Source organism: Colius striatus, chromosome Z, assembly GCF_028858725.1.
Source record: "Colius striatus isolate bColStr4 chromosome Z, bColStr4.1.hap1, whole genome shotgun sequence".
NCBI classification, from domain to species: domain Eukaryota; kingdom Metazoa; phylum Chordata; class Aves; order Coliiformes; family Coliidae; genus Colius; species Colius striatus.
Genome location: NC_084790.1, coordinates 17,479,545 through 17,623,723, shown reverse-complemented (window position 1 = coordinate 17,623,723; position 144,179 = coordinate 17,479,545). Strand labels below are relative to the sequence as shown.

General features: G+C 40.9%; 1 protein-coding gene across 2 annotated transcripts; it reads left to right on the top strand.

Moving 5' to 3' along the window:
• Window positions 1-68,595: 68,595 nt before the first annotated feature.
• On the top strand, window positions 68,596-143,919 carry LPAR1 (lysophosphatidic acid receptor 1). Of its 2 annotated transcripts, XM_062019280.1 has the most exons (5): window positions 68,607-68,681; window positions 69,212-69,272; window positions 92,159-92,327; window positions 105,561-106,308; window positions 142,840-143,919. In XM_062019280.1, the coding sequence occupies exons 3-5, from the start codon at window positions 92,268-92,270 to the stop codon at window positions 143,139-143,141; spliced, it is 1,110 nt and encodes a 369-aa protein (XP_061875264.1). In that variant the 5' UTR covers window positions 68,607-68,681; window positions 69,212-69,272; window positions 92,159-92,267; the 3' UTR covers window positions 143,142-143,919. The 2 variants fall into 2 exon arrangements, with proteins under 2 accessions (XP_061875265.1, XP_061875264.1); XM_062019281.1 differs by lacking the exon at window positions 69,212-69,272 and having other exon boundaries at window positions 68,596-68,681.
• The last annotated feature ends 260 nt before the right edge of the window (window positions 143,920-144,179 follow it).

The following is a 144,179-nucleotide window of genomic DNA, read 5'->3' as shown; positions in this document are numbered from 1 at the left end:
GGTGGGTATCAGGAGGTTGGGACATCCCTCTTTTCTATAGTAGATAGTAACAGGACAAGGGGTAATGGGATGAAGCTGGAACACAAAAAGTTCCGCTTAAATATAAGAAAAAGCTATTTCACTGTTCAGGTGAGGGAGCCCTGGCACAGGCTGCCCAGAGGGGTTGTGGAGTCTCCTTCCTTGGAGGTCTTCAAGACCCGCCTGGACATGTTCCTATGTGACCTGATCTAGGTGAACCTGCTTCTGCAAGGGGTTGGACTAGATGATCTCTAAAGGTCCCTTCCAACCCCTACCATTCTATGATTCCATTATTCTAACTGTAATTGGAAGTGAGCCCTCCCTGCCCTTGTCTCAATCCACAAGGTCCTTGGTTATCTTCTTTCCTCCCATCTCGCTGAGGCTTCTGACGTCCTAACAAGGATGGAGGTGCATAAGGGGCACCAAGCGAGGGACTATTGTGGTGCTTCGTTGCTGGCTAGGCAAAACCATGACACTAATGAAAAGCTACATTTAAAGGCAGAAGTTGTACAGTACTGATGCATAGGGTTTGTGTTTGATATTTAGGAAGAATTTTCTTCTCCCAAGGAAGGGAAAAAGCAGTTGTGAGAATGCGGCAAGATTTGTCAAGAAAGCCAGACTGATGAGAAATTGTTTTATGCTTAAAACAAGGCTTTTGAGAGCTTGAACAACTGGTGTTGGTGGTGTATTTGTGTGCCCTGAATAATAAACTGCAAAACTGACAAAAAAACAGGTTAAAGGTCACAAAAGCCAAAACACCAGTTTTGGGCATTTTCAGTCCCCCCTTTTTGTTATATTAGGACCTTGAGCCTGTGTTCAGGCAAATTAGTATTTGGTCCTCACGTTCCAAGACCAGGGTCCAGGAAACATCCCTCATGTAGTCCCACCTAGTGAGATGGGATTGCTTGGAGTAGCACATCTGCTTCCAGATGGATGGACATTTTTCCCGTGTTGAAAAGCACTTATTTGTATTGTAGCAGCACTTTAGTGTATTATAGAAACACTTGGAATCCCAGCCAACATAAGATCTTCACTGCATTGTTCTCATGGTTGGAAAGAGACTACCCTGTGGTATTTAAAGGCTGCATAAAACCAAGACAAAATGAATTGGTCAGAGATCAGTAAACTCTTCTCATAATGATATAATGATAGCAATGGTTTCACCTAATGTTTTGAGCAGAATTTTAAGGAATTATATCAACAAAGATTCCTAATGCACAGTATTCTCTGAATAGTATCATCCACCAACCCCACAAGCTGACTGAAAATATCTGACAGTTGTCCTTGAGAGAAAACAGCTTTGAGTAAAATGGAATGCTTGCTACAAGCAATGTGTATCCTAGGGGAGCTTATGGCCTGTTTGTCAGGAAGAGATGGTGAAAACAGGAGTGATATAGGAACGGCCATATCTTCCTCCAGTGCCTTTTCCCTCTGCTTGAGCCTGGCCATGAGCTGGAGTAGAGCTTCCAGACAGCCTCACAAAGGGCCAGCTGCAGCATGTCCCCATCTGCTGCTGATTACTGCACAAGATGTGCCAGCCTCATGTTGTCAGTGGCCAGCACCCTGGTGCTGCTTCTGCTCAACAATCATTTTGGCTGATCTCCAAAGCTGGCTGGCATCCAGCCTCCAAGAGGGCTGAGAGGAGTATTTCCTCTTTGAAGATACTGTAGGTCTGATGTTGAATCCTTGAGAATAGCACTGGAAAACTTGACGGGGAGTCACTACCCAGCAGAAGATCCCAGAGCTTTTGACATTGTCAGACTATGTCTCAAGATAAAAGATGATTTGGCCCTGGTATCTGAAGTCTACCTCTAGCTTGGCAATGTCTTTTAAAGGACCCACATACATCTAGTGGAAACCATTTAACATCAGATGGAGTTATTTGGCAGCAAGGAAGAGAAGGAAGAGGAAAAGGAATATTTTCAGCTTTGGAAAAATTATCTCTAATTACCTGTTTTAAGACAAGTGATCAAGGATAGGTAACGTTAATATGGAGGAAAAAAGTCTTAGGCAGTTGCTTAAGCAGTTGTGTTTACTTGATGGGGACTGACAGCCATTCAAACTTTGAGAAAATGTGTAGTGGTGGATGATTCTGTTATCAGTTGAGTGAGAACCTGGAGCATGACTGATAACAGACTCTAATTTAAAACACAGAGCATCTTGTCTGGGACATTGACCTGTCTGTGTTTCTCAGTCCCCTTTTCATAGTTGAGGAATTGCAAAAAATAACTGGCTTTGCATGAATTAACTGGAAGTTGCCAGGAGCCAGATACGAGCAGATTACATTGATATGCTCCTTGAATCCCTGGCTCCTCATAGTAACCACACTAGCACTTGTCAGCAGCACAGTTCTGAGGTTCTCCGTAGCTCCACAGAGCAGAGAGAAAATTAATACTGGATAGGTCAGGTTACAACAACAAATGAACATTCAAATTCTGTTAAATAGAAGAAGCCAAATCATTAAGAAAGGCAGGCTGCTGTGTTTAGTCTGAAGATGATACAGATCGTAAGTGCAGCATCTCCTCTGTTAAACACTGCCTTAATTTATATTTCAGCTAAAATTCCCTTTTTTTTCAATAGTATGTACTATAGTTTGGTGTGTTACTATTGGCAGACATCTGTCAAGTTTAAATAGAAAAGCCTCCTGTCATCATAATTACTAGAGTTGCCACAATTAACTGTTTATTGTTTATTGTAAAGCAAGATGGAGACGTCTGAAATGTAAATTTTCAGCAGCCATTGAGTCCCTGGAGCTTGGAAGAATTTTATACTTTCTCCTATGTCAGCACAGAACTTCCAAGTAAGAGCAATTTCAAAGCCTTAAGCACCATAAGAGAAAGCCTAGTTGGCAAAGTGGCATACTTTGTGTGGCATGATCTCCAGCAACTCATGTTGACTCCATTTTTAATATTTGTATTTCCAACCATCACTAACTTGTATCAAGTTTTAACCTTCCGTTAAAACACCATGAGGCGGTGTGAAGTAACTGACTCATAAGCACTGGAGTTAATCTCCAGTAGCGTCTCTTTCTGGTGATTTTTGTTTTGCACATTTTGACTCTGCGTAAATCCTATCAGAACTACTGTGCAGCTCAGGCTGTATGAAATACTAACACCTACATGGAAGACAATTATATTGCAGGGAAGCCTAAATCTAGGCATAAGCCTTGTTAGATACATGAGACTTCAGGTGCTAAAGAACCTTTGACAAGTACAACATGACCCCTACGTAGATTTTCTGGACATGTGAATGACCAGAACAACTGTTTGCTGATGACTGCACTCTGTTGGACAAGTGGAGTGAAGGTGGCAAACTGTGTTGCTCCTTTCCCTTTTAAAGTGGACATGAGTAGAGCCTTTTTGCTTCTACATGCTGCTGCTTCTCATCAAACCTGCAGGAATGAAGAGACGCCTTCTATTAATTCAGCTGAGAATGGCTGACAGGCTTCAAAGCTGCTGGAGGAAAGAAATGGTCATCTAACTCCTCCTATCATGCGCAGGAGAAGTGTATGATTGCATACACTCAAACAACAAACAAACAGGATACTGGTTGTTGACAATGTCTTTTTCTTGTGCCAGGGCTGAAATGCTGGAAGATGGAACTTGGGTTACCTCTGCCAGTGAGACCTGTACACTATTGTTGCTCCCTGCTTTTTAATACATATTAAGTGTATGAAGGGAAATATTTCTTACAATATTTAATAGCACAACACTTAGCTCTTGGCCTCCATTATTCACTCCTGACATTGTGTCTTTAGGCAGCAGAAAGAATTGAGGAGACAGTGTAACAAAGGTTCCTCGAGGTTTCAGATTTTGAAACAAATTCACTTTGACCGTCTCCAGCTCCCCACTGTATTAGTAAATATTTTAAGCCCAGACTTGTCAAAGGACTTAGGAACAAGAATAAAGCAAAGGATATGTTCACTTCCTAGTAGCCTCAGTGTTTTTTGAACCCAACATGTTTACCATTAACTATAGGCATGAACAAGGGGCTTTAGAACTTGTTCCAAAGCCTGGCAGAGTCAACAGAAAGACTTACGTTGACGTCCTTGGTTTCAAACCAGACCCTTAAAGAGCCAGGCTTGCTACTTCAGTGTGGAAATTTATCAGAAGGAGACTACAAACTGCATAATGAGGAAATTGCAAGTGTCAAACAAATATTTTAGCATGAGCAATTTGCTTGGGTCTAATCAGGGGTATGTGAAACAATGACCATGGTGGACCAGATCCTCATCTGTTTTTTATCAGACTCCATGAACTTGGGAGGACCTATTTGTAACCAGGATAGCCAAAGAACTACTCTATTATGTGTAATATTTCTGCTAGAATTATTTGTACTCCTGAGACTCCTTAACTGAGCAATCAGTGGAAAAGAATGTCCTTTTGTATGTCAATATAGACTACTATCCACAGCTAATCTGTCCCCAGTTCACAGCTCAGGACACTAGAACAATCAAACTCTCTGAGGTTCCCTGGAGAACCGGGGGTTTGCATGAGGGTAATAATTTATAAAGCACTTATCTATTTTTTGCTGTCCTCACAATCCTCGAGAGATGGAGCTAGACCAGAGCCTAGCAGTTCTGGATCTCCAGTCTTTATACTCTGCAAATCAATAAATAGATTATGCTTTCCTATAGAGACAATCCACTAGAGTGCAGCCTTTATCCACAACTAAAGAACGGAAACAATCAGGACCTATTCCTGCACCTCTGTTACATGTAGAGGAACCAATAACTAGAGGAGAGGAGAGGAGAGGAGAGGAGAGGAGAGGAGAGGAGAGGAGAGGAGAGGAGAGGAGAGGAGAGGAGAGGAGAGGAGAGGAGAGGAGAGGAGAGGAGAGGAGAGGAGAGGAGAGGAGAGAGGATGGAGGTGCAGCATACATCTAGCCAGTTGTGAGGCTGTGCACATGGCTGCATACCAGAGAAACAAATCCCGGATTCAACCCGTAGATCAACATCACTCTTCCACAGTGTCTCCTCTGACTCAGTCATCTTACTGTATTTTGTACAACTGGGAGTAGGTTTTGCAAAGGCTACATCTCCGAGTCTAGCTTGTTCATAATTCCCCTTCTCTCGTTCACCTTGCCACATCTCATGTGAGAAAGACTGTTAGCTATAGGTATTGAAAGTCTGGATTACTACAAAGCCTTTTGAATACCTTTTTTCCTGAAGCATCTTTGAGAAATGCAGTTTTGCCAAAACTCTTTGTTTCATGAAAACATTACAACATTCCTTTTTTTCCCAATTTAGAAAAAGGCAACATAACCTCTCATTTCTCTTTACAAAGAGAGGGAAAAAAAATCTGATTTTCATCTTCATGTTTTCCTTCCCTCTTTTTAATACATCCTTCTCAGAAACTGAGGAAAAAGCATTGAAAACCAGGAAGGAGAGGAATGGAGGTCAACAAAGAAAACCTCCTCCTTTCTTCTTTTGCTTTCCCATCTTGCCTATTTTCTTCTGACTTCCATCTTCTCGTGGGAAAAGTGGTACAGTCTCCTACATGGTTTTAATTTGAATTAGCTTCAAAGAAGTGAGAGCAGCTTCAAAGAAGTGAGAGCAGGGCTTTTCTCATCTCCCTGCCCAGATGTGCCAGACTGGGAAGTACAGCTGTACAGCCCCCTACCAACGCCCTTCACCCTAGCTGGTGCAGGGACCTGGGAATGCCAACACCTCCAGTGCTTCATGTACCCCCTAGGTACATCAGGATGTCACTTTCCTAAACTGGTCTTTGGGCCATGGTTTGTTTGCTGTGGCATTCCCACTCTTCCCCAACCAGGCAGAGGAAGGCTCCTGAACTAAGATCATCAGACTTTATGAAATCTCATCAGGCTTGCATACAGGGGTAGCCTGCTTCTGCTCCAGCTGTCTTTGAGAAAAGGATAAGCAGTTTTGGATTTTATGCCCATAAGACTGGACTTGCAGGTCTGCTAATCTCTTGCGTCTGCAAATTAATGACCCCAGAAATAATATGATGTTCTGTAGAGCAAAATATCATGTTTCACCTACAATAGTTTCCTGCCATGGTAAAGTTCAAAGTGACAAAGCAGTCTGATTTAAGTCCCCCAGCTCATGGCATTGAAGTCTCATTTTTCACATGATGATGAATCAAGTATAAACAACCTTGGACTAAGTACTTGAACGGGGCACAGTGACATAACAAAGCTACCTTTATGATTAAAGCAACGGATAAGAGATTATCATTATGAGCAGCTTATGAGCCTGCTTTATAATTACAAAGCAATTTTATTTGATAGCTATTTATGAGAGCATTAAAGACATTGGGAAAAAAAAAGGATCATCAGACATAATTTGGAAAGAAGTCAGTGACATCAAATTGTAGCCCCAAAAAGAGAGTTTGTGAGAAGCTTATATCTACCAGTTTGTGGATTTCTCTCCTTAATTTTTATCTTCAGAATGCACTCATGTATTGACCATCAGTCAACTTCTTGAATTTTCTGTATTTTCCTTTATTTCTTTACATCCCAAGTGCTTGCAGACCCTCCGGGATCTGCAAGTCTCCTACAAGCTCTGGATTCAAGAGGCCACGTAGGTTGGGAAGGTGTTACTTTTCAAGAGCAAGACATGTGCTTGTAGACAGGGGGGTTAATAAATTACTCTATCTTATTAGTATCATTAATTTCTCAACTGCTTTTGCCCTGCAACACTTCAGTGAATGCAGATGGTACTAATTACACATCAGCCCACTGACCTGTGTGATTTTGAAGCTCAGTGGATAGTGGCACTTAGACATATAGCAGGCCAATTTGTGAGTGTGGAGCTGGCAGCTACATGTGAAGTGTTACCATTTGGCAGTCTTCTCATGGAAACCTCATTATTAACGAGCATGAGTGCACATCTGTTGTGTTAGGAACCATTCTTGGAGCCCGCTGCTAATTTCACACCTTGAGTCTTTGAAAAGATCAAGGTGGCATTCACGTTCTGTAAAGTGTAGTCTCCATTTGGTGGTGCCACTGCTCATTTCAGTCCTGGTAGACAGATTTAAATCATTTATTTTAAAAGTGACATTACTTTCCTTTTTGACAAAATTCCTTCCTCCCACTAACATTCACTGACCACACCTGCCTGTTTTATCTCAATTTCCTCCTATATTTCTGTCATCTGATTTTCAAGATGGTAGCTTTCTTTATATTTGATTGCCAGTCATTCTTTCTCCATGTCCTTCCACACAGTTACCAGAATTACACAGCTCTTCTTTTCAACAGTGATCTAAAATGAAAACCACAGTACTTCCTTTTGGACTAAGGACAGTGCTCAGTAACATTTTTTCCAAGGTCGAGCTTGGGCTTGACTTCTCTGTTCAAATCTTGCTTTGCAACCCTTTGATACAAGGCAGGGGAAAAAGCTTCTTCCCATGACAGAGAAGAATGGCACAGGACTGGTCTTTGCCAAAACTCAGTGATTTTCTAGCTGTCCCTGATATTTAAACTCCTAAGTACAACATCTGACTTAAAGCTTAGAAAAAACGACAATAAGACCATTTTTGCCTGCTGTTTCTAGAGACGATGGTAACCCATTGTCTGCAGTGTGTATAAGGATATGTATTTTTTTGTCTTTATTCTACATTTGGTCATGAGAAAAATATTGTAAAAGAATGAACTATGAAGACTACATGTCACACTATTTTTTCCCCTCAACAGAAACTACATTTAACCATTTGAAACATATTTTTACTGTATCCTCTAATAAAATTCCATATCATGTTCAGTAGCTGCTTCTCAAATTTGGGCTTCTAATGCCATTTTCTCTGTGTTTTTCCTGTGCAACATTTTACTGGGGTTTCAGGAAGGCCAGCAGTTTCATGTTTGCTTTGAAGACATGGTGGATAGATGGCTCTCCAAACCACACTAGCTGAGTGAGGGTGATCGAGTAGAGAGAGCACCAATGCCGAAGGATACACCAAGACACTTGCACGGATATTTGGTTGCAATATGGTCTGGACAGGGGCAAAGCATGTCTCTCCCTATCCCTCCTCACTGTCTGTCCTGACACAAGTGCTGAGGGGTCTGGTGGTGCCAGCCAAGCAGATGGATGTCTTTTTATTTTACTTGTTCAAATGGAGGACTTTTGTTCTGTGCTCCCTCCTGCAACTTAAGAGGGGCTGCTGAAAGAGAAGAGGGAGGCATAAATAGAAAGGCAAAATGGGCATTTGAAAAAGAAAATGCACACCAAAGAGGGAAAACCTGGAACTGTTTCAAAGCAAACCTCCTCCTAACTATGAGGAGCAGGCCTGTGAGTCTAAACATGCTCTGTAATTTGCTGTAGCTCATATCCTCTAATTTAACCACTAGGTGTTTTTGTACAGAAATGCAGAACTAAAAGCAGTTTAGAGCATATCAGGAAGTTAAACCGAGTGTTTCTTGGGACTCTTTGTCCATTTGAACCACGCTTAGCTGCCTGTTTGGGAATAAGAGTTTGGCAAGCAGCATAGCCAGGAAAGGGAAAATAAAATATTATTTTTAATTCAGAGCTCCTCAGACATTAGTGAGCTGTGCTGCAAGTGTTAATGTATTGCTGTTTCAGAGGCTGCCACCATAATGCAACAATGGAAATCCTTGAAAAGCCAGAAAAAAAGCCACTTTTTAATTTAGGAAGAATCACAGGATGTACCTGTAGAGGCAAAATGTGTGTTTATTGTATGATTTTAATTCATTGGCCTGTCTTTTTTTTTTTGTCTTTTATTACTCTTAAATGATAATTCATAGATATACTCATTGATTCTAGTATTTATACTGGCAGCGGCATCAAGAAACCAGTGAGGCTAAAGGCCTGATTATCCTACATCTCCTTCTGCATGCAGAAAAGAAACCACTATAGAGGTTTGTGCTGGGATGAGAGCCAAGGAGTCCGTTGGCCTGACACTGTTTTTTCAGGGCTTAGCAGCATTTTCAGTCAAAAAGGATGTCAGTCTTTTGCTGCTGTCAGGGATTATTTGTATAAAGCCCATTCCCTGGAGTCTCTTTCGTGGGCTAGATCTATGCTGTGCAAAATTCTGGATGAAGCACAGAGTAAAAATCAAGGTCAAGAGATAAAAATGGAAGAGACAAAAAGGCACAAATGGGTACAGAGAAAGAATGCAGTGGTCAGGATGGAGGTGTTTTTGGCACTTCTGATTTAACTCCTCGGTCCCTCCTCTCAGTGCCATTTCCCCAAGAGGTCAAACTTCTTCATCTAAGAAATCTCTTTTTCACCCACAGGTGTTGCTCGTGTCTTCCATGTGGAAATGAAGATTCTGAGCCTTTAAAAAAAGGTCATCCACACTAGTCTTCAGAGGTGTGAACTATCAAGCACTGTCAGCCTGCTAAATGTGATTCATTAGAGACCACACCTGGTTTAAAGAGATTACACCTGAATAACATACAAGATTTGAGTTGGCTTATTATTTGAAGGGACAGTTTGTTCAGGCACACTATAGAGGCTTTTCATATATTTGCACACAGAGGCAAGGGATTTTTAATTTATAATAGATGTAGAGTTTTGTTTTCTTGTAGTTAGAGCTATTCTGTCACTGATTTTATAATTTTGCTAGTGGTTGCAAGGGGAAAATGGTAAATGCTGCAGCTGTGAGAAGTTTCAAAGAACTTAAATACAAAGCTCGCTGAGGGGTTATCTGTTCACTATATCAGATCAGACATGAATGGATATATACTATATACTATGTAATATGTAATATATATAATATATAATATATACTGTAATATATATAATATATAATATATAATGTATAATGTATAATATATTATATATTATATATTATATATTATATATTATATATTATATATTATATATTATATATTATATATTATGTATCATATATCATGTATCATATATCATATAGTTGCTATATTAAACTGAATAACCTATGGTTTATAGACTGTATACATAGCACAGTTGATGAATTAGTCTATAGTCGAAATAACTGCTATGGTTACAGCACCCGTTAATGCCACAAGTACATCTGCAAATAATAAAGCAATTTATATAATGCCTGTAAAACCTTTCATTTCCTTAATGTCTGGACTAAACATAGTCATGAGTCACCTCAGATATTCATTGCACACCCAAACATGCAAGCTTCTGAAGAGAACAGGTGAACAGAAAGCTGGTGTAGTTCCCCAAGGAACACATTTCTGGCTCTCATGTCTAATTGTCAAAACCTCCTAACATCCTGAAAGGCAATTACCTACCATTGGGTATGGCCTGAAAACCTATGGTGACCTCCTGGCCATAAAAGACACTAATTCATGTTTAAGTGTATGGAGTCACTGTGTGGTCACTTCACTGGGCTTTTGATCAGGCTTGTGGGTGAAGTGGGGATTGCTACAACATGATGGATGATCTTGAGCTGCCACAGTAGGGACAAACTGGTCAGATAACGTAGTCAGGGACTTGGGGTCTGAGCATGTTTGTTAAAATATAAAATTTTAAGTACTTTCATGCCAGCAGCAGAGACTACATGTGACACTGTTAGCTTTGTTTCTGCCTATGTGAATGTGGAGACAGAAAAGGGAGAAAAGGATTTATGCCATGTTGAAGGCATAATCAGTACTAGTGTACACCAACAAACAGACATGAACAGCAGAATTACTGCTTTGTTTTTCATCTCCACACTTGTGAACAAGCCATCAGAAGATCTGTTTGCTGAAAATCTAATGAAAAGATAATATTGTCACAGTAACAAGCACACATCCCAGTCTAAACCTACACACCTGATGGGAAATAGAGCATGACATCTGCCACATGATACGCAAAATATAGACTGGGAGCTGCATGTCAGATGATCTGGATAAGTATGGCATCCACACCAATGCTTTCTCATTGACATTGACATCCTGAGACAGGATTTTGTAGAGAGCTCCACATCCCACACTCTGTTCTGCTTTATTGAGATTAGGGGACTTTATGTTCTGCTACAAAATCAAGTGTCCTAAATGATCATAAGTTTTCTAAATTTAAGTATCATCCTCAGTAGAAGAAATGATCTGATTTCCCTCCATGCTGGCTGAATTTCCTCTCTGATCTGTAGGCTTATGAAACAGGATGAAATGAGTCTGAACACGTTTTTTTAAATTTATAATAATAATTAGGAAATAATTAGTCCTGTCTGTTGGAGATAAGCTCATCTCTCTGTGTCTTGACATTCACTTCCGCCTCCTCTGTATCTGATATTTGCAGACATGTGCGTACACACTTGCTTCCCCAAAAACCTCATGCAACTAGCCTCTTTTTCCTCTCACATTTCACATCCCATGGGAAGAGGGATTCTAGCCAGTTTGCAGTAAGTTAGCATGTCAAGTAGCTGCTTGTTGCAATTATTCAAAGCAGACATACTGCAGCTCTATGCACAGTTCTTCAGTGAAACACCTCCAGCCAAGGCAAGGACAACCTAATAGTCAGTTCAGCCATCACAGTACTCTGACATTTAAGGTTATTTAGAATAACTCTGGCTACAACTAAGGCTTGGACGAGCACAAATGTTTGGTCTGGCAGTGGATAGAAAGGAACTATCAACCTCAACACTGCTGTCCTCCCAGAGAAGACAACCTCACTAGGGGTTGGTGAGGGGATAATTTTTGTCAGGTGTTAACAAAGTTAATCTGGATATACTCATGAGAAGGTTACAAAGGGGCTGGATTTAGGATCTACCCTTCTTTTTTTTTTTTTTTTTTTTGAGAAAAGCACGGTCCAATTCACAACATCGGTCAGAGTATTATCAAAGAGATATTATCACTGTGATATCAAAGCCAAGTTTTGGAGTCTTAGCTTTCCTCTGAGTCTGCTGGTTCAAATACTGAAAGCTGGGTCACACTGAGACTGTGTTATCAGTGTCCCATCCACCCACCCAGAGCTGCAAAGTTTGGTTCTCTACACATTTCAGTCCAGTAGCCTCTCTTCCTGATGAGCCCACAAGAAACTTTCCACTATTGGCACTTTCCCCACGTTTCCTGGGGTTGAAAGGGGACTTAATTTACATGGAGTTTCAAACTAAGCATGTCGACATCAAAGCAATGGAAATCAGATCCCAGTAAGTGGTTTATAAATGCAGCCTAAGTGTTTTGAATCAAAATAGTTCTTTCAGTAAAGGGGGGGGGGGGGGGGGTACGTCTCTTGTCCTTATCATTGCTAGTTTCTATCTCAAAAACACTGAAAAGTCACTGACATTGAATCCACACTGGGGATCATTAGAAAAAAGTTTCCATTCCTGAATGAAACTCTTACCGGTAAGTTTTTCCCCCTTTTTGGGGTTAGGGTTGTTTTGGTTTTTTTTTTGTTATATTAGTCAGAGAGAGTAGTAATCTAAACAATAAAAGTATGTATGGATTATCTCAGGGAAACATCCTGTGGGTTGTTTTGTACAACATCAGGGAAGGGAACCTCGTCTCATGCTTGCTTTTCTCATCCCAGATGGAAAAGACAAGGCTTGCTCTGCACAGTCTTTACAAACAGCCTTGGGACCATTTCAGCTGACTGAACAAAGAGCTTATGCAGAGGCATCCAGTGAGGACCAGATGTCTGAATCATAAAGTACTTAACTGAAATGACAAAGATATATGAGTTTGGTAGATGTTTCTTTTAGCAAATGTGCTTATATCTCCAAGCTGGCAATGACTACATTTCCCTTCAAATCCGGAAAAGCAACTTCATTTTGTAGTACTGGCACATGTATTGGCTGTATTGGATAGCGTATGTCAAACACAATGTTACAAAGGAGGAAGGAAAATCTAATGGCTTTTGAAATAAATCTTTTGAGTTACTGGGCATCTGAAACTTCTTGGAGTACCTGTGTATAAACATAGCACAGAAAAAGAGAAAGAAGGCTTGAATAAATATTTTGTACTTCAAAGCATCCAAACAGCTGAATGATTTAAAAGTCTTTATCCACATCTGACTTTTACAAATGCATCTTGGATATCTGATCAGCTGAAATAAAACCAACACTGCAGTAACACTCTGAGGTGTATAATGGAAGCGCTGTGCCTCAAAGCAATCTGTCTCCACCTACCTGCAATGGCTGTGTAGGTGCAGTGACACCATCCTGTCAACATGACCAGGAACAGAAGTGAAACATTTCCCAGAGGAAAAACTTAGACTCATAAACCGAGGTAAAGAACAAAGCACAAAGTTGAAGTGTTTCTGCCTCTGCCTTCCTTCAAAACTGATGAGCTGGGCATCAAGGTTTACTTGACAGATACAAACCTAACTGCAGAAGGTTGTGCTTGCAGCAGACCCGCCTAGATCCAACCTAGATAGAAGATGTCTGCTGGACATATGCAACAGTGTACTTCCTCCAGGGCTGCACAGAAACCTGAACTTCCGTTCCATGGAAAGATGTGGGACAGAAATAATCTTTATTATACAGTCTTACCCAGAATGGAAGCAGATTTTCCCATATGCTATGCTAACAGGAAAAGACTCTGCCACTGGGGGATGTTATTTTCATCTCAAGTGGAAAGATGAGATCTACTCTTCTCCACATTAATGAATGAGCCAGGGAAAGTTTTGTCTCTCTCTATCAAACAAGTCTTGGTAGAGACTTACAACAGAAAAACCTTAGTTCTGATATTAAATTTTCTATGTGTCTGCTCTCAAAACACTATACATTTGGTAAATTCTTTTCAGCTTCAGTTTCTTTTCAGAATGTCCAACAGGCCTTTTTCCTTGAACTTGATTTGCAAGAGAACCTCCAAACACAGAAGGATGAAAAAAAAAAAGTCATTGTTGAAATTCTTCCTTTGAGCAGTGTTGTTATAAAAAAATCACGTTTTTTAAATTGCTACAGGCAGTATCACAACCTTTCTACTGTGGTTAAAAACAGTTAGTAAACTGTACCTCGCTGGTGAAGTAAGTGAAACTATAAATATTCTGTAAATTGCTCTTCACAATGGGACATCTGTCTAAGCAAAAGCTGATGTTATTGTCCAGATAGTATAGGGAACTTTCTGGCACTGACCTTGGAGAAGAAATATTGCACAGCCCAAATCCAAACATCAGCAGGGTAAATGTAGTAAACACAAGTAAACCAGGGGTACTTTGCTTTCATTAGACTTTCTCCCTGACCTCTGGATGACAAGGGCATAGGAAAAGGAAGTAATTTTTCTTCTGTCTTGAGGGAAGGAACATTTGAAAGAGATTTCCTGTGACTGGACTACATCATCTCTCTGATGCCCAATCTGAAAATTTGGGAGACCACCTCTTCTTAGCATCCATTGTAAGTGTTCATTTGCTTTTTCCTCATGAAGTAACTCGTGTCAGGTTCAAAGCAGCTTTAAGTGAGAATTGTGTGTAGTTGGATGAGAACAGTCAAAATATTTCAGTGTTTCAGATAAGTTAAATGGCTTACTGGGCCAATTGTTCCAAAGCCAATCCAATCTTTCTCTTACCAGAGGCTGTAAAGGCCTCTTCATACAGTCCAATACCATACCCTTCTTCTAGCATTTGGTTGAAAACTTAAGAGGATGCCTTTTCTATCCTAAGTTTAAAAATACTTAACACATCAGTTCGTGTCACTTTAATTCGTCGTGTGTATCAAGAAACAACACTTCCTGTGTACTTCCAATCCTTTTGAGTGGTGGCCTGTTAAATTATGTCAAGGCCACATGTCAAATCCTTTGGCCTCAGAGTCACGAGTTCCCAGTGAACCATTAGCCAAGGCCAGAAAGCCAGATATTAGTGCTGGACCTCTCTGGACCTCTCTCGGTGGTCCTAAGGGAAATTTATGTTTCTACATTTCTTACCAGAAGGCCCTCCTGATGTGCAACAGAGTTTTCTTTTTGTTCTAGATGGATGAGTAGGACTCCTGAGATTTCTTTCTTTGCCTTTTCACTTTGTGCAAGCTCCTGTACTGTAAGGAGGCCACCACCAACAGTATCACAGTTTGCATAAACAGTTTACCTGCTTAATATAGGCATTATTATATTTTATCGAACCCTAGTTGCATGAAAAACAGGTCATTGACAGTAAAAGTGTGGGAGAACTTCTACGCTAGACAGTTGACCAAAACTACATTTCTAAACTCTTTTAGACTTGGGACTCTCTAATGTTATGATATTTACTCCAAGAGTGTGTTGAGAACCTGGTTAGCCATCTTTCTCCAAGAAACAGAAATGTGTGTAAGACAGATATTTACAGATGACACCCAACTATGGCTAGTATCAGCGTTAGGATTTGGGATCAGTGTTAGGGTTGCAGGAAGGTAAATTGATGAAGAAATAAAAGGTAATGTTTTCAGAGGGGTCCTAATTTTTGTTTTCTTCGTGCAAATTGGGAATATTAAAATGAAATTTTCACAGGGTTCAGAGACCTAACATTAAGATGAAAACTAGGACAGAGGTTGTAGCTCTGGTGAAGGATCTGGGAAATATGGATGGCATTCCAGGAAAAGGAAGGACCTGAAAGCAATTTGAATTTGAGGCTGTCACTTCAACGTGTCCTGAACATGCCTGGACATTTTAATTTTCATGTTGTCACAAGTCTCTGGATCCACTTTTTGGAGTTAGAAAGCTGAGGAAAACATAGAGGTATGAAGAAATGGGATATTCAGGAATGATCAGCGGTGCTGTGCTGAGAGCTGGAATCAGCCTAGGTGAGAACATTCTTGTTTGGGAAACAACTGGTGCAGAAGAATGACCAAGCGTCTGAATGGGATTTAGGTAGCTAGAAGTGGTCACTTCTGATGAAGATGTTCAGGACAGGTTTCTAAATGGAACTGAGAGGAAACAGGCATCAGTTACAAGGATGCTTTTAGGGCTTCCATTTTTAGTTAAGCCTGAGGGTTATAATTAGGATTTAGACTTCAAGAAATTGAAGAACTGAGGTTTCATGTCTATACTAGGATTAGGTCGAGAGAAGGTCAGTAAAGAGTTAAAGCAAAAAAGAGATTTAAAATTGCCAGATCACCTTACTAGAACTGGCAGCAGTAACACTTGGGCTCCCAATTTCTTTGAATTCTGGGTTTCACGTGCGCTGCATGACTTAGCACTAGATGGTGATTCAGGTAAATTTGGATAAAGAAAGAAATTTAGACTAGATTACCAGATGTGTTGAAAGTTAGTATTACCATTATTCCCAAGCTATTTTGAAATTATGTTTGCAGGTATCAATAGCCTAGGGTTCAGATTTAGAGTATTGCTAGTGTCAGAATTAGCAGTATTGTGGTATTCGAAGAAAAAAACAGGAGAGGAAGTGTTACATTCTGCTTTAATGTCACTATGCTAGAGTTTCATTTTCTAAAAATCCTCAGCACAGGATGATATTGAGGTCTGGGTTTCACAGAGGTAGCCAGATCAGAACTAAAACTGTAGCTAAAATGTGGGCTGTGATTAAGGTTGAAGTTCAGACTGTGAGAAAGAAAATGGGAAAAGCCTGGTAGCCTAAGTTGGGAATTTGTGTGCCTTGCTACATTATTTTAGATATTGGGTTTGTGAGGTACGTGAGGCTGTGTACTAGATTAATGGTGATACTCTGTTAGGAAAAGGAAAGAGAGAAAGTGAAGGGAGGCAAAAGCCAAAATTTGAAAACACAAAGACACAAGGTCAAGCAGCTTAGGAACAGTACCTGAACCTGGCCTGGTGGAATTTATTGCTGCATTCTCTTACTCTGAAGTCTAACCTTGGGCACCCATCACGCTCTCAGTAGTCCCATGGCTCTTCTCAACTCCTTTCTGGTGCTAGTAGCCGAGTCACGGACAGGCCAATGCTCTGATAAGAAGTGGGGATAGGGGAGCTGGGGAAAGGGAATTATATGGGAGTCACATGCCCTCCCAAGAGCAGGGATGAGTCTGTGCCTCTACTGTCCACAAGTTGTTCTGGCAGCACTGGCTACTCCACTGGTTTCTCCAGAGTCTCAGCTTATCCCGGTCAAAATCTTAGCCATATTTCTATCTCTGGTTTCACTGACATCCAGTGATTCCAATGACTAAAAGCAAGCTGGTGATGAATGCTGGGACCAGCTGCACTTTCAGGCTAACTGACTGTCCTGAATATACCCATTCCTTGTACACTCCTCAAGTCTGGGCCTTGTTTAAAGTCCTATGTCTTAAACATAAACAAGTTATCCTACAAGCATCTGGCCTAAATCCAATAAGTATTCCTCCCATCAGAAGTTAACCACAAGGTAGGATGGCATCCATACTGAACTTGCTTATAAACATAACTTATAGGATCTCACTTGGCTCTGACTGCAAGCCCCTTCTAATTCTCAGTTTAGCTCTTTCCTGCTGTGCCTGGAGACCGTTGGGAAACCAGAGAGCTGGTCTTGCACCATGGTCTTTTGTAGGTATCAGCCTGAACTGCACGGACTTGATGATTTTCTCAATTTTTAACTGTAACCATTAGCCAGATTCTAAATTAATGTCTTGATTCCCAAATACTTGCGATGTGAAAGTAGTAAGGCGACCAGCTGTTACACTATTCATTGATTCAGCCTAATGATGTATTCTCTGCTTCTAATTCCAACTTTATATTTTACTTTTATTTCTGAATGTAGCTGAAGATTAGCTAGCCCAGCATTCATTTAAATTTATGTAAAAAGACCCAGAGACAAGTGTTGAAGGTTCTCTTAATTTAATTAGATGGCCTTTAGGTGTGATACTAATGACACTTAGGATATTTGTCTATCACACTCTTAAATCAACACATAACTCTCATACCACTTCTAGATACAGCTTTAGTCTCAAGACAGCTGGGAATCTCAAGCCTAAAAATAAAACAAAGAGCCATTTGGACATAGTCCTCAAATTCTTGTTGTAGACTCCTTACTAGCTTTCCGTCACCAGAGCCCTTTAATAAGCAAAACAATATTATGAACACCAGAGTTAATTTAACATAAACAGAGAATTCAATATTAAAAAGGGTTTAAAACACACACTGTGGAAAGCACTGTGCCTGATGGCCCATTTCTCCTTACCAGAAATATGCTTGAATCTGAATGCTGTTTGGGAATATGAGCATTGCCAAATGAATAAGAGATTTAAAAATAATACTGGGAGCCATGTTGTGATCAGTCACAAATTCTGCTATCCAACATCTTCCCTTTTTATGGAAACATTAATACTTATCTGGGTCTCATAGAATAAGAAAACAGAAAAGGTAATGAATTGCAAGCACTCTTGTTGAAAACACCCTCAGGCTATTACAAGTACTTCTTTGCAATATAATTTCTGAAAAACAGAGTCTTGATATTGTTATTTCTTACTTGTTATTTTGTTATTCCTTTAACATTCTAATGACACGTAAACCCTTTATATTTAAAAATTAATACATACATCTGTTTTACAAACACCCATTAACTTTTTTATATGGTGGATGTTGTACTGTAGAGGTAGAGTAATTTGGGGATTTCTAATAATGAGGACCTAACTTTGAGCCTACATTTAGACATGAAACCATATACAAAAGCCCATGCATGTGCAGGATCCCAAATTCATCTTTTTTATTCAATACTTACCAGAACTCCAGTTTCTCATAGACTGAACCTTAACTCTAATATTAAGGTTAGTTCCCATAACACAAAGCATCTATTTTTTTTTTTTTTTCTAAAAGATAGAAGAAAGAACGGGACTAGTACTGGATCTGACCCCCAGCCTACTGCACTGTAGTCTACCAGCCAACATGGTAGACTCCATAGTACAGTAGTAACATGACCACTTTACTAAAACTCATGGGCTTGATGTGCCTTGCTGTAGTCACACAGCTACTATTCCTACCAAGACAGCAGAGTATTAAATGTCACCCTCACTTTTGCCACAGCTGCTTGAGATATCCAACATGGGCAGAAACTGAAAGATGTGGAAAAGAGATACAGGATTCCTGTGGCCATGTTAAACTACATACCATTTCTGTGACAATAGTCACAAAGCTGTTGGGCAAATTATGAACAATAAGTCTGTATTAGAAAATAAAAGAGTAGAAAAATAGTTAACTTCCAAGATATATGGGATAATGCTTCAGGAAAGATTAGCCCTCATTCTTCTCTCTGGGACAATACTCATGAGAACACCAGGGAGCAGTGTTGGGTCCACAGACAAGTCTGGGTGACTGGGAAACAGTTCTTCCACATCCCAGAGAGCTCTGAGCATCTGCAGGAATCATGTAGGTGCTGCAGAAAACCTGGGTTACTGAGAGCAGCTCCCAGGCATGGTTGTGTTTGGCAGCAAAAGAGATGAGTGCACATGTCCCTCTCTGATGCTGCATCTTCACAGCTGAAAGCTAGTCAGTGTTTTTGGTGGCATAGACTAATAACGCTATCTAGTATTAACTTCTGTGTTGAAATATCTCTCTTTAGTCACATCCTTTGTGTGTCACTCAATCAAGATTGTACTAATGGAAGACTGCTGACAAGATGCTGCATTTTGGGGATATTCTTGATTATTTTCTTCCTGTAGCACTGCACTTCTGTGTTCATCACATCTCTTCTTTAGTTTGGGGTTTGTTTCTTAAAAGAATTTAGTTCAAGCTGTATTGTCATTGAAATGACAAGCTGGATCCCAGGATCAGTTCTATCTAGGAAAATATGCTTGAATGGTTGTAGAAAGCAGGAGAGGCAAGACTGAGACTCATAACATGAGGAGTCTTCCACAAGTGTAAAAAGGCTGTAAAGAGTGAGATTTATTTTTATAAAAAGTAGTACAAGGGGAAGATCAAGGCTGATTAGGAATATCTAAGAACGAAGACAGGTGAAGGAAGCTTCTATGTCCTTGAGGGGGTGAAAAACAGCTGAAAAAGTCCAACTTAGGCATCTCAAGCAGTGGGCAAAGAGAAGAGAGGAAGCAGCAGGAACTGGCAGCTGGGAGTTATTCAGCCGCTGTGCTCCTTTCTCACATTCCCATCCAAGGAAACCTGTGTATCCATCACTGGGCCCCATGTGACAACTGCCTTGCATCCCTCCTTGTCAGAGGAGTCCTATGCTGTTGGCTATCACCATGGGTGATGCATGCTGTGAGCAGGCAATCTCTGAATCCCTGTAACAAACTGCATTCTCAGCTGGATTACTTATACTCCACTGACTGCTGTTTTTCTTCATGTGCATTCATTTGCAAGCTGTTAAACAAGAGACACAAAGCTGTCTGTAAAACTAGGTCACGTGTGTTGCCCTGTCAAGATATTGGGTTTGCCAAAACCAGGATTTTCCTGCCATTAGAAAGGAGTTTTTAAAGCTCTATCCATGACAAAATTAAAAACCAAAAAAAAAGGGGGGGGGGGGGGGGGGAGTATAAAAAAGTAAAAAAAAACACAAAAAGGGAAGAAAATGAAGGCGGGGGGGAGGAAAAAATCTATCCCCCTCTCCCCCTCCAAAACCTGAAGTTAGTATCACAGAATCACAGAATCTTTAGAGTTGGAAGGGTCCTCAAAAATCATCTAGTCTAACCCCCCTGCCAGACAAGGCCACCAAGAGTAGCTCACACAGGAACTCATCCAGGTGGGTTTTGAATGTCTCCAGAGAAGGAGACTCCACAACCCATCTGGGCAGCCTGTTCCACTGCTCCATCACTCTCACAGGAAAGAAATTCTTCCTTGTATTTCTTTGGAACCTCTTATGTTCCAGCTTGTACCCATTGCCTCTTGTCCTATCATTGAACATCACTAAGAACAGCATGGCTCCATCCTTCTGACACCCATCCTTTACATATTTGTAAACATTAATGAGGTCACCCCTCAGTCTCTTCTTCCCCAAGCTCAAGAGCCCCAGCTCCCTCAGTCTTCATCAGAAGGGAGATGCTCCACTCCCTTCATCATCTTGGTGGCCCTACACTGAACTTTCCCCGGCAGCTCCCTGTCCTTGAATTGAGGGGCCCAGAACTAGACACAATATTCCAGATGTGGTCTCACAAGGGCAGAGTAGAGGAGGAGGAGAATCTCTTGCCCTACTGCCCACAGCCCTTCTAATACACCCCAGGATGCCATTGGCCTTCTTGGCCATGAGGGCACATTTCTGGCTCATGCTCGTCCTGCTGCCCACCAAGACCCCCAGCTCCCTTTCCCCTACACTACTCTCTAAGAGTTCATTTCCCAACCTGTACTGGTACGTGGGGTTATTCTTTCCCAGATGCAAGACTCTATACTTGCCCTTGTTGAATTTCACTAGATTTCTCTCTGCCCAACTCTCCAGCCTGTCCAGGTCTCATTGAATGGCAGCACAGCCTTCTGGTGTGTCAGCCACTCCCCCCATGTTCACAACTCTTTGCCTTCTCCCCTTCAACCAGTTAAAAATCCACCTCACTACTTGATCATCCAGCCCACATATTCGCAGTTCTGCCTCAAGGATGCTGTGGGAGATGGTGTCAAATGCTTTACTGAAATCAAGTATCCTGTGACACTTCTGTGAAATACTGCTGTACTGTCCTTCAATGTGACATTTAATTTCCAACATAAGCAGCTGATTTTACCATGCTTAACTCCCTTCTTTTCCAGGTAAGCTGCATGTGAAAAGGCAACTCCCTTTTATGTAAAATATTGGTTTTGTCTAATGGTGTCTGTCCTTTTCATATTCTGGGCAGAACATGAACCCAACCCTGAGATCAGACAGCAGATAAGGGTTGACTCAAAATAGATGGCAAATTGGCCAGCTGTTGATATTCACCCAGGACTTCAGACTCAAGACATCCAGCCCTGATAAAGGGCAAAGACAGACAATTTGGTTGTGAACACTGCTGGGATGGTAGGGAAATGTCTTGTAGAAAGCCAAAGGAGAGATGTCAGGCAAGTCAGAGGTTGTCCTGAGCTGTAGGATTGAAGGATTTCACTTTGGAGTGACGGAAAAGCCTCATGGCAGGGGCAGCCTCACCATCTCTGCCTAGATCTAGATTTTGTGGAGAAATCATCTGTAAAACAAGTAGAAAAGCCTAAACAAATAGAAAATCTTTTGTTTTCCATTTTAGGTTTCTGTCATCCTGCACCAGGAGACTGCAAGGCCAGAGGTGTACTGGACTGGCACTGCTTTTTCCCCTGAGACTGGGGTGAGAGCAGGCAATGAAACTTATAGTCTCCTTTGCTCTTTACATCACAAAATTTAAGTAATTTAAATAGGCCAGAACATCTACAATGTCAGATGTGTACCTGCTACAAAGCACTGAAGCCTCTCTTTTTTTCTGCCTGGCTGCTGTCTCTACTGCAGCGTAACTGGAAGTGTGATATCAGCTTGAGATAGTCAAGGTTGTGAGTGACTTATTGTTCCTTTCTGTGGCACAGCACCCTGGTTGCTTGGACCAGAGAGGGGGTACACTGACAAGGTCTGCATCATAAGCATATTCTGGAGACCTGGAGCTGACTGTTTCACATGAACCTGGACCAGATCTCAACTCTCAGAACTCATCTGAAATCTGAGAGGATGTTTACATAATTTCAGTGAGAAGTTCAGCTGCAGGAAAACTGAAAGTCTAGATTGGATCCAAAGCAAGCATGTGAAAACCTTTGTTGGCACTGCCAGATAACCAGACAGAACAGCAGTAGCATGGGCTGGTACTCGTCCCTGAGAGGTAGAGCAGGCACTTCAGGCCAAGCAATGAAGTTGCAATCTGCTTTGAGTACCATTTTATTTGACATTGATGTTTTCTGCCTTCACTCTATCAAATTTATAAGGTGAGGGCATTAGTTGTAACTGTGAGATCCAAGCAGTGTGACACTCTGCATGCCTTATTTGCTCTGTTTCTCCAACATAATAAGCTAGCTTCAGTTACTGCAGCACTGCCTACATTGGTTGTGATGAAGTAAAGCCAGAAATTATCTTGGAGTCAGCATTTTTAGTAATATCTCTAATGTCCCTGCATTATTTGGACAGCTGGGACTGAAGGGATAATACTAGACATTTCATTTTCTCATTGGTAACTATTTCATAGGTTTCCTTTGCCAGGCAGAAGTCTGGAGGAAAAAGCTTTTATCAGCTTTTTCACCCATGTTTCTATCTCTCCCTGAGAGATTTTTGAGGAAGGAGCAAGAAGAAAGACAATGCTGTTTTGTGCCTGCAATATCCCTGCTATCATCCTCTCTTGTCAGGCAGACTGATCCTCTGGGTTTGCCAAAGCTGTGTGAGACCTTGAGAGAATCACAGTTCCTGTTTTGCAAAACTGGGCTTTGGATGACCTCAATGTTCATTACTTAAAATGTTTAAAGATTCTTCTTCTTGAGTCCTGCAGCTACTCTTTCTTCCAAGAGGAACTTTTACTTATCTCCAGCATCTGTGACAGGGGTCATCTTCCCCACCAACGAATAATAGACAGCAATGATTTGCTTTCTAAGAACAGAGTAGCCTGGAGGAAGTGCTTGTGTACTTCTTAGAAATCTTATAATGAGATTAGCTTCCAAACGTGAAAATATATATGACCTTAAATATCTTTATGGAATATCTCGTGGATATTAAGCACAACTGCTGACCACAGTGTGTAAGTATTCAAAGAGTTACATATGGGGCATGAACTTTCTTGGGAGGAGTTGCACAGGTTGCCTTCTAGTTCCTGTGTTGCTTATTGAAAGTTCTGACTTGTAACTAAAATATAGCAAAAAAAGACAATATTACCTTATATGAGACTAAAACTGTCTCATAAACATAGCTAAAGTACCTTGGCAAGGCAGAAGACCTGTGCCTGAACATCATATACTCTTTTTTATTGCTCAAATTGAAAGCCTGACTACGTGTGTGCACACACATATACACACACACAAATATTTAATGTTATTTCACCCTGAAGTAATAGTAAAAATGCTATTGATGTCAATGGCAAGATGATATGAAGAGGAAATACTTTGCAAGTAGACAATGTGAACTATACTTGTTTGTTTCACTACTCATTTTGGTAGTTTGTGAATGCGATGCCTGAGTTAATGAGCTCTGTGCCACTGCAGAAGTGTCTGTCAGTTCAACTTAGGGATAAAACTTGTGTGTCCGGGTATACCTGAAATATGCATTTTTCCAGACAGATTTTGCTGTCACAGAGAACAGTAGTGAAACTGCTGTTAATAGGAACAGGAGCAGGATCAGACACAAATGTTGTAGTATTTTGTGATTTACAATGTGCAGGGTCTGAAATGAAATGACTTTTCATTACTGTTGTGAATCTGGACATCATGCAGGTAGTGGAGGCTCAAAACTACAGCTGTCTTTGTGTGTTCAAACACTGGTCATGGACAGCCACTCCAAACAAAATGCAGCCTTTTTAGGAGAAGATGTTTTTTTCTGAAGTTTGCCCTTTGTTGATGATTCTGAGAATGGTTACAAGCTTTAGGGTCTTCTTCCAAAACTGGTCCGGAAAAGCTAATTATCAGTTGCTTGGATCTGATAGCATTTGTCCCACATTGCCTAAATTCTTGGGCAGCTGACAAAATGCCATGGCTTAAAATAGAAATTAAATTGTCCAACAACATGATCTGTTCTCCATAATTTGTTTTACAGGGCAGTCAGTGGTAACTCCTGAGAAACCCACTGAAATAAGTATGTTGAACTGACTCCCCCTCTCCAATGCAAAATTCAAGCTAGTTATCCATAAAGTCTGTATCTTATGTCTGAAATGTTTTCATTTTCTTGTGTAAGACAAAATTATATTCTACCTTTTACACCAGGGGAGATTCAGGCTGGATATTAGAAGGAATTTCTTTACTGAAAGGGTTGTCAGACATTGGAATGGGCTGCCCAGGGAGGTGCTGGAGTTGCCATCCCTGGAGGTATTTACAAGATGTTTGGATGTTACTCTTAGGCAAATGGTCTAGTGGTTGATAGGGCTGAAGCAAAGGTTGTACTCAACAATCTTAAAGTTCTCTTCCAGCTGACACTGTTCTATGATTCTATGACTTCATTATTTTGGCTCTTTAGTACATTCTCACGTGTATTAAACATAGTTGTAGCACATCCCAGTCATCAGCTCTCTCACACAAAATCATGTGTGTTTAAACCCACTGTTGTTATGTATGTGCTACCTTAGCATGCCATTGATAATGATTAATAGTTTTGTGGCACAGAGATCCTATTTTTTACTAGACAAACTGATCCACCGCTGACCAAAACCCAAATCAGGTGACAGACACACAAATCTTTCTGTATGTTTGAAAGAGGAGGAAGAGACTGGAAGCTAAATGTATGTGGAAATGTCCATAAATAAAGACATTTTGTGTCTGTGGCAGAGTGATGTCATCAAGATTACAGGACCTTTAATACCTGAGAGGGGATGTCAAAAGAAAAGGAATTAGCTTTTGCCTCTTGACAGTGACTTCTGAAGTAGGGAAGAATGGATTTTTTTAATAACTTTAATACAGCTTTAAGAAGAAAAATTGTGTAATGCACACTCTCCCTCAGTCAGTCCAGGGACTACTGAGCTCTAAAACAAAATTGCTTTAAAAGTGAAGCTGAAAAAAATAGAAGACAATCGAATAACGTCACCAGTCAGATCATGTAGGTACAAAATGGATCATTAGTCCTCATTATGCTATGATATTTGCAAAATACTTCTCTCTCTCCTTCATACAGGCTGTGGGCCTCATGCACCAGGCCAGGGAACATATTTCTGCAGGCTAATCTGAACCAGCTGCTGTCCTAAAGAAAAGGGTAGAAGGAAGAGGTAATGAAAGTCAGATTTTTGCAGCTAGAAATGGCATCTCTTTAGAGATAGGGATGCCCTTGCCAGCAATATTTACCTTCCATTTATCATTAAAACTATTGCATAATTTTTTTTTCTCTTGAGCACCTTTGAGGTCTCGTGATCCTACTCCAGTGAACAGTGAATGCACTTACACCTTTTTTGACTTTTTTTTCCCTTCCAGAAATGCAAAGCAGTCAAGTTGCACTGTCAGAGGCCTGATTTTACATTTTTAGAAGAGTTTGAAGGAGGTGTTAATAGTGAGAGAAGATGCTTCAAAGTAAACAGACTCAGTTAGGGGACAAGTCCCCCAAATCTCCTACTTGGAGCTCAGAATGCCAAGGCTCCTCCACTTTGTGAAAGATGGAGCCAAACAAGAGCCACAAGATAATTAGCAAATATTACCTGGCTTCTCCTGAAGACAACTAGGGCTGCTTGTTTTAGATAAGAGAAGATGCAATGGCACATAGATCTTCCAACAGGCTACAAACAGTACAATTAGTAGTTTTGTGCTTGTGGTGAGGTGTGAGATGGAAGAAAATAGTTTTCGTTTTCATCCAAAAACCTGAAAGGTGAAGCCCACCTCAGTAGGCAAAACTATGATGTGGCAAAGCTGACAGAGGGACTCTGGGAGGATGTAGGAAGGCAATTGTGGTTACACTTCACAGGAAAGTAACTGCAATGCTGCTATGACATTTTCCTAATGTGACTTCTTGGGGGTTGCAGTGTATGGTACAAAGGGCCAGGGAGTTTAGAGCAAGTGAAGGTTCAGTCGATTGGGCTGAAAAGTTACATCTTGGAAAGGCAGGGAGAGATCCAGAGTGTGAGGGAAATGAGAAGAAACGTCAAAGGTTGGAGGCAACCTGAGCTGCAGCTGGGAAGCAAAAGGAGTAAGAGGTGCCCAGCATTGCCTTCCCTGTGCAAAGGAGAGCACAATTAGGCACAAGCAGCTCTTGCACACCAGGTTGGATCCCTGCTGCTCAGGACTGGATTAGAAACCTGTAGACTTTCTCAGAGCTGGAGAATAAGTGCTCATCTGCCTGTGAGGTCACAAAGCTGTGCTTGGCATCACGAAACGTTTGTCATTGTCCATGGTAAGTCACTTCATTCAGTAGCTCAATATGGTGGCCTGGGGTTTTTTTAGCTACTTGGCTTACGTCCTTACAAGCAATTCCAGATTTTAATGAAGAAATGTAACTAGTGTAAAGATTTCTTTAAAACTATACTGTATTATCAGAGTCTTTAATTTTATGACCTCTATTCAGAAATCTCAGGAAACTCCTAGACAAAACTTTCAGTAATGTAGAATTTTAACCAAATCAATTTCTGCAAATAGCTTCAAAAACCTCTGACTTTGGCATTTTAAACAGGTTGCAATTAACAATTATTTCAGCTTTATGACTCCTACCTGGACATGTGAAACTCCTGTCAGTTTCACCTCAAATTCAGCTTTAGAAAAACAAAATTACATGGGAAAGCCATGCCTTTTTGTTGGTTTTTTTGGATTTTTTTTTGTCTCAGCAGTGCAAGCAGGAGCTTATGCTTTGAAAAGAGCATGAGCTATGTCTTTAACAACAGACCAGTATTTGACCCAAGTCAGACACTGCTTCTGAACTTCAGCAAAAGCATTCATCAATTTTAGATTCCGTGGCAGACCAAAGTCAGGATATTTTTGTATCGTCTCTTACCTAAAGTTTTATATCACTCTGTAAATGAACTGTGTGACGTTTTAAAACTTCTGTTTCCTTTATGTGTTTCACATCTAGGGTGGGGGTTGGTTAGCAAAGAAAAAAACTGCATATGTCTTGGATATAATAATTTCATATTTATTAAAAGATCAAAAAGATTATTTAGGTATAGAAGGGTAGAGGCCTGCAAATGTTATCTGCAATCTAAGTAAGGAGTGAAACAAATTACTCACTATCATTGCTAGATGGATGCAATATAATTTCAATATCATTGAGGTCTGTCCATAGTTTCCCTGCAACAGATCATGAAACCACAGACAATGATATGAAACTGGAGTATAGGGGTTTGCAAACTGCTTACAGGAGGAAGTCAGTTATTCAAAACAGTGGTCAAATAGCCAGGAGATACTGACATAGTGAATTAATGGTATCAACGAGAGATAGGAGACTGAACACAAGTTATGTCCAATGGAATCATTGAAAGTATCTAGCAGGCTGACTGACATAGGTGTTATCCATATACTGTCTGTGGTGCCCTGCAGCATGTCTCTTGCTCTGAAGAAAATATGGACACTATCTTTGTTGACCTAAAATATATAGGCTATTAGCATTTTGATGCTAATCAAAATGACATTAAGTGGGGGAAAAGTCTTCAGCCTGGTGTCACTCTATGACATGTCCAACAATAGGAGATCCTTTGAGTAGTTCTTGACGTTACCAGGGGGAGTCAACATGGATTCACCAACCAGAAATCCTGTTTGACCAACCTGATAGCCTTCTGTGTGTGCATAACCGGCTAGATAGATGAGGGGAGAGCAGTGGATGTCATCTACCTTGACTTCAGCAAGGCTTTTGACACTGTCTCCTATAACATCCTCATCAGAAAGCTCAGGCAGTGTGGCTTGGATGAGTGGATAGTGAGGTGGATCGAGAGCTGGCTGAATGACAGAGCCCAGAGGGTGGTGATCAATGGCACAGAATTGAGTTGGAGGCCTGTGGCCAGTGGAGTTGCACAGGGATGGGTTCTGGGGCTAGTCTTGTTCAACATCTTAATCAACCACCTGGATGAGGGGACAGAGTGTACCCTCAGCAAGTCGGCTGATGACACCAAACTGGGAGGACTGGCTGATTCCCCAGAAGGCTGTGATGCCATTCAGTGGGATCTCAATCAGCTTGAGAGTTGGGCAGAGAAGAACCTCCTGAGGTTCAACAAGGACAAGTGCAGAGTCCTGTACCTGGGCAGGAACAACCCCATGCACCAGTACAGGCTGGGGGTCAAACTGATGAAGAGCAGCTCTGCAGAGAGAGACCTGGGAGTCCTGGTTGATAATAAATGAGCCAGCAATGTGTCTTCATGGCCAAGAAGGCCAATGGCTTTCTGGGATGCATCAAGAAGAGTGTGGGCAGCAGGTCAAGAGAGGTTCTTCTCCCCCTCTCCTCTGCTTTGGTGAGGCCTCATCTGGAGTCCTTTGTCCAGTTCTGGGCTCCTCAGCTCAAGAGGGACAGGGAACTTGCAGTGTAGGGCCACCAAGATCATGAGGGGACTGGAACATCTTTCATACAAGGAAAGGCTGCGGGAACTGGGGCTGTTTAGTCTAGAAAAGAGGAGATTGAGGGAGATTAATATTTACAAATATCTAAATGATGGGTGTCAGGAGGTTGGGGCGTTCCTTTTTTCTATAGTAGCTAGCAAGAGGACAAGGGGTAAAGGGATGAAGCTGGAACACAAAAATACAATAAAATATAATAATATAAATAATATAAATAATATAAGAAAATATAAGAAAAAACTGTTTCACTGTGAGGGTGATGTAGCAGTGGAACAGGCTGCCCAGGGGGGTTGTGGAGTCTCCTTCCTTGGAGGTCTTCAAGACCCATCTGGACATGTTCCTATGCGACCTGATCTAGGTGAACCTGCTTCTGCAGGGAAGTTGGACTAGATGATCTCTAAAGGTCCCTTCCAACCCCTACCATTCTATGATTCTGTGTTGCAGGTATGCTCCAACACAAGGCCAGAAACATGATAAGGTACAGTCCTTTTTCTGAGAGACAGCAGACATCCTATGTGTGTTAGCCTCCAACTTGAAAGCCCACCATTTCTTGAGGAAACAAACAATGAAGGACAATAGACAAAAATATTAAAGGGGAAAAGCATTAGGTAGATATTTCAGAAGTGACTCAAAGAGTGTTCCAACAACAATGGAAGTTTTAGAAGAAAATGAAATAAAATAACTATCCTAGCATTCTTTAGATAGTCTGCTTTATTTGAGAAGGCTACATTAAAACTATTTATTTGAATTAAAAATAAAAATATTATATGGAAAGTAAACCAAAACTTTTAACATCAGAAAAAAATGGAAAAATACAGGGAGGAAGGGTGTAAGCCCAGATGAAGTTTAATACCTTAGGGCTTGATTGCATTCAAAGGAGATTGAATATAAGATAATGTAATATGTGTAATGATTGTTTAAGTGTTCCCTAAAATATTGGGCTTGGAATGAAGTTTAGAAGTACAATAAGACCTTGGAGATCATTCATCTGTGGATTTGAACTGCCAAATACAATGACCTCTTTTTCAAATTCAGGCCTTGGTGTACCTCAAATGCTCAGATCTAGTTGACTTTTTCTCCTCATTACTATCAGTTTAATCCCTGCTTATGCCTTGTGCTTTTGTGTCCCTCAGATGTTTAGACTGCTGCTGATGACTTCCTTGAGACTGGCAGGGTGGTCACACTTCCAGATCCATAGGTGACAGTTCCCACTTTTCCTGCTCATCTCTCCTTTAGATGCATCATTTCACAAATACATAACGGGGGAGTGACTGTCCTCAAGGCTGGCTCATGACCTTTCTGAAACCAATAGATGATATACCACCTACCTGAGTGCATGAGATGTGGTCCTGAACTGTGTCTAAGCAGTTAAAACGTCTGAGTGTTTTTTACAAGTGTATTGGTAAATCCAATGGAATGGACATTTCTGGCATTGCAACCAAAGGAAAATCCCAGTCCAGGAGTACCCCCAACTCAAGGCAGACATGGAATAAGCATTTGTCAAACGATATTGCTTACTGTGACACAAAGTCCTGGGAACAAAAAAATAAATAAAAAAGAAAGTGTTTCAATTAAGAGTTGCAACAGTTTCCCCGAAGCTGGTGCCTCATAGCCTGACCCCAGTGCTGGGTGATGGGATTGGCAATCACATGCTTTCTCCTGCAAAAGACGCTGACTGCCAACAAAGCATATGACCTTTCCTGGTGGCAGCGTGATCTCAGCCTCACCTCCACTCCGTGCTCTTTTCCTTTCATCAGTGCTGTATGGCATGAGATAAATTATGCAACAAGCTGCTGTGGTGGGCAGGAGCCTTTACTGCATGTCACTTAACCAAGGCTGATGGTGGTGTATACATCTCCAGACATTTCTGCACTGAGAGGAGTCAACTCTTACCTCACGACAGTAGTCTGGAAAGCATCTTTTCCCCTCTCACCATTAATTACTTGGAAGCAGACATGCTGCAGCTAATAGCTTGACGTAATTCACCTAATTCAGAACTGGCCTGCAGGTGTTGTGATTGTGGGGGCTGAAAGATTTATTTTTAAACTCAAAAGCTGAAGAGGATTCTTTAATGGCATCATTTATGTAGAATGCCGCATCAATACTTTATGGTGCAGAGTAATCTCAAACTCACAGGACAAAAATCCAGATTTCAGGCTAGCTGACCTAAATCAAAGCATCTTTGCAGATTGAAACCACAACATTCATATTGTATAGAATAAGCTGTATAGGAATGTGCTGTAGCCTCATGGAAAAGGTCCTCGTAACCTTGAGTGACTTTGAGCAGGGACACCAGAAGGCAGGTGAAACAGATATCAGTTGATATCTTCCTTTGAGCTCCTCAGGTTTTTCAAGTGTCATCCCGTCTGACTTGCTGCAGTAGTCATCACTCAAAAACACTCCAAGATCCTGAGTAAGAGCCTCAGGATGGCTGGATTCAACTTAGAAAAAAACCTGGACAGCTTTAGGTATTATGTAGTGTTTTCTCATTATTTTACAGTTGCCAACTCTCTAGCCATCACTTTACTACCATTTAAAGCTTTATTTCCATCACTGGGAACAGTAGAAACTCTGGAAAAAATTGCATTTCCTGACTCTTCATTCATGTTCATTCATTCAGTGTAGCCTTAAGCAAAAAGCTGAATGAAACACAGGATGACCAAGATAAATACAAAAATTTGACAGGAAAAAATACAGAAAAAGCCAATATTAACTTCAAATTGATATCTCTTTTTTCATTTTTAATCTGAACTTTGAACCAATTTTATTAATCACTTTTACCCAGCACTGCATGTTATCAGGAAGGCTGCAGTGGCAGCAGCAATACCTTGGCTTGTGCTACAGCTGTCTGCAGAGATCAAGAAATAACTTCATGGGGAGAGAGTCTCACAGTTGAGTGCTGTCCTCCAGAAAAGATGACAAACTTGAATTTAGTGATGATAGGCAATCAGCTCAGGGTCATAGTGCCACAGTGTACTTCTGGTGAAATTACATCAGTTTAACCAAAGGTGATTCTTACTATGTTAAAACAAGTATAACACCTCTGTACAATATTTCATAGGATCATAGAATCATAGAATGGTAGGGATTGGAAGGGACATTTAGAGATCATCTAGTCCACCCTCCCTATCTAGAAGCAGGTTCACCTAAGTCAGGTTGAACAGGAAAGTGTCCAGGCGGGTCTTGAAGACCTCCAAGGGGACTCCACAACCTTCCTGGGCAGCCTGTGCTAGTGTTTGTCTTAAGACTAGTTGTAATTTGTCTTAAGACTAGTTCAAATGGATTTGGATGTACAATAAAACCTAAAAGGGGTGTAATCTTGGTTGAGAGTCTTTTTCAGGATATGATCTAGGAACTCAGCTCAACAGGACAGAGAACTTCTGGAGAGAGTCCAGCACAGGGCCACCAAGATGACTGGGAGACTGGAACATCTTTCATACAAGGAAAGGCTGTGGGAACTGGGGCTGTTTAGTCTGGAGAAGAGGAGACTGAGGGAGATCTTATTAACATTAATAAATATCTAAAGGGTGGGTGTCAGGATGTTGAGACATCCCTTTTTTTTTTGTTGTAGCTAGCAACAGGACAAGGGGTAATGGGATGAAGCTGGAACACAAAAAGTTCCACTTAAATATAAGAAGAAACTATTTCACTGTTCAGGTGAGGGAGCCCTGGCACGGGCTGCCCAGAGGGGTTGTGGAGTCTCCTTCCTTGGAAGTCTTCAAGACCTGCCTGGACATATTCCTATGCAATCTGATCTAGGTGAACCTGCTTCTGCAGGGGGGTTGGACTAGATGATCTCTAAAGGTCCCTTCCAACCCCTACCATTCTATGATTCCATTATTCTAACTGCTGAATTTTTGGGAAAAAAAAAATAAACTTCTTATTGACTTGGTTGAGTTTTGATCAAATAGTTTCAGGACTGGCTTGAGATTGATGTCTCCTGACTTTTGTGCCCCTGGTAGATTTTGTTCAGTATGAGACAATCAGTCTTTGAAATTCATGAAGTGCTCTAGCTGCACATGCAAAATGTCGAATTTGCTGGTAAATTCCTCAGCAAGCTTTGGCTTACACAAGGACTATCATGATTATTTTATTACTCAATGCCCAGTCTGCTATTCCCTTAGCCCATTTGATCTTAATGAGATCCACATTGCAAAAACCCCATGCAGTCTGCAGGGAATATATACAACCTTGCATGTTTATTTAATGTTGCTTACTTCAAGAACACTTAGGATGAGGAGAAAGGAGGAGGCTTGGTTTCTGCATGTGCAAAAGTAAAGGCTGATACAAGCTGTGTCATGAAATTAAAGGCACACTTGGAATTAATTAGTTTTTCTATTTCTTTGAGACTATTATATGCTGGGCTTGAGGAGTGCTCCTGATGTCATCTGCCATGAAAGCACAGCTGGAGCTCAGCATGAAGACAGCAAATCCTTGAGACAGAATCATACTCAATGTTTCAGCCACGGCCACATGCAATTTTCTGGGAACATATGCTGATGGACACAGAAGTTGGTCTGGAAGGAGATGTAAATCCAGTCCAATAGGCAGGAGAGATTTCTATCCAAAGGCAGGATGGTCTTCAGAACTGGTCCGGCACAGCTATCCCCTGGATTCTGTGCAGTCAGCTGAGCCATGGTCGCCTGGATCTGTCTGCACTTGCACTCTGATCTCTCTTTAAAAATGGTTATACTTTTTGCATCAGGGCTATGGAGATATCTCTGGGCCTGTGTACAGAGGTCCCTGCAAAGAACCTGGATAAGACAAGGCTGGCAAAAGGCAAGAAGGTAAGGAATCATAGTCCCAATTTAGAGACAGAAAGGGAAGGCTTTAACTGAAATTACGTCACTCCAAATTCTGAAGATTGGGCACTGAGGTCCAAGTGGTGGTCAAATTCCCTCTCAGCACATAAATCCTGAGCCAAGCACCCTTGCTGTTAAGGTAGATCCTATCTAATGAGTGAAAGGAAAGATCTAGTTGAAATGAAGTCTGGCTGTACTCTGATTTTCCTGATGCTGTCAATATGGAAAAAGAGAAAAGCAGAGCTCAGGATAAATCAGAATTAAACAGGCTTTACATTTGTTCAGGCAAAAATTACAACTGTAAGAGCAGATCAGTTTTCTTCAGTGTTGCCTCATATCTTGTTGATGAACAGCATACACCTTTGCAGGGGTTTTCTTGTGCTGTGACACTGCTGTTTCACAGCTGCGTTTCACTGTTGTCAAGTGAATTCCATCTGCCTAAGGCTGGATTTCTTCTAACCCCCAACACAAACAAGAAGCTCTTGTCCAAGAGCCTATCTGGAATGAAGTGGATGTTGCAGAACTCGTGGCAATTTCTTTCTGCTTCACCCTTTTCGTCTTCTGGGTCTTGGGCTAAGTATTCTCCATATTATAAAGCAAAAGCTCTTAAATTAATGGTATTGCAGCTGCCTTTACTCATGTTGACAGAGATAAGATTTCTCTTTCCTCATTCCTTAGTAAAAGAGCAGCATTTCATCTACATTTACAGCTCCGTAAATGCAACATCATCTTTCAGTTGAAATTTGGCTGCACTGTAGATTGTTTTGCTCTATTTCCTTTCCTGCACAGCTGGAAAGAATTCTGCTCCAGTTGTTTTTGGGATGGAGTGAAGAGTGGAGAGAGAGAGAAAAAAAAATCTGGCAAGGCAAACACTTGTTCTAGATAAAATGAAATTAGTTTAAATTAAACAAGGTGGTATCACCTCTTTGGGGATAAGCTGACACTTGCATCAACATGGGGCTGGTGGAACAGCAGCTGAAGTGGAGGGAGTATATGCTAGAAATTTTCAACAGTTTAGGGGAGAAGGTTCAACAAAAGACTGCTGGTTTGGGAGTAGGCCTGTGAAACACACACATACTTTCAGTCCCTCTAAAGTGGAAGGACAGAGAGAAAATGCTCCAGTTTTTCTCATAAACTGGCTAACACCACATTTGCATTCGTTAGAGGAGATGAAGCTGTGTCTGGGTGTTGTTGTGCAGTCAGCTTCCTCTCTCTTGGAACAGGTTAAAAACTACAGCCTTTATAATGTGTTTGACACAACTGCAATAATGACAGCACACCACTTGAAGTGAAGCTGTGATGCATAAGGCTCCCCTTGAACTACATCTTGACACTGCAAACAACTCAAAGAGTGACTCAGACCCATGTCTCCTCCCCATCATCAGCATTAGGGTTGAAGGACAGTTCTGCAGGCACTGGTAGACAGATTCACCTTTTTCCATGCATTTCATGATGATTGCAGAGACAGAAAGGTCAGACTGTGAAGTCAGTGTGGCTTTGTTGGGCATTTGCTTTCAGAAAGTATACTGTGGGTTTCTATTGACGTTGAAGTTTTTCCACAAGTTATCTCAACAGCCTACCTGCTACCTATTTCCACCAGGCTGCTTGCTGCAAACATCAGCTTGAACACATGTTCTGCTACCAGCTCAGGAAACACAAAGCATCTGACAAAGATTTTAAACCTACAAGCAACAGAAGCCAAATTAGAAAGCCAGAAACACTGGCTTAATTATGCTGAAGCTGTTTGGAGTAATGCTAAGTGAACCATTGTGAAGGTTCATGAAGATTAACCACCCACCTCCTAATTGCACTCTTCATTCTCTCTGCAAGAGAATTCACCTCTGTGTGGCCTGGTAGAAAGAAGTGTGAGGAGCCACAAAGAAGAAAAAGCAGGCTGGGTAGGGTTACTTTTTAAACAATAAAATGGGGGAAAGCTGTAGTTTGTGCAAGGCAGGATGCAATAATTAACAGGAAATCCCTCGGGCTCTAGAGAGCCCCTAAAATACCAACTCAGACTTTTATATACAAACCCATGCTATTTTCTTCTTTTTGGCAGCATACTACTTTCTTATCAGGACAAACAGTATCATATATGTAAATATCATAATGTTGACTTGAAGCTAAATAGGAAAGTGAATTACAGCTGTCCACTTATACAGCAGCTCTTTAGACTGGGACAGTTTTCCCTGAAGGGAATACTTCCTCTTGGATCATACACTCCTGCTCTGAATATGTGATGCTTCCTAAGCCTGTTGCAGCAGGAATGACACAACAAGAAAATAAAAGAAAAATAATACAGTATGAGAAAAAGCCAACTTAAAATCTCAGCCTAAAAGTGCTGGGTTTTCTTCCATCTGTCTTATTGGGGCTATTGCAAGTGGTGGAAAAGGAGAAAAAGAAAGTTTATAACTCAGAGGCTTTCCATCCATCCACCTTATTTAGACATTCACAAAGGGTATAAATTGATTTTACATTCCTTACTTGAAAACATCCACCAAGCAGTACTGGCATAGCTCTCTATATGGATAAGACCTACAAAAAACAGGGAGGAAGAATATGAGTTGTAAATATTAGTCTTTAATTAGATTCCCAACACTACAAAATCTTTTAATGATCAAAGAGAAGGAGGAATCAGGAGATCTTGAAAGATTTTCTGAGATTCTCTTCAGCTGACTAGGTCACCAGGATGTATTACGCATAGACATTTTCCCATCCTTCATTATAAAATATGCCTCCCTCCATTCTATTGTGTTAATACCCTCAAATGAGCTGTTATAGCATTTTAACAGCTTGCCTCACCAGCTTCAGCGTTCCTATGCCCAGTTCTGTTTGTGGACCTCTATTTGTGTGGCAGTGGGAAAGCACTCACAAATTGGACAAGGCGAGAGCTGCAAACAACTCCTTGCACCTGCAACTTCTGCATCTATAGATGATCTCTTCACCCTGGGGTGGAGATGCCCCAGCAGGACTTTGCTAGAAATTTCTTCCCTTTGTAACAGCCCCATTTGCTCATGGTGTCTAATTTTGTAACAACATTCTTAATATCATTTATGCTCCCACAGTTATTTTTTCCTGAGTAGATTTACTTCACTTTTTCCCAAAGCTCTCAAACAAACCACCATCTGCCATTCACAAGCAGACCAACATACCAACAAGTCAATATAATGATAATTATAACTTAGAAGAAATCTGGCAATTACTGGCAAGCCTGTGATAGCTGTCTCCTGAATGTCATGCCAGTGGGAAAGGACAGGTACTTGCTTTAGTGACCTATGTGTAACTGCCACACCTCTTATTTAGGGCCAAAACAAACAACATTTAAATGGCACTGTGTGACGGGTTTCTTTATTCTTTCCCTGTGGTCTTAAAATCCTCACTGTATTTGCAAGACCGCTTCAGACTTAAAACTTGACAGACTATTTCAGTTCTTGTATGATCATCCAAAATAGTGGTTCTACAGGTGAAACTCTTAAGCAGTCACAAAAGCAGAAAATAAGTAACATCACCTGTCTGTATGTGCTAGGAAATATTTTTCTGTCAGGAGCTGCATTTCCAGTTTGCTATGGCTGTATGAGTGCCACCAGGACCATTTCCAGTAGAGGGCAGAAATGGACACGAGGTTGTTCAAGAACAAATAGGATGTATTTAGGTTTTTGCCAGAGCTGCTCAACAAAGATGGCCTCAGATCCAGACTTTGCATTCAAAGGAGATTTGGAAGCTCAGTGATGTAAAGGAATCTAAATTCAGAGGTCACTGCAGTAACAATGCTCTCATAGAAAATTCTACATCCAAACACCACCAGCCTTAGGAGTTATTGTGGACTTAGTTTGAATTCCACTGCTGTCATTCAAGCCACCCTCAGTTGTATGTTTTCTCATTTCCAGAGATGTGAAAGGCCATCACTTTTTAAAGCACCCTTCTCATTATGCTTAATGTACTACTAATTTCTTAGACTTAACATCGTTATATGATCTGCAGAACACAATGGTCATTGTCACCTTTGAGGGCTATGTGACTGGTAGCATCCAAATGGTGGCAAGACTCAGGAAATGAAGAAGGAATTGTTTTTTTTAAAATGATGGCTGTTCAAAACAGGTGATACAGGGACATAAGCATTTTTTTCATGCAAACAGCACCTCCCGGAACGTGAAATTAACTTACATATGTGAGAAACCGTATCTTGAGAATGAGCTGTATTTTGAAACTTCTCTTTTTCCTCTCCTTTCCCCATGGGATCTTTTTCCACTCTTTCCCCTGTGAGATCTTCTTTTCCATGCATGGTTGAAAAATATGCACAAATTTTCATGTATTTTTTAAGTATTATCTCAAGAAGCATGATTCTGTAAATCATTTGTATTCCTAAAGGTAGCCACAGTTTTCTAAAAGTTCAGTTATTCTTAATATTGTGTGGAATCCAGAATCTCTGTGGCCCTTGGTTTTATCTTCCCTGTGCCCTCAGCCTTGCAGGCTTCTGCTCACAAGAGCAATCTCTCATTTAGGCTTGGCAAAATACAGGATGAAAGACTAATCAATGCATTTGTTTTGCAGCTTTAATTTGGTGAAAGTCTTAACTGCATCCATTTAGCTGTGGTGATGGTGACTAATGAGACAATCATTAGCTGAATCCTTTTAGCAGCCAAGGCAAGAAAATGCCTTCAGCCAGAAAGAAGGGGGAAAAAAAACGCCAAATCCTAAAATGTAGATTAATGTTTTTTTAAAAAAACTGAAGAAAAAGAACATTCTTCTGTTTCAGAATATACGCTGCATTCCTTGGGGGAAATAAGAAGGAAGCATCATACCCTTCAACAACAACAACAAAAAAATCTATATATTTATGATTTTTTTTGTTGCTTGTATGCACACAAATGGTTGCTGAGTATTAATAGCAACCATTACCCTCAAGTATAAAGAGGTGAACCATAGTTCAGCAAGATATCTCAGAAGGAAGACTGGGACAGATGTACTTCAGGTCTGTTTCTACGGCCAAAAGCTTATTTCTGACAACCTTGACTGGTATGAGATGCAGTCTGAGAATTGTCTCTTCTGAAATGTTTTGTAGACCTATGTCTCTGAGGAAAGAAGCCATTTGGAAAGGGCCATGCACAGAGAGTAAGGGAAATTGCTGCTCCCTCACACCATACACCCTCCATCCTTACCCACAGCTTACATCTCTTAGTGACTGCAGTCTCCAGTTTTACCAGAAAAACTGCTTTCCCCTCTAACAGGTCATGCAGTCAGAGGTGAGTGGGGAGGAACATTTCACACATTGTTACCAAACTTTTTTATTCTACTAGTCTGCATGGTTGAGAGCAAGGGTTCAGGGTTGCAGTTTTGAGCATGCCTGCCCTGAGACAGGGAACCACACGTCCAACGCCAATGCAGGAACTGATAACTAGTGTGACCCAAGCCCTTGATGGCTCAGATGCACAAAATTGCCTTGTGTGGTACAAATTCTCACATTGCAGTATAGTTCAGTGTGTCCACAGTGGCCTTGCAATAAGCCTAAGCAATTGCTTCGTCGTACTTAATTTTGCAAATGAAAGCTAGTTTTGTTCTTTGATGTTAGTAAGCAAATAAGGAGGCACGTGATTTGCCAAATGATACTAGCACATTTGGAAATCCTAAGTAGCTTATAGACTCTGAAAAAATGCACAAAATTCGTGGGATGCGGCTAAAGGAGAGAGTTGAAGGACATTATGTATCTCTATCTAGTGGATTCAAAGGCTTATTTCTTTCTGTGGTAATTGTTAAGGCATTAGGTTACATACACTTAACATCCTCTTCATACTTACTTCTAGTCGGTCCAGAACTCACATGTGTGTTCTGCTGACTGCTCCCCTTGCTTCTCTGTCTCTGAGATTCTGTGATTCTGTATTTCACCCTTCCTCGGGGTTTTCTCCTGAGTAGATCTGATGAGTCCATGGCAGGCAGCCTCCACCCAAGCAAGGAGTCCATCACTCCTGTGCTGCCTACCTGGCTGTAGGAGTCTGCCAGCACAGGTTATTTACAGGAGAGTAGAATTTTTTCAGGGTGACAGGAACAAGCAGTTCTTGCTTTGGTTGTGACCACCCACCTCCTAGGACAATTACTGCTGCAGTAATTACAGTTATAAGGACAAGCTTCTTACAGTGCTGGAGTGATCTTTAGTAGAGACACGCTTGATGACAGCAACCTCAAAATGTCTGAAATACCACAGGGATCTACTAATGGGATTCAGGAATGCCTTTATCCCCATTTACTGGCTACAACTGGAAAGACTTATGATTTTAATTTGAGCTAGCTCTCCACCATTTCAGGGAGATATTTACAAGAGTATAAACTGTAAGAAGAGGTCTGCAGAACAGCAGCTCATTGAAGTACCATACAGCATTAAAAAATCAAAATACCATACATGACCAACCAAATAACACCTGATGGAATAGACAAAACCAACCTTAGATTAGTTTACTTCTTAATACACATGCTTTTGTAGTTTTGTTTTGGTTTTTTTTCTGGCTATTTGTGCTTCTCCACCAGACAGTGGAAGATAACTGTGGCACTGGGCATCTACAAATATTTATTTTTTAAAAAACCCACATAAGTTGCTTTTCACCTAAACAGATATTTTATTTCTTTATTTGTTTATCTGTTAACTTTACTTTCTCTTTTTCTGTTTTAACAGATGGTCTTGTAGAGTTGCCATAGGATTTGAGCAGGATTTGTTATACTGGGGGAGACAAATGAAATAATACTTATGTTTCATGTGACAAAGGAGGTGTTAGGGTATGTTGAGGAAAGTGCCCCTACTCTTACAAACCTGAAGGTTTCTGAGTACAGTAATGACAAGAAGGAAATAGAAAGTAAATCAGTCCAATTAAGAGGAGTATCCCAGTTTGGAACAAATTAGGTTTGTTGCACTAGGAGAACAACTGTGGTAATGTGACATGAGGTCTGAAGAAACAGTTTAGCATTGGAATAGCTCTTCGGTTGCGGAGAAGCAAAGATACCAAATGCTTTGTGAGTTAGACTTGTTGTCCAGGTATAAGGCATTGAAGGGAAAGAGCCTAAGCCTCATCAGACATTTTTCAGATTTTTTTGTTTTAAATGGCTATGTTTTGTCTATGTAGCCAAAAGCTACAAAACCAACAAAGATTGTTTTTAAATAACATGTTGAAAGCAGGAGTAAGGTCTCTCACTGTAGAGGTTTCTAGACTTTCAGTCATGGCTGTTGCATCTGACTGTGTAAATATTGTAAGACTTGCATGTTAGGGGGTAAATTATCTTGTTTTCTGAATGAATTCTGGATACTTCAAACTTTACACTGGATGAACCCAGAGTTTCAGAGAGAAAAGCAAGGTCACTCTGAACGCTCACACTGGAGCTAAATGATATGGGATTTTGCCTTTGGCTGCTATCTTGTTGTTTGGAAAGAAACTTAGTTGTCCTTGAGCACTTTTTTTTTTGGTGAAGAATATCTTTAAAATGAGACAGGAGACAGAGAACATAGCAGGATAAAACTTGGTTCATGCATCCTTTCAATAGCTGAGTGTTTTGTAAAAAACAGACATAAAAGCACTCATCCCCTGCAGTGAGAGGAGAGGTCGCAGCACTTCAGACAGGTCAATCAAGCAAAAAATCTTAAAGGAAATAGGGACTTATTGGGATAAATACATAAACAGCTGCAATTTACTTAGGTATGTGCAGTACCTAAAGTCATAATCCTACCTAAAAAACGGGACAAAGTAACAAAATACTCTTTGACACGTGACATCACTTCTTAGTTCAAAGTTGTAATTCCATAGGAGTCTAACTGTGTGAGCACATGCTTGTGTTTTGTTTGAGTATGGAGGTTGTGGATGCTTTGTCTTGTGCACACAGGTACATATGTGTGCATTTAGGAATACATTTGTGTTCCCAGGAATGGTGTGGTTTGCCCAGCAACACTGAGGGATCCCAGGCCACGCCCAGTAGCCCTGTTCAATGGACAGCATGTAAGTACAGCAGTGATGCTGGAGGATTTGCTTCCTGGAAGTCTTGAGTTACTTTCACTTTACATTTAAGCAAATTTACCTTCACAAAGTGCTTCTGGAAAAGTCAACAAAGGTGTCAGGGGTTGTGTTAGCTTACACTCTTTCAAAGCATTATTTGGCACAGCACAGCACTGAGCAGAGAATTGCCGCCCTGAGCGAAACAGTATGGAACGTCAATCGGGAAAGATAACTGAGGTTGACTGCATACAGTTTTCTATTTGCCATAGTGGTAATGCTTCAGTCCAGATAATGCTCTATCTCAACAGTTAAATTGCTGTGTTAACTGAACACCAATCACTGCTGAAAAACCCAAAGACAAATGCGTTTGAAGCTTTCACCACTTAAAAGTGTTTATTTTAGCCATAGTAATCTGGTACTGAGTGAGACCATCACATGAAGTCACAATAATCAACAGCTCCAGAGATATCTTTGCAGTGCTCGTGATTACAGTTTACTAGGTGCATAGAGCTGGCTTCAGAACAAGTTCCTGCAGCAGTTAATGGGTGGATTGCACTAGATGAAGAGCAACAAAATGACACGGAGAAGGTGCTCCTTTAGAGTGCTTCCTTTGTGCCTAGTCACAAACCTGCAGTGCACAGTATCACCAGCATCCTTTCTGTTGGCTTTCCCCAAAAGTCACTCAAAGGAATTCCTTTGCCTCCAGTAGTGGAGGCACCTCGATCTAGAAAACAGGGAACAATTACTTTCACTGGCACAAATTTCCTTTATAACCATGGGAAAGTGACTCAAGTCTCAATACAGTAGTGTAGGTTCTCATATAACAGAGTAGGGGAATAAATCTACTAGATGTTCAAGTTCTGTAGCTGTGGAAATGCAGAGAAGATGGAATCACAACAGAAATGGCCATCATCCATGAGGACAACACCACCAAATTACAGCAGGTCTGGATCAAAATGAGGAGATCATCTATAAAGTAAATCCCAAAGTAGCTTTAGGCATAGTAATCCCTGAAGATGCTAACAAGTTCTAGAAAACTAACTAGAAAACTTGCTAACTCCCCAAGAGTAGTGTTTATGGATAAAGCAGTATATTTATAGCTTAGCAAATTAGAAGTTATACAGTGAGAATTAGATTACAATTGGATCATGAACATCAAGTGTACTGAAGACTAAAGCATTAGGTTTCTCAGGGAGAAAATGAAGATTATTTTTCCACAGGACACTGGTGAGGATAAACACAAAACACAAAAATTGGGGTAAACATAGATCTGTCCTTCCCAGTTTAAAAAAAAAAAAAAAAATAACAAATTAAGTACATCCACGTGTGATAACACAAATTAATAATTGTGATTAGACAATGAAAAGCTTCCCGTCATCTGGAAAAATATTCTTCTGTCTTCAGTCTCACTGCATGCTGAGCTTCTCACCAGTAGGTACACTGAACCTCTGTTTCTGTTCAGTAAAGGGGAAAGATACAGTCTTTCTCGATATTTAAAAACTTCTAGGAAAAGCTTCTTTTCCTCTGTATATGAAAGTATCTTTCCTGCCTGTTTTTTTCATTAAACATCAGTATTCAGTAGCTGCGTTCATTCTTTTGTGTTCTCCAATTACCTTTTTCAGTAAATATCTCTCAAAATCTATTATTTAGAAAAGAACCAGAGTATTTTTGAGACAAACAACATTAGGCATAGCTTAGGGTACAGCTGGAATTTCAATTAGTTTGAAGCTTTTGAAGGTTAGGACTATAGAGCAATAATGTGTGTGTCACGGCAAAGAGTACCCACACTAAGTTTGTGAGAGCAGCAACTTGATTTTGGAATGAAAAAATTACAAATTTTATTCCATACGGTATCTTTGGCTCTAGAACAAGCATAAGTGTTCAGGAAACTGTAATCAGCATCCCAGCCAGGAGATGGCACAGAATGAGCTGAGGGAAGTAGCTTCTGGGTCTTAGAATAACAAAATTAGGAACCATAGTAGGAACTCCATTTGAAAGATTCAGCACTAAGTTTAACGTTGCAGGAGAATAGAGTGTGACAAATAAATGTACAAATCTGTCCAATTTCAGGAAATGAACTGCAGAAAACAAGGCAAATTGTAAAGCAAATGAAAATATCTAAGGCAGAGAAAGAAAAAAAAAAATCTAAAAGCATCCAGGGATCTGTTAAAAAAAATACCATGTTAGAAGCCAAAGCAAATTGTGCACCACAATTCATAAAGAAAACAAAGCAAACCAAGCCCTTTATCATTCACAGTCTATAGAAGTTAAGGGGCTTTCCAAAGGAAATAGTAATTTAAAAAATTCAAATGTTCCTTAAATGAAAACAACAGGTAAGATTCAAAATCAAGATTGGATAAAATTCACAGATGATAGATTTGTCAGTGGGCTATAAAAGGTGTAGGGAAGTGCTCTTGCAAACCCGACACAACCAGATATGCTGGAGAAATAGTACAAGGGGAATGAACGTAAAAGTGGGGCCAGGTTTACATGCTTTCCACAATTATGTTTCTGTCCAAGACCAAAAACTAAGTTAGGTGAACCACTAGCCTGAGCTGGTAGCATATTCCTTAAATTCTTATCATAGGTTTTGTTTAAGTTTTCACTGTATTAAAACCTATGACATGTAGCTGGAAAACCAATAGGAAATAAGTAGAGATGTTTTGCTGTGTTAGCAGTGCATCCCTAGGAATAATGCTAAGTCTTACCCGGGTAACTAGCTTAGGTTAGGGTGAGAAAACTTGTTCATTACAGCAAAAAATAAAGACAAAAACTAGCAATGGCCTTTGAGATGCCCCAGAGCCCCATTTCCAAAAATTTGTGGTGGTAGATTTCATTCCTATGCTTTCTGAGAAACTTCTCATAGTTTTCTGTCAATGAATATGGACAAGGGTTAAGATACAGTTTATATTCCATGAAACTCAAGTAAGAGGGCGTATTCACTGTAGCACTCTTAGCTGCCCTGAGTAAATTTAGGTCAACAGCTGTCTGCTTTGTTGGTAACAAAATTGGGAATGTTGTTTTATGGTTATCACTGAGGCAAGTCTGGGTCCAAACAAGATGCTGAGCTTTAAGGTCATGCTTGAGAAATGTTTTCCAGGGAAAATCAGGCTTCAGATTAAGAAAGGGACAATAGCCACAGGATTTCTCAGTGATAAATTTAGGAAAGCCTTCCCCACAAAGTTCCTAAATTTACTCTTGTCTCAAGGATAGAGTTGGAGTGAGAGTGCAATAAAACAGAAGTCTAAACTCTACAAGTAAATTATGAATGACATTTGCAGGTGTAGGTCACAGCAAACATAGACCTCTGGCCTAAAGGTCCTTCAAGCAGGACAGTTTAGAAGCTTTATTCTGGAAAGAACCCACTTCAAATAGTGCAATGGTCTGCCAGCATTTAATTTTTCCATCTAGTAAGAGTGAGATCTAAAGAGCTATGGTAACAACAAAGAGCAAGCAGAGAATTCACAACAGTAGATTTCAGCTTCCAAGAGACAGAAATGCAAGTTCCATGAGGTATCGCTGGGTGAAGTCTAAGTCTAGGGTTAGTCCCAGTACATTAAAGCAGAAGCAGAATAATGCGAATAAGGATGCCACGGGAAGGCATATCCTTAGATTGAATGTTAGGGATAAGAGACAAAAATTAACTACAGAGAAGGAATTATTCTACCAAACTCATTTTGTTGACTAGTCCTCAAGATACATTAAGAGTAAGCTGTTCTTAGTATCATAGGTTTGGGTTTGAGTTTCCATTTGTGTTATAAAAAACTTGAGGAAGGTATTCTAAGAAAGCCTCAAGGTAAAGCTGTGTCAGCATCCAGGAGGATGTATTTGTGTCTGACAATAAGCTGTTTGCCATGAAGGATCCAGGAAAGTGAAAACTCCCAAAGCAAGTCCTTTTTTAAAAAACGTGTCTGGGATGCATAGATTGCTGTGGAGCACCCCATGAACACACTGTGTCCTCCTCAGAAAGAGCTCCCCACACAGCTTCTGTAAGACTTGAAGCAGCACTTTTAAACTACAGGCAGAAGGATGGCAGTGTCTAACTCCACAAGGACAAAAGTTGTCCTCAGTAGTGGAAAATGATACATAGAATCGTAATGGAAAAAAGTAGGAAAATTTCCAAAAGCTAGCAAAGCTATCAAAAGCCAGCAAAAATTCCCCAAAACTAGACCTGGCTCTAGTATTTGCCTTACATTTCTTAAAGCTGTCTTCCCACTCCAAAGCAAGCATGATTAAGATGGTTATGATGTGTCTGTATGCAATTTGCAGAGCACAATGCTTTCAGTTGCCTCTCTGCCAGGTTACCTTACTTACTCATTTAGCTAAGACATGTAAGCTCCATTACACCACTCTAAAAGCCAGCCTTACTATTTTTGTAAGTGAAATGAATGGAAAACCAAGATTTCTCCAACATTTGCTATAGTTATAGTTATACTAGAGGATCAGAGTGGTATCAAACATTCAATGACCACAATTTTCTACTGGATTTACCAGAACAACTCTGCAAGCAATTATGTCCTTTACCATGTGACATGACAGATGGAAATTCCAGGTTTTTTAATTCATGAAGATCTTATTTCTTCTCATTCTTTCACTCCAGTAAAATGTGGAAGTCTTAACCTCCTATCAATATGAACATCATTAAACTTCCCCATTTGCTTTAACTAATGCCTTTACTGGGCACAATTTCATTTTTTAATAATGAAAATTATCCTTCTCTTGACTGCATAGGTAAAGTGAGTTGGATTTTCAGATTTTTTTTCTTGGTTTTGAGAGAAAACTTATGTCCAGAGATTAGGATGGAAGGGCTGTATCTCCAGTTTGAAGAAGAGTTCCCCTGACAGCTTTCCCTTAGTATTGTCTTTAGTCCAGATCAGTCCAAAGCGAGTCTGGTTTTGTAGAAGCCGTTTCTTTTGAAAAGATTAGTGCCATGCACACAGAGTGAGAGAATTTGAATGAAATGGATTTTTATTTTCTAAAAAAAATCCAACCTTGTTTTTTGCAAAAGCATCTGATGGGACTGGTGCACTGTCTGTAAAATTTTAGGGCTCACTGGGGAATAAAGAAAGATTCTAGAATATATTAGTCATGAAGCAGCTGAGTTGTGAATTGTGAGTGGGTGTGTTGTTGAGATTGTTACCTTCCTACTAACAGTTCTCTCATCACTCTCTCTGGAACATTTCTTAGATAGAGGCTGCAATTGCATGCTCCTAAGATACTTCAAGATTCTGCAAGACTTTCATTTTGGGGGAAGAGGATACAAGGAAGTAGTAAGAGATTTTAGCTTCTAATGGGAAGAAGAAAATACATTTACTCAAAGGAGAGACCTTCTGTGCTGGAAATCTGGAGTTCTCCAGGATTTTCTGAATCTTTTCAGTAACTTCAAGTTGGGTATATGAAGATGGAGAAGAGAGTTGTTCTTGTTAGATAGAGGCAAACTGTGTTTCCAGACAAATTAGCCTTCCAGACAAAGTCCATCGGGGAAGGATTTATCTGCATCATCCCTAGCCCAGTTCCACAGACTTTAAGGATCCATTAAGCATCTGGATACTTCAGTGTTTTTTCAAAAACAACTAAAATGTGTAGAGGCTGCAGATGACTGAAGGACATATATAAATCTATGCTGAAGCAAGAGAGAAACCTGTATCATTCACTTGTGCAATTACTCCAAGTCCTCACTGAACTATGCAGCAGCAGGAGGTTAAATGGTATGAAAAACACTTGTGGATCTGTGATTCGTTACACTCGTTACCTCTGACCTGCTCATAACTCAGTGCTGAAGGCATAGAGCTCACTCTTACACATGACCTTCTTATGTGACACAGGTCTTCTCCACTCTGTTTTACTTGAATGGATCTCTGATTTTTCTGGTACTTCAAAAATGTTTCTGACCAGATGCAAAATACCAGAATATCGCAGTTCCTGTAAGACATCTCATCCCCTACTGAGGAGTAAGAGCCTGACGATTATCCCATCCTTTCTTTGCTTGGAGTATGGCTTTACTTTGGAACATGAAAAATGTGTCAACTCTATTTCTTCCTGTTCTTTTTCCTTATCTGAACTTAGAGTTACATCTGTGTGTTTTAGTGACAAAATTATTAATTTTTGTTGGCTTTCATTCTAGTCAGCACTCAAGAGTCACCTGGGGTAACAGAGAAGGAGTCATCTTCAATTATATTCTCTTCTTTGCTGCACAATAGAAGTAGTGTACACCAGCCAACATTTTGTTACTTTGCTCATGAAATCAATCAGATTCATACCAAAGCAACTGCATCACTGAGACAAACAATACCCAGAGAAATAGACTTCTAACTTTTTTGTGCATGAAAAATTTGGGCTTGTTTTCCTCTTCTCACTTCCGAGAATACTGAGACAATTTTGGCTAACACACATGCTCTTTAAAATACTATCCTTTTTAGCTGATGAAAGAAGGAAAAAGGCATGACTTTTTTGCTGGAGAAAAAGGACACATGTCATAAAGAAGGATGTGAAGCACTCCTCTGTGTACAGCAGTTCTTCATACTAACAACTGCCAGCCTCTTCCTAACTCTCTCAGTTTCTAACTGAGTATAGGAAACATTGCTAAGCCCCTTGGGCAGTTTTCACATTTTCCTAGTGTCCTGGAATCCTGCTTCAATTCAGTCATTTCACGAAGTTTTCTTGTGAAACTATGTTGTGCAGAAGCAGCTGAGGTCATGTGAGCACCCAAGAAATAGTAATGAAATAGCAATGCATGAATGCCATAGACAAAGCTTTGCTCTTTGAGGTGAAGATCAAGGAAGAAAGAAAGGAACAGCTTGCTTCTTCAAGCATGGGATGAGCCAGAGACATAAAATAATTCTGTATATACGTTCTGTTCCGTTGCAGAACCATGAGTGACAAAGAGTGTGGACTCCTGTGGTGCTGTTTGCTTGAAAGACAAGCAAAAGAGATATTTACATGACTTCTGCTTGCAAACTGGAAGGAGTTTTTGCTTTAATAAACTGTGTATTGAAAGATACAAGGAAAGGCTGAGCAATTCAGAGTATATTCTTTTCTAAACAAGCATTTCCTTCTACTACTAACTGATTAAATACAGCAGCTCAGCTCCTTGAGGTTTTAAGGATTACAGGGATTTCATTAACTTTGGGATAATCAGTTATACTACTACAATATATAAGTGATAATTAGTACCTGGCCAAAAAAAAAAACCAAAACCAAACCACTGAATCAAAGCAGGAGGCGCTCTGTTGCTTTCTCCCTCTGCTGCACAATCTTTCATAAAATGACAAAACACAAGGCCAAGGAAATATTCATTAGAAAACTTGCTTGCTTTTCCTTGTGATACCATGTTTGTCCCACTAAAGCCAATCTGTGTGTTATACCTGTTGGCAATGTAAATGGTTGCAATGGCAGCTTTGTCTGTTGCTTCAGAGTGAGCAGAGCTTGTACTCCTGCGCATGGTTCCACTATTCCCTCAGAGTCTGCTGTCTGTATCACAACAAGCTTCCAGAACAAAAATATTCATCAGAGCACAATCACTCCCTCAAATTCACATGCTCACCATTGCCTGAACATATTAAAGGAGGTATTGGAGTCTTGTATCCTTGAGTCACATGCTGCAAACTCTGCAATTATCTCAACCTGCTTCTGGCTTAATCCTCCAGTGGTAAGCAACACCAGCAGAATGGTTGAAATAACCTTTCCTTGTTGCAAGGTAACCTTTCCTGTCTGCATAACAGACCTTGTTGCAAATGCCAGTGAGTTGATAAGGAGTTAATTACCCTGGTGCTCCGAACTGATTGCAAACTGAATATGAAGAGCTGAGCACCATGTCCTAAATATGTTCTGGGGAATTACCAGAATATCACTCAGAAATGCCACCTTGCAAAATAAATTAGAAAAAGGCTGAATGGCTGCAAAAGCAGCGCATCCCTGCCAGATCTGTAGCCTAGCTGGGTGAGAGGTAGTGAAGAGCATTCAGTGAGGGTACAGCAGCTCATCTGTCAGCTGCTTGTGGTGAAGAAATCAGGCAGGTATGTTTATGAGCGTATTCTCTGGGCGAAGTAACAGACTCTCACTGATTCTAATGTAGGAACAGAGGCAACAAAGTCACAGAAACACAGAATCACAGTATGGTAGGGGATGGGAGGGGCCTCTAAAGATCATCTAGCCCAATTTCCCCTGCTCAAGCAGGTCCACCTAGATCAGGTCACACAGGAACATTTCCAGGTAGGTTTTGAAAACCTCCAGAGAAGACTACACAACTCCCCTGGGCAGCCTATGCTAGGGCTCTGTCTCACTCACAGTGAAATAGCTTTTTCTTATGTTTAAGAGGAACTTTTTGTGTTCCAGCTTCATTCTACTACCACTTGTCCTGTCACTACATAAAATAGAAAAAAAAAAAATGCCCCAACCTGCTGACATCCACCATTTATATACTTGTAAATATTAATGAGATCCCGCCCCGATCTCCTCTTCTCTAGGCTAAAAACCCCCAGTTCCCGCAGCCTTTCCTCATATGAAAGATGTTCCAGTCCCCTGATCATCTTGGTGGCCCTGCGCTGCACTCTCTCCAGCAAATTCCACGTCCCTCTTGAGCTGAGGAGCCCAGAACTGGACACAGGACTCCAGATGAGGCCTCACCAGGGCAGAGGAGAGAGGGAGCAGAACCTCCCTTGACCTGCTGGCCACACTCTTCTTGATGCATCCCAGGATGCCATTGGCCTTCTTGGCCATGAGGGCAAATTGCTGGCTCATACTCAGTTTATTATCAATCGGGAGTCCCAGGTCTCCAGAGCTGCTCTCCAGCAAGTCAATCCCCAGCCTGTACTGGTGCATGGAGTTGTTCCTCCCCAGATGCAGGACTCTGCACTTGTCCTTGTTGAACCTCAGGAGGTTCCTCTCTGCCCAACTCTCAAGCCGGTCGAGATCCCGCTGAATGGCAGCACAGCCTCTGGGGAATCAGCCAGTCCTCCCAGTTTGGTGTCATCAGCTGACTTGCTGAGGGTACACTGTCCCCTCATCCAGGTCATTGATGAAGATGTTGAACAAGACTGGCCCCAGAACCCATCCCTGTGCAACTCCACTGGCCACAGGCCTCCAGCTCCATTCTGTGCCATTGATCACCACCCTCTGGCCTCTGTCATTCAGCCAGCTCTCGATCCACCTCACTGTCCATCCACTCATCCAAGCCACACTGCCTGAGCTTTCTGATGAGGATAATGTGGGAAACAGTGTTATAAGCCTTGCTGAAGTCAAGGTAGATGACATCCCCTGGTCGCCTCTCATCTAGCCAGCCAGTTATACTCTCATAGAAGGCTATCAGGTTGGTCAAGCAGGATTTCCCTTTGCTGAATCCATGTTCAATCCCCCTGATAACCATATTTTCCTTCATGTGTTTTGAGATGGCATTCAGGATGAGTTGTTCCTTCACGTTCCCAGGAACAGAGGTGAGGCTGACCAGCTTGTAGTCAACTTACAATAGCTGCAATTTAAGTCTCATTTTTGTTTGGTAATATTTTATAACCAGAAAATGAGCCTGCTATGTGAATAAGAAAGAGTTATAAGACTCCCCACAAAGGTAGGAACATGGAATGTGCTGCTGCCACAAGATAATACAACCAGCCTGTTATCAGATGTGCAGAGAGAAAGAGGAGACCAAGGAGTAACTTTCATGTGTTATCCTGGTGGCAGTCTGCCCCCAGCTTTTCACAGAGCCTTTCAAAGCATGAGGAACTTAGTTTGCCCATATGCAGTAGAGTCAACATGAGGGTGCACAATGGTTTACACCTTTCTAGTAACTACTAAGTGTGTCAAGCACATAAAATAGATGTAATCGCAGATCATCACCATGGCATAGCTATGGTGTCCCATAACCTGGACAGAAAGGCTACAAATTTTAGTACAATTATTTTTATATCTTCCAAAGATCAATCTAAGTAGAGTGCATGTACCTGAAGAAACCATGCAAACATCTAGCTTTTCTTCTAAGAACTCCTGAGAACTTGGACACTGTGACACTTTGTGGCGATGACCTGGGTACCTGGGGGTATTTGTGCTATTAAAAACAAAACAAAAAAAAAACAAAAACAAAACAAACAAAAAAAAAACACACCAAAAAAAAAAAAAAAATGAAAAAAAGAAAAAGTGTCTCCTCATAAACAGCATTGATGCTCAGTGTGGGGACTTATCTTCTTAGCTTTGTTTTCTTCTTAACCACTGATTCTGTCTCATCTGAAGATGAGGTCAAATATCTGTCCTTCCCGGGAAAAATTCTTCCTGAAGATTTCTCCTACATAACCTCTTTTCCCCGTGCCTCTGGGAGAATGCCATGTTAAATTGAGTGAATACTGCAGGTATCTTTCCTATTCTTATTTCACATCTTTCCTGTGGTTTCTTTTAGTTATTACTGTACTACTTCAGTAAAATGTTTGTCTTCTTGATAGTTTCTCCTGAGACGCCAGTTTTTATGAATAATCTCTTTGGTATAAGAGAATAATCTATTTGGTATAATTGAATCTGAGCTTTGTTTGACCTGTTTTTTCCTTTTCAGGTATTCTGAATGATTCATCATTCCTTACAGGTGTTAAGTGCCATGTCAGTAATCTAGTCTTAGTCATTTCTGCAACTGTTGCCAATTCACCCTCACTGGGATTTGTATTGCCAGCACATAGGTTCATGGCCCATCCATGGCAAGTCCTAATATCAATGCAGGCGTATTTTTTGGGACTGTTCATGTAAAATCACTGTTTACTCTTCTTCTGGTAGAGCACCTCACCATTCTCATCCTTATTGCTATTAACAGCAGCTGAGCTTCTCTATGACCAAAAGGCACTACATAGCAAAGATTTCTTCAAGCTGTTTTATGAGCTTTGAAAAGCAGAGATTTATTTTGCCTACATCCACAATGGGTTAAGTGGCTGTATCTGGTCCATACAGGGTTGAGCCTATATCCAAGCTGTTCCCAAAATTTACCATCCACCAGTCTTTTCACAATATGGAGTGCAGCACTTCAGAAAACTTTTTAATTAAATACAGCTCATAACTCATGTCCAGAAATTATGGTTCCTGCAATCCCATTTTGCAGCATTTTGACATCAATTTAATGTTTCCAGTGTGCTGGAGAGATCTCTTTTCTTTCTCAGGCATTGCTGCTGAGCTCTGTCACTGTTTCTTTCAAGTGGTGGGTGTCACATATCCTTAGCATGACTGCTAGGACTCTATTGACTGCTGCTCTATTGTTCTTCATTTTCTCAATGACAGTTGCATTTCATAAAATGGTAGGGGTGAAATGCATTTCTGACATTTCTGTTGGAGTGATATTAATGATATCTTGGCTAAGTTTCCAAATGTGATTGGATATCTTCTTAAGGTGGAGCTAACTCTTTTTGAAAGTCCTGTGCCTTTCACTTTTTAAAAATCTTTTCTCTATTTTCTACGTAAATCTGAGGATGTTTTCCATCTTTGCTTTAAATTGGCCCATTTCTTCTTTTGCAGATTGTCATCTGGCAGAAGGCTCTGAATTTCTCTAATTTACTGAGGCTTCTGCTTCAATCATTAGTTTTTCACTTACTTTTTTTGCATTTTGTTTTTCTCTGCTCCAACTGCTTCCTTGGGCACTTCCCTCCCATCTCCAGTTTTTCAGTGAACTTTGCAGGAGTTCTCAATGTGCTACTTTCCTTTTCTGATAAGTTTTCCACATCTCACAGCTTCTCCAGTTCTTGCTCACTGGGTCAATATCCATTTTTTCCACATACGGCTTGGATTGTGTCATCATTAAATAATGTTAGTTATTCTTCCCGTATGCCTTTTCTGCTTCCTCTCATATCCATTCTTCAGTAAATTAGGAGCTTCTTGCAGCACTTTCTTTTCCAGTACATGCTTTGCCTTACGTTACTGCATCTACTCTACATTTTTCATGGCGTTTCCCCTAGTCTCTAAAAGTTTAGATCCCGTTTCAGAGGAAAAAATGGGATCATAAGGGTGTGTCCATACATGCAGTCTAAGGAATTCATTAGGATGGCACAGATCTGCTAGCATCTGCTTTACCACTGTCACAAACAGGTTAAGTCAGTGCCCTTTACATTGTAGGGACATTACATTCTGAGTTACACTCTGTGTAACTCAGAATAAATCCGAATGTTGATAATTGAAGCATCTGGTCAAGCATTTTCCATGGCTGTGTCCCATGGAGATTTTTTTGGAAGTTAATTTCAGACTGACTTGTGTGGATGCAATCCTCACCCAGTCACAGCTGGCTGGTGTGCTACTCCCAGCCTCCTCCAGTGGTATTTTTAAACACCAAAGTGACAGGATGATCTGACCCTCAAGGGGATTTTCTGATTTTTCTTTGCAGGAGTCTAGTTGGAGTGTTAGCTCAGTTTGCTCTACCATGCAAAACTACTTAAAATAAAATCACATATTTCTGAGAACCGATTGTTCCTCTTATTGTGACTGTAGGAACAACAATGCAATATGATCTCCTTTGTCACAGAAATTATAATGCCTTCTGGCTGAAGGACAGGAGTTCTGTTTCTGCTTAGTGGCTCCTCCTGCCAACTTTATTTGTGCTGAGTAGAGACTTGCTCGGCAAATTCTGCACTTAAAACCAAAAGAGGAACTTCAGAACAAGGAAGGTCAAAAGAATTGGTCCCACTGTTATATAATTACTCTCAAAGCTTTTGCTTAAACTCTGGACAATCTGTTCAAATCTTTTTTGGAAAAAAAAAAAAAGAAAAAAAAAGAAATAAAAAAGCAGCCACACCAGAAACCAGAGCATTAGGAATCTGTTCCATTAGGAACTCAGCAGGAAGGTGAAAAGTTTAAACAACTGAAAAACAGAGTAATAGGCAACAGTTGGAGATTGTGGTGCAGATGTATATGTACAAAAATATTAGTGGAGTACATTGTCAAAGACATAATACCTCTAGTTCAGTTGTACATAAACGGGCACAGTTCCAGGGGAATAAACCAAACTTGAACCACTTAAATTCCAAACTCATCTCTGTGTGCACCTGTACATGGAATCTGTGTTTGAGAAAGGAGGGATTTTAGTTGTGCATGTTTCAAAATGCATCAACCATAAAAGCTTTGGGATTCTTTTATAAGGTATATTTTTGTTTTATTCAGAGATGAACAAATTTTGTGTGTCTAATCTCTTCATTCTGGTACTTGGGAGCTCCAGAGTCCTGCTTTCATTTCTTAGCTGTGATAGCAATGACACGCACAACTTTAAGCAAATCACTACATCTGTCATTTCTTAATGAAGAATACAAATCTTCTTTTCCTCCTGCTTTCCCCAGGTCTCATTTAGATTGCAAGCTATAGATTTTCTGTTTCCAGCATATACATATCTGGCACAATATCATCCTGATGCCCATGGGTGAAGCTTGGGAGATAAGAGAGAGAATAAGAGATGCTGCTGCAGTAGAAATTTCCAGGTCCACCAGTAAAAGACTATGATGCACTGAAGGGTAAACAAGCACATAAGCAAATACCTGAGTAGCTGTGAGTGTCAGGAGCTTTCATGCAACCCATTGTCCACTTCAGTACAAGGCAAGTGCTACATAGTTTAAGACTACAAAAAAAAAAAAAAAAAAAAAAAAGAGAAATGACGTGTAATTATTTCCTGGTGGATTTTCTCAACCTAGATACAGATCCTTTAGCATCCTTATGGCTTTTTTATTTTTTTTCCTCCTTTATGTGTTTATTTGTTGTAAAGCAATAATGGCTTTCCCACCTGTGAGGATGATGCTCCATTCTGTCAAGGTCAGTACTTGTTGCTTCTTTCCTATGCACACTTCTCAAAGCCACAAGAAGGCAAACTTGTCTGTAAGCCAGACTGAAGAACTTATTACAAGTGACATTCAGTACAACAGAGGTGTTTATCAGACCAATCTTAGAAGTTTTTTACACAGGCTAAACTGACTGGCAGTTTTGAGTAGACACAGATAAAGAGACAAAGGTGGTCCCTGGTGGTATGCACTTTGAAAAGAAAAGGGATCTGAATGAAGAGAAGAAATGTTTGTTCTCATGTGCCACATTTCTGCCTCAAACTGTTGCTTCAACCTTTGAATGCTAGCCTGCTTTTTATCACTGAAATGCTCAGGTATGCTAACCATGTGTTAATTAAAGCTTAAAGTGAAATCTAAAGTCAGTCATGGCAATATGAAAAAATATACCATGAGATATGAGCATGAGAGATGGGAGGGTCTTTTCCAAATTCATGGTATCACTCCAACTCCAGTCTTTACAAAAATAAAAGAGAAAATGAAAGAGAAAAACACTTGTTTTTAAAACATTTGTCTTAGGGGAGGTCTTCAGGTTCAGGAAAAACTAAAAAAAATCTAAACCTCATCTGTGCTGCCCCTTTATTTCTGTAGAATATAGATGACTGTAAGATGGAGACAGCCACAGTCCTTAGACTAAACGGAAATTTTGTCTGTTCCCCAGATAACAATGTTTGCAAGAGGAAACAATGAAGCCCATGGGATGATATTGCAGACAAAAGGCTTTTTATTATTACTGTATTATGCTAGATATTTGGTTTTGCAAAATTCACTTATCTTCCTGTCTTTGTATAAATTTCTGCTTTATAATCTCAGAACACTATACAGCTTTCCAAGATTTCTGGTCTATGCCTAGCTTTTGCACTATGTGTAAACTCAGTACAGTTTTTATTCTGAACAACATTACTCAAACAAATGCTGTTGGAAATAGAAGAATCTTTGATAACTGGGTTTGCATCTTTGGTGCTGCCAGTGCCAACAAGCTATCTGTATCTCATGCACTTTGTGGACAGGACAGGGAGGGATATTTAAAGTTAGGCTGTTTTTAGATTTGCTGCAGGGCAGAATAGGGACTTTATGGGTTACAGCTGTGCTTATTTGATGGTTTCCTGGACTTTTACAGCTCTGTCACCCGTGAGCCATCAAGTCTGCCATTGCACAGTGGTGGGTGGAGCATTCACAGAGCAGCTCCAAGCTGTGATATGATAATTTTAAAATCCCAGCACAGGCACCATGTCATTGTTGGGGACTGATCTCCTTTTGTCACTGAGGGCCCTATTTCACCTCCTCAATCTGCATCCTTGCATTGCATGTACTGCCTTTTGCACTGCTGAAAGTCAGGCATGACATTTCCCTGCCAGTTCAAAGAGCAAGGTGAGTCTCATGGCTATGATACCATTGAGGGGCTCTGATTGATATCTGTGACATTATGGTGGCTATGATGCCATCAGGTGGCTCTGATTCAGACCTGTGACATTATGGCAGTGAAATGCAAGTTTAGACTAAGCTTAAGTGAAACCAGGACATTGCCGGCATCAGTAAGAGTGGATATCAGGGCATACGATTAGTATGTAATGTAATGTAATGTAATGTAATTAGTATGTAAGTAATGACACTTGATGCCAATACACTCTTAATGTAATTTAAACTCAAACCCAGGGGCAATCTGCTTCCAAAAGCCCAAGGTGTATGGGGTCGCAGCATTATCAACTGCATTTTTGCTTTTTTTTCTTAACTATAGAACTGTATTCCACCCAAAACTGATCTTTCACTCTGCTACAGACTGTGAAAACCCAATCTCTCACTCAAAGGGTTTACAATCCCTGCTGTTGCTTTCACCAAGCCTTGCACTGATGCTTTTAAATGGAAAATTAAAAGGAGTATAAAAAGGGGGGAGTTTTTGTTGTTGGTTTTGTTTTTTTTTTTTTAACTATAGAGACTAATTACTGAATCTTTCAAAGCTCCTTTCTGCATCCCATACCCTGAGGAACTCTGTTCTCAGTTTCAGCCTCCCTGAAACCTCTCACCCTGGGCTCCTCCAGAATTATGGGGAACTGGTCTGGATTGCAGCAGGTACCCAGCTCGCAGATGGACCGCAGAGCTGCACATGCCATCCTCCTCCCCCTAGCCTTATTGCCATCACTCCTAGTTGATAGGAGCTTCGAAGCATGGTGGGTTTTAGAAGACAGATCCTTTTTTTTTTTTTTTTACAGTCTACTCCTCAGTACCCACCTGAAGATCATAGAATCACTATGACAAAATCAATGTGTGGGTAGAAGAGAAGCAGATAGATTGTTCTTAGGGGACTCTGGGAGGTAGAGAGGCATATTCTCATCATGCCAAAGATGCTGAAAGGAGCTCTTCTTGCTCTGTACGGAGAGCATCCTTATTTAATGAGAAAATCTGCTGCTTCTTGTACACAGAGCCTTCTTGTGCTTCCAGCAATGTAAAGCAAATAAATCTTTGGCATAACAAAGCCCAGTCCTGGCTCCATAGGCAGCAGAATGGGAAAGTCCTGCTGCCTTTTATTCTTAAAGTTCATCCCAGGGAGTAAGGGTATTTGTTCTGCTGAATGAGCAGCGTGAGGAGAGTTGCAATTTGAGGAGCAGAACTGCGTGCAATCCCCACTTGACTGACTGACCAAAAGAGCATCTGGAAACCACCCGCCCAGAGTCACAAGGAGTGCCTTGCTTCAGGCTTCCTGGGAATGTGCTAAAATACAAGAATGTATTCCTATTTGGAAAATGAGGAATTTTGTTGTGTCACACTCCTTTCAAGTGCTAATGGGAGTCATAGGCTGAACTATCTAAGTGTGCAGACAGTAGTGCAGACCTCTTCATGTAAAGTCGTTTGACATAACATTAGCCCCTTCCTGACACTGAGAATTCAATTTTTACTTCCACCATTAACTCACCATTGCCTACATGACTTGTGAATTTTGGGGCAGTAATTGCATTCAGGAGTTCACAGAAGTTATGCATATTACTGTGTGAATGACTTTATGGATGTGTTTCTGTTAGGTATTAGGTCTCCACAAAATGTAATCTTTCACTTATTGCAGGAAGTAAAATCTTGGATGAATCACAGTTCAAAAGGCAAAGAGAAGAATTAATGCAATGAATCTAAAAGGTCATCTTAGCAAAGTTCATGAAGGTGTAATAAATCATTGTATTTGAAAAGTTTATTTAGCACCATTATACAAATTGTTACTTAACATTCAGAGACTATACATAATACCAGCCTTTTCATAAACAGCTTTTTTAAGCAATTTACCTCAGGATTTTTCAGATTTCCTACATAATAGGCAACTTCTACTCAGCGCTTACAGGACTACATAAACTCACCTTAAATGAGTTGCAAGAAGATTTTCTGACACGCACCTGCGTTTACACTCAGCTGGGAAGAACACAGGGTGAGGATTGGATTTCACTTGGCTCTTCCACTTGTTCATAATTCTCAAAAGTACCTTTAAGGAGAAAGATTGATTCTTGGCATTCATATAAAGGGAATCCTTCTTTCCTGTCCTTGCAATCTGGTATTTTCAAACACAGGTATTTTTTACTGTGTGTCAGAAAGTAAGATATGCTGCTAAGATGATGGATCTGTGACCATAAAGTGCTTCAAAATGGTATGTAGAAGATTTTATCTGAAAAGGAGGTGGAATTCTGGTCTTTTTAGGAAAATGAATCTTGTCATGTAGATGCCAGCTGAATGGAAAGAGTCACAGTGACATTTCTGTTTCCAGTGATTCAAGCATGACGCCACTTGAGTCAGGAGTCATTTCTATGACCAAAAGGTTGTGTCAAATCCCTGGTTTAAGAAGCTCTTCCCAACTAGCCACAATTCTATGCCCTTCAGCAAAAAACAGTCCAGCCAGGCCAGGTTTTTAAAGCCTCTACTTTAAGTGGCTTAAGTATGTGGCAGTAAGCACACGCAATTCAGTGATAAGGCTGCCAGTATATAAAGTTAAACAGCCTTTCACCCTGACCTACTTCTTCCTGCTCAAACTCAGCATTTTACAAGTTTAATGAGAGTTTTTGCAGAGAAGGAAAAAATCCAATAGTTTCAGTGTACCCATGCAGGCTGTAAGTGCTAAAGACCAAACTTCTGGTTGTGCATTTTAATAATGTTTTTTTTCCATTTCTACCTTCCTGTAGGGCAGATGTTTTTGCAGTTCTCATTAATGTTCACAGGGCATATGGATCTACCTCAAAGGAGGAAAAAATCTTTGTTTTCAGCCTCCATGTACAGCCGGTGAGCTGGAGAATGCATTTTGGTTCAGGATCTTCTGCAAACATATTCCGGGACAATTTGAATAGACCAGTCTCAGGTGATGAGCTTCCAGTTTTCCTGTTGCCAATTTTTGTTGCATCCATGTACCAATATGTATGTTTGTCTTTAATACCTATATCATGAAGTAATTTTTTTAAATTACACTTTCTTAAAAAAAAATAAGTTATTAAATAAATTTTAAACTCAAACACTAACCTGCAGATCAATCTCCTGTCTCCTATGGAGGAAAATAAAGTGCCTATTTTAACCACTTACTGCTAAGTTTCCAATCATTAATTCCATGCCCAAACTAGTGAGTACCTTCCTGCATTCTACTGTGTTAAATAGTAGTAGTAGGCAAAACCGTACACAGTCTGTTTCTAATTACACTCTCATGTTTCCTCCTAATGAACAAAAAAAAAAATCAGCATTTTGTGCACTGCCTGTTAACCTCTGGAAAGGTCAGTGTCTCACTCCTATAACGCAGCACACTTTTTTTCCCTTCCATTTAACACAGTTATTGCTTTCTGGAAGGCAGGATGTTTCTTGCCCAGGCTGATGCAGAATCAAGCTGGCCCTTTTCATTCAATTTATATATTTGAAGGCTCAGGGAAAAGTAATTAAGTGTAACGGCTGCCATAGATGTTGCTTTGGCTACTCCTTCTTTACGGGCAAAATCTATGATTGATAAAGCACATTTTCCATCTAAGCATCTACATACTTTGTAGATGGATGTATGTATGTATGTGTATGTACATGTATGTATGTAGATGTATGTATGATCTTGAAGATTACCGAGTTCAAGTATTGCTAGTCCCAAACATCCTGACAGCCACTACTTCCATCAACAAAACTACAGGAATCAGCAACACACATTCCTCTCCTGCCAGACCTCTTTCTGTCATGGGCAAAAAAAATCCCAGTTTTGTGTCAGGAAATTTCAATCAAATTAATTTATTGACAATTAATAAGTTTCTAGTTACTGATTCTGGTATAGGGAAATAAAAACAAGTAACCAAACAGAGAACATCTCAGCTTTGCTCCTGATGCCTCTCCTCCTCCCTTTTTGCTCTGTCATACTCACTCAGCTTCTTCACTGATGTAAAGGATGACACAGAGGACTGAGTTAATGCATTGCTGCTTCTTGACTTGTTTGCCCTCCCAAGCCTCCTCCCTGCCCTTTACTCTGCTCTATCTGGGAGGTATTTTGCCCCTGAAAGCAAAAATTAAAACCCAAAATCTGATACGATCCGACACGTATTTTATGGCACAGCAGAAAAGCCAGAACTGGAGCTATTTCTGGTTTCTCTTGATGTTGAGAAGGTCATCCTCAGGGTGAGCATGTCTCCAAACAGTTGTCATGGAAATTACCAGACCTCCCTCTGCGCTTTGGATACCCTCTTCGTACCAAAAGAAATGAGCACTGGACATCGAAAAATCTTTGAAAACTGCAGTCTGAGTCAGCCAACTTCTGGCAGCCGCTCAAAAAAGCAAATATGACATCAGAGAAGGTGTGCTCATCTGTAAAAAAAAAAAAATAAAGTTAGACTTCTGTCAGGTTTAAAGCAGCTTTAGTTGATGAGATCAAGGGGCTTGTTTTCCCAGTCCATTGGTAATGAACAAATAGCTTTCTACTTGGGGGATTTGAGGGGTTTGAGGTTTTTTTTTTTGTATCTCTTACCCTGCCTGCCCTGTGAAAACAGCACAAAGGAACTACAAGAACATTTGCAAACAAATGCTGCAAATATTACATGTGGGTTTGTAAACACAGGCAGTGATTCAACCCTAAATGGCAACAGATAGCAGGAGAAAAACAGGCTTTAAATTATTAACTAAGGAGGCTGAGCTGAACCCAAGTCTTTCCTCTGTATATGTGTGAGGTGGAAAGAGGGCTTATCTCTGGGCATGCAGCATCAGCCTTACCAAAACAGAAGTCTGTGGCAGCCAGACAGATGCAAAGGTGCAGCAACTGGGTTTCTGGATTACCTTGGCTCTGGTCCTTTGGAGATGGGCAAAGCTTTGAGATATCTCCACCACCTTGGCTCATTCTCCCTTAGCTGTGAACTGGGTCCAAACCTTTCTGTTTCCATCAAGGATACCCCAGAGTGCTCTCTCTCCCTGTTCTTGAAAGAAATGGGTATTTCTGCAGCTCCCCTATGTGTTAGAGGGATGGGTCTCAGATACTTTATAGTGTCCCACCTGGGATGAAGAACAAGATGATGAGGTGAATCCCATCCTTACAGCCTAGTTTGCTGGCTGGAGGTCAGTAGCATGCGGTACCCTTTAGTATCCCTGAGACACAATGCTGAGCTCCAGGAGGACCAAACAGTATAGACCACTCCAGGCAAAAGCTGTGTTCTGCTAGGGAAAAGGGATGCCTAGAAAAAAGATCTGACTGCTACCTGATATCCCTGCCTCTCGCTATCACAGCTTGCCTTTATTCTTCTGTGTTCATGCTAAGGAGAGTGGACACCAAAACCTCTCACTGATATCTGACCTCTGCTGCTTTCTCAGTGCAGAGTAAAGCTATATCAGAGATAACCAATCCCTGCCAACACCAGGGGAAGTTTGTGGGAGCTAGGTGAAAAAGACAGCACAGGACTCCAGGGAACAGAGGAAAGCAGAATCTGTGTGCAAGGGTCTTGTGAGCAGTCTTTATCCACGCTCTCCCACTGTCTTTCTTTCTTCCTCTGTTTTCTGTGTTTTATTTTACTTTATTTTTGGTTTGCTCGATAAATACAATCCTAAAAGCACTGAAAAGGAAGTAAGAGTAGAAACAAGAGACCTGTCTTTACTTCTGGCACTAGGGGTTGGAGGCCTTCCAGTAAGGTAGGAAACAAAAAGAAATCATTCCTAACCAAATATTAAGGATTTTTTTTCTCCTTCCAGACTCCCTATCCATACGCTCTCTTCAAACTTGGGGATCACAGACAAGCCACAGAGGACTGTGATATTTGTTGTCTAACTACACCAGATCCACTTGTGACAAAGGCTGGCTGCAGAGCCATGGTGGAGGTTGCAGCCACTGTTGGAGTTGAGTGTTGGAGCTGAGCACAAGTTTACAGAGGAGGTGTGTAACCCAGAAAAATGAATGTGCCTGTGGTAATGCACACAAGAAGTGGATTCCTAAACTGCCCAATAATTAAACCTAGAGACAGGGAAGGTTATTGTAATAAGAATTGCGTTTAATGAAGGAGGTATGTGCTCTGGCGGAAGAGTATCTCTCCCAGTGCCTGACAGTGTGCCTGTATTTTCACATATCTGAAAGGAATTTCTGCACATACACTTTTTTGTCCTGCGTGTTCATTAGTGGATAACCTCATTGATTCTGAGTGTCACCTGGAATTAATTTTTCTGTGCCTCACAAGAATATATTGTACCTGGGTTCTGTATACATTATTTAAATGTCAGCACTAAGAAAACAGCTTGAAATGCATTCATCAGCCTGACTGTCAGAGGTGTTGCACGTCTGAAGGTCCTACTTAAGACCAGTGGAAAGTGGAGACTGAGAGGCATCTCTTCCCTTGCACTTTGAGGATTGAATAATTTATCGGGAGGTTATTGAAGGTTTTTAATGATGCAATCAAATCATTATAAGCAAAAAACTAGAAAATCAAGTTCAGAACAATGAAAGCATCAGTTCATTAATGGAACAGTTCCAGCCATCTGGCATTCATATGTTCTGCTTTGGGGTTGTGATTGTGCAGATATAAATGACCGAATCTTACCTTCAAGCAAGAGCTTTCATTAACTAAATATACTCAAATTCTTCACCATTCAGCTAATATTATAGGTCCTATCTTGTGTTTTAGAAGAGGTGTTTTTTCAGTTTTGTTTAGTTAAAGCTTCAATTCCATGCCACTTATCCTTTGGAGGCTATCACACCACTTGGAAAAGTTTTAGCAATCAGTGACAACAAAGCTCTGGAAGAGAGAGAAGGGGCAAATTATATTTCAGTAAAATTAACAACACTGAGACACTAGTGATAAATCTTGTCACTCAAATGAAATGTAATTCTAATGTACCGAGTCTTTCATTTGCCATTACTCAACGTTTTTCAAATGATAGCCACAGAATATCTAACATTTAGACAGACCAAACCAAGCAGTGTGCCCACTGGCTGCCACTCCACTTGCTGAGGGTAAAGCTCTTCCTTGTCTCCCTATGTCCTCGTGAAAAGGGGGATTTCAGCTCTTTTATGGCAGACTGGGGTCCTATGCTTGATGAAGAGACAAAGTAAAACAAGACTCACCTTTCAGTCTTCCCTCAACACCTTAAAAAATGCTGTTTCTTAGAGAACCTAGAAAACAAAATGCTTATCAAGTATCAGAGTGACAGCAGCTACTTCAGCTTTCAGGCCCCTTGCATCACTTTCCCAAAACAGTAGCAACAACCCAGCCCCAGGCCCTAGCCAAAGCATACCTTGGGGCTTAAGGACAGATGTCACACTGAGCTGTTCAGTGCTGCTGCCCTCCCACAGGAGATGCTCTTACCCAGCATCTCCCCACCACCCTCTCCACATGGAACCTGCAGTCATCCCCATCGCCACTCCAAAACTCATAGCTCTTCCTCACTGTCTCACCTTCCCTGTGGTGGTGAAGTCACAACAGTCAGCTTTCTACCCTCCCCTTCTCAAAAGCAGCCTCCTGCTCCTATGTGTTCCCCCCGCAACAAGCACTTTACCCTTCACAAGGCCATCAGCTTTTGTGTTCTCTAGTGCCTGATGCTACCTGGGTCATAAGGATATTAACAGTAAAGCTGTGTCTTACAATTCTGTATGAGTTATTACTGGATTTGCCCTAGTGCATTGAAGAACTGCTCTGAACACCTCTGATAATAACTTGCCTGGAGCATCTTACAAACTATGGTGAAACCATCTCAGGGCAAGCATCAGGACAAATCCAAAGCCTTGACAAGAGTCAATGTGTTGGTCACCTGGACAGACGCTGCTCCTGTTTCTGGCATTGTCTATTCTGAATAGCCTGATCCAATCCAGAATCTTGCCATGGAGACTGGAAACAACCATCTCCTCTGCTTTTGTGGGTACATCTCTAAGATTGAATATGCTCAGGCACCCAAGGCCACCTACTTTTCCTTCAGTCATGGTCTTGCATTCATGCTGATAGGGACTGGGAGTGGTGAAAAGCCATGTGAAAAGCCAAAGCTTGGCTTGTAGGAACAATAGGGTCATGTTAGCTTTTCAGCAGACAGTTACACTGCAGAAGAATCAGGATGAGCTCAGGTCTGAGCATCATGAGGCTGAGACATAGAGAGGGAGAATCTACATGGAAAAAGGTGCTTTTTGCCTTGAGAGCTTTCTGGGTTTTGGAGGAGTTCATGGTTTGAAGGATGTCATGCACTGCTGCTGTAAATACACAACAGAATGCCAGAGAAGACTGAACAAGGGTAGGAGCACTGCAGTGGAAGAAAGATATCATGGCTTTACAGGTAGGGCTGCTCTTTTTATGTGAGACTCCTAAAGTATCTGAAACCTCTCCAGAGAGATGCATATTTTCTGACTGTGATGTTATTTTGCTCATATTCCTCTGCATCTTGTTCAGTACAGATTCCCTACACATGCACATTGGGCTTCAGATTGTCCTTATACAAAAAATCAAAAAAAAGTCAAACTTGAGAGAATGCCTTCTGTATGTGTTGCTGGAGCTGTTCTTTGTAACGTTAACATGTGCCTCAGCAATGCACCAGGCACAGTGGTGCTTTAGGAAATTGGAACGCATTCAAAAGCTGGTCAATAAATAGTGTATGATGAAAACATTTTTCAAGTTTTCTAATTATTCCTCTATCAGTTAATGCTGAAGCTTGCTTCCCCCTCATACCCACTAAGATACTATTAATTGTGGTGTCATCAAACATTTCCTTCAATGCATTCATTGCACTGAAAGATTTGGCACATTTCCAGTCCAAAATAAAGTTATCTGTTTTTGAAAGAACACCACAGTATGCTGCATAGAGAAGTGACTGAGTGAAGAGACGGCTTAACTGTTTATTCCCCGAATTTTCATTTCTTTAATTAAAAACAACAGAGGTACTTTCCTGGCCCAGACTGAAGAGGAATTAAATGTCTAACTTCTCTGAGTCTGTATGACTAATCTGGCAGACATTCAGCTGAAACTGTATGAATGCTGAGAATTAAATATATCAACATTTATACATGTTCAGCACACTTATGATTTAAATTGATTCACAGAATCGAGCACATAGAGCTTACGTGGTTTGTTCCAGAAGCAGACTTTTTTCCAGACTGAAGGATATGAAAACTACTTCCCTATCTAACAGGATTCAGTACATCTGTGTGGGATTACACAAACACGTTTCAGACCGCAGAGCAGCACAGTCAAGTCTCGTAGAAGTTACATTCACTAAACTTTGTTGGAACACACGACCTCCCCATGATCTTCAACTTTTGCCTGTTTCTAAAATTTACTGAAGATTCCCTATATTTCCCAGTTAGAACAAGAGTGGAGGACTGAGAATTGGTCACATTAGCCTTTAATAAAGTCACTGTCTCAGTACTGAACAAGCACATCTAGAGTCTCTGACAGAAATACAAGCAACTGAAAAAACATAACTGCTTGAAAAATATAAACCACTGCTTTATCACTCTTCACTGAAGGTGGACTTGAGGAGGATGTGTGTTTGTGTGTGTGTCATCATTTTGCCTTCATACAATTCTATCTCACACTCAGATGAGCCTTTCCCCATGAGCACAGGACTCCTATTTTTCTTCAAAAGTCAGTAGCCAGAGTCACTACTGAGAAGATTCTAATAAGGAAATCTGAGTAACCATATTAGGCAAGGTGTTTTTAGGGAGGTTAGGAAGTGGTAATTCCCAGTTTACAGAGGTAGTAGCTCTTCCCACCAAAGGTCTTTGTAACTGCACCATCTCCCTGAAACACACTCCTGCATGTTGGGGTGGTAGGTCTCACCACAGAGATTCCTGTCAGCTCATCCTTTTGTTTATTTTGATTATTTTCAAGCTAATCTTGGTTGTTAACAGTGGTATCTGAGCAACTGGCTAAGCACGAGACAGGAATTGTAGACCAGGCATTTCCTGTTCCAAAAAGCTGAGTAAATTCTGATTTATAATGAAGCTACAGAAGAAAAAGACATTGCTGTAGCACCAGAGGAATAATTTTCACATTTTGAAGACCTAGTTTTCAACTAGCAGGCCATGCAAGTCCTCCCATTTCTTCCACCAGAAGAGGACATGTGCAGTTTGAGCACACATTTTCAAGCCTGCAGTTGTTGCCCAAGTTGAATGCAGCCTCTGGCCTGTCGCAGTACTTAATTATATGGATGCTAAACCAAATACTAGAGCATGTAACAGAACATGCATATTGGTCATTCCTTGTGAATGTTTGATAGTTTGCTTTGAAAACTGGTAGAAGATGAAGTCAAGCATTTTTCAAAGTTACCAGTCTGCCAAATACACCACAAGAATTTTCAGCACATTGAAATCTAGTCTCTTTGCTGTGTCACAGTGCTCAGTGCAAATACAAGGTCCACTGTTGTGTAGAGATAAAACAACCGCCTTCTTGAAATACATGCACACACACATAACCATTTTTAATACACACACACACACACAAAAAAAAAAAAAAACCACAAAAAACAACAACAAAAAAAACCCCATTTACCTGTTTCCTAAAGGGAAAGAGCTCCTAACCAGCCATAACAGTAAGAAATTTGAAGACCATCCCTGGAGATGTTTAAGATATTGGGTGGATGTTGCGCTTAGGGAAATGGTCTAGTGGTTGATAGTGCTGGGACAAAGGCTGGACTCAGTGATCTTAAAGATCTCTTCCAGCTGAAACAATTCTACAATTCTATGATCTGCTCACACTGATACTGAAAACCTTTCTTATAACAGTGCTTGTAATACAGCAGATATTCTCAGTAGCTATGAATGCCAGCATCATCACCGTGCTGATGGTACACAACCAAAGATCTGACTTGAGAACTATCTCTGTTGCTTTCTGGTTCCTTGGGAAATTCGAGTATTTTAAATGGGCACAGGTTTTCCTTATGGGCTTTTTTACTACCGGAGGCATTGCTAGCATTATAGCTGTAAGCAATCTCTAGAAATCTCTCCTCAGGGGTTAGAGCTGACTGCCCATTCCAGTCACTGAACACTAAGTGCCATGCAGCATACACTGTCTTTTCCCTCGATGCATGCACATGCAAAAGTGGCCTCTAGATGCTCCTGCAATCCAACTAAATCAGGGTATTTCACAGTAAAATAACCCCGAATAATTGGGGGGGGGGGGGGGGGGGGGGGGGGGGGCCGGGGAGGGCCGAGGGGGAGGCGGGTAGAATAGTAATTTGAACCTGGTTTTTGCCATACAAAATAACTCATCTAAGTCCGGAAAAGTATCCGTTTAGCAACCTTGTCCTTTTCCAACTATTAGGGTTTGGTAAACCTACCAAATTACCTCTATGACTGGGGCTCCCAAACCGTTCTTGCCAGCAGAAGTTCCCAACGCTTTTACACCTGACTACCACCGCCAACCAGCCACAGCACCCCCGCCCCCTTCGTCTTATCCTAGGATCCTAGGTGCCCTCCGGCGACCGGCCAAAGCTCTGCCGTGATGAGCGGTCGACTGCCAGCCCGGTAGTCGAGCCTCGACGGACCTCCGCTCTCCGCCCCGTAGATCGCGCCCCCGTGTGACTGTCCCCGCTCCCCTGTGACGGCCCCCCGCTCCCCGCTCCCCGCCCCACTGACCCAGCTACCCCCCGCCCCACGACCCCCGCTCTCCCCGGCCGGGGGCGGTCGTGGGGTCGGCCGTGGGGTCGGCGGATCGGGGCGGGACGCACCTGGGCCCTGTCCCGTCGGAGGCGGGCGGAGCGGGGGCGGAGGGAGCCCAGCCTTCCCCCTTCGCCCTCCCCCTCTCTCTCCCCGTCCCTCCCTCCCCGTCCCTCCCCCCCCCGTCCCTCCCCCCCCATCCCTCCCTCCGTGGGCGCCGGCGGCGGCGCCGCGCTCCCTCCATCCGCGCCCGCGCAGCCCCGCGCAGCCCCCGCAGGTAAGCGCCCCGCGGAGCGGAGCGGGGTGTCCCGCGATCCCCACTAGGAGAAGGGTGCCTGTTTTCTTTCCCCCGGGGTTTCCGCGTCCCTGGCGCCTTTTTTCCTCCTCTTTTGGGGTGTTTTCTTTAGCATTTCTGAATCTGGTGCTAACTGCGGCGGGTGTGCAGCCGTGCGAGGGGGAGGTGCGTTCGCCAGCCGCAGGGTCCGGCGAAGGGCTCACTTTGGGATGGGCTGGAATGGGCTGTTGCCGTCGGGTCAGACTTCTGTTTCTGCTGGACTAACATCTCAAAGGTTGGCCTGGAATAAGTAAAGGACACTTGTTTGATGAAGGGACACTAACAGTACCTCCACTGTTCGTTCACTTAGAGCCTGTCTTGATTTTTATTTATTTTTTTTCTTTTTTTCCGTGAAGTCTCCTTGGATTTATGTCCCACATTAAGGCAGCGGAAAAACTCTTAGCCATGAAAAAAAAAAAAAAAAAAAAAAAAAAAGGTTGCCACCTCTCTCTTCTGTCTTCCTCAATCCCTAGGAGGAAGAGCCAGCTAAAGTCAGACGGGAGCTGTGTCCGTGTGTCCGTGGTCTTTACAAAGGTAAAAGAAAGAGAGAGGATGAATGACAAGCAGAAGGGTACGGAGTATTAGAGAAAGACGGGGAGGGTGAAGAGCAGGAGGGAAGCTTCAGGACAAAAGGCCTTAACAAACTGAAGTGAGAAGAGAGAGGTGGAACCAGAGCGACCCAAGTTTCTTCCTCTCGCTCCTTTCTGCATACTCTTTTTAGACAGCTCCACGATGAGAGCAACTCCCCGCCCCCCCCCCCCCCCCCCCAAAAAAAAGCTGCTTTCAGTGGAAATGTGTGACAAGTTTTCTGTATAGTCTTTTGTCAGAGATATGTTGGAATGTCTAAACTTGTGTGTGTGTGTGTGTATTTCTCTGTGAAACCTTCCTAATTTCAGTGTCTATGAATAAATTAGAAGCTGCTCAAGATTTCAGTTGTCGGTGATTAAATGAGAAGTTGCTCAAAGCCCCTCTCCTTTTTTCTTTTTTCTTTTTTCTTTTTTCTTTTTTCTTTTTTCTTTTTTCTTTTTTCTTTTTTCTTTTTTCTTTTTTCTTTTTTCTTTTTTCTTTTTTTCTTCTTTTTCTTCTTTTCTTCTTTTTTCTTTTTTCTTTTTTCTTTTTTCTTTTTTCTTTTTTCTTTTTTCTTTTTTCTTTTTTTTTCTCTTTTCTTTTTTCTCTTTTCTCGTTTTTCCTCTTTTCCTTTTTTTTTCCTCTTTTCCTTTTTTTTTTCCTCTTTTCCTTTTTTTCTCTTTTTTTTTTCTCATTTGCAGCTCGTATTTTTGAAGATGCAAAGCAAAATAGCATGCAGGAGCATCTGGAAGCAACCTGTGTTCCCAAAATGCTGGGAAACTGGGGGTAGCTGCAGTCTTTTACTACTAAAAGCTATTGCAACTCCATCTTTTCAAAGAAAGTCTCTTGCCTGCTAAGTCAGGTTTGGTGTGTTGAACCATTTGGTCTAAAATGAGTCACTCTCAGGTCTGAGAGTCATGTTTCAATTTGGCAGCCAGAACTGCGTGCCATGCAGCCTGTTACTCTTGTGAGAAGATGGGGTATACTGTGGTATTAAAATAATATGTTCTGGCAGTTTCTGCAGCGGACTGAAGCAGTACTCTGTGTGCACAGGCGTAACTGAAGTTCTGTCCTGCAGCTTGCTAACACTGGCTGTAGGTGTGCTGTGTGTTTCTCCTTAACTGATACGTGCTGGGGCTTACAAAGCAACTTGATAGGCCTGTGTTTTACTGTTGTTGTTGTTATTAAATATTAACTACACAATATCAAATGCTGTCTTTTTTTTCAGAAAAGATTAACACTGTCTCGTCCTGTGCAGTTGTACATGAGTTGTGGTTCTTCTGGCTTTTCAGCTGCAAATAACTAACAAAATGTTACTTAGGAATACTGGTAAACACTGTTCCATGCTCGGTATGGGGTTGTCCTTATCTCTCCCTATTACTCATTGCACCAGTTAGACTCTTGGCTGCTATCAAAGTTGTTCAGAGAAGTTACCAGTAACAGTGCTGATTGGAGAGAGGAAAATACTGAGTGGTGTCTGCTTTCTTTTCCTCCCTTATTCAAAACAAATACTGAGAGTGGAAAGGTTAAACACGTTTTGAGACAAAACACATGGGAGATGCAAAACTGAAGTAAGGCTACACTATGCAGCCAGCTTTAATATGTGAACTTAATGTGTGAGTCGCAGGCAATCTTACCACTGTGTGCAAAGACATTTATGGCCACGTGGTTTTCATCAGTAACTTTGGAAAATTATAACCAAAATACAGTTCTTGCTCTGCTAAGAAGTTTGGGAAGAAAAAAACAAAACCCTTTTTAACTTGGTCTTGTACTAAATGTCACACAGTGAAACCATGTAGGGAATCCAGGAGGAGGAGGTGTTGAAGAAATAACTTTGCTCTGGAACAGAAACTTAGATATGACTTACGTAGAGTTGGCTTTTACATTGTTGTGGCAAACAATTAACACTTTAATGAATTGTTTCTCAACAGCCTCTCCATATTGAGCTTGCTTTGACATAATTCAGACATTTAAACCACAAGGCAGGTGTTTGTTCTGAGCAGCTTTTGTTTTTGACACACCACCGTTTCGTTACCTTTGAGTATCCAGCAGTTTTTTATGTTGGATCTCAGAGATGAGCTCCCTTCTTCAAATATCTGAAGAGCTGGCTTTGAGCACCTCTAATGGTGACCTGCCAGTTGAGACGCCTTACCCTGTCATTTCCTGAGTACGTGGTTTCTTTTTCGTACAGGAGTAGGGGAAAATTGGGTGCAGCTCTGTTGCCAACAGAGCTGGCTGGATGGGAAGCACTTGCAGCCATTACTCATGGTCTTAGTGATGGTTCAAGGACCACCTAGAATTTGAGAGTGGGAACAGGTTGTATGGTGGGACTGTTGTCTTTTCTGTTATCATTTCGACCCACGAATATTAGAATTTGCTACATTCACAGGATTTACTCCCTCTCATAATGGGCATGTAATTTTTAAGGACACTTAATTTGACTTTGAATCCATCTCAATGATTTGTTTGAAATGCAACTGCTTCAAGCAATGCCAGGGAAATGAAGCATACAAGCATTTTACTGACATGAGGATAGAACAAGTAGTATTTGATCCCTTCAGGATCCCTTCAGTTTGTAGATTATGTCTTTGTATATAATGTATACTTCACTGCTTTTTCCTTCACAATGTGTTATATTCTTTTTTTTAATTTAACAGTTTAGTAGCATGAAAAGAAAAGGAAACAACTTTTTAAAAAGTAAACTGTGATTGTAAAAAAAAAAAAGAAAAACACAGAAGTTATTAAAAGGCAAAGCTGACAGCTAAAAAAAAAATTGCTTTTTTTTTTTTCCCTTCCTCTGTCCTTTTCTTCAAGTTCTTTCAGGTAAGGTTCCCATTAGTTGTGTTAGGATTTAATGATAATTTGAAGGGAGAACTTTGCCCACTGCTTTCCAGAAAGATCTGATGATGAGGGATTTACAATGGTAATGGTTTGAACTGGTAGTGATTATGTAGTATCCCATGTGTGGTTTTGGCTCTTCCATGTGTCATGAAGTGATGCTGTAGAATGTGACACGCCTCAGTGGTGCACTATTAGGGATGAACTTACACATCGTGTATTTTCCCTGGATTTCTTTCATAGTTAACTTGTAAGCTTAAGGCTTCATCTGTGCTAGATGTCAGTGGTAAAATCTCTTATCAGCATTGAACAGCTTTGGATCAGGCACAAGACTGATGTGTAGATTTGACAGATATGTGAAATTATTCACAAAGAGAGAAAAACTCTATCAAGGGAATAAGAGCTGCTGTTCTCCTTATAGTTCAGGGGACTTGAATTTTGGGTTTCCGTATTTATCTTTCAAGGTTAGTTGCTTTAAAACAGGTAGAAACAATGCCTGTGTGTTCTTCCATCCTCATTGCAGTGAACATCACATGCAGTGAACATCTCATCCACTGAACATCTGGAGCAGGTCTGCTGCCTTGATTTGATTTTTTAATGAACCTAGAGGAGAATTATAAGAAGTTCCTGCCTTTGTATATCCGATCTCTCCTCACCAATTGCTGTCTCTTGACTGCCTGGCACTTTTTGCCCTTCAACCAGGCTGACTAACAGCACACTTGGCTTGCAAAGTCTTGGTCTCTATTTGGCTGAAGGTTAACAATTTTCTTTTTTTTTTTTAATGACCAACACCTCTTAGTCTTGAAAATGTAGTTTCTGTTTGTGCAACAGTTAGCATTACTAGGAAAAGAGCCTGTTTAGTGCTAGTTTGGGTAGTGTGTCCCTATCCCACATGTCAACTCCTTGATGACTGCATTTCTCAAACAAGCTTTTGAAGAAGACTTTTTTGTTGGTTAAGGTATTACATTTTTTCTCAGATCAGTGCAAAGACTCCAGATTTTCCTGACAGGCCCAGTCTGGAGTATTTTGTTAAATGTATTTTTCTCAGTCCTACATCTCTTTCCTACTGGATCTAGCTCCTTCTTGACCCACATAATGTAGGCAATTATGTTAGTGCACATAAATTAATGACTGCTGGCTCATTTACCCCTAGGGTAAAAAAACATTTCATCTTGAAAAGAAAGCAAACCTTCTTCTTCTGTTTCTGGCAGACAAAAACAGCTACAGGCTTGCATGTCTGTGGTGGTTCAAGGAGTGAGGCACGTATTCCACTGATAGCAGCACTGCTGGAGGGAAGAAACCATGTCCCTCCTCCTCAGGTCGCTCCTGGGACGAAGAGCCTGCACGGTGTCCTGGGCTGCTGCATGTGGAGAGGGTTATGCTTTCCAAATGCCTTGAAGATGACTGCTGGTTGAGTTGAATGATGGCCTGGGTGTCATTCCTGCTGGGGAAACAGGAGTTCAGTGATACTCCTCACCCATTCTCACCCACAGATCACAACGTGGTCTACTGCTGAGGCAATGGTGGAAAGCATGGTTTCGTGGCACGAGAAATACTTGTAGTTGCAGAAGTGGGAAGACTGCATCTCTTTTAGGAGAAGACACATTGCGGGGGGCACAAATTCTGTATGGATTAGAACTGTATTGCAGTTTTGTGCCAACTGGATTATTTTTGGTTTAAATTACTTTAACTTGAGAGGCATTGGAACTGCTTATTTCTTTTGGCTTCCATGTGGCATACTCTGGATAAAATTAGGAAGTGCTTTCACCTTCTATTTAAAAATACAAAGCTGCCAAATATGTGAGCCTAATATTATCTTTGTGCTTTTGCTTCTGATGCCGAATAACAGGCAAACATCTCCTGAAGTGGATTTTTGAAACTGCTGGAGGAAGTGCTCATGAGTATAATAGCTGTGTATGATGAAGTTCAACCCTTTGTAATATGCCAAAGTGAAGCCTTTTCTTTAGGAATTTATGTGTCACAGTGACCTTCTGAGTAGGGTGAATTTCACAGGCACTCTCTAGACAGCACATCCTTTTCTTTGCCAGCTAGAAAATGTACTGCATATTGCAATGCTTGCACGAGCAAGCAAAAAAGCACTGGATTGACATCAAAGGCAAGATCTTTCTTTACAAAAAGATAGAGATATTAAGAGTGGTAAAAATCTGGAAAAGGAAAAGTATACTTTTTTTGATTGTAAGCTTTCTCTCCCTCTTCCCGCTCTTTTTAGGGAGTGTATGTCAAATACAAAATTATGCAAGTACAGTATTTATAAGAGGAGTTTGCAGATACTTTTCTTAGAAGTTCTTTGGCCATTTAGGGATGGTTGTTTTCAATCTGCATGAAAAAATGTATGTATAACTAGAGCAATAAAATATAAATAACTATTTCTTAAAACTATAAAAATAAATAACTTTATTGTGAAGAAATTAGCTGCAGCTCTATTTATTTTTTTTAAGGAGTGTTTGATGAGTAATGAATGTTTATTGTATATTGTCTTTGAATGAATGAGTAATTATTTAAGAGCACCAAGCTTAACATGAGCTCCAGAAAAGGCTTACTTGCATCCAAGAGGGCGAGGGAGGTGTTGTACAGGTCACATGCATTTGTTAGGTGGTTTTACTTCAGGTTGGTTGTTTGCAGGAAAGGAAGAAGACTAAGAACCTCTCAAGATAAAATAGCTATATACCTTGGAAGCAAGGCAAGTATTGTTTTGTCTTTTACACTGGGGCATTGGTGAAGGGTCTGGTAATCTGGTCTACCAAAAGCCATTCGATTTCACTAAATGTTTAGTCATGGATAGTGCAATCTGCTTTTGACTCGTCATGGACATCTGACCTGCAGGACAGGGTCCTGAAGCCTTGAGATTCTTTTGGCAACAGAGCAAGGGAAGCAGGATGGCATTATGTAGCTGCAGTGTGTAAAGGGCAGCATCCCTTCCCCTTCTCTTCCTACTCCCAGACAGGCTGCAGATGTTACAGGGATGCTGGTACAGAGGAAAGCACTTTACTTGCTGCACAGTTCAAATTGGCTTTGATGGTGGCAAGCAAGATGGAAGCAGTATGTGTGCATGTTTGTTTCTGTGCACTTTAATGGACACACCAACTAGTAGGTTTAAATGATGCTGTGTAGTTGTTGTTTCTGTGCCTATTGTGACAGGTATGTTTTCAGTGGTTTTCTGCAGAGATTGTGACAGAAAACTGCTGTATATATCTTTTAAAACTAGTCCTGAGTTATGAGCTGCAGTGGAAAGGTGTTGCTTTGATGTGGTAATGAAGCTATAATGTAGACTGTAAAGGAGAGATATAGCTACTTTGTCTCAGGTCGAGCTTATAGGATCAAATTTTGCAGTACATTTCTATAGTCGCCTCTTAGTTTTGAACATGTAAAACTAATTATTGAGGTACAAAAGCATTTGGAAACTTGGTAAGGGAATGTGTGATAGAACAGAATAGATTCAGACTTGTAAATCCCAAAGGAGAATGCTGTGCAGTAAATTCTGTATTAGTACTGCCTTGCATACCATTAACTGTTGAATTTGGAAGATGTCTTTTTGAATATGTACGCAGCTCTATTGGAGCATTTGGCAAATGATTGGTACGGGAGAGTAACTTGAATGCTTCCTGGATCTGTGCCAAGAATGTCCCCAGGCACTCCAGTCTTGTCAGGAGGAATCAGCCAAACTAATGAGAAGGTGTTGTCTTGTACGCTGTAGTAACACCTAAGATGTGCTAGCAGTTAAACTTAAGCATTTACAATCTGCATAATCATTAGATTTGGTTGAGAAGCGAAGCCTTGGCTTTTCATGAAGGGTTCTTTGGGTGTTCAGCTGTTTCTTTTCACATATCCCCTTGCTTACCACTGTCCTCTTGCAGACACAATGCCAGTGCTCCAACAGGATCATTGATCCTTCATTCCTCTTGTCAAGGAAACAGGATTTATTAATTGTTTCCCTGAGATGTTGCAGTAGGGTAATTAACTGCAGGAAACGGAGTGTCTGGATAGATACCCGATGTTCAAGGATTACCTTCCTGAATGTGATGTGTTCTACTTGAAAAATACCATTATAAATGCCTACCAAGTTTACTGGTCTTTCCTTTTGCCTGCTGTCACTCCCAAAGTGTGGCAGACATGGAGAGCAATGCTGCAGAGATGAGCTAAGGTGCCTTTGACCTGTCCTGAACATGGTTTCTGCACAGGGCTTTGAGACCTGCCCTGAGGTAGCTGGCAACACATCAGGTTCATTTTGGCCCTCCTAATGCTTTGGATGGAACTAGTGGAAACTTCACCTCATGGCATTGTGTTTCTCCATGTAGAACTCCTGCAAACTACAAAAGGCTTTTCCAAATTAATCTATTTGCTCCCCTAGCCTTTCAACTTCTTGTTTATAGCAGTTGCAGTGTCCTATTTCAAATACCCCATGCACATGAGCCTGGAAGCTGACTCAGACTTCAAGGTATTGCTGTGATCAAAACAATTCTGGTAATTAGTGAATGGACTTAAAGTAAGTCTCTAGAATTATTGATATTTTATAAACAGTTGATAGGAATAGTATAGCTTAGTGCTTGGTTCTCCAAGAAGTAGGGTATATTTCTCTTCCTTGGATGTACAAAAGCATCGTAAGTGCTTCAATCTAGAGGAAGACAATGCAGAGAGAGATGTGCAAGCTGATGACATCTCAATGACAGGAGACAGTTACTTGATTGTAGAACTCATAAACCTAAAACTAATAGGCCTGAATTAACCTCTCTGCCATGATCCTGCCTATTTCCATCCTCAGCATCTCCTCAAAGTTTCTTATGAACAGAAGCCAGTTGCTCAGATTTCAATGATAAAGTTCTGTTTGAGAGACTTGTTTACCACTGTATCAATTCTCTCTGAAGTTTTTTTAATATGCAAGGAAGAGTCTGTGAAGGGAATCTTGGTACAACTATTGTGGGAAGGCAGTTGCTTTTTCCTTCAGGAGAGCGGCACAGGACTGTGGGAAAGGCTTTGGCGTTGGAGCACACCCTGCTTCTTCATGCTTCAACATTGGCAGACATGTGGAAAAAGGAAGAGAGAGAAAATACTGTGTTTCCTTGGAGCTGCCAAGATGAGGTGGCATTTCTTGGTTGCTTGCAAACTCAAACATGAAGCTGCTGTGCATCTGCCTCCTGTATTTTTCTCAGAAGTCATCTTGTGTCTCCTATCTCCCCCTGGCCGTTTAGCTTATGGCTTCATGAACTGTTCCTCTGAGACCCTGCAATGGGGACTTCCTGGTGTAAGCTGCATCTCCACTAGAGGGGGATGCCAGTATGGCTATACTGGGGAACTCTGAGGTTTTGGTTACTTATGATTTTTTACTCTTCCCAGGTTGCAGTGTTACCTGTTGGGCTAAGTGAGGCGTTCTTGGAAGGAGGCTGCTGTGGGACTGAAGGCAGACAGGACCTCGCAGTGGTCTTATGCAGTAATTGGCCAGGTGACAGGTTTCTACAAAACAGTGTCAATTCTGCCAGTAGACCATGATACATATTTGTATAGAATCACAGAATGGTTTGGGTTAGAAGGGACCTTAAAGATCATCTAGTTACAACCCCTTGCTATGTGCAGAGATACCTTCCACTAGACCAGGTTGCTGCAAGCCCTGTCCAGCCTGGACTTGAAGACTTCCAGGCATGGGGCAGCCACAACCTCTCTGTGCAACCTTTTCCAATGCCTCACCACTGTCATGGTGAAAAACTTGTTTTCTAATATCAAGTCTAAATCCACCTTCTTTCAGTTTGAAGCTGTTACCCCTTGTCCTAGTCCTACCACTACATGCCTTTGTAAAATGTCCCTCCCCGTCTTTCCTTGAGGCCTCTTTAGGGACTGGAAGGCTGCTATAAGTTCTCCCTGGAGCCTTCTCCAGGCAGAACAACTCTGACTTTCTCAGCCTATCCTTGCAGGAGAGGTGCTCCAGCCCTCTGATCATCTTTGTGGCCTCCTGTGGATTCACTCTAACAGGTCCATGTCCTTCTTATGTTGAGGTGCTTAGAGCTGGAGGCAACACCCAATTTGGGATCTCATGAGAGCAGAGGGGGAGTATTAAGGTTGACTGACCTTGAAGAGACTGCTCAGCAGTGGGAGAGATCAAAAATCAGAACCAATATGCCTAAGTAGACTTTGTCAGAGGTCAGAGAAGTTCTGCATGGGCCTTAAGCTTTGATGTAGTCAACACAGCCAGTAGATTGCAATTGTGAGATGCCTACAAAATCTAGTTTGTGGGTGGATTTCAGTAGATTTTCCTCTTGTGGTCTCTATCCCTTGCACTACTTGGTTTATTTGTGTAGTTGCAAAAAAAAAAAAAAAAGTCTTAGTGGTTCCTGAGCTTTGTGGGTTATGCTTTTGTTTCAAAGTGAATGAAGGAGGATTTGAAGTTTGTGTGTGTTTAATGTTTGTCTCCGTGTTCATGTGCACTGAGTTCCAAGGGAAAAGTTTGAGATAAACTGCTATTTGGTTTTGTTTGTCTTTTTTCTTTAAGAACAATCCATTGCTATTCTGTTCCACTCTGATAGGATCGAGTTTTTTCTGGTATGCAAAAGGAGCATATGTGAAAAGTGGTGACACAAACTATCTAGTGCTTGGACACTTTTCTGTCATCATATGTGTTCTAACATTTTGTTGTTCTCCTTTTACATTGACTGCAGTCTGCCTCCTGGCTTTTCATTTTCCACTTTAATTCCTGGTACCTCCTATATTTTCTGATTTACATGTTCATTATTTCTGTTGTGCTGTATGTATGTTGAGGACCTAGTTGGAGAAGTTGAGTAATCACTGAAGTATGGTGTGAATTTACAACAACCTACTTAATTCATGTGACCTCTTGTATACAATAAAAGCTTGTCTGCTAAACATAGACTCAGAGTTAATCCAAGTCAATTCTTAAAGTGATTTAGTCAAGCTGTGTGCTAATCCTCTGTGTTTACCTGCTTATTCTGATAGGCAGCAACCTAAGTTACACTAAACTTCACTTGATAATTGAGAGGGGAGGGGCTGGAAGGAAAGGTGATGAAATCTCAGTGTTCTCTTCATCTGTCTCCTTTCAAGGCATATTTAAGAACTGATTTGCTTTTATAAATCTTGAATTTGTGGAATGATCAGCATGAGCAACTGAGGCCAAAACCTAGTACTCTGCTGCAGATCTCTAATAAGCATCACTGACAGATGCTGCTGCTACCAAGATATTTGGGGGAGTGTGTTACTGCCTGATCATTCCTAAAAATTGTTACTCAAAAACCCCAACTGGTTGAGTTGGGATGCTGAAAACAGTGGTAAACGCAGACTGTGGGGATACGGAAGTACTTTTGATTGCTACTAACCAATCCTGATTTTACAGCGTGGACTCACAATTTCTGGTTGTATTGTCCAAAGCACACCAGAAACTTGCATGGTGGGCAAGAAGTAATTACCTTTCGTTTGTCAACATTAGGATTTTTGTTGTCTGGAGCTACTGGGTTTGTTCCCCCTCCATCATGGCAAAATCAAAGGTAGGATATTATTTCTGGGTCACTGCTGTCCATCAGATAAGTTTGTTTGTGGCCTTGGGAAAAAGCAGTGACATGAGAATAGGGAACTTAAACCCTGTCATTAAGATAATTCTTTCTTATTGTCAATTCTAAAGTCTTTCAAACTTCATTCAACTTCACTATGCAGAATACAGAACTGCAGAAATTGCCTGGAGAACAGTCTGTTGAACTGATGCAGATGTTACAAAAATTTCTGGAGCAGCATGACTGTTATTTCTAGTTTGAGGGCTTGATAAACAGTTACTATGGCTGCATTAGTGCTGGTCTGAGCCATGTGAAGCTGATGCCTAGCAGTCTTTAATGTACTTTTTTGTGGTGGGTGGTTGGCAAATTTCTGTTTCAGAGAAACTTATTTAAACTCATGTGTGCATACCATTGGTCACAGCCAAGGTAGGTCTATATTAGGATGGTCCATTTGTAATTTGGGGGTTGGGATTTGGCATAGTTAATTGTGGACATCTTTGGCTTCAGCATTTCCAGATTATTGTATTTTGTGGTGGTTCATTCTGACTGAAGTTTGAACATCTGTTTTGAGGATGCAAGAGGGAAAAGGAGTTTTTTCTTCAACACTGGCCCCTCTCAAAGCTGTTTAGAGAATTGTGACATTCTGTTATTATCCAGATGGTTTTTATCCAATGAAAAGGATATTGGCTGAATGTTTAAAAAAATGCCAGCATATTACTACTATTCTGAGTTTTAAACAAAAGGTGGATCATGTGAGATAGGTTTAGTAAATGGAATCTCTGTTACTGATCCATGGAAGTGTTCAATTGTATTTTTTCTTGGAAATAAGTGTCTGTTTTTAAGTTGTTGAAAAGATAACTTCTTGCTGGTTTTGCTGCTAAAGGATAATAGCTGGAGCTCCAGCTGGACCAGGAGCATGCTCATATATAGTGATTTATATCCTAATACAAGTGACTTTGCCTACTGTTGTTGTCTTTAGTGATAGTGTTTAGTAAGTGAAATACCAATGAGAATGCACTAAAAATTAAGTTCTGTCAACCACCAGTGTGAGGCTATGTCTCCATATTGCCTCTGTGTTGTGAAAACTGCTTCTTGCAATCCCAGTGCTCAGAATAATTTTGATGACCAGCTCCTTGCTTGGTGGTTTCAGGGTTTTTTTTTGTTTATACTGGAGGAGGACAGAAGCATGCACCATAGTTGTGTCTTTTACACAGACATACACATATGATGCTGGTAACAGTTAATGATGTATCTTAAATGAGCTATCCATGGTGACTTTGAACTTTTCTCCCTGTTAACTAACTTCTTCAAAATATAATGTCTGTCAGAAGAAGTAAACCGTTTTAGAAACTGTTTTGAAATTACTTATTTTAGAAGTATTTGATACTTTAGAAGTCATTATGATGAAAGTACCGATTATGAAAACATTGTCACATGACAGCAGCTTCCCTGTGGTTGTGCTATGAGAGACCATCCACATTGTAGTTCCTTGTTTACATAAGTCCAAGCAGATTGGCATTTGATATCTGGCTGTACTTTTCCTCTTGATTTTCTGGTGATTCTTTCTTGAAGTTTAGAGTAGTGAGGTGATGTTGAAAGTAGATGATAACATGAATTATTACACTGGAATCTTCCAAGTTCATGTTGCTTTCACTTGAAAAAGATAAATTAGAAATTCACTTTCAGGAATATCTTATTGTTCCAGCATTCACTAGGATCTTAATACATCTGAAGAAACATGCATGTTTCCAGCACCCGCTGTATTAAGGCAAACGCTTACCCATTCCTCAAGTGAGAATGGGAGAAAGTTCTCCAGCTTTTCAGAGTGACAGAGCAACAGTCATTTCTAAGCAATCCTTAACAAGTAAGCTTTAACAAGGTCATTAGGAGAAGCTACATTCCTGATGGATGATAACTGAAATAAGTCTAGAGGTTCTGCATGGTAGTGGGAAAGCAGCCTGATATATTGGCTTTAAAGGGGGAACTGCAGGAAAATGAGAAAACCAAGGAAGCCATGCAGAATTTTTTTGACTTTTCAGACAAAGCTCACAAGAAGCTTTTCAGAGAAGTGGGAGGCTTCAAGAGATGGATGTGGAATAGATACAATATAGAAATAATCCGTAAAGGAGATTGAGCAAGTGAGAGAATTGAACTGGGTGGTGCAAACTGACCTAGGTCAGGAAAGTACAGAGAGAATTCGTTAAAAGGATGACTATACAAACTAAATGGAAGTTTGACAGTGAGTAAGGTTTCAAGTCCCTCAGTGTGTAGCAGAGAGAAAAAAGTATCGTGTGTTTAATGGAGAATAGGAGCACGATTTGGTTGTGGACAGTGTAGCTGGTGGGGTTTTTAGTGAAAATGTGGAGATTTGAATAGAAAATTGAGTGCTGCTTGGTTTGGTTTTATCCTTTAATGTTATGTGAGCAGTATGTAGAGAAGCTTAATGTGCCTTGTGAATTAACTTGCTGCTGATGTGAATCCAGTTTGTACCATAATTGACGTGACTTAGGTTGAGTGCGTTCATGATTTCATGTGTTAAAATGCCAGATACTATATGTTTGTTCCTTCAAAATGCATTCTCTGTTTGTTAGTAAAATGTGGCATTTTCTTCTAATAGCAGGAGACGAAATAGTAAAGATACAAAACACCTAGACTGTCCTAAGGGAAAGGAGTTACTCTTTTTCAACACAGGACACTAGAAAGGCCAAGAGAAATCTTTTTTTTTTTTTTTTTAATCAGATACAGCAGTGTTTAGTTTCCTGCCTTCATGATGGGATGTTTATGTGCCTTATAAAAGACCTTTTAACTGAGTGGCTTGCTGTCACTGACACAGACGGGGGAAGATGTTTGTTATTTTCCCTTCAAGACATTCTTGGTCACTTCTATTAATTTGAAAAGAAGTGTCATGATGGGCCAAATGAGAATCCATTCTGTTTCCATTGGTGCTGTAATATCGTCTCCTTAAATGCCTTTTGCCACGAGTAACCACCAACAGGAAATTGTGTGGGTACATATTGCAGAAAGAATGGTGAAGAGGCTCTCTGGCTTCAACAGGGCTGGACCTATAGCAAATGCTTGAGGAAGTAGCAGTTCTCCTTCCTTGCCTGCCATTGAAGTCATCAACAAAAAGCATTTGAACTTTATGGGCACAGGATCAGACTTCTGGTTTGCCAGAATAAATAAACAAATGAACCTCCCCCCTCTGCACTCCCTCCAAAAAAAAAAAACAAAAAACAAAAAAAAAACCAAACCAAAAACAAAAACACCAGAACAGAAGCCACAACCCCAACACAAAAACAATTCCAGCAAGAACGAACAGCTTGTAATTTTGGCTATTAATCTGTTCACTGAAGAGCCTTCATGGTGGCCACAGTAAAACATCTAAAGGTCCCTTCTGGGGATAAACATCACAGCAGGTAAAGGAGAAAGGCAGACATGCATAGGTTAATTACATACTCTTGAACTGTCTGGCCTTTGGTGGAAACCAGTTCATAACTGTAGTCAGACTGCTTTTGTCATTCTTAGAAGGGGTACAAGTCATGGTGACAGACAAAATAAAGTGGCATATGAAGATTTCACTGCAAGATAAATGCTTCAGGCTAATGTACTATCTACTTTTTTTTTTTTTCATTGAAAATCTGTGAATAGGCATTTTTTGGTTTACATATTCAAACTGATCTTCTGCGTTTTGGAGGATGGGAGGTCAGGAGTTCTGGTCTTGCTCCAGCGGGATGACTGGGAAGATGTCTCTCCTGACCCATATGTTCTCTGTGACAGCAGACGATTTCTCGGAATGCCACTGCGCAGTGGTACTATTTTATTGTTGTAAATGAGTTCAGTGTATGGTAAATGTAAAAGGTGACAGATTGTCTCATTAATCTTGCAGAAGGGAAAAAGGGACAACTTCACAAAATACTACCTCTTCAATGTTCATAAAACTGTTTAGTTTGGGTAAGGATGCTCTACCTGACACATATTTTTTCTGTACTCCTTTCAGGCTATATTCTGCCATGGGAAGACTTAGCAGCAGTCTTGTAGTACTCATATTGTTAATTATGGAGGCCAGAACAATGATCTTTCCTTGATTAGCCACAGAGCTTCTATTCAAAAAGATTTGACTGATGTAATTATTTTTTTATTTTGAAGCACAGGCTGTGCTGTGGATGCAAATGACATAGATTTGAGATCCTCTGGTGATTACTTTGTTGTGGAAGAGTCTTGCTGAATGCAAGGGCAATATTTCAAGTTTGTGTTGAAATAGTTTTCTTTCTAGCCTTGGATTACCACTGGAAATTTCATCTTTTTCCTTACATAAGGAAGGCTAGCAAGCTATATTGCACTCCTGAAAGTGAAGACGGTGGAAACAGTGGAAACTGTAAGTCTCTTCTAGCTTCAGGAGGTTGCAAAATTCTCTGAAGCATCTTTTAAAAACTTTTCGAGGTGCATAGATGCAAGCTGTCTGATGGCAGAAGCGAAAGTAGGAATTTTTTTCTTGCTTTAGTAATATGTTTTTGGACTTTTCCTCCTTAATTAATCTCATTAAGTTAGGTCTCATTATTCCTGGTGGGGTTTTTTTGTTGTTGTTTTAGTGGTTTGGTTTTTTGTTTTGGTTTGGTTTTTTTTCCTGTAGGATGCTTTAAAGTTGCCTGGGAAAGTTGAGGTTAAATTTCCCAAAGTGTTTGTTAATATTTTGTTTTGGTTTGGCTTAAGTAAAAGGTGACTGCTCTGACCAGGTGTTGATGTCCTCTATAAAGCAGTCTGCAGGGCTAAATAGACTACCGTCCTGCTTCTGATGATGTTAGTATCTAAGAGGTGGTTGTGTTACTTATTATTAGGAATGTATACTTTGGCTGACAAAGTGCAGTGCACGCAGGCATCATACAAACACAGAAGCCAACATATTACTTACACAGGACTGTAGCAATAATAAAATCCCAGATTCAGTGACACTTCTGATGTTGAATCACTTCCAATAAAATCATTTAGGACATTGTTGCTCTGACATTGGAGCATCAGTGGCGTATACGGTACCTGCCTTGACATGTTCAGTGGCTGAGTTAGATCTGAACTTGGCAAAGTGTTTGTCCTGCTAATTTTTTGGTTGTCGAAGCCACGATTGTTCAAATGGTAAAAAGAAAACCAAAACCAAACCCTGAGAAAGGCCAGAAAACAGATGATGCATACAGAGTAGGAGAATGGTTTTTCCACAGCCAGAAGAGGGGATCTTCACTCTTGTGATCAAACCTGTTGGGGTATTCATGTTCTTTTTTTTCATCTTCCCAGAGGTTTTGAGATGGGTCAGGCAGCATGCTGAGATCATGGGGTTTTGTTTTTGGTCTTCCCAGAGGTTTTGAGATGGGTCAGGCAGCATGCTGAGATCAGGTGGCAGGCCGTAGAGGCACTTGCTGACTGGAAGTCTTGCTTGAGGCTCTAAGACTACCTTGCTGACAACCCTCTTGCAGTTGTTTGTAGGCCTCCACTGTCGCACATGCATCTATGTTAGTGCTCCTGCCTATTGGGGTGCAGTCCTCAGCTTGGACGTAAGGCTACAAAAATCTCATCATGCTACCATATAGCCAAACAGTGATAACAGGAGAGGGGTTAGTACCAATGGCTTCTGATTTGTAGGCCAGCCAGCTCAATTGTCTATTGTAGTTGCCAGTTTATTTATTATTAACAAGTAATTTGTTGATGTCAGTGAAACATTTAAAATACCATTATTCTTGTTGTATGTGTCACTCCCTTCCTCCTTCCCTCCTTTTTAAACTTTAATAATATTTTGTTTAGCTGGTTTCTTTGTTGTTCATCTGTTGCGTCACATTGGAAAATTATCCTTTTTTTTTTTTTAAGTAATTTCTCTGGAAATGTTTGTGCTCAAGCAATGCATTACTTCCTCAGTGACAGAAGTTCTGTGAGGAGAAATTAACTGGATAGAAATTGATGCTGTTGGATTTACCTACTCAGCCAGTGAAAGAAAATATCTGATCTCCTAAAAATAATATCCACAAAGAACTAATATTTAATGTGGAAATGAATTTAACCTGCAAAGAGATTACTAGATCCTGTCTCTACAGGGACAGGATTTTGATGGAAAAATGTTTCTGTATATAGATAGATTTCCAGTTGCAGTTTGGACAAATGTTTGTGCTGTATTTTGTAGATGAGGCATTATTTACATAAGCATCTTCTACTCTGGGTAGTTATTGGCTTTCTTAGTATGTGTGAAAAATGTCCTTTTTTTTTTTTTTGACTTGTGTGATGTGCTATTGTAACGGTAGCATGGAAAAATCACCTCATTTCCTGTGAGGGTCTCAATTTCTTCTGCAGAAGCAAATGAGCAGCTCTGTCCCATTGCACCTTCAGTCTGTCCCTGGTCTTTTCAGACTGAAAGATCTGACTAGTTTCTTAGGACTGGATGTAATTCTTGTAATACTGACTTGCTTGTGGAAAAGGGAAGAGACCATGAAGTATGTTTGTAAGTTTAGAGTTGTTTTGGGATTGGGTTTGGTTTGGGTTGTTGGTTTGGGTTTTTTTTGCAATATTTGCAAGGTAGAAATTTCCTATTGTTGTGTATGAAGCTTTCCATATCTTCGCAAACTCCAGTAATATCTGTTTTTCTAGACAGTGAAGCTGGACTCGAGCTAGCTCTGTATAAAACAGTCTGTATAGTAACTAAAAGCAACAGATGGGAGTGTTTTGGGAGGAGGCATGTTTGTGTAACTGATCTTCACTGAGAAAATGGAGTGTAGTGTTGTATGTGCTGTAATAACACCTGTAACTTGTGCAATTTCTTGGTAGTTAGTCTGAAGGCATGCTAAATAGTTATATCCACTTCCTTATATGAGAATATATATGACCAGTGGTACAACTTGCTGCTCACATCAGTCTCTATGACTTCAGAAATAATTTTCTTCCATGACATTATTCGCAATATAAGTTCTGACTCTACCAATTTTGGATTAATTGCTATTAAACTTGTTTAATTGGTAACATACACCTATTAAAATACTTATTTCTGCAGTAATAGCAGATGTGACAGCAGCCTTTATCCTGCTCTCTGGGGAGAGGCGTCAGGCAAAAGAGCTAGGCTAAGCCTAACCAAGCTGCAGAATTTGTACAGTAAAATGTGTATTTCAAATACATACACTGCCAGCAATGTTTGACAGGGACAGTTGATTTTGTGCTGGCTTACAGACTATATTGATGCATCTGCTGAGGCAAGAGAAAGACAGGTCTGTTTTCTGAGACATCAGAAATTTGATAGGGAGGTGTACCAGAAAGTGTCTCATTAAGTGCAAAAAAAGACTTGTTGCTGTTGTTCAGCGGGATTTTAAGGCAAGAGTACAATAATGGGCCACATGATCTGTCTGGAAATCTCCTTTCTTTCTTTTCTGCTGTTTTTGCCTCATACAGAATCACAGCTTTGAACTTATTGCAGCTCTTTTAGTTGCTGAGCTAGTTAATGCAGAGCATAGGAGATTATCTTCACTTGTAGGGAAAACACACAGGAACAGTGAGAGAGGACGGAATTGGGAGGAAATACTGATTATAGAGGTTGTAACCACTTAAATTAGTTCACTTTGTCCTTATACTTTGAGGAGTCATCCAGTAAAGTTTCATGGACTTTATGCCACTCATTCTAGACGTTTGTCAAAGTACACCATGTACCAAACCAAGATTCACTAGTCTGAGTAACAAAAAACGTTTGCTGAAACACCATTCTAGACAGGCAATGGGAGGAAAGATGAGAAAGTGGCATATGTTTTTTTCCCTCCCTTTAACCAGTAGTGAACTGATGAATGCAAAAAACACATGGACTGCTGTGTTTATGCAAAGGTTTGATGAAATTAGCTGTTTCAGACCCATCAATATTGATGTTGGAATTTGGATCGTCTTGCAATCCTAGAGAGACCAGGAGCTGCTTACCTGAATTTCTGTGGTGTGGGTTGCTCTTTGCCAGTCTGCTGAGACTATTGTTTCACAGTTGAGGGTACCTCTGCTTAACTACAAAATTATATTGACACTTCCTGGGGGGTTTTAGGATTTTTTATTAATTGCTTTAAACTATGTGGCAAGAGAAGCTTCAATGTTTGAAGAGTTACTTACTAGTAAGCTTTTTTCCAGAACAGTTTCAAGCTGTACATGTACTGTTCAAAGTGTCAGCATCAGAAGTGGTGAAGGCTTTACTTAAAATAAGTAATCAAAAGAGGTAATGTCTTTCTGTTAGGAGGAAGACCTAACTTGCAGATGAAAATCTAGATTTTTGCATTAGTTTATAACAGTCACTAGTAAAAGGAAGACATAACAGGAAGACATCCTCTCTTAGCAGCATGAATTTGAAAATAATTTTTATGTTCTCATGTTTATGTTCTATATCTCTAGTTGTTCTTTTATTGACCAAGTGTTTACTGTAGAGCACAAAAACACCTCCATGAGTTTGTATTAGGTAACTAAAAATTCACGTCATCACCATTGCTTTAACAAGTGGTAAAATGAAGCAGTAGACAGGTCAGGTCATTGCTGTTGCTCTTGTTTGGATGGCATTTGCCTTTTTGCCTTGTACAGGTCATGCTTTTATTTGTGTCTTGAAAAAACTAATGCTTACAAGCAGCAGTTGTTTAGTGAAGGAGGCTGCCAGAGGTTAGTGATGCCAAGTGATTGCTTTTGGATGGCAATACTTCAGATGCCACATGAAATCTGGAATGTCTCTGAAGTGACACCTGGAAGTGGGACCCTTCTGTGAGATCTTCTTAGTTTCTCTCATTTTTACATGTTGTTTAAATGTTTATTTTCCTCAATGGGTTTATGGATCCTGTCCATCTGGCGTAAATTAGGACTTAAAACTGTCCTCTGAGAAACTCCAAGTTAGGCTTTTTTTCACTGGAGGCATGCAGGGAGGGTGGCTTTGTTTAGCTAAGTCACATTTAACAGCTTCATACCAAATCAGCATCTTCAGAGTCATATAATCCAGAGACTCAAAGTCCACGAAGTTTTGTGGTATGGAAGCTGTGGAACCAAAAGATAGAGGTGCACGGAAAGAAAACTGAAAGACAGCCATGATGCAGGACACCTGAAATTATGTGACACATGAGACAGACACAGACTGTGAAAAACAAATTTGTCTCTGAATCCCAGCACTTTAGTCTAACAGAGGCATTACATATTTGTGGGCCCAGACAAGATACAGAGTGATGCTGAAGTTGATATTGCTGTATCACTCGTGAATTGCACATCTTAATGTACTGTGCAAGAAAATGAGGAGGAATAAAGGTAAACATTTTCATCATTGTAATGGTGTTTCCACAAGCAGTTCCTTCAAGGTGATGTCTTTGTGATAAATGATTGCATTTCTTTGAACTACTGCAAGTAATGACAAAACTGCACGGTTCCTCTTTTCTGTGGTCTCAGACAGCTGATCTAGAAATCATGATGCTTAATCATAGCATGTCAGAGAGCAGTATGTTTTGTTTGGCAAGGGTGCGTTCCTGCTCTGCATGTGCTACTCTGACGAGTGTCAGATGACTTTTTTTTCTTCTCAGCCAAAAACTCAAAAGTATTACCATAAATGACTGTCTAAATGTTGTAGTTTACGGTGAAATGTCCGTTTTTAGAGATGAGTCACCTTCACAAAGGATAAGAAATTTGGTAGTCTTTTTACAAATTTTAGGTACAGAGGCAACATTTCCTCAGTTTGCAGTTCTCTAGATGTACTCAGCATCTTCAGTCAGCAGCATCTATCAATAGAAGAGTATGTAGAGTGGTATTATTCTGTGATGGCACAGCTCCAGTGCTGGGTAAGGATATGTATGAGTCTGCTCCTAAATTTGGATATTTTTTTAAGGCTTTGTATTGCAACAAACTATCAGAATCTCATTACTAAGATGCCACTCCCGTGCTTCTGTGTTTCAGACTTTCTTCTTAGTAGAGATTACATTTTGTGTCATAATACCCTTTAGCAAAGTTCATTTGATGATCCTGTTCCCTTTATTTTCAGCTCTTGAAAAACACAGGGCTGTTCCCTAATCTCACACGAGTAGTAAGTTAGGAGCCACTGTTGTTTACTTGAAAGGAGTCAGCCTGCTTTTGCACTTCTGTGAAAGCCCGGTCCTCTCTCTACTTTATTATTGCTGAAGATGAGATGGGTTGTGAGCAGGGGGAAGAGTCCTTTTGTACAGTCCAACCTATTTTCAACTGGAATGCTTTTAGGAGCCTAACCAGTTGGCAGACAGTCTTAATTGTTGTGTACATCATTTTCAGGACATTGAGAAGCAAAGTATATGCAGAAGAGCCTTCCTTTTCCCAGCCAAACTGAGGAGCCAGTGCCACACAAGCAGTGAAAATGCAGCTAGGTGAAGAAGGGGAAATGTGAAATGGTCATAGGCCTAGGAGTTTTTTTACTAATCCTATGGCTTATATTTCTTGGAGAGATGGTAAAAAATTACAGAAGCATATTTCTCTTCTCATCTGTCTTAAAGTGCTCATTGGATTTTACGGGGTTAAGCTTTTTGTGATATTTGTGTCCTGCCTGGAGTACACACATCTAGCTAAAGGCTGAACAGATAAGGGTTTTTGGGGTTTTTCCTTAGCTTTTCTTTCCTAGTCTGTGATTCTCTCTGGTAAACATGATCATTTTCTCTGCAGTTTATATGTGGCAAACAGGACTCTAAACATATCTCTGGTTTTGATCTAGTTTTTCCTAAAGCCTGTTTCACACGTAACTTTTCCACCATCTCATGATCTAAGAGCAGCAGAATTTCAGGATTAAGATAAAACATTTTAAAGGAAACTAGCAATGAATTGCTGTAAATACAGTGACATTACTGCTCTTAAGTGTGCTTTGAGAAAAACAGAAACAAAGGTTACTGAGATCTTATTGAAGTTTCATTTGTGACAGCTCATGGGATAGTGATGAAATGTGCTGGTTGAGAATCTTGAGGCTGTTGGAATTTTACCAAAAATCACTCTTATCTTGGTCACATAGCAAATCTTCCCTAAGTCAGAAAAACGGTAGTTTCAAGTTGACACTGTTTTCTTCATCTGCCATGCACAGTGGAAATACTAGTGAATTTCAGAAAACCAGCAGGATTCTGTTTTTTAAAAGAAAACAGGAACCCTGAAGTATGTATAGTTTTGGTTCTTTGACTTCCAGTGAAGACACTTTTGGAGGATCTCCATTTTCTGTCTTCCCCAGGAGTAGAGTAGTAGAAAGAATGAAAGGCTACTAGAAAGAAATGACTAGGAAAGGAGTCACTGGAAAGCTATATAAATATGGAAAAAGTGATCCTAGAGCTTGGAAGATGAGACAGCTACATGTGACGTAAAGCATGTGGGGATGTGTTGAAATATGAAGCAGGCATTTGAAAAAGATGCATTTTAAGAAGGAGGAATAATTTCCATAGTGACCTGCAAAGGCTGAGTTTAAGTGAGCAAGACCAAAAAAAAAAAATCATGAGTGACTCAGAAAAGCATGTGAAGTGCAACTTTCCTATAGCACTCATCTGTTCTTTCTTGGCTTGATAAGTCAGTGCTGACTTTAAAAAAATGAACTAGTGGCCAGGAAAGTTACTAGCATTGTCTATATGACTATAGAATGATCTCGGTTTGAAAAAAATGTTAGGTTCGCGGTAACTTTTGCAATATTTATTGAATGCTGAATACCCTGAGCACAAGTGGGTTTGCACTGTGACTTACACAATACTAAGTAGATAGAGAGAGCAGTGTTTCTCCAAAATCCTTTCTTTGAGGGCAAATTTGTGGATTGTGTTTTATGTGTCCAGCGCACGAGGCAGGGAGGGAGTGGAAAATGCAGTAGACATAGGCCAGTATTTTTAAATGGAATTAATTTCTTGGCTATGTACAGGTTTTCTCCCCTGTTATTTGGTTTTCTTTTCATAAAAGAATAGAAACATATGCAAAAGCAGATCTAACCTTGGTAAATATGGTAATTGGGGAAATGGTTTCATTATGTTCGATCATCTGATCAAACTTAATGCAGCAGTTCTGTATATTCACTTGTAATAAAACTGTGCCAATCTGGAAAAAAAAACCCAGTATGGTTAAAACAAATCAAGGATAAGGATGCAGTTATTTTGCTTAATATAGAATAAAAGCTCATGTGATCACTGAACTGCAAAAAAATAGTTGGGGAAATGTATCCTCATAAAATTACTTGATAGAATTCAGTATTCTTTCGGTGGGAAAAAATACCAATGAAAAATTCCAATGCATCTTTCCTTGCAAATGTGTACATATCTGTGCATTAGCCCCCTTTCTGTCTTCAGTTTGTGTCATTTCTAGTTTATGTGGCTGAGTGAATTGCTTCACTGCTCTAGACCAAATTCCAGTGTGCCTTTTGACACTTCTCCTGCAAACCTGTTTTGAATGGTCATGTAACCAAGTTGCGTTGTGTGAGTTCACAGGTTGGTTTTGCAGCAGCTGAGGGGGTTGGATGTTGACTGCATATCTCATTCTCATGTTTTTGACAATTTTTTTTTTCCTTCCTACTAGGAGCAAATGCCAGCATGACTAGGGTCTGAGGAAGTGCTTCTGTGTTCCTACCAAGGGTTTGCAAGTGCAGAGGAAGCGTGCGAGCACAACAGGAGTATTTTGAGCTGCCATGGATATGCCCACTGATTTGGTGCCGTCCTCAATGATGTCCCAACCTGAGGTGATTGAGGTGAGTAGACCATGATGAAACTGGCAGCTGAACTGACTGAACCTCTGCCTTACTTCCTTCTTGAATGCTAGTTTTTTCTCTGTCTCGCTTCTGAATCATCAAGAGAATTTTTCCTGAAATATTGTATTCAAGAGACTCGTAATTTGCTGAGAACTTTGCTATACTTCATAGATGTCATTGCTGTGTTACACTACTATTTGGAGAAGAAAATACATAGCAAAGCACCATATTTCCTAACTCCACATAGATGATCCCTGCACTATGGTTTGGTCTTTACTATGCCTAATGAACACAAAGTAGGAGCAAGGCAAGATGTGGTTCAATTGGAATAATACCACAGGAAGTAGTATTATTCCAGGTCTGAGGTGGGTCCAAACTCAGAGCCAGGGGAAGTTTCAAGAACTGTTTACAATGGCAACACCACAGCCCCCTCCCCTGCTACAGAGCAAAAGCAACTCCATGCAAACCCATCACACTCCCCAGGCCATCTCCTCACAAGTTTTGAAAGACACTTGCAGCTCTGTCTCCATGCATTCTGTCTTCAGACCTTTCTTTATATATAAGAAATGTGTGTATCTAAGGATTGCTGTTCAGGACAAAAACCCTTCTTGAAGGGAAAATAAGGTCTGTTGTGGTGCAAGGATGAGTGTAAGAAAAACTATTCACTGTAAAGGACTTGATCATAAGCATAGTCACCATTCTGTTGTATGGGTGAATAAATACATGTGTACTGTGTCTACAGAGAGTTCCTACAGAATAAATCCTGCCCTGAACTTGTATCATTAGGCCAAACAATAGAGATTCTGGTCATTGATAATCCACACAGAGCTCCCTCGACACTTGGATTTTAGTGACTATGCGTCAACGAGATTTGACTTGGAAGACAAAAAGAAATGGACAGGAAGCAAAGGAAAGGCTGGCATCTTGTTATGAGAGGTTATGGTAGAAAAATATTCTCTCAAGCTCATGTTGTAAGAATGGACTCAAATTTTATATTCACATGGACAGACTTACATGCATGCATGAGTTCCCACAGATTTCAGTAAACTTTTGTTAATCTGACAATTGATGTAAGTCTTCAATTCTGTGTAAAGAAGTAGCAGCTAGGAGCCACGTGTATTTCTGAGGGTAGGGAAGAGCTTTTTAAGAGGCAGGAACATAGTGAGACATATAACTAGAGAAACAAATCATTGTATGGAAGTATTGAAGTAAAGCACTCAGACTGGAATTGCATGGGCTTGCCTCTCACATTTGTGCTGACATATAAATGAATTCTGGACATAGTCTAGAAACCTGCATGCATTAGAATATTTTTTTCTGGAGGACATTATTTTGCCTTTTAAAACTGAGCAGATGCCACAGTGTGCTGCAGAAAACATTTAGAAACTAATGTTTTAAGGAAGGGGTTTTTAAAAAGCTTGGAAGCAGCTTTGCATGCTTTCTGCATTAACTAGATGACATCTAGTGTTTTGCTACTTTACTTTAAGCTTTCTTTAAAGATAAAAGATAAACTTTCCTTTAGCATTTCCAGGATATTTGGTTTCCTTCATGTTTGGTCAATTTAGTCTTAGAACTAAGTACTATCAATTTTGTATACGTATGTCTGTAAATGTGTACACAGGGCAAACAAGGATAGACACTTATTTACTACAGAGGACAAGCCCAGAGACCTCAGTAGGACCTTTTGCAATCCAAAACACACCCTAGCAGGTTTTTACTTGGGCTTTAGTCTTTCAAATGCTTCTGGTGGGATTGCAGTGAGGGAAGTTCCTGCTGATTTAGTTGCAAATAGTGTATTTTGCAACATGTGTCTTCCAAGTCAGGTAACAAAGAATTCAAATTCTGAAAAAAAGTTTTTGAAAGTCACTTCTCGATACCAGGGTGAAACTGTTATTACTGGCTTAAAAAGTTCTTATTGCTAGCATGCCAACATAGGAAATGCTTTGGTGCTTTCTGCAACTCTGTACTGAAGCAACACCTTTTCCCCAGGCATGTTTTTTCATACCCTCCCTATGCACTGATCTGTCCAAAAGTCTCTGCTCTCATCTTCTTCCCTTCCAGCATTCTGTTACCAGATTTAAGAAGTGGTGATTAAGAGCTCAGATTTAAGGCATCTTGATCATGTTTAAATGTGGAGGATAGGTAAAGTTTCAAGGTAGTTTAGCTATCCATAGCTCAAATCTGGGATAGAAAACAGTTCCCGGACACCATTCACAATATCTCAAAGTCAATGAAATGAAAAAAATTCCAGAGTATGCTTTGAGTTTTTGGCAAGGTAATTTTATTGTAAGGCATTATGTAGTGATTTCAGACTAGATAAACCATTCTGTCTTAAAGAGAGACAAACAAAACAAAACAGAACTTTTTGATTAAGTTGTAAATATCTTGTGGTACATGTGACGACTTTGTACCTCAGCTATGTATAAAAAAAAGTAATATCATAGAAACCTGATTAGTCTAATAGTGAAGTAAGTGGAAAGTTAAATCATTCTGTAAGAAGCATTTAGTATCCCGGAGAGCTTTCCTATTTGCAAAAAGGAAACATAAGAAATTATGATCTAAACTGATTAAAGTACACTGTGGAGTGATTAGTATCTTCTCTCTTTGTGAATGGCATGAGATGAATTCTACAGTAAAAGCTTTGAAGAAGAAATTATTTGAGCTCCAGTTGCTTAATGAATCAGGAACTTCCAACAGTGTTTGAGAAACAAGAAAACAACAGAAATTCATCATTCTATCTTTGGTTTTGCCAGTAGTGGATCCTACCAGCCAAATACTAGAAGTAAATGAGTACTTTTAAATAACTGCCTTGCAGCTGTTCCAAAGAGAAATCCAGAGTAATTCCCATTGTGGTAGCTCTGTGTTTGCCAAAGCCAAAAAAACACTTCTCTTACACTGTACCACTGAATGCTTCTCTATTTTATCTTCTTTTTGTTTGAATTAGAGTGAAGTTATTTAAACTTTGACACAGAATGGTCCTCCTCGGTAGCTTTTTCCTATTTATAATTATGCTTGAGAACAGACTCCTGTGTGGTGCACAGCTGTTGTCACCCCTTTCCCTAGCAAAGCTCAACACAATTTGATTTTAGTCCCCAGTCAATAAATGTGTGGACATTTTTCTCCACATCTAAGTGAAAGAACAAATTAACGTCTTTACTAAAACAGAACTCTGATGGTGCTAAATAAGGCAAATGAGAGAACACATCAAAATGGTGAGATTGGAAGAAACAGTTTGTGATTAGAGGTATATCTATTTAGTTAGAGATATCATAGGGGACATTTTAATATCAGTGTGCCTTTTTTTTTTAATTCTTACACTAGATGAGGTTACCAGGGGTTCAGAATACATCTCCATTTTGTTTAAAGTAGACCGATACTGCCATTTAGGCAGCTGTTCAGTGCTGTATGAACAAGTTGGTGATAGAAAACCCATTGTTGACAGAGCCTGGAGAGAGAAAGATTTTCTGTGTTCTGTTTATATATTGTACAAAGCAGAGTATCAAAGCAAAGAATCTCAAAACTGTCTGATGCATATTCCAGAAAAAAAAAATGTATTTGCCATGGTACACACAGGATAGTCATCTTTTTTCCATTTGGAAATCCCAGTTTCCACCCCAAAAATTAAATATACTATGCTCATTAACATAATTTTGAACATTTTGCCTGGAAGCTAAATTCTGTCAAGTTCTTGCTTTGCCGGTTTGCTTGGTGAAGAGTGATGAAAGGTGTGCCCTGGAGATGGAAGTAGCCCCAAGAGCCTACAGCATTTTTTTTCAGCATAAAAGACCAGTCTTTCAGCTACTGGAGACAAGAATTAATTCCCAGCTTGGCTCACTGAGCACCAAACTGGGCCCAAAGGATGCAAGTTGTAATTCATTATGCATGGAAACTCACTTGGGATGTTAGGCATGCAAATTATCTTTTTTCACTTCCCATTTCTTAAACTCTGGTTTCTTCAGTGACACAGACAAGAAACTCTGTGCTGCACTTCTGTCCAGAAAGCTCTTCCCAAGGGCTCAGGTCTTTTGGCAAGGTCTGTCTTGCCCAGCTGCCTTTGGAGACTTGCATACTGGGGGATGTCTGTCCATGTAATGTTCAGGTTGAGGATAACACAGTTAGGTACCTGGAGAGTGAACTGAGTGAGATAAAGAAGAAGCCTAGTATCACAGAATCATATAATGGTGTAGGGGTTTGGAAGGGACCTTTAGAGACCATCTAGTCCAACCCCTCTGCTCAAGCAGGTCCACCTAGATCAGATCACACAGAAATGCATCCAGGCAGGTTTTGAAGACCTCCAAGGAAGGAGATGCCACACCCTCCCTGGGCAGCCTGTGCCACGGCTCTGTATCACTCACAGTGAAATAGTTTTTTCTTGTGTTTAAGAGGAACTTTTGTGTTCCAGATTCATCCTATTACCCCTTGTCCTGTCACTACATACAACAGAAGAAAAGGGATGCCCCAACCTCCTGACATCCACCATTTATATACTTGTAAATGTTAATGAGGGCCAGCCCCAGTCTCTTCTTCTCTAAGACTAAACAGCCCCAGTTCCAACAGACTGGAGGAAGATGCTTCAGTCTCCTGATCATCTTGGTGGCCCTACTCTAGAATCTCTCCAGCAATTCCCTGTCCCTCTTGAGCTGAGGAGCCCAGAACTGGACACAGGACTCCAGATGAGGCCTCACCAGGGCAGAGGAGAGAGGGAGCAGAACCTCCCTTGACCTACTGTCCACATTCTTCTTGATGCATGCCAGGATGCCATTGGCCTTCTTGGCCACGAGGGCACATTGCTGGCTCATATTTAGCTTATTACCAACCAGCACTCCCAGGTCTTTCTCTGCAGAGCTGCTCTCCAGCAGGTCAAATCCCAGCCTGTACTGGTACGTGAGATTGTTCCTCCCCAGATGCAGGACTCTGCACTTGTCCTTGTTGAACCTCAGGAGGTTCTTCTCTGCCCAACTCTCAAGCTGGTTGAGATCCCAGTGAATGACAGCACAGCCTTCTGGGGAATCAGTCAGTCCTCCCAAGTTTGGTGTCATCAGGGAACTTGCTGAGGCTACACTCTGTCCCCTCATCCAGGTCATTGATAAGGATGTTGAACAAGACTGGCCCCAGAACCCATCGCTGTGCAACTCCACTGGCCACAGGCCTCCAACTCCATTCTGTGCCATTGATCATCACACTTTGGGCTCTGAAATTCAGCCAGTTCTTCATCTCCCTCGACATCCACTCATCCAAGCCACATTGCCTGAGCTTTCTGATGAGGATGTTATAGGAGACAGCGTCAAAAGCCTTGCTGAAATCAAGGTAGCTGACATCCACTGCTCACCTCTCATCTAGCCAGCCAGTTATACTCTCATAGAAGGCTATCAGGTTGGTCAAGCAGGATTTCCCTTTGCTGAATCCATGTTCAGTCCCCCTGATAACCATCTTATCCTTCATATGTGACAACATCAGGATGAGTTGTTCCATCACCTTTCCAGTGATGGAGGTGAGGCTGATAGGCCTGTAATTTCCTGGGTCATCCTTCCTGCCCTTTTTGAAGGCTGGACTGACATTGGCCTTTCTCCAGTCCTCAGGCACCTCACCTGTCCTCCATGATTGTTCAAAAATGATGGAGAGAGGCTTAGCAATCGCATCAGCCAGCTCCCTCAGCACTCTAGGATGCATCCCATCAGGTCACATTGAATCATGAGCATTAAACTTGCCCAGCAAGTCTTTAACCTCTTCTTCATCTGCCAAAGGCAAGCCCTCTGTTGTCCTGGCCATCTTGTTATCCTTGCTGGACTGGTCTTCCCAAGGGCCGGCCTTGACTGTAAAGACTGAAGCAAAGAAGACATTCAGTAGTTCCACTTTCTCTGCATATTCTATCACCAGGGCATCCTCTGTGGAGCAGTGGGCCCACATTCCTCCTAATCTTCATTTGCTGCTGGTGTACCTGAAAAACCTCTTCTTGTTTTCCTTAACTTTCCTGGCCAGGTTTAATTATAAAAGAGCTCTAGCCATCCTAGTTGCACCACTACATGCTCTGGCAAAGTTCCTATACTCTTCCCAAGTAGTCAGCCCTTGTTTCTACCTCTCATAGATGGCTACTGAGTTGTCCCAGCAGATCCATGCTCATCCGTGGAGGCCTCCTGCCTCCTTTTCCTTCTTTCCTACATGTGGGGACACACTGATCCTGGTCTTGCAGGAAGTGGTGCTTGAAGATCAACCAGCTCTCTTGGGCACTTCTACCATCTAGGATCTTATCCCATGAGATCCCTCCACGCAGGTCTTTGAAGAGGCCAAAGTCAATCTTGAACTCTATCATCTAGTGATCACTGCAGCCAAGGTTGCCTCCAACCTTCACATTCCCTCCTTATTTGTCAGCACAAGGTCCAACAGCACACCCCTCCTCATTGGTCCCTTAAGCACCTGTGACACGAATTTGTCATCAACATTCTGTTGGAACCTCCTGGACTGTGTGCACTTGACTGAGCCTGCTAGGTTACATAACACAGAATTTTTTTGAAGACATAAGAGGTGGAGTATTTCAGTCAGTAAATTAGATTATAGAATATATTTGCCTTCCTGTGTCTCCCATAAAGTCAGTTTGGCTAATGTTTGAGAAACTCGGGTTCTCATGAAAGTTTCAGAAGAAATTGACATTTGAAGAGCTTTTTAGAATTCTTTTTTGCACTCTGTGTGGGACATTACTTGGACTCAACGTGCCCTATGACATCTCTCCTAGTGGCAAAGCTCATTAGCTTGTATTTGCAATACCCCTACCTTGCAGAAGTGGCCTCTCTTTGGAAGGGATTTGGAAGGCAAAGATGGGGTGGCAGGGAAGAACTGTGTGGTCTGGGATCAAAACTTTAGTGATCAAAGTGTTTAAGCCATCCTAGAGATGTAAGGGGTGATGTGATGATGTAGAACTATATCCTGATCCAAACAATCTTCCTTTCCTCCTCAACTGAAAAAACATTCATTAGAACATGTAGGTAGGACTCGTGAGAGATGCAGCTCATCTGAAAATACTAGAAACTGTGAAAAACGAGCAACAATACAGCAGTATCTGGATTATTTGGTAGGCTGCTGAAGTGATGCGTTCTCTCTTTTCCTGTGGATTTTTTTTTCCAGTTCTTCTAGCTTTTTAATTTTCTGTGTTTCTTTTTGTCTGCAGAATTATCCAGTGAAACAGACTTCCTGTGCATTTGCACATGTGTGCATATGTGTATGCACAAGCATGCACACTTCCTTGCTGCAGCAGTAGAAAGTGCAAGAAGGTGAAAGCACAGTGCTCGTTATCTGGGTTGTTGGGTCAGCTCCATATGCTTCTGACCATTGCTGCTCTTCACTCATGCTTTTGGATTCAAATAATGAATTGCATGGCTCCTGATTTGTCTGTCCTGAAGAGCTGAAGTATTTCACACCCGATAGTTAGTGATCCTGGCATCTTCCAGAAAAAGACATTTTTAGAGTTAGAGGGACTTCCTGCTTTCATCCATTATTTTTTTAGCCCACAGAAGCTATTTTTTAACTTGCTTTTGTCGTATGTGAGAGTGAATAAGCACTAAGGAAGGTCAACACCCTCCCTGGCTTTATAGTCAATCTGTGGAGATGATAATCATAGTTTGCAACAGGATCTGTGTCACTTGTGAATTATACCTTCCAGCAGTAAAATTGCTTCTTTTTCCAGTGTTGCTGGTGGCTAGGTCTCTTTAGTACACTAACTAGATATGTTGGGTTACCCTTTCCAGGTATAAACTGAAGGATACAGTGAATTTCTCATTTTCTTTTCTACTGTCTGGGACATTTGTTAGCTCTGAAACTCCATAGTAATACAGTAACGAAGAAAATGGAAAAAGTAACTTTATGCATTGTCTCATTATAGCAGAGTTAAATCCTTGCAAAGGCATTGGTTTCCTCTTGTCTTTTCAGCTATGTGAAAGGCAAAATGAGTCTAGTGAAATGAAGTATCCTGCTATGACTGATCCACCACATCTTATCATACATGTTTTTTTATTAAGTCCATTGAACTTTGGGAGATGAAATTCTGAAAAGGGTATGTGAGGAGCTGTTGTAGCTTGGTGGTAGACATTCATACTTTCATTGTGCAGATGAAATTTATACCTGTACATAAGGCATAGAAGGTGTAAGGCTATAGTGAATTGGGAACCTTGTCTTGAGACTTTTAGATTTTTTACTTAAGTTTTGGATAAATGCCTCAAACTTCTACTTTTATTTTTTAAAGGAAACACCATCTTTTCACCTGCATTTTTAAACGTATTTATTTTGTGTTCTGAAGTTTGAACAATAGCTTATGCTTTTCACCAGGCCATGAAGAAATTTTTGTGCAAATTGAATATTTTTCTCATCTGTTACAACTTTATTTTCATAAAACCCATCATTTTGTGGTTGTGGGTTGAGAAAGTATTTACATATTGATTGAATTATTCCTATGCTTACTTGCTTATGTATATTTTAAAAAGACTCTTAATTAGTACTCTTATTTGGGAGTTTTGAAGTTGGCAGTTCCCCAAAGTTTTTCAGCTCTAACCTTCCTGGTATGGTGGTAAACTTCAGTATTTATCTAAACTGAAAGCAGTGCTACTGCATTTCTATTCAGTGCTGCACTAAATGTAAAACTGTAAGACAGCTATTACTATTTTGGAGTCTTGGTCTATCATTCTCAATTCTGCATTTCCTCCAAAGTGTTTTCTGCATTTCTGTGCAGCACTGAGAATGATAAATATTATTTTGGACATCTAAGGGTAGCTACACCTGTACCTCATTCTTTATAGAATGAGTCTTCTAAGGGTCTCACAGACTTTAAAGAGAATGCGTGCAAGTTGCATGAATTCTGCAAAAATTGAGATTTCTGGATTGTATTTGGCATTTCATTATGTGCAAAATTGTCCTCAGAGTTCCTCAGACTTCCATGCTAATTTATTTGCTTTTCATCTCCTCTCTGTGTTCTGGGTAAGAAAACAGCAGCATGTCGAGGTTAATTCAGTGAAAGGGAAAAGAAAAAAAGAGGAGCACCCTGTGCTTGGAGACCTTACAATTTAAATACTTTTTTAAAGAGTGGTTTTGTGGTTTCCAAGTTTCAAAAGCTCTGTAAAAATCGGACTTTAGTATTCTGTTTCTCCGTGTGACAAATTAATGCACTCACATATGTAGGGATTAGGAAGTGAGTATCCTTTTTTCTTGCGTTTACTAGGAAGACTAAGGAACTCTACAAACTATCAGATTGCAGTGAGGTTTGTAAAGTGAGCATTTGCCCTTTAGGCATATTGTGCTAACTAATGTCTTGTTTAGACACTACCAATCAGCAGTGTTTGAAAACTCGTTGTTTTGTTTCCCACTTGAAGAATGTCTCCATGCAGAGCCCTCACCAGGTGGGCTGTCACTCACCACCAAGCCAGCAGGATCCAGAAATCACCTCTCACCTTCCAGCTCCAGACAACCATTGCCTTCTCTGCCCCAGTCTTCTCCCTGAGAGGGGACAGGAGTAATGGCCTGTTCACTCATGGACATCCCATAGGCAAACTGGTCCATGCCTTGGATCCAGATCCTCACTCCACTCTTAAGCTGTGATGAAGAGGTTGGGTAGCAGCAGTATGAATCAAGCACAAAATACCAGAATGTTGATTGTGTTGACTCCTCTTCCCAGTCTCCGCACTGCCACCCCAGGGTCGTGGTCCTTTACCACCAAAGGAGATGAGCCAAGAGGACAAATATAGCAGATAGTGTATGAAAAGGCCAGTGCCCAGCTGATGTTCTGGCCATGAAAAGACTAAATGTTGACTGCAGAAGTAGAGTGAGCTTTATTTATTAAGTCCTGATGCCAGATTTCCTGGTCTGTGTGTACTGCGTTGTGGTTTTTAACTGCATACCATGATATGAAGAAATTTAACTCTATGTACTCAGGATTTTTGTGTTCTTTGGTTTGGGACAACTGTGTCTTGAGTATTAAGTCTACCTCACTTGATTAGAAGAGGCTTTTATTCTATCTTGCTGTTAGTCTGGCCTGCTTTATCTGTCTTCTTGGTTTATAATTCAAAGGTTTTCTTTTTCTACACAGATGCATGCTCAAGGTTTAGTTAATATGGGCAATTTGCAGCTCAGTTTGTTTTAAACTTCTATAGAGATATACTAAATGGATGAGGTAAATCTCAGGGCACAGCACATCTGGTTTACCCAGGCAATGAAACATACTGAGTGAAACTTCAGGAAATTAAAGTATAAACTTCCCTGCCCCCTTTCCTGCAGGGGCAAGAGAGAGGATGACTCTGACTGCTTGCATGTGCCATTATGGTATGTTAACACTTCCAGTACTCAGATACATCCAGTCAGATAGGAACATTATGGTAAATGTTGCCTTCGGATTTGTTATGTTTGTGACCTGGGAGGTCAAAACCTTCCTGTAATATATACTCTGGCATCTGAGAAAGCTGATTCATCTGGAAGTCCTGTTTGAACTTTTGTCACCAAACTGTCTCTTCTTCTGCTCTTCTTTCCCTTGGAACTGAAAAGGTTGCCCTTAAAGGAGATCACAGGTTTTACATTAGCATGCCCTAAAACCAAAACCTCTCTGAAGCCCCTTATGGAAACAGAGCATTTTGTTCCCATGTCTTCAAAATGAAAGAAGCCAGTGAGCCTTACGCTATTCCTCTGAGATTGCTGAAGTGCTGTCATGCTTTTAAATTTAACAAGTCAAACCCAGTAGCATTTTACATAGTTTTATGTGTGTTGCAAATATTCAGCCCTGGCTTGGCATCTTGTAAGTAAGGCAATTCTTTTATCATATCTTGCTTTTTATGTCATCTGAGGAGGTCATTACAAGATCAGGGGATAATTTACATTCTAAGATCATAGGCAAAACAAAACCACTAAAAACTTCCCCCGAAAAAGTGATATCTGAATTAGAAATGTCTTCTGCCAGGTGTAGCAGGCCTCTCTTCATGGGAGTAACAGTGGAGCGGGAACCATTACATATAGGCATTAGCCATCTGAAAGAAAAATTCAGATTGACAAATAGACAAAGTGAGAATTTATTCAAGATTGCAAATGTCCGCTATTGTGGAGTCCTGACCTCCTCTGTAATTCAGACTGTAAGACTGCATCTAGATATTCCTACAGAGAAAAAAAAAAAACAAACAAGGCATTCACATAATTAATGCAGATGTTGGCAAGCTTTTATGAGGGCCAATAATTCATTCGTATGACTTCCTCCCTCCCTCAAGGGTTCTTATATTTGACTTGTTATTACCACATGGCTTTAAGCAAAGAATTAAAGCCAGATGTCTTGTAGCTAGGCCTCCCTTTGTTAAGTACCCCTTCTAAATCATTTTTTTCTATGCAATAGAGAGATTGTACATGAGAACTTTTAAAAATTCTTAGATAATTAAAGCTGAAAATTTTCTAACCTAAGAGCTGATGTATCCTAGAGGAATTATAAAAGTTTTATAGTCACTGGGCTGAGAAATACCGTTTACTCTAGCTTTTTATTAACTTGGGTCTGCAGATGATTCTAATCAATGTTTAGGTTGGAGATAAAATCAATCTAAAAAGACCTTTTTCTTGACCATAAATCTAAATGCCATGTAATACATTTGAGATATAGGTGGGAAGTTTGTATTTTGCTGCTTTCAAAAGAAAAAAGCTTAATTGTGTTGACAAACAGAGGGAAACAAAAGGAAATAGCTTTGTGTAACTATAAGGAAATTTTTATCAGATACTATTTTCACTCAAATCTGATTACGAATTCTACTTTCCAAATCTGTACATTCTTGGTTTCAACATGAAGGTTAGGTTAGCTATAGCATTTCCTGCAGAATGACTGGAGCTGTCCAAAACAGGGGTTTATTTGTATGTTTTAATGGGAAGAAATTGCTGCCTTTTAGTGTTGTTGATCTGTTCTTTGATCTGTTCTTTGATTGGCTTATTATCTTGCTTCTTGCTGAAACTGATCTTCTTTTTGTAAAAATTCTAGCTTAGCCAGTAGAGTTTCACAGCCATAAAAGCAGGATGTCAGAGTGAGGTCTCCCAGGTCTCTTTAGAGAAAGAGACTTTTTGACATGATTTTCTTGTTTTGTTTTTTTTAAATTACTATTTTTACAATCGTTGTTAAGCCATGCTAAACAAGGAGCCAGGATGTTATTCATAGGGATTTCTTTTTCTAAGATTTGCCTTTTGGGGATTTCACCTTGACTAATTGATTAACTGAGGAAGGAAACTCATTAAGCATTTCCTTGTTAGCCAACAATTTTATGCAGAACTTCAACATTCTGGTGATGAAGCTTTTTTGTTGCACCTATAACTGTGCTCAGCTGAGTACTCTGCAAGGAAAATTAATAATATATTCCCTGATATGGCCATAACAATACTTAATGCAAAAAACAAGATTTGATACTCTTAACACCACTTAAGTCAAACATGGCTTTTCTGATTTCTTGCCTCACTCCTGTTTCAAATTGAAATAAGCCCATTCAGACAAGTTATGCTTAAAAGAATGATGTATTTCAAACCCTATTTAGAAATGTAGCTGATGGAAGAAAAAAAAAAAAGATTGCTCATAGAAATACAGTGACATGCTTCTTATATTGTTTATAAATGCCCTTCATGCTTTAAGGACAGATGTAGGCCCTGGCCTTGGCAATTCATAGCTTTACAGCATATTAACTATCTTAATTCAGAGTGTTCTCCACAGTTTTTAAGACAGGACAAGAAGGAATCCACCAAAGGAAACATACATGAATCAAAACCTACTGGGAAGTATAATCCACTTTTCCTCATCTTTGAGGAGCTGCTCTTTTAACATAGCTATAGCCAAACAACAGTGATATGCAATGATAACTTAAATAAGGTGTCCTATAAGAGAATAAATTTATCTTAACTGCAAATTGCATGCCCTTCTCTTTCAGCAAGTTTTTCATCATATCTGCTTGACCGCAAGCACATTTGCTGTGCAATTTACAGCTACATCAGAAATTGTGCCAGCTCCCAGAACAGATGGGAGCATTTCTGGTTGTTTCTAAACTGGTTGCTGTTACTGGACTCGTAGGAGCAATTGTTTGTGAATTGTGGAATGCTATTTGGTCTGAAAAAATAAAATTTTTCTGAAGCATGTTCCCTTCCTGTCCTCCTCACTTCTCTCTGTGCATGTCTTGTCAATGGAGACAATCATATGTTTTCTGTTCTAATGTCATTTTTCCTTTTTCTCTTTTTTTTTTTTTTTCCTTCTTTCAGTCCACAGCCATGAGCGAACCACAGTGCTACTACAATGAAACCATTGCCTTCTTTTATAACCGAAGTGGAAAATATCTAGCCACTGAATGGAACACTGTCAGCAAGCTTGTAATGGGACTGGGGATTACTGTCTGCATCTTCATAATGCTGGCCAACCTCTTGGTTATGGTGGCTATTTATGTCAACCGCCGGTTCCACTTTCCTATTTATTACTTAATGGCCAACTTAGCTGCTGCAGACTTTTTTGCAGGGTTGGCCTACTTTTACTTAATGTTCAACACAGGACCCAACACTAGAAGATTGACTGTAAGCACCTGGCTTCTCCGTCAGGGCCTCATTGACACTAGTCTGACAGCCTCAGTAGCCAATTTGTTGGCCATCGCTATTGAGCGGCACATCACAGTTTTCCGAATGCAGCTGCATACTCGGATGAGCAACCGGCGAGTGGTGGTTGTCATTGTTGTTATCTGGACTATGGCCATTGTCATGGGCGCCATACCAAGTGTCGGATGGAACTGCATTTGTGATATCACTCACTGCTCCAACATGGCACCCCTCTATAGTGACTCCTATCTGGTCTTCTGGGCTATTTTCAACCTGGTCACTTTCGTGGTCATGGTGGTCCTATATGCTCATATCTTTGGTTACGTCCGCCAAAGGACTATGAGAATGTCCAGACACAGTTCTGGACCCCGCAGGAATCGGGACACCATGATGAGCCTCCTGAAGACTGTGGTCATTGTGCTTGGTAAGTGCTTACTTTGCCTCTCCCTATTCTCCCCCATTTTTTATCAGGTAATTTCAGTAGTGCATGTCCCACTTCTGAGGGGGTCAGTAGCATTTGGAAGGCACTAGAAGAAGTGGCAGCAATAGGAACCCCCAGTGTTCATTACTGTTCTGGGACAGAACAGTCAGTCTTGTAACATAAAACAAGTGAAAATGCAGGAACTCAGGATATGAGGTGGTGTGTTTTTGAAGCAATGCAGGTCTAAAACCTGTTGTAGCAGCCTGTCCTCTGTGGTGTTTGCCCTTTTGCCTTTGAAGATACCAAATGGCTGCAACCTTGAAATAGCACAAAGAAGCCTCAATCTTCTAATTGTCACTTGTCCTCTTGATCTCTTGTCTCCTTTTTACAACCCAAAAGGTGTTGTATGTGTTCAGGCAGTATTCCCATGTCTGGAGAATAATGAGGGGCTACATGGAATTGACAAAGAGATTTTGTGTATTAAGCAGGACTGCCTATACAGGCTGCTCAGGTCTGTAATGTTTGGCACATCTGAGTGTCTGCCAATTTCCAAATAAAGAAAAGTAGTGTGTAAGGCACTGCTTCACTTCAGCACATGGCTTAGGAGGTATTTAAGCTTCAGAGCTCGGAAAACAGGGAAACATGAGGCAAATATTATTACATGCTTTGGAGTCAGAAGGTTCCTGTCTTTTTGTGAATGTCTGCATTTGGGATTTGTTCAGGGCTCCCAGTTCACATATTCAAAAGCACAGCCTGGATACTAGGTACCATTCCCCGATGTTCTTTGCAGTTTGTTCTGCTCTTTGTTGCTACAGATAATAGCAAGCTGCAGGAAAGCAGGTTGCCTCCCTGTCTCAACCTGTGTTCCCACCCATGAGGTCCTCCAGCACAGTACACAGATCACTTGGGATTCTGGTATCCTGTTGCATTGTGGAGTTGCCCTAGTAGTCTGTAAATGCAATTGTACAATCTGCAAACCCCAAAACTTAGCCCTAGTTCTTGCTTTGACGTCTGATTTCTATGGCCTTATAACTCATGCTTTCTAGCTGTTACTGTCTACACAAACACAGCAGAATAGTTGCAGAGATTCAACTGGTTTAAGAATGCACATGTTGCTCTCTGATCTAATGATTAGGTTTGTAACCAGTATATGAGCGGTGTAATTGAGTAGCCTGTTCAGCCATTGATAAGTCATATTCCTACATGTGCTGCTTTTGTCCTCACTAAAGATTCTCTTATAAGTTTTGCAAGAGAGGCTGTAGTGATGGGAAAACCTCTCCTGACTGCCTGGTGATTTGGCAATCTGTCACTCCCCACCTCCACGGTCCTTCTCACAGAAGGCAAGATGAGGTTAGGAACACAAAGAAAATTCAGGTTTTGCAGTCTTCTTAGGAAGTGGATCCTTCTTTCACCTCTTTCATGGTTTAGGCCCATCCAGGAACAAAGGATCATGATCAACCATAACTACTAAGGGAAGCACCCAAGGACAGGGAGGGCTCACTCACCGCTTGATCATAAGAGACAAGGCTACTCAATTTGGAGAAGAAAATGAAATGTAATCTACCACCAACCAAAAACATAACAAACAGAAGAAAACACAGAGTGATACAATGATGAAGAGCACAACCAGCCCTTTAAGACCACCTTCTCTCCCTTCTGCCTGAGCTCAGAGCCATGATCCCAGTGTCTTTACCTCCTCCCTGTATGAACAGCTCAAGGGGGCAGGGAATGAGGGTTTCAGTCAGACTATTCTTGATGGCTCCTGTCATTTGTCTCTCCTCAGGGGAGGCTTCTTGCTGATCTTCCCTGTTCCAGCACAGAATCCCTCACATAACCAGAATTCCTGCATGGGCCACTCTGACGTGTGATCATCCCAAAGGCTGCAGCTCCTCTCTGCCTCTCGTGTGGGGCTGCTCTGCGGCCCGCAGGCTCTCCAGCACGGCCTGGGCCATGGCCACCTCCCCACACAGTCCCTCACCCGTCCGGGTGCACTCACCCGGAGCTGCTGGTGGCTCTCAGTCCTGCCATTGCCCTCCACGGGTTGCAGGAGCACAGCCTGTGTTCTCGCCATTCTGGGTTGCAGAGGGGTCTCTGGTCTGTTGCTCCTCCTTCCTTCCTCCTGCTCTGACTGTGAGGTCCGCATGGTCACCTCCATCTTGTACCACTCCTCTACCTCATCTTCCATTGCTGATTTTGGGCCAGAGGTGAGTCCGCCTCAGAGTGAGGGTGTTTCAAGAACTACTTAATGGGACCAACACTGCAGCCACCTCCCCCTGTTACCAAGCAAAACCTGCGACAACCTCCTGAAGAAATTGTTGTTCATACAGCAGTAAAGTATTTCCTGTGAGGTGAAAGACTTTTAAAAAGAAAAAAAAAAAAAGGTGGACAAGAAGTAGATAGCACTGATATAAGTGCAATGTAACTGTAGGAATAAACACATAGTCATTGATAAATAGCACATGGCAACTAATCCCAAACATATATGGGACTAGAGGTATGTACATGGGTGCCAGGCTAGATAGTAACTGCACCCTCTGTTCTCCTTTAAGCAGAAGTCACGGAGGAAATGTGCAGACCATCCAATGTGGCCAGGACAGTAAAGATGTACAAGAAACAAAGCAGATCTTGTTTTTCTTTAATAAGCACCTTATTTTTTCCAGATATTGTTCTGGAAACAGTGTAACAACTGCAGAGGTGAAGTAGCATCACCTGAACTGAAGGTGACTGAAGTCTAGCTGCTGATGTAGTTTAGTAATATCTCTGATTGCTCACTGGGGCTGTTTGGAGTAAGAATTTTTGGGACCGCAGGTAGCACATATTGCAGCTTTCTTTAAAATTCTAACAGGATCTTATTTCTTCTTACTGATGCAGTTAAATTTGTAGCGTTGCACACACATTCTGCTTTAGCACCTCTTCTAATCTGCATAAATCACCATTTCCAGAGAGTCGTAATGTATTGGTTTATTAAACTCATTGATAAAAAACAAAGGCACTCCCAGGCTGTAGCACTCTTCGTCCTGTATTTGGATGTACTGCTTCAATATTATTTTGAAAAGGATTTTTTTGTATTTCTGATTTTTGAAAGCAGTGTGGTTTATTTGGAAGAAGCCAGACATAGAGCTGTAGTATGAAGAAGCAGCGATGCTTTCACCTCCTTACCACTTGTGAGACACAGTTGCAAGATAAAGATGGCTGTGAAACAGTGCTGGGTTTGTTGTTGTTTTGGCTATTTTAAATAAATTATTTTGAAAGTAGCATGAAGCCAAGAATTGGGGCCTGGAGCAACCACAGAGACTTCTGTTAAGTGTTTTGTGTATTAACGTGTTAAGCAGACTATTAAGTGAAGCAGTCACCTAACTGAACATTTCATGTTGGGTTCATTAGTTGCCATCAGCTGACAAGTTCTGTTCCATATGTTCATTAATTACCATCAGCTGACAAGTGCTGTTCCATATTTACTTAATTTTTACTTCCCAAGGGAGGATTGTTTTGTGGTTCTAAAGGTAAAGAAAGCTAAGTGATGCATCAAGGTGCTGTTTAGGCAATGTCTCAGTTTGGATTAGACAATACATTCAGTGTTCTTGGTCAAACAAGTGTCCTGGTGCTCTGGCACTACTTGCAGTCTACTCACAAGACTGGCTTAAAATTTTCACAAGCAGAAGATTTCTTTTCAAGCATTGTACTTCCTAAGTGTCACCTTGTAAAGGTAGACTATGCATAGTGCTGCAAGTTTATCAGCTTCAGCTTTAGGAAAGGTAGAAAATCTGGATGTCTTAGGTTACTTGGAACAATTTTCTGAAGATTTATCTCATGATCTGTCATTTTCTGCATCAGTGAACCTCGGTAGCACAGAGGAAAAGACCTCCTGCCTTTCTTAATGGTGCAGATCAGAGTAACACATTACTGTTGGAGGCAGAAACCAACATTTTGCTGGAGATGGAGAGGTTTCAGGTTATTCTTAACATTCCTCTCCCTCCTCTTCTGACCCACAGCTGAGTGGGGAAGGGAGCTGTGTGTATCAGCCCACTTACCCAAGAGGAGGCAGTCCATTTTGGAGGAGAGGGAGGGTGTCTTGGGAACCAAGGGAAAACAGAGCTGGGAGGCTGAGTAAACCTACAAGCATTGACAGAGGGAGTAAACCCAGTCCTCATCTTAGGATCTTTGTTAAAATGCTGCTTAGCCATAAGTAACCCCCTTGAGATTTGGGCAGCAATGTACTGTTCATTTGACTTTTAAGCTTCCATAAACAGGTCTTCCTGAAGTTGTCTTGCTGGCTTTACACTCAGGCAAAGCCGTGCTACTGCAAGCAGAAGATCATCTTTTCCCGTTTACATCCTTACTACCTTTCAGGCAGCCGGAGAGGGAGGGAATTAACACAAGAGCTTCTTGTTTGTCAGCTGCCCAACACAGCCTGCCTGCCTCACTCCTTGCAGTCTTGCTCCAAGAGGAGAAGAGCTGCCCTGGAGGGGGTGCAGCTCTCCCTACAGGGATGCTGTCAGCATGTGCGGAGTGGATGCCAGCCACCTCCGACAAGAAGGCAATTGTGTGGAGAGGGCTGTGGCCGCTCAGCGCTCTGGCTGGAGCGGTCGGGATCTGGCACGCTGCGTCATCCCACAGGGGGAGTGGGATGCTGAATCCTAGGAACAAATCAAAAGCAGAAAACAGACTTTTTTTATTTTATTTTTGTGCTTTTCATACTCTTTTGGTTTTTTTTTTTCCTTGAGTAAAATATTTTAAACAGAAGGAAGTGATTTCATAGCTGAGCCCTTTTTTCTTTTAACAAGGCTGCTTTTGAAGTCTTTCAAAAGTAACGAGGAACATAAAGCTCTTTCTCTAGAGCATGCCTCTTGGAGGCTAAGGCAGGACTGATCTGTGTAACACATAGCCATAAAATCAGATCTGGTTTTGCCTGCAGCTCAGTGACACTTTGCCTTTCACCAGCACCATGTGTTACCTTGAAATTAGGAACCAAGGGAAGAGGCAGAAACCAAACAGATAAAATCTCTCTTCCATCCTTCACATTTTCTTATTTTGCATTTCAGAACAAAGCTGAACTGCTTTTCTGGTGGAGGCCATAGTTAGACTGAATGCATTTGGCAGGGAAAAATGCAGGTTTGTCCAAAAATTTGATGACAATATCTAACTACAGTTTTGTTAAAGTTCTGAAAAACAAATTCAGAGTTCAGGGCTGTAAAAACAACTCTGCTTTGGATTTCCATGATCTGGAATAACTCATAGAAGGCTGAGGTCTTTTAGGGGTTCTTATATACCTACATTTGTAGATAACTGCCATCTGTTACTGTTGGAAATCACCCTGCGTATTCTCCTGCCTAAATGCTGATAGAATATTCATCCATAATTTCTCAGCTCTTCAGTTTACGAGTAACTCTTCCCTATACCTGTACACACATCTTTGGGTATTCTTCTTAAGTCAGAATTTAGACTGTGAGATTGTGATACTGAGGCTTTGTAACTGAATTTTAAATAACAGTAGTAGCAACAACCCTTCTTATGTGTATTTTACCAATTCTGACAATTAGCCTTCCATATTGGGTGAGTTCTCAATGGCGACTGGCAAAAATTAGACATACATCAGGAAGAGCAAACAATGAATGCATGATTCGTTACTGTTTGTGTTCCTGGGAACTAAAGAGACACTTAGGCCTTTCCTGCCTGGAAGACCATTCACTGTGTTTGAAGGAATGTGGTTTATTCTGTAAGATTTGGAAACTAATGTGGGCACAGAAAAGAAGTGAAAGAGTTTTTTTGTATAAACTGTTTTGTTTTAAAGGAGTCTCAGTCTGTTTGAAGACAGTCCCTTACTTATTAAAACAAAGCAATAAATGCAAAGAAAACATCTGGAAGATCAGTATAAACATCTGGAAGGGTGGAACTGCATGGCAACAGCTTTTTTCCTCCCCTCCCTCTCTTTCTGCCATAGTTATTCATTGCATGAGAGACTTATTGGTACTTTCGTAGTTTTTTTCTCACAACTAGGTACCAAATGGGGATGGAAAGCAGCAAATAACTATGGTAATGCACATGAGCATCAACATATGCTGTACCCACCAGATAGTTAACACAAATAAAGTGTATTATTGATAACTTTAACTTTTCTGAGTGATTGATTGATTTATTAGTTGATTGATATGTAATGTTTCATTCCAAGATTAAAAACATAAAGTTCTGTGGAAGTAGATTTTTTTAAAAAGATGTTTTCAATATCTATACTTGTCTCCTCTGGCATGCAGTCTTCATCTTTTCCTGCTTTTTCCCCTCATGCAGTAAGAGCACTCAATTTTCAGGACAAAACAAAAACATTGTGAAATTGTGCTACAACATGGATGATGGCACCCTCTGTTTTGTCAGAGGCATGTCTTTATTTCCATACCCCTCCTGCAGTGTCAAGTAGGTAACTGGGATGAAGTATATTTGTCAGGCCCAGAATCATAGGCTTTGACCTACCTAAGTCTCATTAGCTATATTTCATCAGTTGCCAAATGGTCCTGGGGTGAGATTAAGTTAGTCTTTTCTAGGCAGGGCTTGGTTACAGTATCACTTCAGCTTCAGTAGATTTTTCCTGCCCATGGAAAGTTATTCTGCTGCTGGTGAGCCAAGGCAAACACCAGCCCCGATAGTACAATGTAACTGATAACAGGATCTTTTGGAGAAGCCAGGGTTTAATTCTGAGTCCTGTGATTGGAAGAATAGAGCTTCACCTATTCACCTTTTCCCTAGCAGTGTTTTCTCTGAGATGACTGAAAAAGCGGATGTCATCTTAGCTTGGATATGTCCTTCCATAAGGTAGTGGTGGCTTTGTTGGAAGATGAGCAGTATGCTGTTGGGTTTTTTCCTTGACATTGTTATATTTTCCTTAGAAAGCTGGTCTGGGCAGTGAGATCAGACTGGAGTTCATATGAGAGCAGCACATTTCACAGCTTATTCTCTGAAAGTGGAGGAGTGTGAAAGCCATAAATACCAGGTTACCCTGTGGTCATCATGGGGGACTTGCTCAGAGTCACCAGCCTTGCCTGACCTCTGCATCACAGTAATGTTGCTTGTGTATTGATTTAGTTCTGATAGAAAACCAGGGCAATAAACTCTGGCACTGACAATATGAGTCTGAGCATCAATGACTTTCTGTTCAGGCACACAGGATACAGTTCTGTTTAGTCCCAGTGTTTTTAGATAAGTGTATTTTAAAAGTACATAAACTGTGAATTTAACTCGCAGTCGAGTAAACCGGGAAATTATATCTGGTAAATAAATGCAACACTCCTCATGGAGTTTATAAGATTAATTCTCATTACCGTTGTATGGAGAAGGAAGGTTTATAATAAGTGCTTTCAGAGCTGCAGTGTGACAGCAGTACTTTCAAACTGTATCAAATATTTGCATGAGAATTTAAATCATCATTAAAATTATCCTACAAAATGTTTTTTTATAGCACACCTAATCCTACAGGAATTTTCAATGGCTTGAATTTCCTTCTCTTTTCTTAGTGGAAGACCTTAAGAGTAGTTGGGATTATTATTAGAAGCAGTAATGCATACAGTTTAGGGTTAGGGTGGCTTCCAGGACTTGCTGCTAATACTTATAATGTAAGATCATTTTTAATTTTTTTTCCCCGTGCACCTTAATGACATTTTGGTATTGACTTAAAAAGAAAGCAGTGTACATTCAGCTTTCAAGCAGGTAATGCTTATTGCTCATATTTGTTAGAAGGTTTCATTGTGAAATCATTCAGATTGAATAACAAAAACTAGAATTTTCTTGATGTCTGTTATCTGTAATGAATGGACTAACATTTAGATATCTGTATGACATAAGCTGGAACACAACAAGTTCTACTTAAGAAAAGCTTCTTTACTGTGAGGGTGAGGGAGCCCTGGCACAGATTTCCCATGGAGGGTGTGGAGTCTCCTTTGGAGGTTTTCAAAATCCAATTGGATGCATTCCTGTGTGATCTGCTTGAGATGCACATGCTTGAGCAGGGAGTTGGACAGAATGATCTTTAGAGGTTCATTCCAACCTCTACCATTCTGTGATTCTTATTTTCTTGATAAATATAGCTTAATTACTGTATTAGACAGACCTAGTACTGTTTTTTAAAAGTGAGACAAATTTTCACAAAGAACTGTTAAAAATCAGTTACATTTCACCAGTAACATAGATTTGTGCTTTTGTTTAAAATAATGGAGGCATTAATGTTTGCTGAGGATCTAATATGTACGTAATTATGCAATGATTGGACCGCATCTTAAATTTAAGATGCTTTGGACTTGAATAGACTGTTTCTTGCCTGTTTTCTTCATGCCACCAGCAAAACCAATAATGTCTCTTCTCTCTGACACTTACTGTGTCTCTCATTAAATCTCACTGATCATTTTTATTGTCATCTGTAGTCCTTCAAATGAATTCCAGCTATCTTTTTTAATTTCATCTAATATCCTCTCTTCCCAGTACTGTTTGGCTGGCGAGGATATTGAAATGAAGAAGAATAAGAAACCATAGTATCTGGATATTACACCACGGTCAGTTTCTGTGGTACATTTCATAGTAATCTTCTCTTTCAAACAAGCCTATACAAGATTTCCTTGATGAAGTAAAAGTTATTGGTGCCTTGGATCCAGGAAACTCTTTCTCTGAACCAGAAGCATGGCTAAGTGTGTTGAGGGTCTCATTCTGAATGTTTTCTGCTTTATTTCTTTACTGGCTTTCCTGACTAAATTTATTGCATCCCCAGCTAAAGCTGATATGTCACTGGAAACTGTCTTTTCTCTAAAGTATTCCAGGTATGTCTGTATAATTCACTGCTTCACCCTAGGGAAACCATTTGGAAGTTTCTCCCATCTTCTTTCTTTCCCCCTTCAGTTAAGAAGTATTATTTATTTTAATTCGGGGTCTTTTGAAACTGTGCTTTGAGGAACTTCCATCATTTCCCAAGGCAGGAATGTGGTTTTATTTTACTTTATTTTTGAAGAGAGAAAATCCCTCTAGTAAATTCATTCCTTTACATAAGATAGAAATGAGGCCTTGTTTAATAAAACTCTTTCCCCTGACTTCAGTATAATTTATTACCTTTTCAGTGAAGAAGTAAATTTAAAGGGCAAAGGAAACTTCTCTGCATACTTCCAAAAATGAACAGAGGGACAAACCTTGAGTAGTTCTTGATTTCTACTCGTGTTCAGCTTTTGATTAAAAAAAAATTAAAATTGCTTGCATAGATTGTCTCTTGTTTCTAAAAGTCTTCTAAAAATGAATCGCAATGGCTAAAGTAGGTCTTTTTCTCAACAAAGCCAAGGGAATTAATTTTTAGATTTTCTTTATGAGTAACAGGATTTGGAAATCACACCCTTTCCCCCAAGCAATAGAATCCAACCATTTTCTGTCACATTCAGGTGAAGTAACAAACTGCTGACTAAGAAGTGAAATTCACATAGTGAAAAACCCACAGTAAACCAAAATCGATTAGTACTGTATCTCACTCTGATGTCTAACTCCACTTAGCAGTGCTACATCCAGGAGTGAGTACTCATCAGCCTAGGCTTCTCCAAAAGAGTGGAAATGGAGCATTGTTGTGCTATGTTGCTCTAAACCAGAGGCCTTGGTAGACTTTGATAACAGCTGAAAACTTAGGGTAAAAATTGCAACCAAGGAAAAAGCTTGAAAATCAGCATTTGCAGCATGTAAAGTGTCAGCTCACAACCAAGGCCTACTGATCTTGGGCCTTCAAGGGGAATTTTTTGGAACAGAAGATGGAAGTCTGTCCTTTGGAAGAGGCAGCCATGATGCTTTTACAAAATGGCTGCTCACAAGGTAACATTTTTGTCCTGTAGAAATCACATTGTTGCATGGGGAGTTTGGTTCCAAATGTTTTGCTTGGTTTCTTCACTAGCTCCCTGGGTTAAATTTCTTGCATCCTCAGCTAAAACTGATACGAACTTGGTAGCTGTTGAAGCAAAGCTTTTGCAGTCTGGAAGATCTGGGGTAATGTCCATATCCAGACACTGGCTTGTGTTTTTATCTTTGAGGTGCCATTTGTCCTTCTGCTGTCCTGGCAAAAAACACTCAAAGGCTATGCCAAAGTTACAACTAGACCTCAGCTTGAGGAACTGAACAAAATGCCAGCTGTTAACTTGTTGCTTTCCAAAACTGAGAGTGAGACAGTGAACAATCATTTGTTTCCACTCATGGAAAACACTGAGAACAAGAGACTATTTTGTAGGGGAGAAGTGGTGCTCCCTCTTATGCGTTGCTTCATTGTACGTGAGCAGTGTGTTTTCTGGGATAATCTGTGAAAACAGAAGAATACATATTTAAACCTCAAAATATTTTTACCTTTACATTTTCAGTTAAACTATGCCTCTTGAAGTCAAAACATAAAGTTATTGCCAGTGCAAAAGTTTGCCAAGATGTCTGATGTAGAGCAGCCAGTTAGTGGGGTGGGAAATGGTCGGCAGTGAATGATAGCCTTGAGACAACATCCTTCGTGCTTCACTCCTCCTAATCTCAGCATGAAAATCCTATTCAAGGAAAAGACTTAGTTTGTGCCCCTTTTTTTTAAAAAAAAAAAAAAGTATTTTAAACCTGAATGTGAAGGAAGAAATTGATTCTGAGTTCTTTGGGTTCTGGCTTTATTGGAACAGCTTCCTATTGTTTTACTTCATGCAGCTGAGGATGCTGTTCCCATGCTTACAGCTGGACTGCTTTTTTTGCTTTTTTTTTTTTTTTTTCTTTTAAGACAAGGTCTTTCTTTTTTCTTCTTTTTGATTTTTTTCTCTTCATTCCTTTCATGAGTAAGTTTGTCTTGCATGTAGACATTTGATGCTACCCTTCAAAGCTGAAGGCTACAACACAGACAGAAAACCACTATATTTTCTGTAGTTCTTACTTGGGAAACATACACTTACCTCAACAGCCTAAAAAAGTCTCTGAATTTCCTTTTCCCTATATCCACATGGGGAAACTACCTTCAAGAGTGCTTCTTTTGTATGTGGCAGGTCTACTGGCAGACACATGTCCTTTCCTGGAGAGCAGGTAAAAGAACTCAGAACTTATATAGAAGATCATGAGACTTTGGAAGCTATGACACTGTTCGTTAAGTCTGGAGCACTTCTTTTCCATGCTTAAGTGTTGTCCATCAGCTTATACTGCTAAATGGAATGCCTCTGGCGCAAGGGAAACTACCATAGGTGAAAATATTGTTTTCCAGGACCACTGTCAAACAAGAAGTGTTCAAACACCCAGGGTATAAGTGGGCATGATGACCTGGAGTTATACAACAATGCAAGTGAGAATTTAGTGTGTTAAACTGTCCCAGACATACCTGCCGCCGGGCTTGTGAACTGCAGCTGTGGGGGATCTTAGCAGAGCAGACTCTCTGTGTTGCAGTAGGTTGAAACATTAATTCCTTGCTGTTAGCACTAAAAGCCTGTGAGGTTACTTTTAAAAAAAGATAAAAGGGTGGGATAAGTTTGAGGAGGTGGGGGAGTGCAATTCTGTTGCATTTCTTTCTGTTGGAGTAAGAGCTTGTGCCTTTCTGCTTTAATGAAGTACTTGGTATCTGAGTATGGATTTGCACCTATAGCCAAAGATACACAAGGCTGAGATTTTTCAAACATCTTCCTTCATGAAAGAAGTCATCATCTGCTGAAGAAGAGGAAGGAATTTTAGCTGTTACAAGCAGGAAAAGCTGCCAAACTCCTGCATTTATCTTCTTTTCATGGAAATCGTTTCCTCTGACCCTGGACTTACTACCTTCCTTGTTCTCCTAAAAGCAGTTTTGGGAGCTGTTTCCCATCTTCTGATGTTGATATAACCTCAGAAAGAACTTGTTCTGACATATGGCATTGATAATTCTCGTCTTCCCTTGTTTGAAGTTGCCTTTAAGTGCCCACTTTTTACTTTTCTAGAAGTACGAGAAGGAACGTAGAAAATAGTTTTCCAAGAAGAATCTGTGTATATAGGGAGAAAGAAAAAAATCTGAGTAACTCTATTGCATATTTGAATGGTTGAATGGTTGCTGCTTTCTTCCATGAAACAAAAATTGACAATTGTAATTCCTAAAAGAAAGTTGGAGGAAATTTTTTTGAATATTTTAAATGGGCTTAGGTAACTGTTTTTACTTGATGATGTGTAGGAATGTTTTTTTTAGCTTGGTTACTTTCATTAATTATCAAAAATAAACATCTTAAATGACATATTTTCTACCATAGCTGCATCCTTCTTCAATAAGAGAAAATGGTGCATTGGAAACTGCTCACTTTTGCCAACTTGGAGCACTTGTACTAACACCCTAAAACTGACTGGGGTTCCTCATCAGGAATATGGCATCACTTGCCAGTCTTCTGTGTGACACGCTGCCCCTCACAGCCCCCCTACTTTGTGCTTGCATTTTGGTTAGCTCTCGTGAACTGGGAGGAAAACTTCTACATAATTACAACATTAACAACAAAAAAAGTTTCCTTTCAAATCTTGCACATATCAGGAACAGCCTGGTTTTGGTTTATCTCTTGAGCTGGCATTCAGAGTGTTGGGTAAATAAAAGCAGTAAAAAGAAAATCACGTTGTGCCTGTTAATCAGCAGCTGGTGCTACAAGGTCCACTTTTGATATAGACAGGTTACAATTTAAAATTTAATAGCATAGCTGTGAGTTTGGGTATGTACTTCAAGCAGTGAGCTGTCTACTTTCAGGTTACAACTGTTTTAATGGGGAAATATATTTATTTCAATACATAGTAAGAAACTCTGAACTGTAAGTGATATGTGAAACAATCTATTGCTCTCAACTAATTGGCAGAGGGGCTACAGAGTCACTTAGCTTCAGACTTGAAAGAGCCTCATATGGATGGGCTTTTTCAGGCTGAAAAAGTAAAATTATGTTTTCTCTGCAAATTGACATGCATAACAACTCCTATCTGCTTGTACTAAGCACGATGTGAATGATCTGTTGATGTTTCTAACCTCTATTTAAACAGATCAAAACAGAAATTTGTGATAGAAAAATTGTTTGACTTGAACTGGCAGACTTGCAAAGGACTGCCCTTCCACCCTATAAAAAGTAGTGTATTTTTAGTTCACAATGGGTGATTTCTGAAGCAATGTCAATGTAGAGAGATGATTTGGCCTTGTAATTGCTGAGTCAAAAGCCTTTGCTCTGTCTGGGTTTACTAATGATTTTATCCAGTCTCCCATCCTCAAACAGCTCTTTTGTTTACATTCTGCTGTGCACAAAAGTGACTGCCATGTGTTTCTTGGAGTTTTCATTTGAATCACCTTTTTAGCTTTCCAAATGCTTATTACAGATGGCAACTGTAAAACTTTGCCCTTCCGGGACGACTGGTAGAGTATGTCTCATGAGACCACAAGTTATTCTACTGACATTGTCAGGTGTTTCAATCTCATTCTTCATGTGAGACTGAGAAATTTCTATTATTTTTTCTACCTGGGAAGGAGATGGAAGAGTCATGGTCTGCATTTTAGATAGTTCAGGGTTAAGCCTTCGTATTTTCTGTCTACTGCTTCACTTTAACCATATGGTTTATCAGCTGACTATGGAGGTTTTTTATACAATGTCAGAACAGCAGAAGTCTTGCATTGTCAGCAGCTCTTCAGCTGTGGGCTCTTGAGCATGTTCCGCATGAGAAGCACAATAGCCACAAGTGAAACCTTCACCTCAGTTACAGATGTGAGTGGTGAAAGCAGAAAGAGGTTTGCATTGAGATCCATGTACCTTTCAGGGCTACTGAAAAAACTGAAGATCTTCAACCTGAGTTGGCAGAAATCACCTGAAAAGTAGGTCATACTGCTAGAAGCCACACAGATGCCAATGGGATACTGAAAGGATTTTGTGGTTTAATGTACATTGTATGCACTCAAGAACAGGCCAGTCCAGGTGCATGTGGTAGGGCAGTGCACAAGCTTTAAAGACTACACAAAAAAAAGAGACATAATCTATAAGGTTGACAGTAACAGATGGGAAAGACTTATATTCAGGCAAAATGAACAGGTAAATGGATTGAAATTTAATTTTCTTGTATTTTGTTTTACAGGTTGACTACCTGTAATGTTCATTTGAAGAATGCAGTTGCAAAGTGTTTATTTCTATTTTCCCCCTCTCTAGGCTGGTTCATAGTCAGCAGCACTTAGGAAAATGAAGTGTAATTTCTCAAGAATATATACTGACTAAAATTTTTGTTCTGAAGCTAATGAGTCGATAACTCATGTTAGAGAAAAGGAGATAACTGTCACTGTTAGGTGAGATTGAAAGGTGCAGTACCTTGGTCACTGAAGCAGATACACTATATCCATTGCAAAATACAGAAGAAATTGACATTTCTGATAATGCTTGGCATAGGTTTGGAACCTATGAGACTGATCTGTGAAGATTTATAGATATTGTAAAATAGATTTCTGTATTTTGACAACCTATTTTGACAACAGATCTTTTGAAAGTATTTTTTTTGTGTACATCGGTGGAATGTCTTTACTGTTCCTTCACATTATTATTATTATCATTATCATTATCATTGTCATTATCATTATCATTATTTCAATATGCATGCTTGTTACATAACATAGTAAATGAGAAATGAACCTAATTGGCTTTTCACGTGCTCTGATTTTGTTCAGATGCCAGAATATAGGGTGATCTGCAGGATTTATCCCTGAAGATGTAAAAATGTAGGGGGTTCTTCCATTTTCTTTCTCAGGCACACTGTGGCCTTAATGAGATCTGTGTTGAAGAAAGCTGTCAGCCTCAGGTGAGGAACGAAAACTCTCTGAGGGAGCTGTTAATTCAGCAGCTGGCTCTGATCCCTCTTTCCTAATTGCAGCAGCAGCTCCTGCCCGCACTGTTCCCATCCCGAGGGAGGGTGACCATCTCCAAACCACAAGGACAAATGTTAGGAATGGTCACCTGCTAAGACTCGCTGTCATGCTCAGCCCCTCCGTGTCCCTCTGGTGCATTTCGACATTTTTCAAGCTATTCCTGGGCAACCCTTGCCTCTGGGAGAAGCTAAGTTGTGGGGCATAGGTGTAGGACTGCAGAGCGCCAAGGGATCATTGATTGCTGCTTGCTCTCTGCCTGATGCTCAGCCTTGTGGAAGGTCTTTGTCTTCCATTGCATTTTGGATTTAGTCTCTTTCAACAAGCAGAGAGTGATATGAGTGCGTGTTTGAACTTAAAAACCCTCCCGTTCTTGTTGCAAAGAAAAAAAAGAGGAAAGAGAGTGCATATTGATTCAAAGGTTGTATGGCTTTGTAGACCATGGGGATTAGAAATGGTCCTGAGGATAATTGGCATCTAATCCTTGGCTGTTCAGCCAATGTTCTACGTGAAATGAGTTGTACTGGTTGAGGTCTTTCCAGAAGAGCTTGCCTTAGTTCAGTCTGGTGAGAAAGGGTCAGTTTAAATAAACAAACAAAGAGAACTAATTAACTGAGAATAACTATGTATCACTCTTTAGATGAACACTTCAGCTTTCAGTCTATTCATCCATCAAATACTTGACAGTTGCCACTGCCTGGTGATGTTCAAGAGCAGAAGGTTTTCAGATATGCAGCACTGGCCTTGTTTGCCACACCAAATAAGCATGAGAGGTGTGTAGGCACTCAAGAACTGTGACCTTGTAAGCACATTCCAGAGAACACAGTGGTGATTGATGCCGTTTCCCCATGAGGTTTTTCCTTTTATTTATTTTTTATTATTATTCTTCATCCACCCTCCCTTTGTTCCCATCTCTCCACTCCCTTTCTTTATTTATAACTTTTATCTCGTTGGCCTTGCCCCTGATCAGCTGGCAGGCAGAAGCAGTGCCTCTGGGAGCCAGCCCATCCACCAGGATGGTATGTGGGAGCATGAACTGGAGGAGAATGTCCCAAGACCACTGCAGTGCAGACCACTCTGTCTTGTAGCGCCAGTGCCCCGATCTCAGATGTGCCTCTGAGCTGGGCGGGGCTGCCGGGCTCTCCTGGCTTGTGACATGGCAGAGAAAGCAATTCCAGGCCTATTTCTAGACAACAAAGTCTAGTCATCTTTCTACAAGCCATTGTCATAGGCATAAATATCAAGCATATAAAGATTTATTTCTGGAAGAAGAGCAAATTCTCTTTTTTTCCTGAGTTTTTGGAACCAAGCTGAGAAACAGAATAAGGATTTGTTACATTTTTACCCTGGAAGAGGCATTGTCAAGTTTTTTTTCCAGTCTCCATCAAAAATAGATGTATTTAAACCATAAAAGTAGATCCAATCAAACTGATTTCTTATTGTAATATGCATTACGAGTTAACCTCTTCTGTTTCCTTTGTGGATATGGATTGATTTTGGACATTGATTTTACAAGCAAACATGATCTCATTAACAGGAAGTTTTTAATTCACTGTGCTTTTGCTGAAATGTTTTGATTTTTTTTTTCTAGTTTTTTAAATGTTTCAGGATTTTTATTTCTGCTGGGACTACCCGTTTCATACTCTGCAGCTTATCTGAAAGCTGTTTGCAACCAGAAGAAATTGCAACTTCCTTAGAAACTTTAGTCACTAAAAATTAATTTTGTTTTTAATGTCATTAATCTTTCAGATGGAACTTTGAAACAGAGCCTGCTGCCCTTGGCCACTGGCCGACACAGGTCATTTTACTGTTGCTACTGAGAATTCTGGGAGGTGTTTTGGATTTCTTGCCTTGAGTACCTCCTTCTGAGTGTAGCAGAGCCCACAGAAAGCACGCAAGGCTGGAGCACATCCTCCTGCAAGGCAGTGGTTCGAGGTGCAGAGGACATATTTTCTTCCAGGGTCTCCAAAATTTCATTTGTTCTAGGAAGACTATAACCTCTCCCTGGTCCTCTGGGAAATTTGACATCAAAAATACACTTTCACAAAATATTTTTATTTTAACCTAATTGTCAGATACGTCCAGTTCCTAAGCTCAGGACCTGACTGAGCAGCAGTAATGGAAAAAGTACATTGCAAAGAGATAAAGACCGGTAAAGCATTAATCCAGAAAGAAGTTGTGCCTGTTAGAGAGATCCTTGTAACATCCCTTTGACAGGAATGTTAGGCCACAGTTGTAGATATTTTGCAGGATACAGTTCATTTGACAATGCCTCAAATTTCTAATGTCTTCTTCTCCTTTTAAAACAAGTGAAGAGAGGTGGATCCAGAGCTGACTGAAGGACAAGTTCTGCATTTGACTGTGTTAACACCAGGATTTCACTGTGAACATTGGTGTAATCCTAGCAGGGACATAAACCAGATTTTAAAACCTAGCCTTGACCTTAAAAAAAACAATGATGAAACCTATTGAAACTCTTGAGTGTGTTCCATTCGTAAGCTTTGTACTTTGTACGCCTCTAAACAATATGTTTGTCTCCTAAAACTTTTAAGAGTGGTCTTCTGCATACACAGGCTGACTATCAAGAGTTATTCTTGACTCACACAGTAGAAAGGATCTTGCAGATGTCAGTTTTGGGATGTCTTCATTGCATAGTGCACCACTGAGTGCAGATCTCCCACAAAATAACATGAATTACTAGAGAAAATATACTTGCTACAGATTTTATTAGAAAAACTTTGATGTCTTTCTTCACTTGAAGTTTAAGTCCACTGCCTTTTTCTGCTGCTGTTGCTTTCAAACAGGAGATAGAAATGTCTGTTGGATGCAGCAATTTAATTGAGCATCTTTTCAGATGTAATAAAGCAGGAACCACAACAAAAGAAGTCACACAAAGCAGAGGTTTCTGATACTGTTTTAAAGAGTTACCTTTTTTTGTCATTTAGAGGGAGTCTTAGTACAGTATATAGAAAAGATAGTAGTATGCTGATATCACTGCTTGTATAAAGCTGCCTGTATGCAGTTTTACAGGCAGCATTTTGCAATTGTGTGGTACGGGGGAGTTCTGTATGTGCTGAAATCTGTGATAATGACAGATGTATGTTGCCGCATCTGAAGCCATCTTCTGCACTTCTATGACATGGGCTGACCAGTTTCAAACAACAAAAAAAAAAGTCTGCATGATAAGAAGCTTGGAAGTACATTTTCTCTTTCCAAACACTTCTATCTTTCATGCCACAGGAAAATAAAACGCGAAGTGCTTGGAAAAGGCAAGCACATTGCCAGCATTTTAAAGAGCTGTGAGGGAAGAGTTGCTAGGCTAGCAATAGGTTCAGAAACTTCCTGAACCAGCGTGAGAGAAACATCTGGAAATGATTAATTATTTGGTAGTTCACTTCTTATATGAATTGTCCTTTAATTTAGAGGGAGAGGACTTGTATTAGATTATTTCCTTCATTTCAGTAAAGAATGTGTATGTGTGTTGTGATGTGTGCCCTCAGTGTGAAGTTTTTCCACGGGATCTCTGATTACTGTGACCACAGCTGCCCTCTTTGTGACAGTGTCAGCTCTGGCTCCAGGACTTGCTTAGAGTTCATGAGTGTTCAAGAGCTGAAAAACTTGCCTTTGGTCTGCACGTGATGCTTTGGCAGGAACTGCCTCCAATTGTGTCCTGTTCCTGAGTTATTATAAACACTTGAGAGAAAAAAAAAAAATCAACAAAAAAAGGCGAGTGTGGGTCGTTGATCGGCTCTGGTGAGACGAGTCTTCAAATTCTGGTCATAGCAATTGCTTCTGAACCCTAACAAATAGCTGGGGTAGAGATTGTGGGTTGAGTCTTGTATTTGCCTCAGTTGCGCAAGGATTTTGTCTCACTGGCAATGCCTCAGAACATTACAGAGAGTGGCTGTGATTCTCCCTGGAGGGGACCGCTGTGCACTGCTTGGCTCTTGACTCTGACGAAGCTACTGGTGGAGGCTGTTCTGGCTCCTTCTCTTGGTCCCTCCAGTGCATCTTCCAGCAAGAACCGCAAGAGAGTCCCATCACTTCCCTTGGCATGGAGATGCCCTGGTGTTTTTGCTTTCACCACTCCTCAAAACAAAAATACCCCAAAACAGTTAGACATCCTGGAAGCCAGGCAACACAAACACAATGTCACAGTGGCATTAAGTAATTTATAGCCTCGTGATAACTATGTGCTTTTGAAAAGCCACGCAGTGATAAATGAGTTGGAGAGAGACATCAATACCATTCCTTAATTCATGCTCTTTTCCTTCACTTTGCTTAGCATGTTGCAGGTTGCTTTAGTATGAATGTTTCCAGGAAAAATACTAAAGAATTATTGCACAGAAGGGTTTTGTCAGCAAGTTTGTGCTGCTGGTGGTTCCGCGCAGGAAGCAGACAACTCATGCTCTTGTGATGCTGTCTTGATGGGACAACTTTCCATAACATCACGAAGTTCAAGCCACCTGACATTTTGTGTATTGCTTTTTGAAAAGAAACTAATTTCCTTGCTTTTTAATGTGCTTGCTCTTGCATGCACCCTGCACCATCTGTTGTGAATGACTGAATTTTCCACTCAAAGTGCTTGCATTGCAGCAATATCCAAGCTCAGAACTGATGCTGGCAGCACTGTCTGAGAGCCATGACTGAACCTTGGGAGATTCCTGGGTTCAACACTCTCCCATGTACACTGAACTCTTGCCCAAAGTCACCCTGATGAGTACAGGTATTATTCTGTGATGCAGAATAAGGAGGAGGAGATGAGGAACATACAGGTTGTGAATCAGTTACAGGCACCTTTTCTTTTTCTTTTTTTCTTTAATGACTATAACATATAGCCAATTGCAGTAATATACAGAGCATCAATGATGGTGGGAAGTCACAGCAATGCACAACAGTAGCAGGCTTTGATTTCAAGGGAACTTCCCTAGCCACTTAGGAGGAAAAAACAAGAACTATCAGTATATGATAGACAGTGGCACTTGGTGCTGTCCTGGATTTGGGAAGGGAAGAAGGGTCCGACAGTACTGCTGTGCCTCCCCATTCTTGTTCAGTCACTTCCCCAGGCACACACAGCTCAGTTTTTGCAAAACCCCTGTGGTTGGTGCACTGATTCAGGCTTCTCCTGCTGTGGGTCAGGCAGGAGGGGAGCAAACTCTGTGTGTAAGCCATATCAATAAGGGAGGAGAGCAGCTGAATTGCAACCAGAAACAATATCTTCTGTGTACTGGAACACAGAGCTCACCAACCCAAATGGCTTAGATGGGATCCCAACATGCAGGCTTTGCAAAATGCTCAAGCAGCTTCAGAGATAAGATCAGCCAAATGCTGATGAAACAAGAAAGGAGTGAAGATTCTGTCTTACCAGTCCCGTGTTACCTGTCCTGTACCCATAGCCATGTTTGGCCTGATTGAATACACCAACACTACCTGCTTAAAAGTATTATAGCTGGTGAAACTTGCATGTGCCTTCTCTGATAGAGGCTGTTTAAGATACAAGTGTAGAAAATTATAAATATAAACAATGTTTTCAGAAAAAATAAGTGTTGGAAACACTGTGAAATCATCAAACTTGCAGTAGATCAGTCTGGAAAACCTGCCTAGTAATTACAGTGTTCTCAGTTCTGTATTCTCATGTGCATAGATCAACACGGTTACTATATCAGAGTTCAGATGGCAGGATAGCGGAGCGGGCACTGGTGACAGGAAAAATGCTTCTGGTGTCACCAGATGTGTAAGGAAGCTGAATGTTGATTAATTTTGGAGAAGGAATAAGGTGACTCATCCTTTGTTGCTTGCCACTCCAAGAAGGTATCAGAGACAGAAAATCTGTGCCCTTTTCCTTCCCTCATAGTTTGCAGAATAGGCAGTAAGAATCCAACAAACCTGAAGCTGCTTGTACTGGTTGATTTTTGTCTTTATTATGTGAGACAGAACTTTGACCAATCCCCAAGCTACAAAGCCTGCCAACTGATCAACTACCCACTTTGCTGGAGGGTAGCTCTGCAGAGAGAGACCTGGGAGTTCTGGTTGATAACAAACTAAACATGAGCCAGCAATGTGCCCTCGGGGCCAAGAAAGCCAATGGCATCCTGGAGTGAAGAGTATGTCCAGCAGGTCAAGGGAGGTCCTTGTTACCCTCTCCTCTACCCTGGTGAGGGCTCATCTGGAGTCCTGTGTCCAGTTCTGGGCTCCTCAGCTCTCCGCATCTGGGACAGGGAACTACCGGAGAGGGTCTAGCATAGGGCCACCAAGATGATCAGGGGACAGGAGCCTCTTCTGTATGAGGAAAAGCTGTGGGATCTGGGACTGTTCAACCTGGAGAAGACTAAGGAGGGACCTTACTGACACTTACAAGTACTTAATGGGTGGATGTCAGGAGGACTGGGTGATGCTTTTTTTCTGTAGTGTACAGTGACAGGACAAGGGGTAATGGACAAAAGCTGGAACACAAAAGTTCCACTAAAAAAAAAGGAAAAACTTCTTTACCATAAGGATGAGGGAGCCCTGGCACAGGCTGCCCAGGGAATGTGCGGAGTCTCCTTTTCTGAAGGTTTTAAAAACCCACCTGGACACATTCCCGTGTGATCTTATCAAGGTCAACCTGCTTTATCAGGGGATTGGTCTGGATGATCTATAAAGGTGCCTTCCAACCCTGACCATGTCGGGATTCTATGATACCAATGAAAAATATCTGGAAGGATGGGCACTGAAACAGCCTCTCTACCTTGCTGCATTCATCCCTAGTTTTGCTAACCTGACTTTGTTATGGTCAGTGCTCTGAGGTCTGCAGGAAAATGATGAAAAGTCAGCAAGTATCACCAGAACTTTATTTAAAGTCCACCAAAGACTGATCTCAGTTTGCATCAGGGCTCTTCCTTTATGCACCTTCCCTACACACTGCTGCTACCTCAGTTTACCTCACTGTTGCCTCAACATACCTTTCATTGTTAAAACATTTTAAAAGAAAATTAAGTCAGCTCTAATTGGCTTCCCTCAGCATGTTGCAGAATAGTTAGGAGGTTTTGTTCTTTTCTAAAGAAAAAAAAACCCCTCTACATGTCATTTAGAGCAACAGATCTACTTCTTGGAAGTAATTACTTTGATGAATAAAAGGATTTTGCAAGCAATTTGCTTAGAATGTGCTAATTGCTTTTTTGCTTTGTTTTATTTTAACCCAAAAAATTCCCCAGTGGAGGCCTTTCTCTTCAAAGGTCTCTGTTTATCTCTCACAGTTTTCCATTTGCTTTACATGCAAGCCCACAAAATATCTGCTAAAATAACAACTGCAGAAATCTTGCACATAGATTCATATATGCAGTTCATATCCATGTGACAGAATGTCTGTCCCAGAATAATCTGACTTAAACTACTGTGAGCAGTGCTGAATTAAAAGTTCTGAATGGTCCTGCAGGCATTGCTTTGGGGGTATGCTGGAGGAGGAATTCTCCAGTGTAGGTGCTTTAGCTAGCTGTCATTGCAGTAAAACACATATCTTGTGCCCCCAGGTCCCACCTCCTAGACATGTGCTGGTACCATTGAGCAGTGCTGGTGGGCACAGCCTGGTGCTGTAAGATTTTTAACATGGAGCAATTCAGAAGCTGACAGCAGGAATTTGAGGAGGTGTCATTTTTTAATCATCTTGGCCCTGTTTCACCTCTTCTGCTGCTCCATCAATTTTCCGCCTCCTTAGCCCAGTAGATGAAATGCAGATCTGTGGAGCTGCTGAAGGTAATTCAGCTGGCAGTTGGATTATAGTTTCGTAGCAATCTCGGCCCTTTAACTCCTCTTTCATTGAGGAATAGTAGATGGTAATACCCTACTTAGGTCTTCTGTTTGGCAACCTGTACCCATGATTGGAACTCCGTATTGTTTAAAGCAGAAGAATGCAATACAGTAGATGGCCTCAACATGCTAAGACTTTCATTAGAAGACTTATAGTCTTTCAGAAACTTGTAATGGTTTTCTACAGAGACAGTATGGAGGAGATTTCTTCTTTTATAGGCCTGTTCTCTCAAGGCAGCTGTACCATTTGCAGTTGTTTTTACAACTGCTTCTGAGAGTCAGTGGAGTTACAATTTCTTTGATGTCTCACTCCCTGCTTATATTCTGTTCCTTTTCTTTGGGCAGGTAGCATAGCTCTGCACCTAGAACCCACTCCCATGGAGCCACTGAAGCAGTGTGCCATTCAGGTGTGGCTCATAGGCATAGTGTGTGGGATCAATCGGAAGAGACTGGAGGGATCTAAGGGCCATCCAGAGCATGCAGAACAAATTAGGCTCGCCACTGGTGTGTCATTCTCTGCATGCAGTCTTGAGCTTTCCAAGTGTGAATGAAATGTTTTTACAGGTATCTTCTGCCTTTCTGCCTCTGGCAGCCATTGATATGGTCTGCACTATATGTAGCTGGTCTGCAACATCTGATTGAACTGTTATTAATGGTTATTTTTAAAAGTAAAGCACTGCCCTGCCATACATGATGATGATATAATTAGCACAGATTGCATCTCAGATAATTGTTTACAATGTCTTTTGTATTTTGAAAACTTCTAAGACTGTTTCATTTTTAACTGCCAAAGCTTTTACATGGAATGGCATTTAAATCCCTTATCCCTTGAGGACTGAGGTCTTTGGCAAGCAGAGAGTGCTTAAAGGGAAGGATTTTCAAGTTCTTGCCCTTCAGAACCAGCACACTCCCCAGCACGTCCATGGGGAGTACTTATGTGGGCACAGCCACAAGCTCTGCTCTCACAGCAGCTTGCTGTCACTGTGAGAGACAAGTTGACTTTACCCTTAGCCTGAAAACAGGTGACAGTAGAAAATTATTACTGTCAGCTTTGGCAGTCTCATCAGAGAGTCCAAGAGTTCAGTGACAGGTCTTTCATGCCCAGCAGCAGAAGACCCATGACAAAGCCAAGCTTTGGTTGAGGTGTACTACAGAGAAAGTAGCAATGTTAACACCTTTTCCTTCCTCACTTGGTAGATACAGGCTGGATTTAAATGACCTTTGCCTGGTGCTTGTCATGAACACCCTTAAAGAGATGAAGCTGGCTGGGAATCAGCCCAGTTTTGGCATTGGAAGTATTTCAGTATTCTGCTGCAACACAATTTTCTTTCAGAAGTAGGTGGGAGTAAGTGAACTGAAAGAGGAGGCTTAATGCCTTTTTTTTTTCCACTTCTTTATTATTGTTCTTTTTTATCATAGCCAAAATCTACAGTCCTTTATGGGGACACTGGAGCAAACTTTTTACCAAAGGTCAAAAGGAGTCACATCCTCAGGAACATGCAGATTAAGCAACCTCAAAATACTATGATAGTGCTCTTTCTTGTGGTTTCAGAGGCTATTTATATAGAAATCTTTAAGCCACAGTGACGCAGGATGTGGTGCTAACAGAGTAGCTGAAAGGCAAGCACTATTTTTGGACACTTTTAGGTGCCCTACTTTGCTTAGCTGGGGTCAAATTTAGAACAGGAGAGCAAGTTACCAAATGTAGAGCACTGTTCCCAAAATCCAACTGAAACACCAGGAGCAGTTCAGGATCCAGAATCAAACTCACATCTCTGATAAATGCAAGAAATATGGGGTAACTTGGTCATAGTGAGAGGACACATCACTCATCTAACCCAGAAGCAGATTCAATGGCTAACCCTTCAACTGGATGAGACTAGACTTCCCTTACTGGTAGTGATGAGGGTGCCTAACACATTCCCTTGGTTTGCTTTTCGTCTGCTTGTACTGATCTAATAACATAAAATGGAACTATGCAAAGCATCCCTCTCCCAGCAGCTGCATTCCCAGGGTTTTGTACCATGTGTACAGGTGAAAGGGCTGGCTGCAGACACACCTGTTTTTTCCCCAGTATAATGCATGGTTTGGCAGTGTGACTCGTGAAGCTATGAGTTGAAATAAAGGCTAAATTTTATCAGTGCTGTCTTCTATGTTTATCTGAAGACTTTAAACCAATATAGATTCTGTAATGTAAATAATAAAAGAAATCACAGAGAAGCGGTCACTGGAATGCAGATATTTGCCAGCAGCAATCAAATATTTCCCAACTTGTTCACTGTATTTCACATTTTAAGAATGGTAAATTCTGTTGTTACAGCAGTAAAATTATATACTGTAGGATGGTTAAAACCCTTCTGACAGTACTGTGCATTGCATTGCCTCTTTCTTTTGTGGTAGTATTATAAGGAATCCAGAGACTGGATGTTGATATACATCCAGTATCAGAAGTTGATATAATCATTCTCCCTGACATCTAAAGTATGTTACATTATTATATCCCTGTCCAGACAGGGAAAACTAGATATTCCAATGGAATTTGGAAGGATCTGTGAGAACCAAGAGGTAACCACATCGCTTTAATCCGTGTCTCATCTTCAGTTTAAAATATTGACCAAACAATTATTTTCTGCCCACGTTATCAGCCTCATCTAGACAGATTTAAAGGAGTACATATAGAATTCAGTACTATAATGTGGGATTTATCCTTCTCACAAGCTATCAGTATATACTTACCACAAGCAAAATGTAGATTCTTCTTCACTCAGTGCTTCTTTTCAGAAGTGCAATGCCATGTCTGTCTGCTATCCCTCTGTTTTATCATTCCTATTTGTAGATGCCTCACTGGCAGTGTGATAGCCACTTGCATGGTGAGGTGTACAGGTGACTTATTGTTGCACCATTGTTTGTGTATAATCTGTCCAAGGCTGCTTCTGCCTCAGACAAGTATTTTAAACTCATAATATTCAGATAAGGAATAGAAGATCTTTTTGGGCAAATTATCCATAAGAGATATATATATATATGTCGAGATATAGATATAGATATAGATATATAGATATAGATATATAGATAGATATATAGATATAGATATATAGATATAGATATATAGATATAGATATAGATATAGATATAGATATAGATATAGATATAGATATAGATATAGATAGGTAACATATCCAAAAGACAGACTGATTTTCCAGGGAGATTTATTCTGGAGTGATATGCCTTCAACCAAGAGGGCATTTCACCTCTTGTACACTTCACTCTGCAGCTCAGCTCTCTTTTTTTTCCCCAGAGGTGCACAGTTGTTCATGGTGATTTCTGCTTCTTAAGACTGTTTTGTGTAACTGGTCTTAATGCAGTTCCCTTGAGAGGTGTCCTCCACAGCTTAACCAGCTAGCTATAATCAAATAAATAATAATATAACTATTTAAAATTAAAAAAATACACAGTTTTCTTGCAGTTGAGGTAGAATTGGTGTATAGTAGAGTCATTTTAAGTATCTCTGCCTTTTTGTAGCACTTTCTCCTGTCCACAGTCTGATACTAGCATGGGAGAAACAAATTGTATCCCTATTAAGGAAGCAGATAGAGACTAATATTTTTCTTTTAATATTGTTATTTTCATCTTCTGTAAGAATAAAAGCAGTCTTTTACATATTAAATTGCATCCACCCATGTTTCATTTTGGAAATTTGTGTTGCAACTGAAACTTATCCAAACATAATACAAGTAACACTTAATGTCCTTGAGGACAAAAGAAGATGGAATTAAATAATCTCTTGTACCAATCTCTTGTTGTTTGAAATCTACTAAACAAACTGTATCGTTTGAGCATAACATTGTGACCATCCCTGGGAAAGGACCAGAGTACTGCGGAGAGTATTGTGGATTTCCAAAGAAAAAGTGGGCAAAATGGGTTTTTTTCAACATGACTGTGAATGATTTTTCTGTGATTATAAACTACAGATACTAGAGAAGCAGTGAAAAACCCAATTCCCAAACATGCTAAATATACCTTGCAGAGGCAAGCAGAACAGAGTCCAGTTTGGGAACTCTGCCCGCAGCGTGCCAGCTGTCCCTCTCATGCCTCAGATGACCTCTTGCAGCAAGTCTTTGAACTTACATAGGTATGTTCATATTGCCACCAGTCCTGGTCATCTCCAGCTGCCTCATGTCTGGGACCTGAAAGCCTCACCCAGACTCCTAGGACAGAGTGGGCTCCTTTTGGTATTCAGGGATGGGTCTGTTCCCCACCCAGCAACCTAAGTCAAGGCCATGAGCAGTCAGTGCCCATAAAGAGGATCCTGGCTGAGGTTTGACTACAGGTGCAGGTAGGTTGCCAGTTATGGACTGAAATATCCTAATTCTAAATTTACCTGGACATCTGTTGTCCAGCTTTTTTTTGGTCCCATGCTGTCATGACCTGTGGAGACCAGTACCATGAACCTTAAGAGCCTCTTCCCAGCTGAGTTTCTGTGCTCCTTTTCCAGCCAAGCTACTGCCACTCATTTGGGACTGTAGGGGCATTTGTGTCCATGATAGAGCATAAAGGCTTATCTGGAATGCCTGAAAGTTGAACAAGACACCAAAATTTCCTCTGTCAGGTTCTTGGCAACAGCAAAACTCCACAGGGACTACTGTTTGTCTTTATCCAGAGATAAATACTCAGATTGCTTTGGCAACATCCGGACTTTTATTCACAGATTAGCCTCGTATCTCTATGAATTTAGAAAACAGTTGGAATCCTGACCATTGGAGCTTAATGACTTCCTGGTTTTGTCTCAAATGCTTTTTACAGAAAAAAGATTTGCTTTTTTTCTTCTGCAGGGGGCAATGGGGTGAGTACTGTGTCTCTCCTGCAGTCGCTAGATAAGTGGCAAATTCCATTTTTCCATATCCTTTTGATCTGAGGGATTCAAATGGATGTAGATAAATTGCTATGGGCTCAAGCTTTCACTTGTCTTTTTAAAACATGCTGTCTTTGCAAAGTGTTCTTTAAAACTATGACTAGCATGCATTTGAAACAAGGAAGTGTTCTAACACCTTTGGTTTGCAGTTGTCAGTCAAAAAACAGTCCTGGTCTCCTGCACTTCCATTAACACTTGATTTCTCCTTCAGACATGTCAGCCGAGGAATACTTGAGGGTGGCTGGCCAGAGACCAGTGAACTCATTTTGCAGGACTGTAAGCAGCAGAGACTGACAGCAAGCATTAACCCAGGCTGGACTTTAAGGAGCACACATGAAATAAACCGGATGGTTCTGACAGTTTTACTTCTGCCTGCATCTCATTTTCTCCTCAGTTTGTCTCATTATCAGTCCTCCCCAGGCTTTTGTTTCTTTTGCTGTTTCAAATTCAAAAGCGGTAGATACTGTGAAGATACAGAAGGGCTTGGAGACACACGCAGTGTCTGAAACATCTGCAGCTGGAGCCAGACTCTGTGGAAAAGCCACCCAGAGTCCAGGTGGGAAGACACACAGCAGATAGGACCTCCAGAAGTGAAGCCAGGAGGCCAAGTGTCAGCGTACCCTGCCTCCGGGGCTTGGCAGCAAGCACTCAGGAGCAGTGAGTGCAAAATGCTGCAAAAAGCAAGCTCATGAGGCCTCCCTCAGCTGCCAGTTACCAGTCCTACTGAGGGAAACATCTTCATTACTTCTTGTCTGTGTTTTCAGACTGAAGCAGGAGAAGACCCCCTGAGAAACAGGAAAGCCTGATTGATGGCTATCAGTGCAGCGCCACCAACCACTTTCTGTCTGAGCATCTCCAATTGCAGAGATGGCGGTTGTGTGGCAGGTGGTGACACTGGGGTTAATGACACCCTGTGAAGTGCCATGGTGAGTTGAGTGTAGCTTTCGTTGATAGGTATTTGTGTGGAAGTGTGCCTGGTTTAAAGGCAGGGCTTTGACCTAAAGATTTCATTGAAGAATTTATAAGAGTGCATGTTTAAATTATTAATTGTAATTGGCAAGAGCGATGTGGTAGTGTGAGCACTGAAAGAGAGCAGAGGCCGGGCTGTACCAAAATGGTCTGTATGCCAGCGGGAGTATCAGTGGTAGCCAAGACTGTGTGTCCATTTAGGAAGAGTTTTTTAATTTATTTTCTCTGAAACCAAAGAAGGTGATGAGAATTAAAGGGATTAACAGATACCAGTGAAATACTAAATATTAAGGCCCAAATTGAGGCAATACCTAACATACACTGCAACTTTTCACTTTGTGGGCCAGGCTTACTGCTTCCTCCAGGCAGAGCCTCAAGGAAGCTTTCATGTTAAGTCATTAGTATGCTTTAAACTAGATAAGTGCTTCAAGAGGGAAACAGACAAGCTCCTCAGAGAGGATGTGATTTGTTGACAAAGATAGCCATGCTTTAAATACGGAATAAATTCTGTGCATGGGACTTCAAAGGTGAAGACAGGCATTTGAAGCAGACCTGTCCTGCAGGGACAAGGGAGCATGTTTTGCAGCAAGACATGACTTCTCTGTTCCTAGATGATCCAGTCATTATTTTGTGCAAAGTCTGACCAAACTCAGCCACTAACAAAATCACAGTACTGGGTTCAGGAAAGGGCTGGAATGTGCATGTACATATAGCTGTAGAGAAGGTAGGAAATCATGGAATGGATGCAGTACTAGCAGAAACAGTTTATTTTTAAATCCTTTTGCAAACCATGGGTTCAGTAGGCTCAAAAATCTGTCAAATGTGTCTAGTTTTTGTGTGGAGTTCGGATACTTGAGTAAGCTGAGGTCAGGGTTTTATCTATAACCTGGAGTCTCAGAGTTTTTCAGCTTATAGGAAACTAGAATGGGGTTCCCAGGGGCAGGGCACACATGGTGTTGTGAAAGACAAACTGATAGCTCTTACCACCTAGCTCATCCTATATGTCCCCTAGTTTGACATTTTATTTGGTTGGGTCCTTTTACTCAAAATAATCTTATTAAAAGTATATGTAGGATACTGCTGCATGAATATGAATTTAGATTTTATTTAGCTTGACCTTGTTTCTTGTTTCCTATTTTTCACTGCTGGAGATCTCCCCCCTTCCTTTCACACATAGTCCCACCAAAGAAATGTTTGGCTTGAAACCCAAAGGGGCCATTGCATCAAAGTCTCCTAGACACTTGTCAGAGAAATGTAGAATTTAGCACTCAAATCAGAAGCTGCAGGAGTGTGCTACAAATGTCTCACTCATTCATACAGCTGCCTTAAATAAAGAAACTTTAAATAAATGAAGGAGTTTTGATAGCAACCTTTTCAACAAGACCATTCTTACTGGCACACTGCTGCTCTCCCCTGCCTGGAGTGTTTTTCAAGAACTCTCTTTCACTGTCATCTTTCCTGAGCTTTTGGAGTCTGTGGATGGAGAGGCAATCCTTGCATATCTGAAGTTCCACAGGATTTGCCAAATTTAGCGTAGGACTATTTTATGTTTGTTAATCTGGTCCACATGTGGTAGTCACATTTTGCTTTTTCACACAAAAATTCCAAAGGTGAAACCAAACCTTACCGCAATGCTGACTATTTCCAACAGAAACTACAAAAAACAGCAACAACTATGTTTTCATCCACCAAGAACTAAACTAAAAGTTGGGGAAATTATGTCAGACTAGAATTAGAAGAATTATCCCTATACTGTATATGTTTACAATGTGATAAATGATCTTCATGGATCTTTTGCATGTATAATAATTCAGCATTCATTTTACATTTCATCCTCTAATATTTATCTCTGGCTAAAACAATACATAGCTATAAAGGAACGCTGTTTCCTGCAGCACTTCTCCCTATTCATGCCATGCACAGTGTGATAAGGAGTGTTATTCATACAGCATACAGATGGCTAGAGTATGAAGAAGGGCAGTTGTGTTGCAGCTGATGAGCTCTCTTCTCAACGAGCACGGCAGTCAGCTTTCCCCGCTGAGGCTAGGATTGTAATGGGACATGGAAAATACCAGGCATTTCTGTAGCCCTTTCCAGCAACAGTTTTGTTAAACACAACAGAAGTCTCCCTGCCAATAGCATTGCTTTCAGCCTGCAGAAGGTGCAGCAAGGCCCTTTACCATGTTGGTAATAGTCAGTGATGCTCAGTGTCCTTTCCTCTCTTGGTCCCAGTGAAAGAGGTGATGTACCTGCCTGCCAAAAGTTCCAGGCAGAGAACACGAGGGGATTTAGAAAAGACAACAGGCACACGAGGGGAGGTGGGTGACTGGCATAATACAAATGTCTCTGCGGTTCAGCTGGAGTGAGTCTCTTCTGTCTTTGATATGGTAGGGTCTTATCCTGTTTCTGAAATCCTAACAAAATGGCAATTACAAACAAGATCCTTCCCCCTCTCCTCTTTCTCTCCTCTCACTCCCTAAAAAGAGGCCCTTTCCATATTTTTCCCCTCCAAATAGACTTCTCCCTATGAGGAATTTGCAAAGTGAGTGTGAGAACATGCCAGAAATCAGTAAAGTCAGGGTCAACACCCAAGACAGGTGGAAAAGGGCCCAGGAAAGGGATGATTAAGCAGGAGAGAAGGAATACTTCAGAATAAGTGTGCTCACCTAGAGCCTCTGAGGGACATCAGTGTGGGACTTGGCAAGACTAGAAGTGCTTCTTTTATTTTGCTGTTGTGAATTAGAGGAGAATGGATGTTCATGGAATAAATGCAGACTTACAGTGTCCAAGGCAAAAGGGAAAAAAAAAAAAACCACCAAAAACTCCAAAAAAACAGAATAAAACCAAAAAAGTACTGTCTGGGAAATGCTTTGCCTGCTAACCTGAGAAGTTTCATGAGTACCTGTCCAGTCTGGTCACTGGGAGGTGGTCGTGTGTGAGTCCCTGGTATGTGGGCTGGCTGTTGAAGGCTGAATTGCATTCCTGACCTGCTGTTGAGGCCTAGGGCGGCACTCGGACACTGTGTTCCCAGGGAGCTGCCAGCAGGCGTTTGCAGGTGAGCTCCAGGGTACTCCTCTGTGCCATCCCTTACCAGAGCTGGCCCCAAGCAGGCTCCAGGGGCTGAGTGACTCCAGTATGTTGTTTATGAACTTCTTATATCCTCCCCAGAGCAAAGCCCAACACAAAAACAAGGCTCTCTTTCTGTTTGCAGCAGCAATAAAACAGTTTAATATACAGCCTGCTGGTAAAACTGCACCAAATGCTCTTACCATGCATGTAGAGGGAAGGTGACTTGGAAGTCACTTCTCTGAGCCTGGATTTGGATCTGTGCAGAGTCTGCCTTTGAAAAACAAAAGAAAGCTCTAGCTCTGCAAGACAAGCTGATGATGCTTTTCCCCCGTCTTCAACCTCTTTTCCACTAACTACATCAGATCCTCTGGGTATGTCTGCTTCTCAGAAGGAAAGCTCTTGCTTACTTTGTTTCTTACCAGTTTTTTGTAATATGGACACTTAACACATTCTCCATGGGTAGGAAAAAAAGTCATTCTGCATGAGCCGTGCCTAGTAATACACTAAACCAGTAGGCATGTTGAGTGCAATAGCACAGAAGTCATCTGTCATTCAAATGTACTCTTAAATTAACATCTCTGTGTTTTGAGAGACTGATTCTATCATACTTTTTTTTTTCCTAATTTATCTTTCTGTACTGTCTGCAGTTTGTTGTGTTGCTTTGAGCAAACGTTCCTGAGAGGATCTAGCGATAAGTGACTAGTTCATCAATGGTTATTCTCATGAAACTTGTTTATTTTCTGCTGATGGTTTTTGGAGTTGTTTTCCCTTTTGTTTTTCTAGACACTCATTTTCATGTGATTTTTCATGGTGGGTTTCATATGTCTACTGCTCACAACAGTTTTTACTCTTCTGCAATCAAACCTTGCTGTGAGGCCATGCCAGGCTTACCCAGGAGTTTCCGATCCAACTACTGTGGAAGCAAAATCTGCACCAGTGCACCAGTCGAGTGTTCAAGACACATGTGATGTACTCATAATGTGGTCATTGGAAAGCCCCCAGTGGACTTCTGCCAAAGCACATCAAGACAGACAATGCATGAGGAGTGGGAGTTTCAGCCCTGGGTTAGAGGTATCACAGAGCAACAGAAAAGGAGATTAGTGTCATGACCATTTTGTTGTAACTCAGATTTCCTGCTGTAAAATGTGCTTCTCGGTCTATGGAGACCATTCCCTTCTTGGCCCAAATCTTTTCAGAAGATGCAGTGTCATTTCTCTGGTTCCATCAAGCTTTCCTGTCTCACAGCTAACCATTCACCCCTCAGCTTGGTGGGCATTTCTTCCTCACCCAGCCCTGCTTTGCTAGATCTGCAGGGCAGTCCTGGGCGTGCACTGTAGGAATGTTCCTCCAGCTACAATTGAGCAGTTCAGTCAACTCCATGCATTGCCAAAGTCTCGAAGGACTGTCAGGGTTAGAGGTGTCACCCCAAGGTGCCATCTGTCCAGTCAATGGTGCCCTTCAACCACCTAAGGACATACCGTCTGGTTTTTATTTGTGCATGTTGGGCTCTCCTAATGCCATGGCATGATGATGACAAATCCATGAAGATGAGCACATTGATTCACTGAATACAATAGATGTGCTTTGCATGTCATTGTAACCTGAGTTTGACCAAGTTTGTAAAGTATTAAGATGCACATGAAAGCTACTCACACTGTACTTTGGCCTGCCCTCAGTTCTATTCCCGAGCAGAAAAATGCATCAAGGTTTTGGTGTATGCTTGAAGTTTTTCATTATATGGCAGCAGGAAGCTTTTGGACCTCGTCTTTTTGTTAGATGTGACACTTTTAGATCTTTATTCTTGATGAAATCATGCACAACAGATTTGTGGAAAAGGAAGAACTTAACCTCACTTTCAGCAGCATCGTTTTATTTCTACAAAGCTTTTTGTTTTTTCCTTCCGGGAAAAAGAATTCCATGTTTAACAGATTATATTTCCTCAATCTAAAGTAATAGGAGACTGTCATTTTTATGTTCCTTGCCTTGTACCTAACTGAAGCATGCCCTTACCGTGAGTGATACTTTCTAGCATTTCCCAGGGTACTGACACTTAGGTAACAAGTGAGAAAACCGGAGGCATGGTTTATGTCACAATTTGCAAGCACTTAATAAGCCACAGGAGTCATTAACATGGTGGGAAGTTTTGCTAGGAAAATCCCAGGGGCTAAAGTAAAACAAAACCCACTAGACAGAATGGAGCTGGCTTCAGCAGCCTTTACTTCCCAGTAACAAATGAGCCATCTGTTCAGAAGCTTGAAGATAGCCTCGCTAAAAGGTTCAGTCCTGACTGCTGTGTACTCCTCTGCTGTCACCTCTGCCACATGGAGGAAACACATTGGAAAGTCAGCCTGGCCTGTGCCTGGGGGCCAGGGCCATCAAAAGCCCACCTTACACAAGTGGCTCTGGAGCTGGGCAGCATGCCAGCACCTCATCAACTTAACTCCAGGACTGGCAGGAGCCACAGGGTGACAACTTGCAGAATAATGACTTCCATTCTCTTCCACAGCTGAGTGAGAAGGTGACCCCTCATTTTTATCTTCTTTTTTAATGCAGCGTGAGCTGCACAGGGCATTCAGCTGCTTCTCAGCCAGAGTGCACTGTTTCTTGAGTGCAATCACATCACATCAAACCTTAACATATAGGTTATCTGATCTGGCTGAGATACTGAGAAGCCCAGAGAGGCTCAGAAACTCGACCTGATACCAGTGTTCAGTGCAGTGAGCTGCACGCAGACTTTTGTCAAAGACTTTGGGCCTTTCTAAGGGGCAAATATCCAACTGCCTCACAGCACTGCTTCTTCTTGTTGCTGTTTTTAACATACCCAAAAATGTCAGCAATGTTCTGTTTGGCATATGTAGCTTCTCAACAACAGATTTGGGGCAAAAAAAAACCCAAAAAAGAATTGTTGGAAAATTGGAAGCTTTCAATTGCAACTCTGAATAATGCTAGGAGAGCTTTCTTGTCAGCTCCATTGTTCCCACATTGGACTTCTCTGCTATAGGCTGGGTTAGGATGCTGTCATCGTCTATTGTCCTTGACTGTAGACCTCATGACTTGCAGTGTTCCTGTCGCTGATGTTGTTCTCCTGAGGCAGCCTTTAATAGAGAAACTACATGCTCAAGTTGGAATGAAGTTCTCCGCTGTCTCACTAGCTAGGAGACTGAACACAACATGCACAGTTTCAGCAGCACGTGGTTGACTTTGAAAGATTGCCTTGGTGTCTGAACAAACCATCTCAGCAGAGCTGCACCATGCAGAGGACACCCTCTGTATCAACCTAGATACTTCTGCAAATAAAGAGATGCAGTTTTCTACTCTTCTGGGAACAGGTACAAAGAGGAACAAAAGCCCATAGTCTTTTGCATGAATTTCAAGTACTCTTTTCTAGGACTGATGGAAGCCAAAAGAGCTGCAGACAAAAGCTATAAAGTGGATTCATGTGTTTGATGTCATCTCATCGTGGGAGAGTTTCCTCCCTATGCTGTAAAATTGCTGCCAGCATCTAACAGTCATTTGGCCAAAGACATCAGTGTTTTGTACTGGCATCTGGCAGTTGGCCTCCCAGCTTCTTTCACTTTCTGAGCTCTGTTGATCAGCAAATTGACAGGCATTGAGTGGCACTGCAGCACCATCAGTTGCAAGCAAGCTCAGTTTAAGGCTGCTTTTTGGTATGTAGAAAGCCTGTAAATGGTTGCCTGGTTGGCAACGAGTGTCTGTAGCCCAGCACATCCCACATGTTTGCAAAGTCCTTGGGAAAATGGCTTTCTGTTTGGTCTAAGTGGGTTTGATATCCAGAGAGTTGTCTGCTCACCTTACAGCCACCACTGCCCAAGCTGGAAATAGCTGTCACCTTCTTAGCAGGCACGGCAGAAAATCTATGTGCTCTGGAGACTGACTGTAGTCAGCTCCTAAACCTGCAGAGAGTATGCAGAAAAAAAGGGAGACAGTATATTAACAAATAAATACCATAGTGACAGGAGAACCTGTTTGTAAACAGCACTCACCGGGTAGTGCTGGGAAGCCCTTCTTGCTACTGCCTGCACTAGGCCTTCCCACTGATGATAAGACCTTGGTTTCCAACTCTGTTAAGCATGTCAGCCTGGAAAATCTCAGGAGCACCATCTTTGTTCTGACATGATTGGTGTAGTGCTTATATTTAAAACCTCTTTAACCTTACGAGGAGTTAGCGTCTTCATTTAACTCAATATTCCAAATAAAACACAAGGCGTTTGATTTAATTTCTGCATTGAACTCCGAATTTTCTTCTGGGCTTTATTCCCCTCAGAGCTTTGCAAAGCAGAGAAAGGACAGAAAAGCATTTTAATCAGGGTAGGGCTCTTTGGCATTTACACTATTGAGGCCTGAGGAGCCTCTGAATTTCTGTTGAATAGAGCCCTAAGAAAAGAAGTAGATCTGTTGAAGGACGGCATTTCAGAGCAAGAAGGATGTGTGTTTAGGACTTTCCATTACATAATGAGGCTGAAATGGATTAACAAGACCCAGGCTTTCTTTTTCTTGAGAATTGCTGCCTGCACCACTCTTTTTCCATTGCTGATGCTTCAGTCACAGCACTCACAGAAAGGTTTTCTTTGTTGTTATTAGTTTGAGAAGTAAATTGCAGCATTGTTTTGCCTGACCAACAGATTGATTAGTCAGAGGTTTCTAGCTAAAGGGGAAAAAATGTTCCTCATTATCAACTTTAAATGCAAATGTATTTGCCAAGGAGAGTTTCAGATGGGGAGGGGGTGGGATGCCTTGCTCTTTTGATGTGCTTCCCATAGCCATTTACAGATCAGAAAGGCATCGCTCTCATCAGATCAGTGAAGAAATAGTGTGGGAACATACTCTTGAAGGAGAAAGTTAACCCTTGCCTCTTCCAGTTGGATGGTTCTCATCATGTTTTGACAAGTAGTGGTGCATTAGTATATTGTGGGTTTTGTTGTGTTTTGTCTGCTCTTTCTCTTTCTAGGTGCTTTCATAATCTGCTGGACCCCAGGATTAGTCTTGCTGCTGCTTGATGTTTGCTGCCCCCAGTGCAATGTCCTGGCCTATGAGAAATTCTTCCTGCTCCTGGCAGAGTTCAACTCTGCCATGAACCCCATCATCTACTCCTACCGGGACAAGGAGATGAGTGCAACCTTCAAGCAGATCCTCTGCTGCCAGCGCAGCGAGAGTGCCAATGGCCCCACCGAAGGCTCGGACCGGTCGGCCTCTTCCCTCAACCACACCATCCTGGCTGGCGTCCACAGCAACGATCACTCGGTGGTGTAAAACCACACCCAGACGCATGGTCGATGAGGAGTAGTGGGCAACGCCGCTGAGCGGGGTGGGTGCATGGCCCTGGGGAAGGTAACCCCACTCACAAGGCTTTTTTTCTCAAACACTAATGGACTACAAGTGCTTCTTTTCCAGGAGCCCGACACAGCAGCGCGTGTGGCCCACCCCATCCACAGGACTGGCCGTACTGCAAGGCCTTTGATTTCTACTTTCAAAAAGTAAGAGGCAGATGCCTTGCACTGTGGTCACGGAGAGCCCACAAAAAGCCTCCCTGAGACTTTGTCGGACTTCGCTGCATCTTGGTGCCAGTCTGAATCAACTCTGATTAATTAAGCTTATACCTGCTTCACTGCATTTACATGTAGCCACTTAGTCTTTTTTAAAAAGGGAGTAAAGGGGATAAAAGTATGCCTATCATTTAATAGACATGTAATATTTATCACCATCAGCATGCTTGTGATGAACATTTTCTGTGCAGGGAGTAAAACTGTGCTCTACTCTTCATATCCTTAGCCACACTGTCATAACTACAGTAAAAACAAAAGTAATTTTTCTAATACAGGCAACAGGAAGATGATGGAAACTGACTCTTCTTACCTCCGTTACTGGTGTTAGAGAGCATGCATGTTCTGTGTGTATGCAAATTGTTTTAATTATTAAAAAAGATTAAAAAATAGCTTCATTGTAAGGTCTGCTGGAAAGTAGAAAAGCATAGACTGTATCTCAGTGTTTGTTTAGATTATGAAATAAACAGTACTCGCTCTAGTCACAAGGTATTTAATGTTCTTCTTTAAAGTGTGGTATGAAATGTGTAACATGTGAGAGGTCCCAAGTTTTCCATGGACAAACTCTTAAAGCAGGACATATCCCCCAGGTTCTTAAAGAGCTATAGTCAGGTTGGAAGATTTAAAAAAAAAAAAAACAAACAAACAATATTTATTACATCAGAAGCTTTTCGTGTTGGTGGCAGAAAACAAGGAGATTTTTAATGTGAAAGACTTGTATTAATTTCTTGTAAAACTTTTGTTGCAT

Excerpts from the sequence above, each read along its gene's own strand:
- LPAR1 (XM_062019281.1), top strand. The coding sequence starts at position 92,268 with ATGGATATGCCCACTGATTTGGTGCCGTCCTCAATGATGTCCCAACCT. Across the intron at positions 92,328-105,560 it reads CCCAACCTGAGGTGATTGAG|TCCACAGCCATGAGCGAACC; the intron begins GTGAGTAGACCA and ends TCCTTCTTTCAG. Across the intron at positions 106,309-142,839 it reads GACTGTGGTCATTGTGCTTG|GTGCTTTCATAATCTGCTGG; the intron begins GTAAGTGCTTAC and ends TTCTCTTTCTAG.